The sequence below is a fragment of the Chelonia mydas genome, chromosome 23 (assembly GCF_015237465.2).
Source record: "Chelonia mydas isolate rCheMyd1 chromosome 23, rCheMyd1.pri.v2, whole genome shotgun sequence".
Lineage (NCBI taxonomy): Eukaryota > Metazoa > Chordata > Testudines > Cheloniidae > Chelonia > Chelonia mydas.
The window spans coordinates 14,887,096-15,019,129 of NC_051263.2; the positions used below are offsets into that span (position 1 = coordinate 14,887,096).

The window sequence follows — 132,034 nt, forward strand, 5'->3', positions numbered from 1 at the left end:
CTCTATGTAATGATCAGTGGGTCAGGGAAGTGACCTGCCTTAAGTGACCACGACAAGACTGGGGGTCGAACCATCATACCCAGACTCACGCTATACAGGGCGTAGCAACTTACCCTACAAGTCCCCTGCTTTTCCATATCTGTCCTGCAAGAGCGTGATGCTCCACTCAGCTTACACCTGTGAAAATCAGGGTGATAAACATAGCACAGTCAGAGATTGGTTTCAGCCTGGAAACATGACACTTTTAGGTCATTTTCAACATTCTGTGGGGGTTTTTTAGCATTAATTATTGTAAATCTGGATATTCTTGTTCTCCCTATGGCAGGGTTGCCAACTTCCATATTCTACCACAAGTCTCATGCTCATGGGCATATTTCTTAAAGCCCCACCTTCTGGAGTCCTGTGAAAATGTGAGGTTTTATTTACAGTAAATTTGTAGCCATCATAGTTGCAGAGAACAGCTTAGCAATGTGATGGAGTGTGAACCTAAAGGCTCAGAAATCAGGAGGCAAATTAAGAGAACCCCAAATTTAATGATGATTTTAAGTCGCTCTCATGGGTTTTTTTTTTAATGTTTGAAGTTGGCAACAGAGATTCAACTTCCAGGCCCTCTTTGCTTCTTGCTAAGTTCTAGCTCTCAACACCAGCCGGCGGCAATGAGTTCTACAGGCTCACTATATAACACCATTCAAGCCACTGGTGTAAGTAAGAGGAACGTCTCTGCATCCGCAGTAGTAGATGAGGGGGTTGACCATGGGGCAGGCAAATTCAGACTGGAAATAAGGCATAAATTTGTAACCATGAGAGAAATTAGACATTGGAACAAGAGTCGTGGTGAATTCTCCATCTGTGACCATTTTTAAATCAAGATTGGATGTTGTCCTAACAGATCTGCTCTAGGAATTATTTTGGGGACATTTTCTGGCCTGTGCTACACAGGAGCTCAGACTAGATCATAATGGTCCCATCTGGCTTCGAAATCTATGAATCTTATTTCCTTAGACTTCCCATCTGTGTGTTGTCCTATGCTTAGATTGTCGGCTCTTTGGGACAGGGACTGGCTATTCTATATATTGGCACGTTTAGAGTAGGTTTCTTACAATCGTAACAGGAACTCTAGTTCCTACCATCTTATTAATTATTGTTACCCTTTCCTGGCCTGAGCAGGTAGCCGACATTTGGAGCCTTGTCCCCTTTCGAAGGAGATATTGATAACACGGGGAGAGCTGGCAAGGGAATTGTTTTCTCAGTCCCGCAACATTTTCCAAGATTTTGAAAAATTTCCCGCACTGCATGAGGACGAAACTGAGAGCTCCCATGCTGTTCACAGAAAAATAACAGAGTGGCACCCCCTCCAGAATGGCCAACAGCCCTGTGGCCAAGGCACTCGGCTGGCACTTGGGTTCGAATCCCACCTCTACCCTAGGCAGACCAGTGGAGAGGGTGCTCAGCTGAAACGTGAGAGACCCAGGTTCAAGTCCGTCCTCGGCTTGGTTTGAATCAATCTCTCCCCCCACACCATGCCAGTTGGGTGCCTTAGCCAGGTGGCTCATTCTCGGTGTCTCTTGTTGGAGCTGTGCCACCCAGTGTAAACACTTCACATTGTCCTTGGGCCAGAGAGAAGCAGGTTCCCAGCCTGGGGGGTCAGGGCACTCGCCTCGGAGGTGGGAAACCTGGCTTCAAGTTCTTGCTGGGCCCAGTTTGGAGCAGGAAGTGGTGTCTCCCACTTCCTAGGTGAAGGCCTTTGCCACGGCACCACTGGATACCTCGGGGTGGCATAGGGCCTATGTGGGTTCCCTCACTGTGGATGGATGAGGGGGTGTTGGCAGGGGGGCAATGTGGAGGCACATAGGGGCTGGGGGACTCAGATGCCACAGCCATGAATGGATGGGGGAGGATTAGGCCTCCATAATCTGAAGTCCTTTAGCCTGAGCGACAGATGCACTGCGGCTGAACCCCGTTTTGCCAACCCAAATTGTTCAAATGTGAATCAGTCCTCAAAAACCAAGAGATTGGCTTCAAAATCATGAGACTTCTTGCCTGTACTTTTTTTCTTTTTTCTGCTGGTTTCTGAGCTTTTAGGGTCTCACTCTGGCTGCATTTTGAAGCTTTTCTCTGGAACCACAAGAGCGAGGAACTTACTTTCTATGTCAACGGGGGGGGCTGAGATTCTTGGGTAATCCCATGACTCCAGGCACTGGGGCTTTGAGACAAACCGGCTCGCGATAAAATCAGCAGAGTTGGCATCACTGATTATGGAGAGAGCTTAGATGCTCCAACCAAGATTCAGGGTCCATATTTCTGGGCCTGGTACAGACACTTAGGATGTGTCAACATGGCATCCTAAACCTGGCTCCGTGGGACCCAGGCTTGAGGTCTCAGTAGTTCCAAGTCTGCGCTTGAGCGTTCACACTGCATTGTAAACATGGGATGACAATTGCTAAGATCTGGGTCTCACAGCCGTGTTAATGTGACCGTACTGAGCTACAGAGATCTTCTGACTTGGGTCTGTGGCTAGAGCTGCGTCCACACTGCGAAATGACAGGGCTTGGACCCAAGCCGCAACGGGACCCAAGCTCTGATCTGTCCTGCTAGCGGAGTCCTAGGCCCCAGGTCCTGGCTCTGCGCCACTTGGGGAGGTGATGTTATTGTGTCGGCGTAACAGGATGCTTGCAGTTGTGGGAGACACTACTAGACACACCACTAGATTGGTGCAAGCTGCCTTGTGTTGACCCAATCACGTAGCCTCGCCCAGGCCTCAGTGTGCCATGTAGACACACCTATAGTACACATGTCCCTTCACAAACACTGAATACACCCAAAAGCACCTGACCTCCCAACCCTGCTTCCTTTCCATGAAAACCCAAGGAAAGTTTGTTTGCTTGTGTAATAATTTGCATTCTAGGTGTGATGAGGGGCATATGGGGACCTGAGGTAAAGAAGCATTTGGGAATGTATCTATCTAAGGTTTCGTACCAAGTTCATTACTATGATCCCTGGACACCTACTTCAGAGATAAAGCAGTTGGCCAAGAAGATGGCATTCAAGGCCTTGTCTACACACAAAAGCGGGACGGCTTTCACTGTCCCAGTGTACTCAGTGCAGTGCAGGGCCGCCATGTGGATTTCTGAGGCTATGTCTACACTACAGCCGCTGCGCTGGCTCTGCAGCTGGGCCGCTGTAGTCCCATAGTGCAGGGTTTTCCCGTCAAATGTCGTTAATCAGGGGCACCGGTACGGGGGGGCCAGAGGGGCCCTCCCATTTTTTACTGGTCATAAGGGCAAGCAAGGGGAGGGGAGGGGGTGGAGAGGAACGAGGGGGGTCGGGGTTTGGGGGGGAAGAGGCAGTGCCGGAGCAGGGCCTCAGGGGAACGTCTAGGTCGAGGTAACTACAGTGCTCAGGGCACAACTCTTCACGGCCCTGAGTGGCGTAGGTAGGTCAGTCTAATGTTCAGATATAGACCAGGCCTTAGTTCTATTGCTAAAAAGGGACTTCACAGCAGGGTAGCTATTCTTGTATGGGAAGGGAAATAAATTATACCAGGAGAAGGCACCTTTATACTGGTTCTAACTGTGTCCACTCTAGCTGTTGCACTGGTTTGAAAAGCACACCCCTAACCAAGAGGTTTCTACCAGCACCAAATCCGTGTGTAGACCAGGCCTGACTTGGCAACAGCTCAGCTGCTGGTGTGCTGAGCCCACTGGCTATCAAATTGACCAGCGGTCCATCTGCCGTGAATATCACTCTGTAGTTGTCACATCCGCAACTTGGAGAGAGTTTCAGAAGCAATCCCGTCTGGCCATAATCATTGCCGAAGGAGAGCTGCCGTGTGAGCGTGTGTCTCTGGAGGGGGCCAAGTTTGCATCCCCGATGCAACTTTTAATTGTTCAGCTAAATCGCACTGGGCATCATTAAAAGAGCACATTGCCCTGTGCATTGCGGTGTGCAGAGAGCTTACTCGGGGCATTGTGTCTGATCGCTACAGCAACGAGGGATCACGCAACTTCTAAACGGACCTTTAATGAAACCCTTGGGGATGCGCCAACTTTCCCAACGTTTCTCTAAGTGGCAGTCATTTTAATTGGCGTAGAGCAGAGAGACACGGTGCCACATTCATTTCCAATCTATCAGCCCTTCATGCAAATAGCAACTTCAGTGCCATAGGCAGAAGCCGAATTTGTCCCATACGTTTGGGCCATTAAATGATAGGTTTAGAGACAGCTATTAGTGGTGATAGTTATGGTCATTGAGGCTACAAAATATAAGAAACACACAAGCCAGAATCTCCTTGGAATTTCTTACAGAGGATGTTTGGTTATTCACTTCTTTTGCCATTTAGGGGCAAATCCCCCACTGGTATAAATTGTCTATAAATACCCCGGCTGCAGGGTATGAGCTGACCTCTCACTAATTGGGGCTTGGAAGAAATTTTCCATAGCAGCAGGTTTCACTACAGAATCACAGAATTATAGAAATATAGGACTGGAAGGGACCTCAATTGTCCATCTAGTCCAGCCCCCTGCACTGAGGCAGGACTAAGTATTAGCTAGACCATCCCTGACAGGTGTTTGTCCAACCTGTTCTTAAAAATCTCCAATAATGGAGATTCCACAACTTCCCTAGTCAATTTATTCCAGCGCCTAACCATCCTGACAGGAAGTTTTTCCTAATGACCAATCTAAACCGCCCTTGCTGCTATTTAAGCCCATTGCTTCTTGTCCTGTCCTCATTGGATAAGGAGAACAATTTATCACCCTCCTCTTCATTACAACCTTTCATAGAATCATAGAACCATAGAGTTAGAAGGGGCTACAGGGGTCATCTAGTGTTACCCCTTTATGTACCTGTAGACTGTTATCTTGTCCTCCCTCAGCCTTCTCTTCTCCAGCCTAATCTTGTTCAATCTTTCCTTATAGGTCATCTTTTCTAGACCTTGAATCATTTTTGTTGTTCTTTTTCTGGACTTTCTCCAACTTCTCCTCATCTTTCCCAATGGGTGGTACCCAGAACTGGACACAATACCCCAGCTGAGGCCTTAACAGTGCTGACGAAATGAAGCAGTTTGCAGACGAAATGAAAATTGGAGAACAGTAAGTAATGAAGAGGACAGGTCACTGAATACCCCAATCCAGGTCCCACTTTTGCAAAATGCTGTTCCTGATGTACTAGCGGAAACTAATTCTGTTTCTTTAAGACAGGATGGGAATCCTACTAAAGAACTGAGTGTCAGTGAAAATGCTAATGACCCACCTGAGAAAGGGGAGCAGGAAGCAATTCCCCAGGCAGGTAAGACACAGCAAGCAGCTAAAGAAGGACTGTTGAAAGATCACAACCCCGGCACAGGTGGGGGGACACATTTTTTGCATGAGCATAACCCTGGAGATCACATGCAGCTCCACAGAGGGCCATCCAACATGCAAGGTCCCCTCCCATCCTTACCTCACCCCCAAAGACAGAATCAAACTGAAAACCGGAACTGAAGGGGTCACTGAGAAAAATACTGAAGGAAAAGAAAAACCAGTAACTGAACACATGTCAAGGTCCAGGGAGGAGTTGAAAGATACAATGACTATTAAACAAATGAGACTGTGTGAACAGAAGGCATGGTCTGATAAAGACACTTGGAAACACCTCCCTATCATAGACTTGCTCTCACTGTTAAGTCTCATAATACAGAGTTTGTTGCTCATAAACCTTATGAATTTGGTTCTGATGGTAAATCCTATGAAAAGGTGTAAAATGCATGATTTTTGAAAAAAGCTTTTAAACATGCTAGGGGTAGTATCAAGGAAGCCCTATAAAGATACTGCTTCTTAGCTAATACCTATAAGCAGGCTTAGAGCTTGGCACAGCAGAGAAACCATAGCAAACCTACTCTGCTGTGTGGAAGGAGAAACTGAGGCACACCACCTCATGGCATTGGCGGCTAAATGCCAAGACACCTACACTCTGAAATATACTGATATCTGCATTATGTCAACAAGGCTACACAAAAGAATGTTTTCTGGCAACCTGGAAAAAGAAACACAGAATTTTGCAAGAAGACACCCAGAACGCAGATGACACTAAGCTGGGGGGAGAGGTATATACGCTGGAGGGTAGGGATAGGGTCCAGAATGACCTAGACAGATTGGAGGATTGGGCCAAAAGAAATCTGATGAGGTTCAACAAGGACAAGTGCAGAGTCCTGCACTTAGGATGGAAGAATCCCATGCACTGCTACAGGCTGGGGACCGACTGGCTAAGCGGCAGTTCTGCAGAAAAGGACCTGGGGATTACAGGGGATGAGAAGCTGGATATGAGTCAACTGTGTGCCATCGCTGCCAAGAAGGCTACAGCAGATTGGGCTTCATTAGTAGGAGCATTGCCAGCAGATCGAGGGAAGTGATTATTCCCCTCTATTCAGCAGTGGTGAGGCCACATCTGGAATTTTATGTCCAGTTTTGGGCCCCCCACTACAGAAAGTATGTGGACAAATTAGATAAACTCCAGTGGAGGGCAATGAAAATGATTAGGGGTCTGGGGCACATGACTTCTGAGGAGAGGCTGCGGGAACTGGGCTTATTTAGTCTGCAGCAGAGAAGAGTGAGGGGGGATTTGACAGCCTTCAACTATCTGTAGGAGTTTTCCAAAGAGGATGGAGCTCAGCTGTTCTCAGAGGTGGTAGATGACAGAACAAGATCTCAAGTTGCAGTGGGGGAGGTCTAGGTTGGGTATTAGTATTGGTTGACCACAGGATGACTATGAGCCGCCAATGTGATTTGGCCGTGAAAAAGGCTAATGCGGTCTTGAGATGCATCAGGTGAGGTATTTCCAGTAGAGATAAGGAGGTGTTAGTACTGGTGAGACCTCACCTGGAATACTGTGTGCAGTTCTGGTCTCCCATGTTTAAGAAGGATGAATTCAAACTGGAACAGGTACAGAGAAGAGCTACTAGGATGATCCGAGGAACGGAAAACCTGTCTTATGAAAGGAGTCTCAAAGAGCTTGGCTTGTTTAGCCTAACCAAAAGAAGGCTGAGGGGAGATATGATTGCTCTCTATAAATATATCAGAGGGATAAATACCAAGGAGGGAGAGGAATTATTTAAACTCAGTACCAATGTGGACACAAGAACAAATGGATATAAACTGGCCATCAGGAAGTTTTGACTTGAAATTAGACAAAGGTTTCTAACCATCAGAGGAGTGAAGTTCTGGAACAGCCTTCCAAGGGGAGCAGTGAGGGCAAAAGACCTATCTGGCTTCAAGACTAAGCTCGATAAGTTTATGGAAGAGATGGTATGCTGGGATAGCCTAATTTTGGCAATTAATTGATCTTTGACTGTTAGCAGTAAATATGCCCAATGGCCTGTGATGGGGTGTTAGATGGGGTGGGATCTGAGTTACTACAGAGAATTCTTTCCTGGGTGTCTGGCTGGTGAATCTTGCCCACATGCTCAGGGTTCAGCTGATCACCTTATTTGGGGTCAGGAAGGAATTTTCCTCCAGGGCAGATTGGAAGAGTCCCTGGGGGTTTTTCACCTTCCTCTGTAGCATGGGACACAGGTCACTTGCTGGAGGATTCTCTACACCTTGAAGTCTTTAAACCATGATTTGAGGACTTCAATAGCTCAGACATAGGTTAGAGGCTTATTGTGTGTGTGTTTGAGAGAGTGAGAGAGACTCTGTGTGTGTGTGTGTGTGCGCGCGCGTGTGTGTGAGAGAGAGAGAGACAGAGGCAGTGTGTGAGAGACACAAAGACAGGGTGTGTGTGTGCTGGCTGCTGGGGAACTGCATGAGAGACCATGAGCTGTCTCTAAGCACAGTGGCACTTGCCAGTCTGAAGGCTCCTTCAGACCACAGCAGCTGCCAGCAGCTCCATCTAACTCCAGAAGCCTGTCCCCACCCCCCACCCCGGCTCTGCGGACTTGGCGGGAGGGAGGCGGGGGGCACCCTGATCAGTGTCCCCTCCCCCCCCTCCGCACAGGAGCAAGAGGGTCCCAGGAGCAGCTGGCCAGGGGCTCCAAGGCAGAGGGCAAGAGCAGCAGGGCGAGGGGCACCTCAACACGAATTGCCAGATGTGCGCGGCTCTGCTCATCGAGTGCGCGGGACTTGGTTGACTCTTGTGCGGCCGCGCAGGGGTGCAGCTTAGAGGGAACACGGATTATAACTCTCTGAAAGTGAATAATAAAAGCATCCATTTTAGCACAAACAGAGGCTGAGAGGAGTTGATGCAACGCTGACCTTGATTTGTTTGTAGAAATCATCAGATATCTTTAGGACAACATCCTCCCACCGTTTGAACAAAGGTTAGACACGATGAAGCAGAGGCAGAGCGGTGCCGGGATGGAGCTTTCCACCCAGCAGAGACGGGCGCTGCAATTCTGTGACATCTTTTGTGCAAGTGATTTAGAATTCAGCGATGAGGAAGATCATAATTAGCTCCAAGGTTACAGCCACTAACTCTGCCTTTTGGAGGAAAAAATACACCCTGTGAATCTGGGAGCCAGCCCCCTGTAGATGGGATTAAGGCTAGAAAAAAGAGGATAATCTGGGAGCAAATAGGAGCAAATGCATAGAAAACGCCAGGAGTCTGTGATCAAATAATGGGGGAAAGTGAAGACATCCCTAGTCCTGTTTTAAATTGGGCTGCTGCACCAGTGTCCCAAAGCAGCCGTAATTAACTAGCCAGTTAAACTGGGTGCACAGCTGTTCGTCACCACAGAATGGTGCAAAGCAACCAAGCAGTACTGGTGAATCTGGCCCATGGCACTGCAGAAAAACACGGCATGATGGTGGCTTTTCCCTAGTTTTGGGAGGTGTTTTATGGAAGCCCTTTACATTGTTGAGCTGTGGTTGGGCTCTTTTAAGAAGTTAGTTTCTTTGTACCTTGCTTGTGAAAAGAAACCCACTACCTTAGGCCAGCTTCTTTCAAGTGTGCAACCCCATTAAACCCAATGGGTTTGTACAAGAGGCGCTAAGGGCTGGTCTACACTGGGAATTTACACTGGCATAGCTGTGCCTCTCAGAATCCACCCCCCTGGGAGACGTGGCTAGACTGACCTAACCACCCTCCGTGTAGCCAGCGCTACGTCAGTGGGAGAATTCTTCCGTCAACCTCGCTACCGCCTCCTGGGGAGGTGCCTTATCTACTATGCCAATGGCAGCACCCCTCCTGTCAGCAAGGTAGAGTCTACGCAGTAGCTCCAGCCCCGCAGCTGCACTGTTTCAAAATGTAGACCTGCCCTACAGATGTGAATTAAAAGTGGATTAGCTAAACTGCATTAAAGCCCTGTGTGGACGCTCTCATTAAGGGCTTGGCTACACTGGAAACTTTAAAGCGCTCCCGCGGGAACGCTCCCGCGTCAGTGCTTCAAAGTGCGAGTGTGGTCACGCGCGGGCGCTGGGAGAGAGCTCTCCCAGCGCTCCTGGTAATCCACCTCCACAAGGGGATTAGCTCCAAGTGCTGGGAGTGCGGATCCCAGCGCTCGGAGTCTGTCTACACTAGCGCTTTAAAGCGCTCAGACTTGCTTCGCTTAGGGGGGTGATTTTTCACCCCCCTGAGCCAGCAAGTTAAAGCGCTATAAAATGTAAGTGTAGCCAAGCCCTAAGGGTAGGTCTACATTTAAAACACTGACAGGTGGTAGCTATGTCAGCGGGAGAAGCTCTCCGATTGACGTAGCACTGTCTACAAAGGGTTGTTAAGGTCATTATAACTACATGGCTCCAGGGTATGGAATTTTCACACCCATGCAACATAGTTAGACAGACATAGGTCTGTTGTGTAGACCAGACCTCAGAATTAAATCAGTTTAGCTTAACTCACTTTGAGTGAATTCCCAGAAGACTTCTATCTTGGTGGGAAGTGTCAGGAAGATTGGATAACTTTACGGGGGAGGTGGGTGTATAAAATTGTGTCTATAGTGGAAATCTATCTTCAGTCTAAATTTTGTTCCAGCCATTGCAACTTCATAATACAGCATAATACCATCCCAAAATATGGTTATTAGTTAGATATCCATGTTATCTATCTTTTATTATAGAGAAAAATGCTGCAATTAGCAATGAGATTTGTCATAAATATAAAGGGAAGGGTAAACCCCTTTAAAATCCCTCCTGGCCAGAGGAAAAAATCCTCTCACCTGTAAAGGGTTAAGAAGCTAAAGGTAACCTCACTGGCACCTGACCGAAATGACCAATGAGGAGACAAGATACTTTCAAAAGCTGGGAGGAGGGAGTAAAACAAAGGGTCTATGTCTGTCTGGGTGATGCCTTTGCCGGGGACAGAACAGGAATGGAGTCTTAGAACTTAGTAAGTAACCTAGCTAGATATGCGTTAGATTCTGATTTCTTTAAATGGCTCAGAAATTAAGTTGTGCTGAATAGAATGACTATTCCTGTCTGTGTGTCTTTTTTGTAACTTAAGGTTTTGCCTAGAGGGATTCTCTATGTTTTGAATCTAATTACCCTGTAAGGTATTCACCATCCTGATTTTACAGAGATGATTCTTTTTTACTTCTATTAAGTCTTCTTGTAAGGAAACTGAATGCTTTTTCATTGTTCTAAGATCCAAGGGTTTGGGTCTGTGGTCACCTATGCAAATTGGTGAGGATTTTTACCAAACCTTTCCCAGGAAGTGGGGTGCAAAGGTTGGGAGGATTTTGGAGGGAAAGACGTGTCCATACTACGTTTTCTCAGGAACCCAGATAAAGTTTGGTGGTGGCAGTGGAAGTCCAAGGGCAGAGGGTAAAAATAGTTTGTATCTTGGGGAAGTTTTAACCTAAGATTCTTGTTACTTTGCCTCCGAGGTGAAGCTACCAATAAGTAAAGTGTTAGAGAGGATGGATAGTCTGTGATTTTAATGGGCTAGTCAAATATTCTATTGGACAAAAGCCACAAGCAAAAAACCAGAAGGAAATGAAAACATTTTATTGCAAAACATGTAATGAAGACAGCATGGCAATGTACATTTAAAAAAACCCAGATTTTTTTACATCAAAATACATTCATGAAAACCTTGATTTCAGTTACATCAGTATAAAACCAGCATCAGTGTCATGTTATATTTATTCCTCATTAATTGAACAAATTCTCATTGTTGTTTTTTTGTCTGAATTTTTAAAGAATGGATAAACCTCTCCTGAGAATGAACAATCATTAAATGTGAACAACACAGACATGTCAGTTACATTGAAAAAAGTCACCTGCCTGTCTTGGTAACTAAGGGAAACTCCAATTTTCTTGGGCTTTTTCTGCACCATGACCAGGGTCCATGGGTCTGTTTTTGCCCAATAATCTCTTCCACTCAGACCCAGAGCCCAGAATCCCTCTTTAGGGGACAGGGAAAGTTTTCCTTTTCTCTGTATTGATGTTCTGGCCACCCCCAGGTCCCAGTCAGTGCTGCTCACAACCTCCACCTCCCAGTAGTGCTTTCCAGAGGAGAATCCTTCACAGCCCAACACACAGATGGTCGAATCGAACCTCTCTGGGTTTGGTGGAACTTGCTGAGGTTGGGCTTCCTGTGTAAAACTCTTCTTGTCCTCAGAAATTGAAAGGTTGGGGTGGGCCGTGATTCCGTGCAGAGTGATGTCATCTACAGGAACATAAGAACATAAAAACATAAGAACGGCCGTACTGGGTCAGACCAAAGGTCCACCCAGCCCAGTATCCTGTCTACCAACAGTGGCCAATGCCTGGTGCCCCAGAGGGAGTGAACCTCACAGGTAATGATCAAGTGATCTCTCTCCTGCCATCCATCTCCACCCTCTGACAACAGAGGCGAGGGACACCATTCCTTACCCATCCTGGCTAGTAGCCATTAATGGACTTAACCTCCATGAATTTACTGAGTTCTCTTTTAAACTCTGTTATAGTCCTAGCCTTCACAACCTCCTCAGGCAAGGAGTTCCACAGGTTGACTGAGCGCTGTGTGAAGAAGAACTTCCTTTTATTTATTTTAAACCAGCTGCTTATTAATTTTATTTGGTAGCCCCTACTTCTTATATTATGAGAACAAGTAAATAACTTTTCCTTATTCACTTTCTCCCCATTCCCGCCACCACATCATCTGTGCCTTCACTGTGGCCGAAATCCCAGAGTTCCTCCTTAGGCACTTTTAAAACCCCACTCCAAGTAAACACTGAGGCCCAGCTCCTCAAAGCTATTTAGGTGCCTAACTCCCATTGGGATTATTACCTTGGAGGAGCTGGGCTGAAATGACTTGGGAGCGCAGGTCTGTCAGAGGGTAGCTGGCCCTCTGAAGGGGTCAGGGGCCCAGCCTTCCCCTGACAGGCTCCGCAAGGGGGCATAAGGAAGCTCAAGTTCACCTGGAAGTAGTTACCTCACTGAGTAACTGGGGGAAGGGAATTAGGCGGGGAAGCGCTGGGTATTAATAAAAGGTTAAGGGCCTTAGTGAGAGGGAGGAGCTCCTGGGAAGAAAGGCAGCAGCCAGAGAGGCAGAGGGATTGCAGAGAGAGGATCCCTCCAGCACACTGGGAGAAGCTGCTTGAGAAGCCAACATGCCAAAGAGAGAGAAGCAGAGCAAGAGGCTGGGGAAGCCTCCAGAGCAGGAGAGGTAGGAGGCAGCTCAGGGAGCCACAAGCAACAGAGAAGGACTCATTCTGGCTGTTCCAAAGAAGGACCCTGAGATGGAACCCAGTGGAGTGGATGGGCCCAGGTTCCCCTACCTACTCCGGCCAAGGAATTTGGAGAAGAAGGCTCCAAAACATGGAGATCTAGGGCTCTCTACCCCACTAGAGTCAAGGAACTTCCAATTCCCCATGATCCTGAAGGGGACTGAGACTATTAAGGACCCAGTGAAAGGGCTAGACAATGAACTTGACAAATACAGAATTGAGGGTGGAGGCATAAGGAGGATGAAGTCAGGTGGTGTATCTCTCCACCCTGCCACAGTGGGTTGCTAACAGATATAGGCCCCGTTTACAAGGCCCCATTGAGTTGCAATGAGATTTGTGCTCTGAAACCACTTAGATGTTTTTGAAAATCACACCATCAGTCTTCACTCAGGGAAATCTCTCATTGGGGGCTGATTCTGAACTGACTGTTGTAATTCAGGACTAACTCCACGCAAGTCAATGGAGTTACAATGGTGTGAAATGGATGTAAATAAAGTCAGAATCAGGCCTTGAAATTAGTTTAGGAGCTGGGAAGGGCCTTAGGAGCCAAGTCTCTGATAAGAACGGGTTGTGTTTCTAGTTTGATTATAGTATAAAACCTGCTGATTTCTTTAATAATGGAATAGATTCTAATGTATTCAGGTTCTCACGTTGCATCTATCACCATAGTATTAGCACCTCTATCCATGTGCTGTGTGTTCTGTTACCTGAATTGTTCCGAGCCCTTCTCCATTCTGAAACGAAAGTAAGAAAACAACAGACACTGAATTAAGAGAGGCATTGACTGCAAATTTCCTCCCTCCAGCAGCAAGGAAGTTCCAGACTGAGGGCAAGTGAGGATGCCAGACGCATTAGGGAGTGATTCCTTTTGCAGGAGTTAATATAGACAAAAATGGCACTTGAATGGTCATTCTCTCTCTCTCTCTCTCTCTCTCGGTCACACACATGTGGGCTGTTCTGAGCTAAGATTAGAAACCAGGGCAGGAGTCCTGCTCTGTCTAAGATCTGCTCTGAGTGTCTCGAACCTCCAGCCAATGAGTCACCTCCCCATGTTACCTGCTCTCATTGGCTTTGATCTAACTCCCTCTTACACATTCCCCTCTCACTCCAACAAAAACTGAATGTTCCCATTAACACTCACAATGTTGTCAACCACCAGAGGCTGTATTCACAGCAACCCAGTTCCTATTAGGCAGGACATAGGACAATTCCCTCCAATGTGTGTCTACATTGCAGCTGGGAGGTGGAATACCCAGCGTGGGTAGACATATATGTGCCAGCTCTGTTTGAGCTAGTGCACTAAAAATAGCAGAGTGACCACGCTGGCTCGGGTTAGCCACATGAGTCCAATCCACCTGAGCCCGGGGTACACACCCCAGCTGCTGTGCAGACATACTTTAAATCAGTGAAACTCCAGCTGTGGCTACTGATGTGTTTTGGACCCCATGGCTGTCAAGAAGACAGTGGGTCTGTCCCCTGAGACAGACAGCACAGAGCAGGCCACATCTCCCATGCTGCCTGGTACGTGTGGGGAGCTGCAATGTGTCTGCCTGGAGCTGCTGTGTTCCCTTATATGGATGGGGAAGAAAATGGACTGTCAGGATCCCCTTCTCCATCAGAAGCAGCCAGGGAGATGGAAGAGAGACAGGAGAAATTGCACCTCTCCAAATATCCAAGCAATGGGAGTGGGGACACCAGCAAGGGTGTACCTAGGTCTTCACTCACCTAATTCCTTCTTCATTTCACCTGAAAAAAAACATATTACAGCCTTTTAAACTCTTGTTCAGTGTTTTCCTTGGTACCATGCGTCAAAGATTACCCAGTAAATGAATTAAATTGTTCTCTCTGTTGGTGAAGGAGAAAAGGTGCATTATCCGCACCCATACCCAGCCCAATCCCCGGCTCACTCTTTCGCTACATGAAATTCCATGGCTCTGCAGAAGGAGCTTTGAATACCAAGAAAAGGGACAACAGAAGAGCAGAGTGTGTTGAACCCTCCTTCCTCATGGGGGGAGAGGTCATGACCCCTTCCCTCCCCTTGACTATCTACCAATGTGATATATGCCATCATGTGCCCGCAATGCCCCTCTGCCATGTACATTGGGCAAACTGGACAGTCTCTACGTAAAAGAATAAATGGACACAAATCAGACGTCAAGAATCGTAACATTCAAAAACCAGTTGGAGAACACTTCAATCTCTCTGGTCACTCGATTACAGACCTAAAAGTGGCAATTCTTCAACAAAAAAAACTTCAAAAACAGACTCCAACGAGAGACTGCTGAATTGGAATTAATTTGCAAACTGGATACAATTAACTTAGGCTTGAATAGAGACTGGGAGTGGATGGGTCATTACACAAAGTAAAACTATTTCCCCTTGTTTATTCCCCCCACCCACCCCCCACTGTTCCTCAGACGTTCTTGTCAACTGCTGGAAATGGCCCACCTTGATTATCACTGCAAAAGGTCCCCCCCCCACCCGGCCCCGCGCTCTCCTGCTGGTAATAGCTCACCTTAAGTGATCACTCTCGTTACAGTGTGTATGGTAACACCCATTGTTTCATGTTCTCTATGTATATAAATCTCCCCACTGTATTTTCCACTGAATGCATCCGATGAAGTGACCTGTAGCTCACGAAAGCTTATGCTCAAATAAATTGGTTAGTCTCTAGGGTGCCACAAGTCCTCCTTTTCTTTTTGTAAATAGATTGAGCACTTTGATTCTATCACTATAACACATGTTATCTACTCCTACAATCATTCTGGGCTAAACTAGGAACCCTCTCCAGTTTGAGAATTTCTTTCTTCGGTGGGGGACACCAGAACTGCACAAACTATTCCAGCAACAGAGCCAAATACAGAGTTAATATAACCTCTATAGTCCTCATTACGATCACCATCATGGTCTCTGGCCTGGGGCCCAGTGAAGGGCTTGTGTGAGCTCCAGTGAAAGGGGAACAGCTTTGCTGAGACAGAAATTGCACCACTGGCTGGCCCGGCCAACCAGCTCCTCACCCTCCACCGCAGCGCCTCCTGCCCACACTGATCAGCTGTTCTGCAGAGGGCAGGAGGTGCTGGGAGGAGGAGTGGGGGAAGGAAGAGGTGGAATGAAGGTTTGCCACTCTTGGAAGAGGGGTTGCAATAGGGCAGGGAGAAGAGGAGTGGGAGAGGGAAGAGATGGGGCAGGGGTGGGGCCTTGAGGGAAGGGGTATAGTAGGGGAGGGGCAAGGGACAGAGCGGTGGTCACGCACCATCAAGGAAATCAAAAAGTTGGCACCTCTGCCTACACTGCCCCCACATGATTGGGTAACTGAATTGATCCTTAACAACGTCTCCTTCATTTTGAAATGAAAAATTAGAATGTTCCTTGTTATTTACGGAGGAAATAGAAACTTTTGACTCTACGGAGATGCTTTTGCTTCTTTCTTGTTCTTTTTTTCATCCAATAAGGTTTTTTCCGCCTGAAATAGAGACATTCCCATGGAAAGTTTCTGCCAACACCTTGCTCTCATCGTGAATACACCGGACCAGAAGACAGGATATCTAGGGTCTATTTCCTGCTCTAGCAAACATCCCTGTGTGACTATCAGCACTTCCTTTCCAGGGGGATTTTCAACGAGCCAATTGCCAATTATCAATTCTCCCTCCATCCCTGATGTACAAGCTGGAGTGTCCACATGGCCTCAGCTACTACAGGGTCAGGCACTTGTCTCAGGGAAGCTCGTGAAATGTAGTCAGCTGCTGTGGGCTAAGCGTATGGGGGTAACATGCGTCCATGGGACAGTTGGTTATTACCCCACCATCCCAGTAAAAATCGAGATTCAGGGGAACACTACTGAGGTAGCAGCAGGTGTAGTCCCTAAACTCCCATTCCCGGTGCTCATAGGGAGGGACTTCCCAGGGTTTGAAGACTTACTCCCGGTAGTGGAATTGGAGAAAGGGGGAAGCCCTGGAAGTAGTGAGGCATCCACAGTAGACTGTCAACCTCCAACCTTCTCTGAAATATCCCCAGATTTGTTCTCCACTCCCAGACAGCGTAGAAAGATGAAACGGGAAAGAAGGGCAGCTAAGGCCTTGGGAACCCGAATACTGGCCCAAAGCCAGAGGGTTGCTCTCGTAGGTAGGCGGACCCGAGCAGTTGAAAAGGATGCCACCCAGGAGGGAGAAGCACCCGAGTCTGACCCACACTCTAACGCCTCTGAACCAGCAGAGGCAACAGAGACTGGCCTCCTACATCTCAGGCAGATTAGCCCCGGGAGAGGAAATTTTGGACAGGACCAGGTTGAAGACCCAAGGTACGACAACATTAGGAAGGAGGTGACCGAAATAGATGGGTCCCCATGGAAGGGAAAACCCAGGGACCAGGACCCTACTTCATAATGAAGAAGAATCTCTTATACCGGGTTGCACCAGTACAGGGGCAGAAGGTACAGCAGATCCTAGTACCTCAAAAACACCAGAATGCTGTATTAAGTCTGGCCCATAGTCATCTTTTGGGGGGGCATTTGGTGGTAGAGAAAACCCTGGCACAGGTCCTGCGACGATTCTTCTGGCCCGGAGTACATGAAGAAGTGCGGAGGTACTGTGCGTCCTGCCCGGAGTGTCAGCTGCACGGTCCCTGTCCCCACTTGAGGGCACCTTTGGTACCCCTTCCCATCATAGAGGTCCCCTTCATGCAAATAGCCATGGACCTAGTGGGACCCCTGGAGAAGGCAGCCCGGGCCACCAATATATACTTGTCATTTTGGATTATGCTACTCGCTACCCAGAAGCCGTACCCCTGGGGAACACGGCCTCTAAAACGATAGCTAAAGAGTTGGTGGGGATCTTTGCCCGAGTGGGGCTACCAAAGGAGATATTAACAGACCAAGGTACCTCATTTATGTCAAAGGTAATGAAGGACCTCTCCACACTACTCCATATACATACCCTGAGAACTTCAGCCTATCATCCGCAGACCCCTGGGCTGGTAGAAAGGGTTAACCGAACCCTCAAAGCAATGATAAGGTAACTCGGGATGGGAAGGATTGGGACACCCTACTACCCTACCTTATGTTTGCAATCCGGGAGGTACCTCAGGCCTCAACTGGGTGGAGTGTCCGCATGGCTTCAGCTACTACAAGGTCAGGCACAGCACTAGCACCTCGGTCCTGCCACACTCCCCATCCAGAACTTTTCCATTCAGTGCATATGTTCAGTTCCTGTACCGCGTGGATGTTTTTTCTCACATGCCCAACTGCCCTTGAACCCCAACCCCTCTGACTTTTTTTGCAAAGTGCTGGTGAGGTCTCAGCTTGATGACATATCACAATTCCAGAGTAATCTACACAGACCCTCCACTTCCCTGATGCACAGGGCATGCAACGATAGCATCCCTTCTGCAGTTGAAATTTTTGGAACCAATACAGGGCACACGAAGTTTGGACAATGGACTGTAAGTATTGAGTAAAGTAGGCAAACTCACCCATTTGCTCCTGGAGTTCCTCTGCAAAAGAAAAATGGGGAGAAGAAGAAAACAGTTCAGTGAATGTCCATTGACTTATGAATTGAAGAGGGTGATTGAGATCCTTTCTTTGTTGATTAGCATGAATATTGGCCATGCATAGTGAGCAAGCTCTTCAATCCGTAGGCTAGTCCCATTCCTATCCCGCTACGTAGTAGATAGAGAAGATTATATTCTTGCTTTGATCAATTGAAGAAAAAACTTCATGGCGACAACTAATTAGCAAAAGGTGAATATGACACACTACGCTCCTCTGCTAATATGGGTTCTGCTATGAAAGGAGCAGTTACATCATGAGCTGATTCCATTTGCTGTCTCAGTGCAGAGTCCTTTCAACGTGTAAATTGCCTTTCGTACTCTGTCTCAGCAAGAGTGTTATGGTTCTTGGAGAATACAAACAAGTAGTGGGTGGGTCTATTTCAATTTCAGCAATGTATGAGCAGCACTGCTCAGAACAAGCCAGTGCTCATATATGTTATTGACAAAATTAGCCTAGTAATCTACTTTATCAAAAACAGGAAAGTGGGGTGAGGTCTAAAAAATCAATGATTTTTCTTTTCATTCCACAAGACTCCTACACAGCAGTAGAGCACACGGAAGAAACAGGTCACAGACTTACTTTTTCCCTTTTCCAAGTCTCCTAAAAAAGAAAAAATATATTTAAAGTTAACAATAGCAGCCTTTGTAATAATAAGGCCAAGAACAAACGCAACTACAATCTTGATCTGAAAAATTTCCAGTGATGGAGGATCCACCGCAACCCCTTGGAAATTATTCCAACGCCTAATCACCCTCACTCTTAAAAATTTACCCCTTATTTCTAGTCTGACTTTCCTAATTTCAATTTCCAGCCACTGGATTTTGCTCGACTATTCTCTGCTAGACTAACGAGCCCATTATCACATATTTGTTCTCTATCTACTGTGACAGGGTCAGGCCAGATGGCTACAGGAGAGTAATAGAAGGCAGATATAATAGCCCCAGGTTAAGTAGGTCCCTTTTCCCTGGCTCAGGGAACAGGGAAGTTTCCAGAATTATCAGGAACCTTCTGGAGACAATTAAGACAGACAGGCTGATTAGAACACCTGCAGCCAATCAAGAAGCTGCTAGAATCAATTAAGGCAGGCTAATCAGGGCACCTGGGTTTAAAAAGTAGCTCACTTCAGTTGGTGGTGCATGCAAGGAGCTGGGAGCAAGAGGCGCTAGGAGCTGAGAGTGAGAACACATACTGTTGGAGGACTGAGGAGTAAAGCATTATCAGACACCAGGAGGAAGGTCCTATGCTGAGGATAAAGAAGGTGTTGGGAGGAGCCCATGGGAAAGTACCCAGGGAGTTGTAGCTGTCGCACAGCTGTTCCAGGAGGCACTCTAGTCAGCTGCATTCCACGGGGCCTTGGGCTGGAACCCAGAGTAGAGGGTGGGCCCGGGTTCCCCCCAAATCCTCCCAACTCCTGGTCAGACACAGGAGGAGTTGACCTGGACTGTGGGGTCACAAAAACGGCCAAACTGAGGACTGCCGTGAAGCTCCAAAGCGAACAAATCCGCCAATAAGCGCAAGACCCACCAAGGTAGAGGAGGAACTTTGTCACAACTGGTGTCTGCAGTGGGATCTGGTGTGCGCAGCGCGGCAGAAGAAGGAGGGTGTTTGGGAAAAAAAACAGGGAGAGAGGTTTTTTTTCCTCACCACAATGGAGGACATAGTGCGGCCACTGATACAAGCCACGGCTGCCCAGCAGGAGGCTCCCCGTGTCCAGGCAGCCGCCCAACAGGAGGCAGTGAGGCTGCAGCAAGAGACTAATCGCCTGCTGATGGACCAGGCTGCTCAAGACCAGGCTATGTTTCAGGAACTGGTAAACCAGGTAAAAGCCCTTACAGAGCTGAACTGCGGCCACGATGGGATGCAGATCATGCGGGCCAGCAATTGGCTGCAGAAAATGACGCGGGAGGATGATGTAGAGGCATACCTCCTGGCCTTTGAGAGGACAGCCCTGCGGGAGGCTTGGCCCGGAGAACAGTGGTCTGGCATCCTCACTCCATTCCTGTGTGGGGAGGCCCAGAAGGCCTCCTATGATTTGCCTGAAGAGGCTGCAGCAGACTATCCCCAGCTGAAAGCAGAGATCCTGGCGGATCTGGGGTAACGACCGCAGTGCGGGCCCAGCGATATCATGAGTGGAGGTACCAGGAAAACAAAACCCCGCGGTCCCAATTATATGACCGCATCCATCTGGCACGAAAGTGGTTACGAACTGAGTCCCGGAGTCCGGAGGAGATACTAGAGGTTCTGGTCATTGACCGGTACATGAGAGGACTACTGCCAGCCCTTCGCGCCTGGGTAAGCCAGAATGAATCCTCCACCTACGACGAGGTTGTCGCGCTGGTAGGAAGGCGAAGGACGGCGAGGGAGCTGACCCGACCAGTTAAGGAAGAAGCGCACCAGGTTAAACTAGCAGCACCAAGCCCTAGAGCTCGGGTGACTGGGCCACCAGGAGAGCCCAGGGGGAAAAAGAGAGGGGCTGAAGGCCCACCAGAAGCCACAGAGAGTCGGAGCACTGAGGGGAAAGAGGATCGTGATGTTAGACTGCCCAAACCAAGAGACCGGGGAACGCCTAGGGCTCCATACAGATGTTATGCCTGCAGGGAGTGGGGACACATGGCTGCACAGTGTCCCAATGCCGAGGAGCCTATGCAGTGTAACCTGGGGAACTGGGCCGACCCATGCTTCCTAATCCACCTTGTGGGGGTCTCACTAACCCCACATAGGTACACCAGACCAGTGAAGCTAAATGGGGTAGAGACCACAGCACTGGTTGATTCGGGGAGTGCTATCACGCTTGACTCGGGGAAGCTCGTGAAGTGTAGTCAGCTGCTGTGGGCTAAGCGTATGGGCATAACATGCGTCCATGGGACAGTTGGTTATTACCCCACCATCCCAGTAAAAATCAAGATTCAGGGGAACATTACTGAGGTAGCAGCAGGTGTAGTCCCTAAACTCCCATTCCCGGTGCTCATAGGGAGGGACTTCCCAGGGTTTGAAGACTTACTCCCGGTAGGGGAACTGGAAAAAGGGGGAAGCCCTGGAAGTAGTGAGGCATCCACAGTAGACTGTCAACCTCCAACCTTCTCTGAAATATCCCCAGATTTGTTCTCCACTCCCAGACAGCGTAGAAAGATGAAACGGGAAAGAAAGGCAGCTAAGGCCTTGGGAACCCGAATACTGGCCCAAAGCCAGAGGGTTGCTCTCGTAGGTAGGCGGACCCGAGCAGTTGAAAAGGATGCCACCCAGGAGGGGTAAGCACCCGAGTCTGACCCACACCCTAACGCCTCTGAACCAGCAGAGGCAACAGAGACTGGCCTCCTACATCTCAGGCAGATTAGCCCCGGGAGAGGAAATTTTGGACAGGACCAGGTTGAAGACCCAAGGTACGACAACATTAGGAAGGAGGTGACCGAAATAGATGGGTCCCCATGGAAGGGAAAACCCAGGGACCAGGACCCTACTTCATAATGAAGAAGAATCTCTTATACCGGGTTGCACCAGTACAGGGGCAGAAGGTACAGCAGATCCTAGTACCTCAAAAACACCAGAATGCTGTATTAAGTCTGGCCCATAGTCATCTTTTGGGGGGGCATTTGGTGGTAGAGAAAACCCTGGCACAGGTCCTGCGACGATTCTTCTGGCCCGGAGTACATGAAGAAGTGCAGAGGTACTGTGCGTCCTGCCCGGAGTGTCAGCTGCACGGTCCCTATCCCCACTTGAGGGCACCTTTGGTACCCCTTCCCATCATAGAGGTCCCCTTCATGCAAATAGCCATGGACCTAGTGGGACCCCTGGAGAAGGCAGCCCGGGCCACCAATATATACTTGTCATTTTGGATTATGCTACTCACTACCCAGAAGCCGTACCCCTGGGGAACACGGCCTCTAAAACGACAGCTAAAGAGTTGGTGTGGATCTTTGCCCGAGTGGGGCTACCAAAGGAGATATTAACAGACCAAGGTACCTCACTTATGTCAAAGGTAATGAAGGACCTCTCCACACTACTCCATATACATACCCTGAGAACTTCAGCCTATCATCCGCAGACCCCTGGGCTGGTAGAAAGGGTTAACCGAACCCTCAAAGCAATGATAAGGTAACTCGGGATGGGAAGGATTGGGACACCCTACTACCCTACCTTATGTTTGCAATCCGGGAGGTACCTCAGGCCTCAACTGGGTGGAGTGTCCGCATGGCTTCAGCTACTACAAGGTCAGGCACAGCACTAGCAACTCGGTCCTGCCACACTCCCCATCCAGAACTTTTCCATTCAGTGCATATGTTCAGTTCCTGTAGCGCGTGGATGTTTTTTCTCACATGCCCAACTGCCCTTGAACCCCAACCCCTCTGGCTTTCTTTGCAAAGTGCTGGTGAGATCTCAGCTTGATGACATACCACAATTCCAGAGTAATCTACACAGACCCTCCACTTCCCTGATGCACAGGGCATGCAACGATAGCATCCCTTCTGCAGTTGAAATTTTTGGAACCAATACAGGGCACACGAAGTTTGGTCAATGGACTGTAAGTATTGAGTAAAGTAGGCAAACTCACCCATTTGCTCCTGGAGTTCCTCTGCAAAAGAAAAATGGGGAGAAGAAGAAAACAGTTCAGTGAATGTCCATTGACTTATGAATTGAAGAGGGTGAATGAGATCCTTTCTTTGTTGATTAGCATGAATATTGGCCATGCATAGTGAGCAAGCTCTTCAATCCATAGGCTAGTCCCATTCCTATCCCGCTACGTAGTAGATAGAGAAGATTATATTCTTGCTTTGATCAATTGAAGAAAAAACTTCATGGCGACAACTAATTAGCAAAAGGTGAATATGACACACTACGCTCCTCTGCTAATATGGGTTCTGCTATGAAAGGAGCAGTTACATCATGAGCTGATTCCATTTGCTGTCTCAATGCAGAGTCCTTTCAACGTGTAAATTGCCTTTCGTACTCTGTCTCAGCAAGAGTGTTATGGTTTTTGGAGAATACAAACAAGTAGTGGGTGGGTCTATTTCAATTTCAGCAATGTATGAGCAGCACTGCTCAGAACAAGCCAGTGCTCATATATGTTATTGACAAAATTAGCCTAGTAATCTACTTTATCAAAAACAGGAAAGTGGGGTGAGGTCTAAAAAATCAATGATTTTTCTTTTCATTCCACAAGACTCCTACACAGCAGTAGAGCACACGGAAGAAACAGGTCACAGACTTACTTTTTCCCTTTTCCAAGTCTCCTAAAAAAGAAAAAATATATTTAAAGTTAACAATAGCAGCCTTTGTAATAATAAAGCCAAGAACAAAGGTAACACGTTACCTAAACTTTTAATCATTCTGGTGCTCTTCTCTTAACCCTCTCCAGTTTGAGAACGCCTTTCTTCAGTTGGGGGCTCCGGAACTGCACAAACTATTCCAGCAACAGAGCCAAATACAGAGCTAACATTATCTCTATAGTCCTCATTAAGATCACCATCGTGGTCTCTGGCCTAGGGCCCAGTGAACACTTTCCTACTGAAGGGCTTCTATGAGCTCCAGAGAAAGGGTACTTCCTCTTCCATCGCAGCGATTCCTGCCTGCCACTGATCACCTCTTCTGCAGAGGACAGGAGGTGCTGGGAGGGAGGAGTGGGGGAAGGAAGAGGCGGAATGAAGGTCTGCCGCTCTTGGAAGAGGGGTTGCAATAGGGCAGGGAGAAGAGGAGTGGAAGAGGGAAGAGATGGGGCAGGGGTGGGGCCTTGAGGGAAGGGGTATAGTAGGGGAGGGGCAAGGGACAGAGAGGTGGTCACGCACCATCAAGGAAATCAAAAAGTTGGCACCTCTGCCTACACTGCCCCCACATGACTGGGTGACTGAATCGAACCTTAACAACGTCTCCTTCATTTTGAAGTGAAAAATCAGAACAGTCCATTTTAATATGGAGGAAATAGAAACTTTTGACTCTACGGAGATGCTTTTGCTTCTTTCTTGTTCTTTTTTTCATCCAATAAGTTTTTTTCCGTCTGAAATAGATACATTCCCATGGAAAGTTTCTGCCAACACCTTGCTCTCATAGTGAATACACCGGACCAGAAGACAGGATATCTAGGGTCTATTTCCTGCTCTAGCAAACATCCCTGTGTGACTATCAGCACTTCCTTTCCAGGGGGATTGTCAACGAGCCGACACTGGGTGCTCTGCACAGGATGTGGGTTCCCAGTTTGGGGGAAGCTCTAAGGGGAAGACATTTCTCCCTCCATCCCTGATGTACAAGCTGGAGTGTCCGCATGGCCTCAGCTACTACAAGGTCAGGCACAGCACTAGCAACTTGGTCCTGCCACACTCCCCATCCAGAGCTTTTGCATTCAATGGATATGTTCAGTTCCTGTAGCACATGGATGTTTTTTCTCACATGCCTGACTTCCCTTGAACTCCGACCCCTCTGACTTTCTTTGCAAAGTGCTGGTGAGGTCTCAGGTCGATGACATACCACGATTCCAGAATAATCTACACAGACCCTCCACTTCCCAGATCCATGGGGCATGCAATGAGAGCATCCATTCTGCAGCTGAAATTGTTGGAACCAATACAGGGCACACGAAGTTTGGTCAGTGGACTGTAAGTATTGAGTAAAGTAGGCAAACTCACCCATTTGCTTCTGGAGTTCCTCTGCAAAAAAAAATGGGGAGAAGAAAAAAACAGTTCAGGGTTTGTCCTTATGAATTGAAGAAGGTAAATGAGATCCTTTCTTTGTTGATTAGAATGAATATTAGCCATGAATAGACAGCTAGCTACTCAATCCATAGGCTAGCCGCATTCCTATCCCACTACATTTGGGGGTTGGATAGCTCAGTGGTTTGCGCATTGGCCTGCTAAACCCAGGGTTGTGAGTTCAATCCTTGAGGGGGCCATCTTGGGCAAAAATTGGAGATTGTCCTGCTTTGAGAAGGGGGTTGGACTAGATGACCTCCTGAGGTCCCTTCCAACCCTGAGATTCTACGTAGTATATAAAGAAGATTATATTCTTGATTTGATCAATTTAAGAAAAAACTTCACGGCCACAACTAATTCGCAAAAGGTGAATCTGACACATTATGCTCCTCTGCTAATATGGGTTCTGCTATGAAAGGAGCAGTAACATCATTTACATCATGAGCTGATTCCATTTGCAGTTTCAGTGCAGAGTCCTTTCAACGTGTAAATTGCCTTTTGTACTCTGTCTCAGCAAGAGTGTTATGGTTCTTGGAGAATACAAACAAGTAGTGGGGGAGTCTATTTAAATTTCAGCAATGTATAAGAAGCACTGCTCAGAACCAGCAAGTGCTCATATATGTTATTGTCAAAATTAGTCAAGTAATCTGCTCTATCAAAAACAGGAAAGTGGGGTGAGGTCTAAAAAAATCAATGATTTTTCTTTTCATTCTAGAAGACTCCTACACAGCAGTAGAACACACTGAAGAAATAGGTCACAGACTTACTTTTTCTCTTTTCCAAGTCTCCTAAAAAAGAAAAAATATATTTAAAGATAACAATAGTAATAATAATGCCAAGAACAAATGTAACTACAATCTTGATTTGAAAAATTTCCAGAGATGGAGGATCCACCGCAACCCCTCGTAAATTATTAGAACACCTAATCACCCTTACTCTTAAAAATTTAAGCCTTATTTCTAGTCTGACTTTCCTAATTTCAATTTCCAGCCATTGGATTTTGCTAGACCATTCTCTGCTAGACTAAAGAATCATAGAATCATAGAATATCAGGGTTGGAAGGGACCTCAGGAGGTCATCTAGTCCAACCCCCTGCTCAAAGCAGGACCGATCCCCGACTAAATCATCCCAGCCAGGGCTTTGTCAAGCCTGACCTTAAAAACTTCTAGGGAAGGAGATTCCACCACCTCCCTAGGTAACGCATTCCAGTGTTTCACCACCCTCATAGTGAAAAAGTTTTTCCTAATATCCAACCTAAACCTCCCCCACTGCAACTTGAGACCATTACTCCTTGTTCTGTCATCTGCTACCACTGAGAACAGTCTAGAGCCATCCTCTTTGGAACCCCCTTTCAGGTAGTTGAAAGCAGCTATCAAATCCCCCCTCATTCTTCTCTTCTGAAGACTAAACATCCCGAGTTCCCTCAGCCTCTCCTCATAAGTCATGTGTTCCAGTCCCCTAATCATTTTTGTTGCCCTCCGCCCATTATCACACATTTGTTCTCTATCTAAACATCCCCAGTTCCCTCAGCCTCTCCTCATAGGTCATGTGTTCCAGTCCCCTAATCATTTTTGTTGCCCTCCGCCCATTATCACACATTTGTTCTCTATCTAAACATCCCCAGTTCCCTCAGCCTCTCCTCATAGGTCATGTGTTCCAGTCCCCTAATCATTTTTGTTGCCCTCCGCCCATTATCACACATTTGTTCTCTATCTAAACATCCCCAGTTCCCTCAGCCTCTCCTCATAGGTCATGTGTTCCAGTCCCCTAATCATTTTTGTTGCCCTCCGCCCATTATCACACATTTGTTCTCTATCTAAATACATATAGAGTGTAATCAAGTCACCTCTTCTCTGTCGTCAGCTAAATAGGTTGAGCTCTTTGAGTCTATCACTATAACACATGTTATCTAAACCTTTAATCATTCTGGTGCTCTTCTCTGAACCCTCTACAGTCCGACAACTTCTTTCTTCTGTTGGGGCCACCAGAACTGCAAACAGTATTCCAACAACAGAGCCAAATACAGAGTTAATATAACCCTAATTAAGATCATCCCCATGTCCTCTGCTTTGGGGCTGAGTGAACACTGTCCTACTGAAGGGCATGCGTAAGCTCCAGTGAACAGGGTAGTTTTTCTGAGACAGAAGTTGCACTCACCAGCAGGCCCCACCAATCAGCTCCACCCCTCTAACCCAGCACCTCCCGCCCGACACTGATTAGCTGTTCTGCAGAGGGCAGGAGGCGCTGCGGGGGAGGAGTGAGGGAAAGAAGAGGCAGAATGAGGGTGGGGCGCTCTTAGGAGGGGGGTGTAATGGGGCAGGAAGAGTCAGAGTGGGAATGGAAAGGTGTTGGGCAGCAGTGGGGCCGAGGCGGAAGGGGTATATTAGGGGCAATTTGTTGCCAAATGTTGTTGTGAAGGCCAAAAATATAATGGGGTTCCAAAAAAAAAGAATAAGATAAGCTCATGGAGAATAGCTCCTTCAGTGGTTATTAACCAAGATGGTCAGGGATGCAAGCCAGTGCTCTGGGTGTCCCTAAGCTTCTGACTATCAGAAGCTGGGACTGGATTTCAGGGAATGGATCATTAGATAAATTGCCGTTCTGTTCATTCCCTCTGATGCATCAGGCACTGGCCACTGTCAGAAGACAGGATACTGGGCTGGATGGATTATTGGTCTGACACAGTATGGCTGTTCTTATGTTGCTTCCCTAGAGGCTTTGTTCCCTGTCCCCAGTTAAGTTCCCTGTGTTATACTGTTATTTTTGAGTGTGGCCTTTCATTTGTTGGGACTTGTATTAGTGTATTGTGTTGTTCATGTGCTGGGTTATATTTCTTGTAAATAGATAAGTAGCATTAGTCATTTTCCCAAGAGACAGCACCCTGGTGTCCGAAGCACAGACAGGAATCACCTTGGGTAGAGGCACCAGGCGCTGAAATAAAGAACCCAGGAACCAATGCATGTGAGGAGGGAAGACAAGCCACTCCGATTAGCAAGCAGCAGGGAGGAGGCTTAAGCCAAACAGGGGGTCGGGGGGAAGGAGACTACATGAAGTACAATGTTGGCATTTCCCTCAGAGAGCTGTCTCTTCAGCAGGGAGGGCTGAAGGAGTCTCTGACTCCTGTGTGCCACAACAAAATTGCCAGGGAGCCAGGGACTGCAGGGGATGGGGAATTCCCCTGGTGCCAGTGACAGACAGGTTTGATTCTGAACCCAGGCTGCAATCATGCAGAGGTACCCCTCCCTTTTAAAGGACCTGGGAGCCCGAGCAAAATGAAGAAACTCCCATTATTCATACTTTTATCAAAAATGGAAGAAAAGTTTTTGTTTAAACTTTCCAGAAGAAAAACAAAATCATTGCATTTGAGGAAAGGCAGTAACTGAGCACTTGCAACTCCAACTGTGGTTGTTTCACTACATTATGAGGAACTGATAATAGTAGTTTTATAATGGAAAGTCCATATCCTCTTTCTCTAGAAAGATGACTGCCATATGAGCTGTGATGTACAATAGGTTTATGATGAGTGAATGATTGTACTCACTAGAAATAGATGGAAACTGTTAAGGAAAAGTTAGCACATGTGACTCCATTTTGGTTTGGGGCCCACCATTGTCTAAATGCCAGCACATCATACACCAGGAGGAGTAATCCTTAGATACCGAATCCGTGTGAAAATCCTCCTCCTTGTCTCCAGCCTGCCTTGATTTGCAGTATCTGGTTTTTGTCAGTCTCTAACTCCCTGTCTCTTGGCCTTGATGTGAGGCCTCCCATCCTGATAATAAAAGTTACTGATGCATGGCTTTAGGACCATGCTGTGTAATTAACATACTGGTATAGCACGAGGAATGCACCAAGCAGGGATAGGTGGTAGATAAGACAAGGGTTTGTTTATTGGCTAAGGTTTCCGATGCACGAGGGCAACATGCTTTGCTAAAAAGTATATAACCTCTGTATAATCTATATTCAGGGTCCCCTCCTGGCTAGCAGGGGGGCACCACGCTCGAGCGTAATAAACTTAGTGTCTTTTGGGAACTCTGCAGTTGTGGACTTTATTTCTGTGCCTCAGCCTAGATTCGAACTGTGCGTGTCCTACCAGGTGTAATTCGTAGCACATGTGTGCGTGTCCTATCAGGTGTAATTCGTAGCACTTGTGTGCGTGTCCTACCAGGTGTAATTCGTAGCACGTGTGCGTGTCCTATCAGGTGTAATTCGTAGCACATGTGTGCGTGTCCTATCAGGTGTAATTCGTAGCACTTGTGTGCGTGTCCTACCAGGTGTAATTCGTAGCACATGTGTGCGTGTCCTACCAGGTGTAATTCGTAGCACATGTGTGCGTGTCCTATCAGGTGTAATTCGTAACAGTTTTGGCGACCACGAAGGGACTCTAGGCTCGCCCCAACAAGCGAGACTACACTCCTCCTCTCGGACAGCTCCAGCCGGCACAGGGTGAGTTCACCTTTGAGAACTCCGAGGAGGGGGGGTGCGAGCCGTCGCTTAGGCGATAAGGTGGCACATTTTGTGTTCTTTTGGTAGCCCATTATGGGTTCTGGGCAGAGTGTAAGTAAGGGGACCCCTTTGGCAAAAATTCTCGAGAATTGGGGAAATATTTCTGGCACCCATGGGTTAGGTAGGAAAAAAGCTGTTATTTTATGTAAGGTTGAGTGGCCAGCACTAACAACTCAAACACCTTTTGACTGGCCACCGGATGGTTCCTTTGCTGGGGAAAATTAACAGCGCTTAGGAAGAGGCTGGAAAACAAAGCTCCAGCCCAGATGGATTATTGGTATGTATGGAACAACTGGGCTTATGCGCATCCGAAAGGACGTCCTCTTTCCTCCTCCTTTTCTTATTCATCTCAGGGGTCTTCAGACCCGCTCTGTGCTGTGCCTGCTTCTGCCCCTCCTCCGGCTTACCCTCGGCTTTCTGACTTATGCCCGTCACCTCCTTGCTTGCCAATTAGCGGTGCTTTCTGTCCAGGTGACAAGCCTCATGGGGGGAGGACTCGGGTAGCCCTTGTAAGTAAAAATATTTAAGAAAAGAGACCAGGAGGGCTGGGGGCTGGTTAAGAAGCCCACCCTCCTTGTTAATTTGGTAGTGAAACAAAGCTGCTGCTCACGGAAAAAACAGTTCAGAGAAAAAAAAAAAAAACAGGATCGGGCCCAAGCGGGCAGGCAACAGATAGAGAGATTGGAAAACAGGTTGAAAACTTGAAGGTCATAGTGAAAAAAGAGGAGTAAAGAATTACAGGAATGGAAAACGTAAATCCCGGAATAATACTTGAAATGGTAAAATCTAAGTTAATTAGGTGTCGTTTTGGGAAATAAGCAAGTGATTTAAGAAAGGAAAGTAAAAAAGTTAACTCTTTAGTTGCTGGAAAGAATTAAGCAGTTGAACTTTGTGAAATACTGGAAAGAACAAAATTCTTGGTTTCTTTGCAGCCATTTTGAAAAAAAATGGGCCCTTTTCCAAAGAAATGCAATTATACAGTGCTACTTAATTAATATCTTATTAGGCTCCAAGGGGCTACAATAGGCGATGTCTTCCTTTTCAGGTCGCTGTGTGTTTGACAGCAGGAGTTAAAAGTAAAAGGCAATCAAAAGTCTGGTAAAGTTTATTGTGCCCTTTTTAAAGTAAAAATCTTTAACCTGTGGATCCAAAAGCAAGCCGGAAAGCATTTGTTTTAATGTAAATTACCTAACTGATAAGGTAGAGGCCACTGAAACCTGGGCTGCCTATAAAACAAATACAAGAAAATATGGGTAATTCCTCTGTTTTGCCTGCAATTAACAAGGGTATTTGTATAAAAAGAAAATATTTTAAGCAATGACTGACTGCCCAAAAGGGGTAGATCTGTGTTTTATTTTTGTCTTTCAGAAAATCAGAAAAAAACTAATGCCAGCTGAAAAGCAATTCAACATCTCATGAATTTACTGGCACAATAGGAATTCTGTTCTGTGTTCTATGTCCTGTCTTGTGGTGTTTGTCTTGTGGCCAGAATTGCTGTGTTTAATTTTTCATAGGACAGTTTAGTTTAAAACTAAATAAAAGGGTTAAATCAAAATGCAGATACTTGTTTTATTCAACTTGGAATACAAAGTGTTTGGATAATATCAAAAAAATGTGATATACTAAAGTTTAATACATTTGCTTAAGTTAAAAAAAAAAATTCATTGGCCAGATCTTTTAATTTAAAAAAATTGTTGTTAAAATTTGCACACCAACAGTCTTTGGAAGCAAGGACATGAAAGGTTAACCCACTCCCCATATTATACATGAGATCCTTCTGGCTACCTCACATTTCTAGCCAGAGGGCTGGAGAGGGAGAAAAGCTATTGGACACCAGAGGTTGTACCAAGTGGACTCCTCAAAAGTGGGTGTGCTTGTCCTGGCTTGTTGCTCCAAAGCTCTGTAAAAAAGTCATTTTCCTAGAAGGGTGTATGTGGCATACATTAAACAATAAGAACTAAAGTGCTGTATAATGGGCAATGTACATGTGTTCCTTTTTAAACAAAGGTGTATAAGTAAAAAGTGAAAGTTTCCTTTGCAGGTTAATAAAAGCCAAGAAGGGGAAAAGAAATAAAACGGAGGACGAGCTAATTCAACGCTGCAGCTGGCAGGCTCGGTCCAAAGATAAGACACTAGCCTGCCCAAGGACACTACTCACAGCTAGGATTTGGCTAATAGCCAAGAAAGAGGGGGGCTTGAATGTGCCCAAGCAGCTGTGAGATCTGCAACACACTGCCAGACATTAATGAAATGTGTTAGGTCTCTGTATTTACAGGTAAAAGAAGTCCTGCTTCAAGAATCCTGAGCAAACTTGCCATTTGTTAAAACCAGGTGACTGGGTCTAAATAAAGGTCCATCAACAAAAGACTACTCTGGCCCCATGCTGGAAAGGCCCTTATTAAGTCCTGCTAACTAACAACACCGCTGTGAAGTGCCAAAGACTGACTTCCTGGACCCATGCTTCTTACTGCAAAAAGACCCCTCCATCTCGAGATGACTTCACTTCGACTACTGATCAGCCTGTCCCTCCTTCTGGGTTTTTTTTTCTTTCCTCCTTTTAAACAGCAAAAAAAAAAAAAAAAAAAAACACAAGGTGAAGTGCTAGTAACCTCTCCCTTGTCCACTGACAAAGCTAACCTGCATTCAGTATTTGCTAAAGAAACCAAAGCACTACAGGGTGACGTGCTAGTAACCTCTCCCCTGTATAATGCAAAACCATGACTGTTCCAAGAAAAAAGAAAAAACACCTGCTCTGCTAAAACCACCAAAATCCAAGGATTCCTGACTGCAAGAGACACTGAGAATTGGCCTTAATGGCAAAAACGGAGCATTGTACATTGGCAGGGAGGAAGTTGTGGGATGTATTTTGGGGAATGTGAAGTGAAGTGGTGGGGTGGGTTTATTCCAGAGGCTGGAACCTGTGCTTGTAGGCAAGTATAAATACCAAAAAAGCCTTACAGCCACAAACATTACTCCCACCATCTGCCACCACTCCTTTGCAGGTAAAGGTTCCTGAATCCATCATAGCTACGTTAAGTTGGCACTGGGACCCCCACCTGACCCTGACAAGCCATTGGACGAGCCACTTCACAAATGAACACTACAACCAACCCATGGACTGAGCTTTCCAGCTACTGGGACCTTCACAGCCCACCAGGACTTTTTGTGTTCCTGTTTATTGGACTTACATTGGGGGTAGTGTTTTTTGTATGGTACAGGGGAGGATGTCGACATTGGTATGGTTTGCCTGGGGGTCCTCTCCCTATTCCCAAGTCCAGTACAAGGATGGGAGGGCAATAGCTTCTTGAATTTAACCCGTGCTATCAAACAGGGTGTAAATCGAATGCAGTGTTGGATTGGTATTCATACCCCCACATATTTAGGTCAGGGGGTCCTGTTGGTAGGGGTACCTATCCCCCTTAATCGAACACTCCAAGCTAAGCTATGGGCAAACACTACATTTAACTGGAATGTTACAATCCAAATATGGTCTATTAATATGGTGGCTCAGGGTAATTATGCTTTATGTGTGTCACGACGTAAGGGCATAGAAAATACAGTTTTTGTAGGGAATTTTGTGGGGTGCAAGGACACCACCCAAATCAGCTCTGGTGCAGGAGGCCCCTCTACCTACTCCAGAGCCCCGTGGCCAGTCCCCGAGGGGACTGGCTGGTATTGGTTATGCAATCACACAGCCTATAAGGTTCTCCCAGCAGGATGGTGTGGTACATGTACCTTAGGGGCTATAGTACCCGCCGTGACAGTACACCAGAACCTGACCCGGGGAGAGATCCGCAATCTAGTATGGAGGGACCGACGAAGTATTCCTTTAAACCCCCTTCCTCAACAGTCCAAAGGCTTTCACTCCTTTGTGCGTTGGTTTCTGCCATGGTTGAAAGTAAGCGAGCTGGAAAAAGCTATAGTTAATATTTCAGCTGCTTTGGAACTAATGGCAAATGCTACTGCAGATGCTCTATCTGCCCTTCAAATTGAAGTCACCCAGCTATCCCAAACTACATTGCAAAACCGCCTAGCCCTGGATTATCTCCTTGCAAATCAGGGGGGGGTTTGTGCTCTGGTCAACTCAAGCTGTTGTGTATTTGTAAATCAGCACCATAGGGTGGAAACTGACATCCACATCCTCAAGCAACAGGCAGCCCTATTCCACCGCATCAACCTCGACACTACGAGCGCCGGATTCCAGGAGGTCTGGGACTGGCTCACCGCATGGCTCCCGGATGTGGGGACTTGGGGACGGCGTATTTTGTATTTACTTTTTTTTGACTGTTATTGTTTTTGTGTTATTTTTTGTATGCCTGCAATATGTGCTGTCGGCAGTTGCTAACCCTGCAGCGCGGTTACTCAGCCCCGATATAGCTTACTGACGTACAAAAAGAAAGGGAGGACTGTTAAGGAAAAGTTAGCACATGTGACTCCATTTTGGTTTGGGGCCCACCATTGTCTAAATGCCAGCACATCATACACCAGGAGGAGTAATCCTTAGATACCGAATCCGTGTGAAAATCCTCCTCCTTGTCTCCAGCCTGCCTTGATTTGCAGTATCTGGTTTTTGTCAGTCTCTAACTCCCTGTCTCTTGGCCTTGATGTGAGGCCTCCCATCCTGATAATAAAAGTTACTGATGCATGGCTTTAGGACCATGCTGTGTAATTAACATACTGGTATAGCACGAGGAATGCACCAAGCAGGGATAGGTGGTAGATAAGACAAGGGTTTGTTTATTGGCTAAGGTTTCCGATGCACGAGGGCAACATGCTTTGCTAAAAAGTATATAACCTTTGTATAATCTGTATTCAGGGTCCCCTCCTGGCTAGCAGGGGGGCACCATGCTCGAGCGTAATAAACTTAGTGTCTTTTGGGAACTCTGCAGTTGTGGACTTTATTTCTGTGCCTCAGCCTAGATTCGAACTGTGCGTGTCCTACCAGGTGTAATTCGTAGCACATGTGTGCGTGTCCTATCAGGTGTAATTCGTAGCACTTGTGTGCGTGTCCTACCAGGTGTAATTCGTAGCACGTGTGCGTGTCCTATCAGGTGTAATTCGTAGCACATGTGTGCGTGTCCTATCAGGTGTAATTCGTAGCACTTGTGTGCGTGTCCTACCAGGTGTAATTCGTAGCACATGTGTGCGTGTCCTACCAGGTGTAATTCGTAGCACATGTGTGCATGTCCTATCAGGTGTAATTCGTAACAAAACACACTCCTCTTACCTAACCTAGCGCTCAGTGTTCATAGCACTGAAAGAAAGGCAGGCAGAAGGTCAAGGTAGTCTAAAGCCCAATCTAATTCCCACAGAAATCAATGGAAGCAATCACACCCTTTATCCAGTTAACTGATGTTGGAGAAGCAAAAGACATTTAAAACTTCATACTCCCCGACAGTGGATCTTGGCACATGAAATAACCAATCATATTTTCATGTGTTCTCTATCTTTGTGACTGGGTGAAATGTGCCCCTTGCTGATGGATTAACGGGTATATAGTAAATCTTATGTTCTTCAGAATGCTCTTCTTTCTTTCCTTGAGAAGGAGAAGCAAACAATCTCAAAGAAACTCGACTTTAAGGAGGTTTTTGATATATAAAGAAGATGTAAAAGAATACACTTGTCTACCTTACAGCAAGATCTCTCTTGAGGGCTCCCAGATGAACCATGAAATGGTCAACCACACTTGTTGAACTTGTGAGAGCGGCAGATGAGGCTCCTAGCGGCTGTGAAAAGACCAAGTAGCTGCCTCTGAAGCAGACAAGAAGGCCTCAGATCTCACTCGTTCCAGAGCAATGCTAGCTTTCCCAGCCACACCACAGAGAAAGAAGAGACGAGGAGAAAAAATGTGCAAAAAATATTTTTGCAAAAAAGAAAGAGTTAGATTACGTAGGTAGCTTAAGTCGATGGCTCTGTGTGTCACTGCCTGCTTCTGTGAGGTACCGAGCACCCTCAGTTCATATTTGGCCAAATCCAGAAATCTTATTCAGGGGTAACTCAGGTAAAATTCTCAAAAGCTCAGATAGTTGTCGGAAAACATCCACTCAATGTGCATCAGCAGTCAAAAACGCGAACAGAATGTTACGAACCATTAGGAAAGAGATCTATAATAAAACAGAAACTAACATAATGCCACTATATAAATCCATAGTATGCCCACATCTTGAATACTGTGTGCGGTTCTGGACACCCCATCTAAAAAAATGTATGTTAGAGTTGGGAAAAGTACAGAGAAGGGCAACAAAAATAATTAAGGGTATGGAACAGCTCCCATATGAGAAGAGATTTAAAAGACTAGGACTTTTCAGCTTGGAAAAGAGATGACAAAGGGGGAATATGACAGAGATCATATTCTCTATGTAGGTAGGTGATATGGAAGGGGGGGGTTCAGCTGTTGTGACCTGCACTGGATGTGCCATGTTTGTCTTTCTTCCACAGGACAGAAGCGACTTTGTCTGTACAAAGTGCAAGCTGGTCTCCATATTGGAAGAGAAGATTGAAGGTCTGGAGCAACAGGTAACGACCCTGCGTTGTATACGAGAGACTGAGGATTTTCTGGACAAAACTCAGGATAGGCTTCTAGGGGCACAAAGCTCTAAAGATATAGAGCAGGTTGCACAGAGGAGCCAAGAGGCCAGTGAAGAAGCTTGGCAACATGTGACCTCCAGAAGAGGTAAGCGGAATGTCCGGGTTCCAGTAACACAGACACAGGTAACTAACCGCTTTCATGTTCTCTCCACAGGTACCATTGCGGAGAGTGGACCAGATGATATGTCTGGGGGGAGAAAGCAGAAGGAGACTCCGCTGGTTGGAAGGCATGAGATGCGATGTCCTGAGGTTGGGGGTTCCACGACCACCACTCCCAAGAGGGGAAGGCGGGTGGTGGTGGTCGGGGACTCTCTCCTCCGGGGGACTGAGTCATCTATCTGCCGCCCTGACCGGGAAAACCGAGAAGTCTGCTGCTTGCCAGGGGCTAAGATTCACGATGTGACGGAGAGACTGCCGAGACTCATCAAGCCCTCGGATCGCTACCCCTTCCTGCTTCTCCACGTGGGCACCAATGATACTGCCAAGAATGACCTTGAGCGGATCACTGCGGACTACGTGGCTCTGGGAAGAAGGATAAAGGAGTTGGAGGCGCAAGTGGTGTTCTCGTCCATCCTCCCCGTGGAAGGAAAAGGCCTGGGTAGGGACCGTCGAATCGTGGAAGTCAACGAATGGCTACGCAGGTGGTGTCGGAGAGAAGGATTTGGATTCTTTGACCATGGGATGGTGTTCCATGAAGGAGGAGTGCTGGGCAGAGACGGGCTCCATCTTACGAAGAGAGGGAAGAGCATCTTTGCCAGCAGGCTGGCTAACCTAGTGAGGAGGGCTTTAAACTAGGTTCACCGGGGGAAGGAGACCAAAGCCCTGAGGTAAGTGGGAAAGCGGGATACCGGGAGGAAGCACAGGCAGGAATGTCTGTGAGGGGAGGGCTCCTGCCTCATACTGGGAATGAGGGGCGATCAACAGGTTATCTCAAGTGCTTATATACAAATGCACAAAGCCTTGGAAACAAGCAGGGAGAACTGGAGGTCCTGGTGATGTCAAGGAACTATGACGTGATTGGAATAACAGAGACTTGGTGGGATAACTCACATGACTGGAGTACAGTCATGGATGGTTATAAACTGTTCAGGAAGGACAGGCAGGGCAGAAAAGGTGGGGGAGTAGCACTGTATGTAAGGGAGCAGTATGACTGCTCAGAGCTCCGGTACGAAACTGTGGAAAAACCTGAGTGTCTCTGGATTAAGTTTAGAAGTGTGTGCAACAAGAGTGATGTAGTGGTGGGAGTCTGCTATAGACCACCGGACCAGGGGGATGAGGTGGATGAGGCTTTCTTCCGGCAACTCACGGAAGCTACTAGATCGCATGCCCTGATTCTCATGGGTGACTTTAATTTTCCTGATATCTGCTGGGAGAGCAATACAGCGGTGCATAGACAATCCAGGAAGTTTTTGGAAAGCGTAGGGGACAATTTCCTGGTGCAAGTGCTAGGGGAGCCAAATAGGGGGGGCGCTTTTCTTGACCTGCTGCTCACAAACCGGGTAGAATTAGTGGGGGAAGCAAAAGTGGATGGGAATCTGGGAGGCAGTGACCATGAGTTGGTTGAGTTCAGGATCCTGACGCAGGGAAGAAAGGTAAGCAGCAGGATACGGACCCTGGACTTCAGGAAAGCAGACTTTGACTCCCTCAGGGAACAGATGGCCAGGATCCCCTGGGGGACTAACATGAAGGGGAAGGGAGTCCAGGAGAGCTGGCTGTATTTCAAGGAATCCCTGTTGAGGTTACAGGGACAAACCATCCCGATGAGTCGAAAGAATAGTAAATATGGCAGGCGACCGGCTTGGCTTAATGGTGAAATCCTAGCGGATCTTAAACATAAAAAAGAAGCTTACAAGAAGTGGAAGGTTGGACATATGACCAGGGAAGAGTATAAAAATATTGCTCGGGCATGTAGGAAAGATATCAGGAGGGCCAAATCGCACCTGGAGCTGCAGCTAGCAAGAGATGTCAAGAGTAACAAGAAGGGTTTCTTCAGGTATGTTGGCAACAAGAAGAAAGCCAAGGAAAGTGTGGGCCCCTTACTGAATGAGGGAGGCAACCTAGTGACAGAGGATGTGGAAAAAGCTAATGTACTCAATGCTTTTTTTGCCTCTGTTTTCACTAACAAGGTCAGCTCCCAGACTGCTGTGCTGGGCATCACAAAATGGGGAAGAGATGGCCAGCCCTCTGTAGAGATAGAGGTGGTTAGGGACTATTTAGAAAAGCTGGACGTGCACAAGTCCATGGGGCCGGACGAATTGCATCCGAGAGTGCTGAAGGAATTGGCGGCTGTGATTGCAGAGCCCTTGGCCATTATCTTTGAAAACTCGTGGCGAACGGGGGAAGTCCCGGATGACTGGAAAAAGGCTAATGTAGTGCCCATCTTTAAAAAAGGGAAGAAGGAGGATCCTGGGAACTACAGGCCAGTCAGCCTCACCTCAGTCCCTGGAAAAATCATGGAGCAGGTCCTCAAAGAATCAATCCTGAAGCACTTAGAGGAGAGGAAAGTGATCAGGAACAGTCAGCATGGATTCACCAAGGGAAGGTCATGCCTGACTAATCTAATCGCCTTTTATGATGAGATTACTGGTTCTGTGGATGAAGGGAAAGCAGTGGATGTATTGTTTCTTGACTTTAGCAAAGCTTTTGACACGGTCTCCCACAGCATTCTTGTCAGCAAGTTAAGGAAGTATGGGCTGGATGAATGCACTATAAGGTGGGTAGAAAGCTGGCTAGATTGTCGGGCTCAACGGGTAGTGATCAATGGCTCCATGTCTAGTTGGCAGCCGGTGTCAAGTGGAGTGCCCCAGGGGTCGGTCCTGGGGCCCGTTTTGTTCAATATCTTCATAAATGATCTGGAGGATGGTGTGGATTGCACTCTCAGCAAATTTGCGGATGATACTAAACTGGGAGGAGTGGTAGATACGCTGGAGGGGAGGGATAGGATACAGAAGGACCTAGACAAATTGGAGGATTGGGCCAAAAGAAATCTGATGAGGTTCAATAAGGATAAGTGCAGGGTCCTGCACTTAGGACGGAAGAACCCAATGCACAGCTACAGACTAGGGACCGAATGGCTAGGCAGCAGTTCTGCGGAAAAGGACCTAGGGGTGACAGTGGACGAGAAGCTGGATATGAGTCAGCAGTGTGCCCTTGTTGCCAAGAAGGCCAATGGCATTTTGGGATGTATAAGTAGGGGCATAGCCAGCAGATCGAGGGACGTGATCGTTCCCCTCTATTCGACATTGGTGAGGCCTCATCTGGAGTACTGTGTCCAGTTTTGGGCCCCACACTACAAGAAGGATGTGGATAAATTGGAGAGAGTCCAGCGAAGGGCAACAAAAATGATTAGGGGTCTAGAGCACATGACTTATGAGGAGAGGCTGAGGGAGCTGGGATTGTTTAGTCTGCAGAAGAGAAGAATGAGGGGGGATTTGATAGCTGCTTTCAACTACCTGAAAGGGGGTTCCAAAGAGGATGGCTCTAGACTGTTCTCAATGGTAGCAGATGACAGAACGAGGAGTAATGGTCTCAAGTTGCAATGGGGGAGGTTTAGATTGGATATTAGGAAAAACTTTTTCACTAAGAGGGTGGTGAAACACTGGAATGCGTTACCTAGGGAGGTGGTAGAATCTCCTTCCTTAGAGGTTTTTAAGGTCAGGCTTGACAAAGCCCTGGCTGGCATGATTTAACTGGGACTTGGTCCTGCTTTGAGCAGGGGGTTGGACTAGATGACCTTCTGGGGTCCCTTCCAACCCTGATATTCTATGATTCTATGATTCTATGATCTATGAAATCATGAATGCTGTGGAGGAAGAGAAAAGGGAAATATTATTTACTCATTTGCATAACACAAGAACTAGGGGTTATTTGATTAAATTAATAGCTTTAAAACAAACAAATGAACAAAAGGAAGTACTTTTCACACAACACACCGTCAACCCATGGAACTCATTGCTAGGGGATATTAAAATTCGCTAATTGTATTTTAAACATCTTGAACATCATAAATTAGCCACCTTCAGTGAGGTTCATGTGGACAAATGTTTGGATCCAGTACTTTTGCTATCAGTAAATGTGACCGTCATTGGGTTCTCTCTGCTGCTGTCAGTCAGCTTTTCCATGGTTTCTTTCAAGCAAAACTAACCTCATTCACATGCAATATGACCATTTTTTCTTTCATTCCAAGGCCAAAATGGACCTTTGTGATCACCTAGTCTGATCACCCCTAGAACACAGGCCAGAGAACTGCCTCAAAATAATTCCTAGAGCAGAGGTTCTTTTTGAAAAAACCATCCAATCTTGATTTAGAAATTGCCAGGTTTGGCAACACCACCACAACCCTTGGTAAATTGTTCCAATGGTTAATCACCATCACTATTAAAAATTTACACCTTACGCAAATTAAACAAAAGAAAATTAAGTTCACTTACTGTTCCATTTTCCAAGAAAAAGGATGGTGATCCCAGCAATAGACAGCAATAAACAGATTAAGACACCTACGGAAAGATAGAACATGTTACTATCACCACCGTGGAGCCTCAGACATGGGAGGTATTTCTAAGTGTTACAGTTTTGGACCTAAACAATGATGGACTTTTGATGGGGTATGAACAATGATGGGGTATGAACAGATGTCCCTGCCAGGAGGTGTGGACTCTGCCTAAGGGTCCCCAGCCTGGTTTTATCTGTTCCTCCCCCCTATTCAAAGACAGAGCGAAATCAGCTCCATTAAGAGTCTTTTGTTATTTTAAGCGCTCGACCCAGCCTGCTAAGAGCTGACAATCACGAAGAGTTGGGTGGACTCTGAAGAGACTGACCTGCAGAGGTCACAGCAGAGAGGCAGGTGGCAGAAGGTGACCGGCAAGTGGAACAAGTGGGGGAGGAATAGAGGCTGGTAGGGCAGCCAGCAGGGGAGAAACAGCAGCTGGCAGGGAGGGCAGTAGGGAGGAACAGCGACTGGTGGGGCAGCCAGCCAGAGCAAGTGCTCAGATGGCGGAGCAAGCAAGGTGCCTTCTTCCCCGGATGGGAGGTGAACTCACAGAGATGCACCTCTGAACCCTGGGTCCTCACCAAGGGCAATCACTGTGAGTGGGGTGGGGTGTGGTGAAGGAGCAGAGAGGGGCACAGAAAGGGAAGTTTTGGTTGTAGAACTCAAGAGCAGAAGGCAGATGACTCTGCCCCACGCACTCTGGGGGGGGTGTCCCGCTCACAGCTTTATCCTTATCAATTCTGCTTCTGGCCTTTTCCCCAATTACTGTTGGGTGAGTTCCCCCCTTTCATTAAAAGTTTCTTTCCTATACTCAGACTCTGTGCTTGCGAATGGGGAAGTATTGCCTCTCAGAGGCACCTCGTGCTGTCATTTTCCCAGGTTACTGTGTGGGGGCTGAAGCCAGTTTTGTGTTGTATTGTTGAAAAGGAACCCCTAGCTATTGAACCCAGCCCTGGCTGCTGCCGGCTCCACCTGGCAGAAGGGTTACAATAGAATAAATTTGAGCCATGTTGGTGATCTCCTCTTCCTGCTGAAAGAAAAGGAGTACTTGTGGCACCTTAGAGACTAACAAATTTATTTGAGCATAAGCTTTCCTGAGCTACAGCTCACTTCATCGGATGCATTCAGTGGAAAATACAGTGGGGAGATTTATATACATAGAGAACATGAAACAATGGGTGTTACCATACACACTGTAACGAGAGTGATCACTTAAGGTGAGCTATTACCAGCAGGAGAGCGGGGGTGGGGGGAAAAACCTTTTGTAGTGATAATCAAGGTGGGCCATTTCCAGCAGTTGACAAGAACGTCTGAGGAACAGTGGTGGGTGAGGGGGGGAATAAACATGGGGAAATAGTTTTACTTTGTAATGACCCATCCACTCCCAGTCTTTATTCAAGCCTAAGTTAATTGTATCCATTTGCAAATTAATTCCAATTCAGCAGTCTCTCGTTGGAGTCTTTTTTGAAGTTTTTTTGTTGAAGAATTGCAACTTTTAGGTCTGTAATCGAGTGACCAAGGAGATTGAAATGTTCTCGGAATGGTTTTTGAATGTTATAATTCTTGACACCTGATTTGTGTCCATTTATTCTTTTACGTAGAGACTGTCCAGTTTGCCCAATGTACATGGCAGAGGGGCATTGCTGGCACATGATGGCATATATCACTTTGGTAGATGTGCAGGTGAACGAGCCTCTGATAGTGTGGCTGATGTGATTAGGCCCTATAATGGTGTCCCCTGAATAGATATGTGGACACAGTTGGCAACGGGCTTTGTTGCAAGGATAGGTTCCTGGGTTAGTGGTTCTGTTGTGTGGTGTGTGGTTGCTGGTGAGTATTTGCTTCAGCTGGGGGGCTGTCTGTAAGCAAGGACTGGCCTGTCTCCCAAGATCTGTGAGAGTGATGCATCGTCCTTCAGGATAGGTTGTAGATCCTTGATGATGCGTTGGAGAGGTTTTAGTTGAGGGCTGAAGGTGATGGCTAGTGGCGTTCTGTTATTTTCTTTGTTGGGCCTGTCCTGTAGTAGGTGACTTCTGGGTACTCTTCTGGCTCTGTCAATCTGTTTCTTCACTTCAGCAGGTGGGTATTGTAGTTGTAAGAATGCTTGATAGAGATCTTGTAGGTGTTTGTCTCTGTCTGAGGGGTTGGAGCAAATGCGGTTGTATCATAGAGCTTGGCTGTAGACAATGAATCATGTGGTGTGGTCTGGATGAAAGCTGGAGGCATGTAGGTAGGAATAGCAGTCAGTAGATTTCTGGTATAGGGGGGTGTTTATGTGACCATTGTTTATTAGCACTGTAGTGTCCAGGAAGTGGATCTCTTGTGTGGACTGGTCCAGGCTGAGGTTGATGGTGGGATGGAAATTGTTGAAATCATGGTGGAATTCCTCAAGAGCTTCTTTTCCATGGGTCCAGATGATGAAGATGTCATCAATGTAGCGCAAATAGAGTAGGGGCATTAGGGGACGAGAGCTGAGGAAGCGTTGTTCTAAGTCAGCCATAAAAATGTTGGCATACTGTGGGGCCATGCGGGCACCCATAGCAGTGCCGCTGATTTGAAGGTATATATTGTCCCCACATGTGAAATAGTTATGGGTGAGGACAAAGTCACAAAGTTCAGCCACCAGGTTAGCCGTGACATTATCGGGGATAGTGTTCTTGACGGCTTGTAGTCCATCTTTGTGTGGAATGTTGGTGTAGAGGGCTTCTACATCCATAGTGGCCAGGATGGTGTTTTCAGGAAGATCACCAATGGATTGTAGTTTCCTCAGGAAGTCAGTGGTGTCTCGAAGATAGCTGGGAGTGCTGGTAGCGTAGGGCCTGAGGAGGGAGTCTACATAGCCAGACAATCCTGCTGTCAGGGTGCCAATGCCTGAGATGATGGGGCATCCAGGATTTCCATGTTTATGGATCTTGGGTAGCAGATAGAATACCCCAGGTCGGGGTTCCAGGGGTGTGTCTGTGCGGATTTGTTCTTGTGCTTTTTCAGGGAGTTTCTTGAGCAAATGGTGTAGTTTCTTTTGGTAACCCTCAGTGGGATCAGAGGGTAATGGCTTGTAGAAAGTGGTGTCGGAGAGCTGCCTAGCAGCCTTTTGTTCATATTCCGACCTATTCATGATGCCGACAGCACCTCCTTTGTCAGCCTTTTTGATTATGATGTCAGAGTTGTTTCTGAGGCTGTGGATGGCGTCGTGTTCTGCACGGCTGAGGTTTATGGGGCAAGTGATGCTGCTTTTCCACAATTTCAGCCCGTGCACGTTGGCGGAAGCACTCTATGTAGAAGTCTAGTCTGTTGTTTCGACCTTCAGGAGGAGTGTCTCTTACATGCTCCAGTGAGCCTCAGTCAAACAAAACCCCTCCACACTAAGTTTTTCTCCCCCACAAAAGAGGAGGTTTCAGCTGATTATCGTGCTGTCACCCTTCACCCAGATGTCACAAAGTCCTTTAGCTGGTCCTGGGAATCATACGACTGCAAATGCTGGAGGGACTGGTGTGGGGGAAGTGGGGATAATGCACATTGCTCCCCTTCCTACCCCCTCTGATTGCACACACAGGAAAATACCACACATCTTTAACCTTTCACAGGTAACTACCTCCCACTACATAATGAAAGTTTCAGTCATTATCCCTGAACATTTGTTTAATTTTCAGAAAACTTAGAGAAGACAATAGGTAAGTCTGTGTCTAATTTCTCTTAGATATAGTCTGGTCAATATACACAAATCCCGTAGAGTGGAAAGTGGAAGAATTTATTTTTAAATTCTCTGCTCTCTCCTGCCTTTCATGATCCCTTTTTCCTGGCTTGAAAGAGCATCTCTGAATATTTGCTAGATCTGAGGAGAGTTGCTTTTCTATTCTGGCATTTTCAAATGAACACCCCCAGTGCTGTTGAGTGTCCTCTAGAAATGTAACTCTCCAGAAAACAAATATTGAATGAAAGAAAATGTACATATGAAAAGGACTGCACATGGAAACAGGAAATGGAACATGATTCATTACAGAAATAACATCATGACACTTTTAATAGCTGATGCCCATATTAGGAGACTTGGGTTGTGTCCTACTGAGCTTTTTGCTATTTAGCAGGGGGAGTCTGAAGGTTCTGCCAAAATCGTTCAAAAAGGTTGGGCTCTAATCACAGAATCACAGAATCACAGAATATCAGGGTTGGAAGGGACCTCAGGAGGTCATCTAGTCCAACCCCCTGCTCAAAGCAGGACCAAGTCCCAGTTAAATCATGCCAGCCAGGGCTTTGTCAAGCCTGACCTTAAAAACCTCTAAGGAAGGAGATTCTACCACCTCCCTAGGTAACGCATTCCAGTGTTTCACCACCCTCTTAGTGAAAAAGTTTTTCCTAATATCCAATCTAAACCTCCCCCATTGCAACTTGAGACCATTACTCCTCGTTCTGTCATCTGCTACCATTGAGAACAGTCTAGAGCCATCCTCTTTGGAACCCCCTTTCAGGTAGTTGAAAGCAGCTATCAAATCCCCCCTCATTCTTCTCTTCTGCAGACTAAACAATCCCAGCTCCCTCAGCCTCTCCTCATAAGTCATGTGCTCTAGACCCCTAATCATTTTTGTTGCCCTTCGCTGGACTCTCTCCAATTTATCCACATCCTTCTTGTAGTGTGGGGCCCAAAACTGGACACAGTACTCCAGATGAGGCCTCACCAATGTCGAATAGAGGGGAACGATCACGTCCCTCGATCTGCTCGCTATGCCCCTACTTATACATCCCAAAATGCCATTGGCCTTCTTGGCAACAAGAGCACACTGCTGACTCATATCCAGCTTCTCGTCCACTGTCACCCCTAGGTCCTTTTCCGCAGAACTGCTGCCTAGCCATTCGGTCCCTAGTCTGTAGCTGTGCATTGGGTTCTTCCGTCCTAAGTGCAGGACGCTGCACTTATCCTTATTGAACCTCATCAGGTTTCTTTTGGCCCAATCCTCCAATTTGTCTAGGTCCCTCTGTATCCTATCCCTGCCCTCCAGCGTATCTACCACTCCTCCCAGTTTAGTATCATCCGCAAATTTGCTGAGAGTGCAATCCACACCATCCTCCAGATCATTTATGAAGATATTAAACAAAACCGGCCCCAGAACCGACCCCTGGGGCACTCCACTTGACACCGGCTGCCAACTAGACATGGAGCCATTGATCACTACCCGTTGAGCCCGACAATCTAGCCAACTTTCTACCCACCTTATAGTGCATTCATCCAGCCCATACTTCTTTAACTTGCTGACAAGAATACTGTGGGAGACCGTGTCAAAAGCTTTGCTAAAGTCAAGAAACAATACATCCACTGCTTTCCCTTCATCCACAGAATCAGTAATCTCATCATAGAAGGCTATTAGATTAGTCAGGCATGACCTACCCTTGGTGAATCCATGCTGATTTATGATTAAAAGAGAGATTAGCATGAATCCATGCTAATCTCTCTTTTAATCGTGTATATGGGGTGGGTGGGCATGTGACTAGCCTCATGGACCGAATCGCTGGCGAAGGCTCTTTGCTGAAAAGTTTTCATTCAAGACATGGCACCTATTTCCACTATCGAACATTTCCGCGTGATAGGCCCAGTCCTGTACTGGGGAAGGGGAGTGAGTTGCAGAACCACACTGCCCAGGGGAGACCACCAGTGGGGATTGTGATTTAAGGGGTGAACAGTTCCTCCTTGAGATCCCAGGCATGGAGAGGGACAAAGCACTCTTAGAACCCAGCTGCCAGAGACGAGGGAGGCCAGGAGACTGCTCTGGAAAAGAGCATCCTTGTATACAAAGCCCAAGACTCATGAGCATGAGGTCTCATTTCCCATCAATCTTGGGCTCTGTGGCTGCTTTACTCCCCGCTTTGTGAGGTGAGAACTCTCCGGATACCAAGGAAACATCCCTGGGAGATGCCATGGAGCTCCCAGCAGAGGTTTCCCATAAGAGGGGATGCTCTGGCCCTTCAGTAGAAATTATTCTCCTTGGCAGAAAGAAGGTATTTATCCTACTGTTGTTATAGAAATTTGTGTCGTGGAAGCTACAGTTCACTCTGTGCGACTGGCTCTCAGTCAAAGCAACTCCACCTTTGCCTTCCTGCCATTGTTTTGCAAAGGCAGACACTTCTCAATGTGTCATCCCTTTTGTCTTTGTTTTCACTTCAAATTAGATTAACAAACACATCTTTTCTCTGAGAAGTCCTCTTCTGAAACCCTCACCCCGACCAAGCAGAGACACAACCTGCCAGTGAAAAATGTCTAAACTGTCTCGAGTCCCAAAGGCAAATATGTACCTTCCTCCCCCTTGCTGCAGAAGCGCAAAGGTCCTGATCCCCCACTCGGTTGAAGGGACCCTGCCAACCACACGTCCCTCACTGGCAAAATGCCAAGCCCTTCCCCCTTCAAACTGCAGCCATCTGAGAAAACTTACCTTTGTCCTCCCTTGGTTGATTTGGAAAAAAAAAAACACAAACACTTTTCATTATATTCACGGTATGATCTGATCAGGACCCTAATCCTGCTCCTTCTCATGTAAATCTTCTCATTGATTTCACTGGGAGAAGAACTGGGCCCTTGATTACATAATTACAATTCTCTGGCAAGAGCACAACCTGATACACCCTCAAATGTGTGATAGTAAAGTTCACATTTTCCCCTTGGTTTTGTCCTATGAAACAGGCACAAGGGTTTGTACATGTGATTCTGTAGCAGAAGAGAGAGGCCTCAAGGAAGAGAGAGGAAACCTCTCCCTCATACATGTGACAGTGATACAAAATCAGTGCAGGCCTAGGGCCAGATCCAAATTCACTGAAGTCAATGGGAGAATCTGAATCAGTCACTTAACACTAGATTCACAGAAGAATGTAGCCATCTCAGTGCCTCTTTAGGTGCCTAAGTCCAGCATTGAAGCATCACTGACATTCTCAAACCCAAATCTCAACTACCAACTAACCCTGTAAGTGACTGAAGTCCCCATGGTTTCACTTTTGGTCTGTTTGAGCTTGGAGCTGGGAGAGGAGCACCACAGCCTGAAGAGTCTGTATTCAGCTCCCACTCCCCACCCAAATCGGGACTTTGAACTATTGTGGGGTTTAGTGTGTGACCGGGGAGTGTCAGCCCGGCAGAGACCAGCAATCAAGGGGAAGAAAACCAACCCGGGGCAGCTACCTAGAGCCAGCTGGGACCTCCCCAAGACTCCAGACCGGGGAGCCAGGAGAGGACCTAAAAGGTGTAGTGTAGAAAGATTAGCTGGGGCTTGTCTCTCTCCGTGGCGAACCACACCACCTCACTAAAGGTGGGGCTTGTCTCCTCCGTGGGGAACCACACCACCTCACTAAACACAGCAAGAGGTCTTGTGGGGAATTAGTTCGGCCGCGGGAGTCTTCCTCAGCCGCCCTTGTGAGAGTAGAAATAAACACAGTGAGCCCAGGCCTGAGGCAGGGCCTGATCAACAACAGTATATAAGCAGCAGACCCAAGCCCTAGGTTCCAAAGGGCCGGGGAGAGGGGGAGGCTGCCACCCGCGAGTTTGGGTGGCAGGGGGGACGCAGGCCCTCCCACTCACTGCGTCCCAGCCTGGGGCCCTAGCAGCGGCAGAAGACCCGCTGCTGCGTCAGTGAGGATCCTGGACGCAACACACTGACATGGGTTCTGGCCGTGCTGCATCCAGACTAGGGTCGGCTGCCCCAGGCTACTTCCAGATTCCCCTCTGGAGGTACCTGGGTCAGGGTGGTGTCCTCACGGGGGCAGCTGGCGCAGAGCAGACTCCGGGGCAACACCTGACCCAATGGGGGGCGGGCTCAGAGCTCCCTGGCTCTGCCCACTATGGTGTTCAGAGGGACTCATCTCTCTCTGGGGCAGCAGGGAACCACACCGCCTCACTACACACACCACCCCTCAAGTCTGGCTCCCGCTTTTCAGGGCCAGACTCTTCCATCCCTCCTAGGCGGGATAGGAAGTCGGCATTTGCATGGTCTTTGCCGGCCCTATGCCGGATGGTGAAAGCATAGGGTTGTAACGCCAGGTACCAGCGCAGTAGTCTAGTGTTGTTGTTTTTCATTCGGGAGTGGGGCATTGTCCGTGAGTAGTGTAAATGGGCCCCCGAGGAGGTAGTACTGCAGGGCATCCCAGGCCCATTTCACCGCGAGTGCTTCTTTCTCTATTACCGCTTAGTTCTTCTCCCGGGGGAGTAATTTCTGGCTAAGATATAAGACCTGGTGGTCTTCTCCGTCGATTTCTTGGGACAGGACGGTCCCGAGCCCCACCTCCGAGGTGCCCGTGTGGAGGATAAAGTCACGGTTGAAGTCCGGACTATATAGGACTGGCTCCCGGCAGAGGTACTCCTTGAGTGTCCGGAAGGCGTCTTCTCATTCTTGGGTCCACGGCAACCACCGGGGGCTGTCCTTCGTCAAAAGTCCCAACAAGGGGGCTGCGATGGAAGCGAACTGGGGGATGAATCATCGAGAGTAGCCAGCAAGCCCCAAGAATTGTCGCACTTGGCGTTTCGTGGTGGGTGGCGGGCATGCTTCCAGTGCTTGAACCTTCCCCATGTGGGGTTTCACTCATCCTCCACCTATGGTGTATCCGAGGTATGTTGCCTCTTGCCATCCAATGACACTTTTTTGGATTGGCTGTTAGTCCTGCCTTTTGCAGGGACCTCAGGACTGCAGCTGTGTGTTCCAGGTGGTCTACCCACTGGCAGCTGTAGACTACGATGTCATCCAAATACACCACTGCATAGTCTTGATGGGGCCATAAAAGGCACTCCATTATGTCTATCCATTGTTGGATCGTCGCCGGGGCCCCATGGAGGCTGAAGGGCATCCGGGTAAATTGGTAAAGTCCCGTTGGGGTGGCGAATGCCATTTTCTCCTTAGAGATGGGGTTGAGCAGGATCTGCCAGTACCCCTTACTGAGGTCGAGGGTGGTGATGAAACGGGCCTCCCCTAGGTGGTCAAGCAGTCCATACACATGGGGCATAGGATATGCATCGAACCTTGAGATGGCATTGATCCGCTGGAAGTCTATACAGAAGCACCATGTGCCATCAGGCTTGGGCACCAAGACCACTGGACTGCACCACTCACTCTACGACAGCTTGATGACTCCTAGGGCTAGCATGGCCTGTACTTCCTCCTCGACCTCCTGCCACATTCGGTGCGGCAGGGGCCTGGTCGTCTCCCAGATTACCTTCCCTGCTCGGTCTGGATGGCATGATGGACCAAGGTCAAGTAACCGGGTAGGACCATAAAGGTTCTCCTGAAAACCTGCAGGAGACATTGGGCCTGCTTACACTGCTCCTCTGTGAGCGTGTCGCTGAGCTGGGGGCCTGCAGAGTCCTCTGTCAGGGGCGCACGGGGACCCAACTCTGGTTCTGGCGGGTAAGGGTTAATTAATAGGCCCTCCCGCTTCCGCCATGGTTTCAATATATTCACGTGATACCACTGGGTCTTCTTGGCCGGTCGGGCTGGTGGACTTCATAGGTGATGGGCCCAACCTTCTGGGCCACCTCATAGGGTCCCTGCCAACGGGCCAGCAGCTTCAACTTGCTTGACAGTAAGAGGAGCAGGACCCAATCACCTGGCTCAAAGGCACGGACCCGCGTTTCCTGGTTATAGGTTTGTGCCTGGGCTTCCTGCGCGGCTTTTAAGTTTTCGTATGCTAGGGCTCCAGCCTGAGCGAGGTGCTGCTAGAGCTGGAGAACATACTGGAGATGGCGACTGCTCCCATGTCTCCAGCATTAAGTTTAACAGGCCCTGCGGGCAGCGGCCATATAGTAGCTCAAACGGGGAGAACTTTGTCGTTGACTGGGATACCTCGCAGATGGCCAGCACTAGAGGTGGGAGTAGCTGGTCCCACCGGCGTAGCTCCTCTGGGGGGAACTTGCACAACATCTCCTTCAGGGTCCGACTGAACCGTTCCACCCCCCTGTCAGTCTGTGGGTGGTAGAAGGAGGTGTGTAACTGTTTGACTCTCAGGAGCTCGCATATCTGCTGCAACAGCCGGGAGGTGAAGTTGGTGCCCTGGTCCATTAGGATTTCCGGGGCAGGCCCACTCGAGCGAAGATCTTCACTAGTTCACAGGCGATGGTTTGGGCGGTGGTGCTCCGCAATGGCATGGCCTTGGGAAAACAGGTGGCATAATCCACGATGACCAACTCATACTGGAATCCCATGGCACTTCTTGGGAGCGGGCCCACCAGTTCCATAGCCATCCGCTCAAATGGCATCTCCACTATGGGCATGGGAACCAAAGGGGCCTTGGTCACCCGTCGGGGAGCCACTAACTGTTACTCCGGGCAGGAGCTGCAATAGTTCCTCACCTCGTGGTGAACACCGGGCCAGAAGAACCACGTCAAAATCCGGGCAAGGGTCTTTTCATCGCCCAAGTACCCAGCAGCAGGGATGTCATGTGCAAGCTTCATTACGGCTCGTCGGTGGCACAGAGGCACCAGCAGCTGCGTCTGTGGTTCTTCCATGTGTGGATCTCATTCCACCCGGTAAAGACTCCAATTGGTCCCCAGGACACTTGGTACGGGGGGCATGGATCCTTGTTGAGGTGGGAGTTTGGGGCATCTGACCCAAAGACCCGAACGAGCCTCTTGTCCGCAGGGGAGACTCTGCACTTTGGTCTGAACGCCCCCTTTCTTTTCGGAGTTAGGGTGCTCTGGCCCGGGGGGGTGGACTCTGATAGCTGGCCCCACCGGCACTTCAGCGGCGAGGAAGTCTTCCATCAGTGCAGTGGTGGTGGCTAGCATCGCTGGCTGATGGCGAAGCACCCAGGCACTTCCTTGCGCTGGGAGGATGTGTACGAACTGTTCTAAAATAACTTGTTCCATGACCTCATCAGCAGTCCTCCTCTCCGGCTGTAACCACCGCTTGCACTCAGGGGTGGCAGGCTTGTCTAATTTTTGTTGGTGCTCAGAACAGGTCCAAGTCCCGCTCTCCCTCCCCCCGCCCGCACACACACACACCTACCTCGTTTTGTTGTTACGTTGCTGATCAATTAGAGCAGTGGCTCTAGAACCTTTTTTTCCGTGGACAACTTGACAATTTCTGAGGGTCTTGGCGCTCCGCTTAATGATCTCTCCAAACTTTGTTTGGACCGTTAGCTGACTATTGTAAAGTGCTTTGGATAAAAGCGCTACTTAAAAAAAACCCTAAATAATAATAAACTTTTTTTGTTCTACACATAAAAGCACACAACTCATATTTTAATATCAGTAGTCTTAACCTTTCTAATGCGATGGATGTGCCCTCTCTCCCCCACGGCAGCAGCCCCCAAGCTGGGGCTGGGAAGAAGGGGGGGGTCTTTCCCTCTCTCCCCGACCGCAGGAGCCCCTGAGCTCTGGCTGGAAAGGAGGGGGGGTCTCTCCCTCTCTCCACCACGGCAGCAGCCCCCAAGCTGGGGCTGGGAAGGAGGGAGGGTCTCTCCCTCTCTCCCCTGCCTCAGCAGCCCCCAAGCTGGGACTAGGAAGAAGGGGGGGTCTCTCCCTCTCTCCCCCACTGCAGCAGCCCCTGAACTCTGGCTGGAAAGGAGGGGGGGTCTCTCCCCTGCCACAGCAGCCACAGAGCTGAAGCTGGGAAGGACGGGGGTCTCTCCCCAGCAGCCAGAGCCCTGGAGCCTCTTTCTCTGGCAGCCGTAGCCCTGCATGTCCCAAATTCCCCCCACCCCCTCTTCTCACCCCACTGCCCCCTCCCACCTACCCCTTATTCCCCCCAAGGCCACCACCTCCCCTTACACGTGCATCTTCTCCAGGGTCCCGGCACCTAATTAGAGGAGCCACACCTGTGCAGCTCCACTAATTAGGTGGGTGGCCCTTCATTCTCTCGTGTGCAGCCGCCCAGAAGTTCACCTTAGAGGGAACTATCCGCAGACCACCTGAATGGAGCTCGCGGACCACTGGTGGTCCACAGACCAGAGTTTGAGAACCTCTGAATTAGAGAACAGGCTCGTTTAAAGTTGCCCAATGCGCCCTTATAACGTTGTTTGGCACCTGCCTGCTTTGTCCACTGCTTGCAGAAAGAGCAGCCCGTTGGAGCTAGCTGGTGGGGGTAGTGTGACCAGATGTCCTGATTTTATAGGGACAGTCCTGATTTTTGGGTCTTTTTCATACATAGGCTCCTATTACCCCCAACCCTCTGTCCTGATTTTTCACACTTGCTGTCTGGTCACCCTAAGAGCAGGGGTGGGAAGGAGGAAGAGGGGTGCTGTTGTCAGGGTGTCCCCTTCCCCCATTCCTACCCCCCTCCCCATCTCCACAGAGCAGGGTGGGACTCGACAGGGCTCAGAATGGAGGGAGTTTGCTGGCAGCAGCTGCTGTCTCAAAGTCTCTCACACACAGGGATGTGTTTCTGTCTCAGTCTCTGCCATGCTGTCTTCCCCCCACCCCCCTCCATTCCTGCTGCCTTATAGATTGTGAGGCTGCATTAACAACAATGTGTTACCCTTGAGGGCTCAGCCAAGTGTGAGTTCATCATTTACCAGTAAGGCATTCCCTGGGAAATATCCCACCCTCTGACTTCACCACCTCCATCAAGCTTCACAATCATCATTGCTGTGTATAGTATTAAATTGTTTAAAACTTATACTGTGTATATATATAAAATATAGTCTTTTGTCTGGAAAAAAAATTTCCCTGGAACCTCACCCCCCATTTACATTAATTCTTATGAGGGAATTGGATTCGCTTAACATCGTTTCACTTAAAGTAGCATTCTTCAGGAACATAACTACAACGTTAAGTGAGGAGTTACTGTATATTTTTTAAAATAATGTAAAAATGTGAGGGCTCTGGGGTGGGTCTGGTGATGAGGGGTTTCGGGTGTGGGGGGGGCTCAAGCAGAGGGCTGTGGTGCAGGAGTGAGGGCTGTGGATGAGGGGTTTGGGATGTGGGAGGGGGCTAAGGGCTAGGGCAGAGGGTTGGGGTTCAGGGGGTGAGGGCTCTGGGGTGGGACAGGGCTGGGGATGAGGAGTTGGGGTGCAGACAGGCTGTTCTGGGGCAAGGGCCAGAGAGGAGGATTCCCCCCAGCCCTCTCCCCACAGGCAGCAACAAGCTCTGGGGGAGGGCCCCCCTGCACCACACTCACCTCGCACCACTGTCACTGCACGTGCTCCTAGGGCCCCTCTCAGGTACAGAAAGCCCCCTCGCCTCTCCTGTGGCGGGTGTTGCGGGGGGCTGCCATCACATGTGCACCTCCTCCCCTGCTGCTGCCCCTCACTGTAGCCACACTGGGGGGTTGGGAGGTGGGGCTGCCCCTTGTCCAGCGTGGGGCAGGAGTGGTGACTGCAGGAGGGGGGGCCCACTGGAAAATGAAAGGGTCTAAGGAGGAAGGGCAGGCTCAGGGTCAGCCTGCCCTGGCAGTAGTTGATGGGGCGCTAGGACCCTGCGGTGGCAGTTGATGCAGGGAGGCAGCCTGGAGCTTCAGGGGCGAGACAGGGACACTCCACTCTGGGGCCCTGGGGAGGTGCACCAGGGCAGCAAGTGGGGGCCAGGGGACACTTGGGGGAGGTGCGTGGGGGTGACAGGTGGGGCCGGGAGAGAGACCCGGCCCCAAACATTGGTGAAGCCAGGCCCCCGGACCCTGAATATTGCTGGAGCCCGGGCACCATGAGCCCATATAACTCGCCACCTATGCTTGCACGCTTCCTTCAGCTCTTGGGCCACCAGCCGGGGTCTGGTGCCTGTGGGGTAGGTTTGGCTCCGGAACCGCTGCTGAAAGGTTTCCAGGCTAAGGTCCAAGGCGTCCAGGATCACTGTCTTTACCTGGCTATAATCCCTTGCGTCCTCCGTAGACAGCCCTCTGTACGCCGTTTGGGCTGTCCTGGTCAAGCACAGGGCCAAGAGAGTGGCCCACTGGTCAGGGGCCCACCCTGCAATCAGTGCCACCCTTTCAAAAGTTACTAAAAAGGCCTCGGGGCCATCATCAGGTCCCATCTTGGTTAGCCGCAGCGGCGCAGTGGTGCGGGGTGACCCGGCTGCATCTCCTGGCTGGGGCTCCGCGGGGCGAGGCAGTGCCATCGCGAGCTGCTGTATGCGTTGTCGTTGGTGTTCCTGGTGCTGAACCCGCAGGTCCCAAATCAGCTGCTGCTGCTGCTGCTGGGCGGCCTGCTGCCGCTCCTGGCTCTCTGTCAGGAGCTTGATAAGTTTGTCCACATCCATGGCTCTTTCTGGGGTGCGTGCCCCCCCAGGCCCCTTCTCACAGGGGTCGAGGGATTGTGCCCACATTCTCCACCACATGTAGAGAGGTGAGCCGGGGCTTGTCTCTCTCCGGGGCAGCGGGGAACCACACCGCCTCACTAAACACAGCAAGAGGTCTTGTGGGGAATTAGTTCGGCCGCGGGAGTCTTCCTCGGGGGCCCTTGTGACAGCAGAAACAAACACAGTGAGCCCAGGCCCGAGGTCAGGGCAGGGCAAGGGTGAGTCAGGCGCTCAGGCCCTCAGGCAGGGGCTGAGCAACAACAGTACATAAGCAGCGAGCGAGGCCCTTGGTTCCAAAGGCCCGGGGAGAGGGGGAGGCTGCCACCCGCGAGTTTGGGTGGCAGGGGGGACGCAGGCCCTCCCACTCCACTGCGTCCCAGCCCGGGGCCCTAGCAGTGGCAAACGACCCGCTGCTGCATCGGGGGATCCCGGCCGCTACACACTGACATGGGTTCTGGCCGTGCTGCAGCCAGACTAGGGTCGGCTGCCCCCGGGCTACTTCCAGACTCCCCCTCTGGAGGTACCTGGGTCGGGGTGGTGTCCTCGCGGGGGTCCAGCACCATGGGTTCCTCGGGACAGCTGGCGAGGGGTAGACTCGGTAACTCCTCCTGGTAGCTGGCGCGGGGCAGGTCGGGCCAGTCCTTAGGTTTACCACGGGCCACTGCGGTTTCCCAATCGCAAGCTAGGCTGGAGGAGTCTGGCCTCCCCGGCAGCTGCTCTCTCAGTGAGCTCCGAGGTCGAGCTTTTATACTTCCAGGGCAACGCCTGACCCAATGAGGGATGGGCTCAGAGCTCCCTGCCTCTGCCCACTCTGGTGTCCGGAGGTACTCGTCTCTCTCAGGGGTGGCGGGGAACCACACCACCTCACTACAGTGAGAAATGTCCCTGAAGAGGGACGGGTGGCGGGATAGGCAAGAGGGATAGATATGGAATCGGGTTTCCATTGCTGATGAATTCCAATGCTCACTTGTCTGAGGTGACATTCCTCCATGTTGGGTAGAATGGGGTCAGATGGTCAGCAAATTGATGAAGAGTTTCTGAGGGTGGCAGCACATGGTCTAGGTGGAAGTGTCTCGGGGACTCAACCAAGTTCTCAAAACTGCGGTTTTGAGGTAGGTCGTGAGATGTAGATGATTGTGATGGGGCCTGTCTACGTTTAGAAGGAGGTCTCTGTTATCTCCACTGCAGGTCAGAGTGTCGTTGAGTTAGAAGGACAGCCAGAGGTCAAGATCTTGGGGTAGGGTGATATCTACCTGGTCTTTTCTTCTGTGCTGTGTATAAATGCTGAGTGATCTCAATGTTGCTTTTGAATCTTTTAGGGAATAGAGGGATTCATCAATCCAGTTGGCAAATGGTTTGGAGCTTTTGAATGGCACATCCTCTACTGCGGCCTGCACTTCCTTCAGGAATCCCAACAGGTGTGGCCATGAACTCCATCTCATAACCATTGATGTTGCTATTGACAAAGCCTCATAATGGGAAATTCTGAATTATAGAGTTGCCATTGAGACATCTATCCTCTTCCACTCTTCAACACTGGGGGTCATTTTGGAGTCAAGTTGTCTCCCCATTTCATTCACCGCATTGACCACCAGAGAGTTTGGTGTGGGATATGAAAATAAGAAGCCCATGTCCATTAAATTAGCAGATGTTGCGGGGTTGGGGTTGGCATCACTGCGTCGTCTAGTGAAGATGATGAGAAATTGGGGACCCCAGAAATGGACACAGTATTCCAGTGGCAGAGCCAAAGACAGAATTAATATAACCTTCAGAGTCCTATTAAAGATCATCCCCATGCCCTCTGGCCCTCTGCCTACCCAACCCATTCCTACTGAAGGGGTTTTGTGAGCTTCAAGGAAAAGGGTACAGCCATGCTGAGAAAGAAATTGCACCTGTTCAGATCACAGACAATCTGTGTCTGACTGGCCCAGTCATGGGACAGGAATGGTGAGTGGGTTCTTGAATGATATCACCCTGGGGAACAGTAGGTGGGATTGTATATAAAGGGGTTAACAGCTCTTACTGGAGAGCTCAGGCATGCACGGGGACAGCACCCTCAGCACACTGCTGCCAGGGACAGGGGCATCCAGGAAACTCTTCTGGCAGAAAGTCACAAGACCTCTGAGCATGAGAGCTGGTATCTGTCAGACTCCTGGGCTTTGTGGCTATTCCAGCATGTCCTGAACTCTGCTGTGTGAGGGGAGAACCCCCCTCACTGATGCGGGATGCAATTAAGGACCCCTGAAGTTCCCAGAAAAACTTTCCCATCCAAGGGGATACTCTGTCTTTCAATATCAAGAGTTCCCCCTCGGGGCACCGTATGAAACCCCACAGAGATGTTTAAGATTTACAGTGATTTCCTGGGTGCAGTGTAGAACAAGCTGCTAAATATTTCCCTGATCAAATCCCACTCTGTGTGATCATCTCAGAAATCAAAGCAAACTCATTCTTGCCATCATGCCATTCTTTGCAAAATGAGATACAGGCTCACATATGTCCTATTTGTCTTTCTTTTCTGAAAATTGGGTTAATGAACGTTTCTTTCCTCTCAACAGCCTCCATGGTGACGACTTCATCGGTGCTCCAGGACTGGAGCACCCATGGAATAAAAGCGTGGGTGCTCAGCACTCACCGGCTGGCCCGGCCAATCAGCTCCTCCCCCTCCACCACAGCACCTCCTGCCCACACTGATCAGCTGTTCTGCAGAGGGCAGGAGGTGCTCAGGGGAAGGAGCACGGACAGGAAGAGGTGGAACAAGTGCGGGGTGCTCTTGGAAGAGGCGGTGGAACGGGGCAGGAAGAGGTGGAGTGGGAGCGGGAAGAGGCAGGGAAGGGGTGGGGCCTGAAGGGAAAGGGTATAGTAGGGGCAGGGCCTGGGGCAGACAGGTGGTCACGCACCATCAAGGAAATCAAAACGCTGGCACCTCTGCCTACACTGCCCCCACAGAACTGGGTGAATGAATCAAACCTTAACAACGTCTCCTTCATTTTGAAGTGAAAAATCAGAATAGTCCATTTTAATATGGAGGAAACAGAAACTTTTGACTCTACAGAGATGCTTTTGTGTCTCTTTTTTTCATCGAAAAAGCCTTTTTCCCCCCTGAAATAGACACATTCCCATGGAAAGTTTCTGCCATCACCTTGTTCTCATCGTGAATACACTGGACCGGAAGACAGAATATCTAGGGTCTATTTCCTGCTCTAGCAAACATCCCTGTGTGACTATCAGCACTTCCTTTGCAGGGGGAATGTCAAAGAGCCGACCCTGGGGGCTCTGCACAGGATGTGGGTTCCGAGTTTGGGGGAAGCTCTTTCGGGAAGACAATTCTCCCTCCATCCCTGAGGCACAGGGTGGAGTGTCCGCATGGCCTCAGCTACTACAAGGTCAGGCACAGCCCGAGCAACTCGGTCCTGCCACAGTCCCCATCCAGAGCTTTTCCATTCAGTGGATATGTTCAGTTCCTGTAGCGTGTAGATGTTTTTTCTCTCCTGCCCGACTCCCTTGAACCCCGACCCCCTCTCACTTTCTTTGCAAAGTGCTGATGAGGTCTCAGCTCGCTGACATACCAGGATTCCAGAGTAATGTGCACAGACCCTCTACTGCCCAGATGCACGGGGCATGCAATGAGAGCATTTCTTCTGCAGCTGAAATTGTTCGAACCAATACAGGGCACACAAAGTTTGGTCAGTGGACTGTAAGTATTGAGTAAAGTAGGCAAACTCACCCACTGGCACCTGGAGTTCCTCTGCAAAAGAAAAATGTGGACGAGAAGAAAAGAGTTCAGTGAATGTCCATTGACTTATGGATTGAGGAGGGTGAATGAGATCCTTTCTTTGTTGATTAGCATAAATATTGGCCATGGGTAGTGAGCTAGCTCTTCAATCCGTGGGCTAGCCCCATTCCTATCCCGCTATGGAGTAGGATCTGGTGTGCACAGCACGGCGGAAGAAGGAGGGTGTTTGGGAAAAAAAAAAGGGAGAGGGTTTTCTTTTTCCTCACCACAATGGAGGACGTAGTGCGGGCACTGATACAAGCCACAGCTGCCCAGCAGGAGGCTCCCCGTGTCCAGGCAGCTGCCCAACAGGAGGCAGTGAGGATGCAGCAAGAGACTAATCGCCTGCTGATGGACCAGGCTGCTCAAGACCAGGCTATGTTGCGGGAACTGATAAACCAGGTAAACGCCCTTACAGAGCTGAACTGCGGCCATGATGGGACGCAGATCATGCGGGCCAGCAATTGGCTGCAGAAAATGACACGGGAGGATGATGTAGAGGCATACCTCCTGGCCTTTGAGAGGACAGCCCTGCGGGAGGCTTGGCCCTGAGAACAGTGGTCTGCCATCCTCCTCCATTCCTGTGTGGGGAGGCCCAGAAGGCCTCCTATGATTTGCCTGAAGAGGCTGCGGCAGACTACCCCAGCTGAAAGCAAAGATCCTGACGGATCTGGGGTAACGATCGCAGTGCGGGCCCAGAGTAATCTGCACAGACCCTCCACTTCCCAGATGCAAGGGGCATGCAATGAGAGCATCCCTTCTGCAGCTGAAGTTGTTGAAACCCATACAGGGCACACTAAGTTTAGTCAGTGGACTGTAAGTATTGAGTACAGTTGGCAAACTCACCCATTTGCTCCTGGAGTTCCTCTGCAAAAGAAAAATTGGGAGAAGAAGAAAACAGTTCAGTGAATGTCCATTGACTTATGGATTGAGGAGGGTGAATGAGATCCTTTCTTTGTTGATTAGCATAAATATTGGCCATGGGTAGTGAGTTAGCTCTTCATTCCATGGGCTAGCCCCATTCCTATCCCGCTATGGAGTAGATAGAGAAGATGATATTCTTGCTTTGATCAATTGAAGAAAAAACTTCATGGCGACAACTAATTAGCAAAAGGTGAATATGACACACTACGCTCCTCTGCCAGTATGGGTTCTGCTGTGAAAGGAGCAATAACACCATTTACATCATGAGCTGCGTTCCATTTGCTGGTTCAATGCAGAGTCCTTTCGGTGTGTACATGGCCTTTCCTACCGTGTCTCTGCAAGAGTGTTATGGTTCTTGGAGAATACAAACAACTAGTGGGTGAGTCTATTTCAATTTCAGCAATGTATGAGCAGCACTGCTCAGAACCAGCAAGTGCTCATATCTGTTATTGACAAAATTAGCCTCGTAATCTACTCTCTCAAAAACAGGAAAGTGGGCTGAGGTCTAATAAATCAATGATTTTTCTTTTCATTCTAGAAAACTCCTACACAGCAGTAGAGCACACAGAAGAAAAAGGACACAGACTTACTTAGTCTCTTTTCCAAGTCTCCTAAAAAAGAAAAAATATGTTTAAAGATAACAATAGCAGCCTTTGTAATAAGAAAGCCAAGAACAAAGGTAACACATGTTATCTAATCTTTTATTCATTCTGGTGCTCTTCTCTTAACCCTCTCCAGTTTGAGAACTTCTTTCTTCAGTGGGGGACACCAGAACTGCACAAACTATTCCAGCAACAGAGCCAAATACAGAGCTAATATTATCTCTATAGTCCTCATTAAGATCACCATCGTGGTCTCTGGCCTGGGGCCCAGTGAACACTTTCCTACTGAAGGGTTTCTAGGAGCTCCAGTGAAAGGGGTACTTCCTCTTCCACCTCAGTGATTCCTGCCCGCCACTGATCACCTCTTCTGCAGAGGACAGGAGGTGCTGGCGGGGAGGAGTTGGGGAAGGAAGAGGTGGAAACTTCAGTTTCTGGTGCGTGCAAGGCGCTGGGAGCAAGAGGCGCCAGGAGCTGAGAGTGAGAACACATACTGTTGGAGGACTGAGGAGTACAAGCATTATCAGACCCCAGGAGGAAGGTCCTATGGTGAGGATAAAGAAGGTGTTGGGAGGAGCCCATGGGGAAGTAGCCCAGGGAGTTGTAGCTGTCGCACAGCTCTTCCAGGAGGCACTCTAGACAGCTGCATTCCACAGGGCCCTGCGCTGGAACCCGGAGTAGGGGGGGGGGGCAGGTTCCCCCCAAACCTCCCAACTCCTGGTCAGACACAGGAGGAGTTGACCTGGACTGTGGGTTCACAAAAACGGCCAAACTCAGGGCTGCTGTGAAGCTCCAAGGAGAGCAAATCCGCCAATAAGCGCAAGACCCACCAAGGTAGAGGAGGAACTTTCTCACAACTGGTGTCAGAAGTAGGATCTGGTGTGCACAGCACGGCGGAAGAATGAAAGTGTTTGGGGAAAAAAAAAAGGGAGAGGGTTTTCTTTTTCCTCACCACAATGGAGGACGTAGTGTGGGCACTGATACAAGCCACAGCTGCCCAGCAGGAGGCTCCCCGTGTCCAGGCAGCCGCCCAACAGGAGGCAGTGAGGCTGCAGCAAGAGACTAATCGCCTGCTGATGGACCAGGCTGCTCAAGACCGGGCTATGTTGCAGGAACTGATAAACCAGGTAAACGCCCTTACAGAGCTGAACTGCGGCCATGATGGGACGCAGATCATGCGGGCCAGCAATTGGCTGCAGAAAATGACGCGGGAGGATGATGTAGAGGCATACCTCCTGGCCTTTGAGAGGACAGCCCTGCGGGAGGCTTGGCCCTGAGAACAGTGGTCTGCCATCCTCGCTCCATTCCTGTGTGGGGAGGCCCAGAAGGCCTCCTATGATTTGCCTGAAGAGGCTGCGGCAGACTATCCCCAGCTGAAAGCAGAGATCCTGACGGATCTGGGATAACGATCACAGTGCGGGCCCAGAGTAATCTGCACAGACCCTCCACTTCCCTGATGCAAGGGGCATGCAATGAGAGCATTCCTTCTGCAGCTGAAATTGTTGGAACCAATACAGGGCACCCAAAGTTTGGTCAGTGGACTGTAAGTATTGAGTAAAGTAGGCAAACTCACCCATTTGCTCCTGGAGTTCCTCTGCAAAAGAAAAATGTGGACAAGAAGAAAACAGTTCAGTGAATGTCCATTGACTTATAGATTGAGGAGGGTGAATGAGATCCTTTCTTTGTTGATTAGCATAAATATTGGCCATGGGTAGTGAGCTAGCTCTTCAATCCGTGGGCTAGCCCCATTCCTATCCCGCTATGGAGTAGATAGAGAAGATGATATTCTTGCTTTGATCAATTGAAGAAAAAACTTCATGGCGACAACTAATTAGAAAAGGTGAATATGACACACTACGCTCCTCTGCCAGTATGGGTTCTGCTGTGAAAGGAGCAGTAACACCATTTACATCATGAGCCGCCTTCCATTTGCTGGTTCAATGCAGAGTCCTTTCGGTGTGTACATGGCCTTTCCTACCGTGTCTCTGCAGGAGTGTTATGGTTCTTGGAGAATACAAACAACTAGTGGGTGAGTCTATTTCAATTTCGGCAATGTATGAGCAGCACTCCTCAGAACCAGCAAGTGCTCAAATATGTTATTGACAAAATTAGCCAAGTAATCTACTCTATCAAAAACAGGAAAGTGGGGTGAATGAATGAAACTCAATGAATTTTCTTTTCATTCCACAAGATTCCTACAGAGCAGTAGAGTACACAAAAGAAAAAGGCAAAGACTTACTTCTTCTCTTTTCCAAGTCTCCTAAACAAGAAAAAAAAATCTTTAAAGATAACAATCTCACCTTTTATAATAATATGGCGAAGAACAAAGGTAACTAATAGTGCACAGAAGCATAGAATCATAGAAGATTACGGTTCAAAGAGGCTTCAGGAGGTCATCTAGCCCAAACCCTTGCTCAAAACAGGACCAGCACCAATTAAATTATCACAGCCAGGGCTTTCTCAAGCTGGGCCTTATATACCTCTAAGGATGCAGATTCCACCACCTCCCTAGGTAACCCATTCCAGTGCTTCACCGCCCTCCGAGTAAAAAATATCAAAAGCTGTGTTTATTGGCGAAAAGCTCTGAGTGAGCAAGTGACTACACAATGAACATCAGACTGTCTAAGGCCTCTACAACATGGGCCAGAGAACTTCCCCCAAACAATTCATCTTTGCATTAGAGCAGATCCTTTACAAAGAACATACAACCTTGATTTCAAAAATGTCCAGTGATGGAGGATCCACCAGAACCCATGTTACATTGTTACAATGTTTAATCATCCTCACGCTTAAAAATGTATGCCTTATTTCTAGTCTGACTTTCCTAATTTCAATTTCCAGCCATTGGATTTTCCTAGACCATTCTCTGCTAGACTAAAGAGCCCATTATCACATATTTGTTCTCTATGTACTTATTTGTTCTCAGCTACTACAAGGTCAGGCACAGCATGAGCAACTCGGTCCTGCCACACTCCCCATCCAGAGCTTTTCCATTCAGTGGAATGATCAGTTCCTGTAGCGCGTGGATGTTTTTTCTCTCCTGCCCGACTGCCCTTGAACCCCGACCCCTCTGACTTTCTTTGCAAAGTGCTGATGAGGTCTCAGCTCGCTGACATACCAGGATTCCAGAGTAATCTGCACAGACCCTCCACTGCCCAGATGCACGGGGCATGCAATGAGAGCATCCCTTCTGCAGCTGAAGTTGTTGAAACCCATACAGGGCACACAAAGTTTGGTCAGTGGACTGTAAGTATTGAGTACAGTTGGCAAACTCACCCATTGGCTCCTGGAGTTCCTCTGCAAAAGAAAAATGGGGAGAAGAAGAAAACAGTTAAGTGAATGTCCATTGACTTATGGACTGAGGAGGGTGAATGAGATCCTTTCTTTGTTGATTAGCATAAATATTGGCCATGGGTAGTGAGCTAGCTCTTCAATCCGTGGGCTAGCCCCATTCCTATCCCGCTATGGAGTAGATAGAGAAGATGATATTCTTGCTTTGATCAATTGAAGAAAAAACTTCATGGCGACAACTAATTAGAAAAGGTGAATATGACACACTACGCTCCTCTGCCAGTATGGGTTCTGCTGTGAAAGGAGCAGTAACACCATTTACATCATGAGCCGCCTTCCATTTGCTGGTTCAATGCAGAGTCCTTTCAGTGTGTACATGGCCTTTCCTACCGTGTCTCTGCAAGAGTGTTATGGTTCTTGGAGAATACAAACAACTAGCGGGTGAGTCTATTTCAATTTCGGCAATGTATGAGCAGCACTCCTCAGAACCAGCAAGTGCTCAGATATGTTATTGACAAAATTAGCCAAGTAATCTTTGCTCTATCAAAAACAGGAAAGTGGGGTGAATGAATGAAACTCAATGAATTTTCTTTTCATTCCACAAGATTCCTACAGAGCAGTAGAGTACACAAAAGAAAAAGGCAAAGACTTACTTCTTCTCTTTTCCAAGTCTCCTAAACAAGAAAAAAAAATCTTTAAAGATAACAATCTCACCTTTTATAATAATATGGCGAAGAACAAAGGTAACTAATAGTGCACAGAAGCATAGAATCATAGAAGATTACGGTTCAAAGAGGCTTCAGGAGGTCATCTAGCCCAAACCCTTGCTCAAAACAGGACCAGCACCAATTAAATTATCACAGCCAGGGCTTTCTCAAGCTGGGCCTTATATACCTCTAAGGATGCAGATTCCACCACCTCCCTCGGTAACCCATTCCAGTGCTTCACCGCCCTCCGAGTAAAAAATATCAAAAGCTGTGTTTATTGGCGAAAAGCTCTGAGTGAGCAAGTGACTACACAATGAACATCAGACTGTCTAAGGCCTCTACAACATGGGCCAGAGAACTTCCCCCAAACAATTCATCTTTGCATTAGAGCAGATCCTTTACAAAGAACATACAACCTTGATTTCAAAAATGTCCAGTGATGGAGGATCCACCAGAACCCATGTTACATTGTTACAATGTTTAATCATCCTCACGCTTAAAAATGTATGCCTTATTTCTAGTCTGACTTTCCTAATTTCAATTTCCAGCCATTGGATTTTCCTAGACCATTCTCTGCTAGACTAAAGAGCCCATTATCACATATTTGTTCTCTATGTACTTATTTGTTCTCAGCTACTACAAGGTCAGGCACAGCATGAGCAACTCGGTCCTGCCACACTCCCCATCCAGAGCTTTTCCATTCAGTGGAATGTTCAGTTCCTGTAGCGCGTGGATGTTTTCTCTCTGATGCCCAACTGCCCTTGAACCCCGACCCCTCTGACTTTCTTTGCAAAGTGCTGATGAGGTCTCAGCTCACTGACATACCAGGATTCCAGAGTAATCTACACAGACCCTCCACTTCCCAGATGCACGGGGCATGCAATGAGAGCATCCCTTCTGCAGCTGAAGTTGTTGAAACCCATACAGGGCACACAAAGTTTAGTCAGTGGACTGTAAGTATTGAGTACAGTTGGCAAACTCACCCATTTGCTCCTGGAGTTCCTCTGCCAAAGAAAAATTGGGAGAAGAAGAAAACAGTTCAGTGAATGTCCATTGACTTATGAATTGAAGAGGATGAATGAGATCCTTTCTCTGTTGATTAGCATAAATATTGGCCAATTCCAGCCATTGGATTTTGCTAGACCATTCTCTGCTAGACTAAAGAGCCCATTATCACATATTTGTCCTCTATCTACATACATATAGAGTGCAATCAAGTCACCCCTTCTCTTTGTTAAACTAAATAGACTGAGCTCTTTGAATCTATCACTATAACACATTATCTAATCCTTTAATCATTCTGACAGGTTTCAGAGTAACAGCCGTGTTAGTCTGTATTCGCAAAAAGAAAAGGAGTACTTGTGGCTCCTTAGAGACTAACCAATTTATTTGAGCATGAGCTTTCGTGAGCTACAGCTCACTTCATCGGATGCATACTGTGGAAATTGCAGAATATCATTATTATATACACAGACACCATGAAACAATACCTCCTCCCACCCCACTCTCCTGCTGGTAATAGCTTATCTAAAGTGATCATCGAGATGGGCCATTTCCAGCACAAATCCAGGTTTTCTCTCTCCCTCCGCCCCACCACAGACAAACTCACTCTCTTGCTGGTAATAGCCCATCCAAAGTGACCACTCTCTTCACAATGTGTATGATAATCAAGGTGGGCCATTTCCTGCAGAAATCCAGGTTCTCTCACCCCCTCACCCCCCTCCAAAAACCACATACACAAACTCACTCTCCTGCTGGTAATAGCCTATCCAAAGTGACCACTCTCCTTACAACGTGCATGAAAATCAAGGTGGGCCATTTCCAGCAGAAATACGGGTTTTCTCACCCCCCCACCCCCATACACACACAAACTCACTCTCCTGCTGGTAATAGCCTATCCAAAGTGACCACGTTCCTTACAACGTGCATGAAAATCAAGGTGGGCCATTTCCAGCACAAATCCAGGTTTTCTCACTCCCCCCCCCCCCAAAACACACACACACAAACTCACTCTCCTGCTGGTAATAGCCTATCCAAAGTGACCACTCTCCTTACAACGTGCATGAAAATCAAGGTGGGCCATTTCCAGCACAAATCCAGGTTTTCTCACCCGCCCCCCCACACACACACACAAACTCACTCTCCTGCTGGCAATAGCTCATCCAAACTGACCACTCTCCCCACAATGTGCATGACAATCAAGGTGGGCCACTTCCAGCATAAATCCAAGTTTAACCAGAAGGCCGGGGGGGAGGGGGGGGAGGTAAGGAAAAAACAAGGGGAAATAGGCTACCTTGCATAATGACTTAGCCACTCCCAGTCTCTATTTAAGCCTAAATTAATAGTATCCAATTTGCAAATGAATTCCAATTCAGCAGTTTCTCGCTGGACTCTGGATTTGAAGTTTTTTTGTTGTAAGATAGCGACCTTCATGTCTCTGATTGCGTAACCAGAGAGATTGAAGTGTTCTCCGACTGGTTTATGAATGTTATAATTCTTAACATCTGATTTGTGTCCATTTATTCTTTTACGTAGAGACTGTCCAGTTTGACCAATGTACATGGCAGAGGGGCATTGCTGGCACATGATGGCATATATCACATTGGTGGATGTGCAGGTGAACGAGCCTCTGATAGTGTGGCTGATGTTATTAGGCCCTGTGATGGTGTCCCCTGAATAGATATGTGGGCACAGTTGGCAACGGGCTTTGTTGCAAGGATAGGTTCCTGGGTTAGTGGTTCTGTTGTGTGGTATGTGGTTGTTGGTGAGTATTCGCTTCAGGTTGGGGGGCTGTCTGTAGGCAAGGACTGGCCTGTCTCCCAACATTTGTGAGAGAGTTGGGTCATCCTTCAGGATAGGTTGTAGATCCTTAATAATGCGTTGGAGGGGTTTTAGTTGGGGGCTGAAGGTGACGGCTAGTGGCGTTCTGTTATTTTCTTTGTTAGGCCTGTCCTGTAGTAGGTGACTTCTGGGAACTCTTCTGGCTCTATCAATCTGTTTCTTCACTTCCGCAGGTGGGTATTGTAGTTGTAAGAATGCTTGATAGAGATCTTGTAGGTGTTTGTCTCTGTCTGAGGGGTTGGAGCAAATGCGGTTGTATCGTAGAGCTTGGCTGTAGACGATGGATCGTGTGGTGTGGTCAGGGTGAAAGCTGGAGGCATGTAGGTAGGAATAGCAGTCAGTAGGTTTCCGGTATAGGGTGGTGTCTATGTGACCATTGTTTATTAGCACTGTAGTGTCCAGGAAGTGGATCTCTTGTGTGGACTGGACCAGGCTGAGGTTGATGGTGGGATGGAAATTGTTGAAATCATGGTGGAATTCCTCAAGGGCTTCTTTTCCATGGGTCCAGATGATGAAGATGTCATCAATATAGCGCATGTAGAGTAGGGGCGTTAGGGGACGAGAGCTGAGGAAGCATTGTTCTAAATCAGCCATAAAAATGTTGGCATACTGTGGGGCCATGCGGGTACCCATAGCAGTGCCGCTGATCTGAAGGTATACATTGTCCCCAAATGTAAAATAGTTATGGGTAAGGACAAAGTCACAAAGTTCAGCCACCAGGTTAGCCGTGACATTAGTGATAACCAGGGATAGTGTTCTTGATGGCTTGTAGTCCATCTTTGTGTGGAATGTTGGTGTAGAGGGCTTCTACATCCATAGTGGCCAGGATGGTGTTTTCAGGAAGATCACCGATGGATTGTAGTTTCCTCAGGAAGTCAGTGGTGTCTCGAAGGTAGCTAGGAGTGCTGGTAGCGTAGGGCCTGAGGAGGGAGTCTACATAGCCAGACAATCCTGCTGTCAGGGTGCCAATGCCTGAGATGATGGGGCGCCCAGGATTTCCAGGTTTATGGATTACCAGCAGGAGAGTGAGTTTGTGTGTGTGGTTTTTGGAGGGGGGTGAGGGGGTGAGAGAACCTGGATTTCTGCAGGAAATGGCCCACCTTGATTATCATACACATTGTGAAGAGAGTGGTCACTTTGGATGGGCTATTACCAGCAAGAGAGTGAGTTTGTCTGTGGGGGGGCGGAGGGTGAAAAAACCTGGATTTGTGCTGGAAATGGCCCATCTCGATGATCACTTTAGATAAGCTATTACCAGCAGGAGAGTGGGGTGGGAGGAGGTATTGTTTCATGGTGTCTGTGTATATAATAATGATATGGTTTTTTAAGGTCAGGCTTGACAAAGCCCTGGCTGGGATGATTTAACTGGGAATTGGTCCTGCTTCGAGCAGGGGGTTGGACTAGATGACCTTCTGGGGTCCCTTCCAACCCTGATATTCTATGATTCTATAATTCTATGATATTCTGCAATTTCCACAGTATGCATCCGATGAAGTGAGCTGTAGCTCACGAAAGCTCATGCTCAAATAAATTGGTTAGTCTCTAAGGTGCCACAAGTACTCCTTTTCTTTAATCATTCTGGTGCTGTTCTCTGAACTGTCTCCAGTTTGACAACTTCTTTCTGCAGTGGGGGACACCAGAACTGCACACACTATTCCAACAACACAGCGAAATACAGAGCTAATATAACCTCTATCGTCCTAACTAATATCATCCCCATGCCCTCTGGCCTGGGGCCTGGCGAACACTTTCCTACTGAAGGGCTTGTGTGAGCTCCAAGCAAAGGGGTACAGCTTTGCTGAGACAGAAATTGCACCTATTCCCATCACAGACGATGTGTGTGGGATAGGCCTATGTGTGTGTCAGGAAAGGTGAGTGGGTTGCTAAACTGCACCGCCCTGTGGAGCTCTGGGTGGGATTATGCCTCAAGAGATTAACAGCTCCTCCTGGAGATTCCAGGCATGGAGGGGGACAGCACCCTCAGCACCCTAGTGCCAAGGGCAGGGAAGGCCAGGACCCTCATCTTCTATTATTCCAGAAGGACATACACCTCCACTTGTCACATATTTGTCTTCAGAACATAAGAACGGCCAGACTGGGTCACACAAAAGGCCCATCTAGCCCAGTATCCTGTTGTCCGACAGCGGCCAATTCCAGGTGCCACAGAGGGAATGAACAGAACAGGTAATCATCATCAAGTGATCCATCCTCTAACACCCATTCCCAGCTTCTGGCAAACAGAGGCTAGGGACACCATTCCTGTCCATTCTGGCTAACAGCCATTGATGGAGCTATCCTCCATTAATTTATCCAGTTGTTTTTTGAACCCTCTTATAGTCTTGGCCTTCACAACGTCCTCTGGCAAGGAGTTCCACAGGTTGACTGTGCGTTGTATGAAGAAATACTTCCTATTGTTTGTTTTAAACCTGCTGCCTATTAATTTCATTGGGTGACCCCTAGCTCTTGTGTTATGAGAAGGAGTAAATAACACTTCCTTATCTACTTTCTCCACACCATTCATGATTTTTTAGACCTCAATCATATCCCCCCTTAGTTGTCTCTTTTCCAAGCTGAAAAGTCCCAGTCTTATTAATCTCTTCTCATATGGAAGCTGTTCCATACCCTAATAATTTTTGTTGCCCTTTTCTGAAACTTTTCCAGTTCCAATATATCTTTTTTGAGATGGGGCGACCATATACATGCAGTATTCAATAGATAGGCATACCATGGATTTGTATAGAGGCAATATGATATTTTCTGTCTTATTATCTATCCCTTTCTTAATGATTCCCAACATTCTGTTCGCATTTTTGACCGTCACTGCACATTGAGTGGATGTTTTCAGAGAACTATCCACAATGACTCCAAGATCTCGTTCTTGAGTGGTAACAGCTAATTTAGACCCCATCGTTGTATATATATAGTTTAGATTATGTTTTCCAATGTGCATTACTTTGCATTTATCAACACTGAATTTCATCTGCCATTTTGTTGCCCAGTCACCCAGTTCTGAGAGATCCTTTTGTAGCTCTTTGCAGTCTGCCTGGGACTTAATGATCTTGAGTAGTTTTGTATCATCTGCAAATTTTGCTACCTCACCATTTACCCCTTTTTCCAGATCATTTATGAATATGCAGAATAGGACTGGTCCTAGTACAAACCCCTGGGGGACACCACTATTTACCTCTCTCCATTCTGAAAACTGACCATTTATTCCTACCCTTTGTTTCCTATCTTTTAACCAGTTACCAATCCATGAGAGAACCTTCCCTCTTATCCCATGACCGTTTACTTTGCTTAAAAGTCTTTGGTGATGGACCTTATCAAAGGCTTTCTGAAAATCTAAATATACTATATCCACTGGATCCCCCTTGTCCACATGCTTGTTGACCCCCTCAAAAAATTGTAGGAGATTGGTGAGGTATGATTTCCCTTTACAAAAAACATGTTGACTATTCCCCAACAAATTATGCTCATCTAAGTGTCTGACAATTCTGTTCTTTACTATAGTTTCAACCAGTTTGCCCGGTACTGAAGTCAGGCCTGTAATTGCCAGGGTCACCTCTGGAGACCTTTTTAAAAATTGGCATCACATTAGCTATCCTCCAGTCATTTGGTACAGAAGCTGATTTAAATGATAGGTTACAGACTACAGTAAGTAGTTCTGCAATTTCACATCTGAGTTCCTTCAGAACTCTTGGGTGAATATCATCTTGTCCTGGTGACTTATTACTGTTTAGTTTATCAATTTGTTCCAAAACCTCCTCTAATGACACCTCAATCTGGGACAGTTCCTCAGATTTGTCACCTAAAAAGAATGGCTCAGGTTTGGGAATCTCCCTCACATCCTCAACCGTGAAAACCGATGCAAACAATTCATTTAGTTTCTCTGCACTGGCCTTATCTTCCTTGAGTGCTCCTTTAGCATCTTGATCATTCATTGGCCCCACTGGCTTCCTGTTTCTGATGTACTAAAAAAAATTTGCTATTACTTTTTGAGTCTTTGACTAGCTGTTCTTCAAATTCTTTTTTGGCCTTCCTAATTGTATTTTTACACTTCATTTGCCAGAGTTTATGCTCCTTTCTGTTTTCCTCACTAGGATTTAATTTCCACTTTTTAAAGGATGCCTTTTTGCCTCTCACTGCTTCTTTTACTTTGTTGTTTAGCCATGGTGGCTCTTTTTTGGTTCTCTATGTTTTTTAATTTGAGGTATACATTTAATTTAAGCCTCTATTATGGTGTCTTTAAAAAGTTTCCATGCAGCGTGCAGGGATTTTACTTTTGGCACTATAACCTTTAATTTTTGTTTTACTAAATTCCTCATTTTTGTGTAGTTCCCCTTTCTGAAATTAAATGCTACAGTTTTGGGCTCCTGTGGTGTTTTCCCCGTCACAGGGATGTTAAATTTAATCATATTATGGTCACTATTACCAATCGGTCCAGCTATATTCACCTCTTGGACCTGATCCTGTGTTCCACTTTGGACTAAATCAAGAATTGCCTCTCCTCTTGTGGGTTCCAGGACTAGCTGCTCCAAGAAGCAGTCATTTAAGGTGTCAAGAAACTTTATCTCTGCATCCTGTCCTGAGGTGATCTGTATCCAGTCAGTATGGGGATAGTTGAAATCCCCCATTATTATTGAGTTTTTTATTTTAATAGCCATTCTAATCTCCCTGAGTGTTTCACAGTCACTATCATCATAGAATCATAGAATCTCAAGATTGGAAAGGACCTCAGGAGGTATCTAGTCCAACCCCCTGCTCAAAGCAGGACCAATCCCACTTTTTGCCCCAAATCCCTAAATGGCCCCCTCAGGAACTGAACTCACAAGCCTGGGTTTAGCAGGCCAATGCTCAAGCCACTGAGCTATTTCCCCCCCCGGTCAGGTGGTCAGTAATATATCCCTACTGCTATATTCTTATTATTAAAGCATGGAATTACTATCCATAGAGATTCTATGGTACAGTTTGGGTCATTTAAGATTTTTACTTCATTTGATTCTACACTTTCATTCACATATAGTGCCACTCCCCCACCAGCACGACCCGTTCTGTCCTTCTGATGTATTTTGTACCCTGGTATTACTGTGTCCCATTGATTATCCTCATTCCACCAAGTTTCTATGATGCCTATTATATCAATATCTTCATTTAATATGAGGCACTCATCTTTGTTGTTGCTTAACATTGGGTGAATGAACATTTCTTTCCTCTGATCAGCCCCAGTCTGACACCCCAGCCCTGACCAACCAGATATACAACCTGACAGTAAAAAATATCCAGATTCTCCTCACTCACAATTGCAAAACTCACTCACCTCCCACTCACAGCAAAAGGAGAAAGGTCCTGACCTCCCTTCTCTGAATGGGGAAATCACTGACCCTTCCCCTTCCAAACTGCAGAAGCCAACTTACCCTTTTCCTCCTTGAGTTGGGCTGCAAAAGAAAAACAAAAGGAACACTTTTCAATATATGTACTTCATTGCTTTCAAATTAGGGGCCCAGTACTGTTCCCAGTGTAGCCAATGGAAGATGACACTGAATTCAATGAAGGAAGGCTCGTGTCTTGGAATAAGTGGTGCTCAATTTTTCTGACACCCCCACTCTGCCCCTATGTGATTCTGTACTTAAATGGAACCTTAATTTCTTCATGAATTTGTTCTGTGAAAGAGGCACAGGGTCAGCACATGTTACATGAAGGGGTACATTTTTCCCACGTATCTGAGTGTAAAGGACATAAAGCAGGTGCAGACTTACTCATTTGCTTCTGAACATGAACTGTTACAATGACCTCAAAATGCTTATTTTTCAAACCAAGAAAAAATTGTACTTTATTTTTTCTGCCAAAACTTTCATGACATTATCTGGTACGTGACACTAAATATGCAGGGGTTGGGAGCAACTGGGAAAAGTAGAATCAAAGAGGTGGGTTTTGAATGTAGTTGGGAAACCTGAGAAGTTTGGTTTCAGAGTAACAGCCGTGTTAGTCTGTATTCGTAAAAAGAAAAGGAGTACTTGTGGCACCTTAGAGACTAACCAGTTTATTTGAGCATGAGCTTTCGTGAGCTACAGCTCACTTCATCGGATGCATAGCATATCGTGGAAACTGCAGAAGACATTATATACACACAGAGACCATGAAACAAAACTTCCTCCCACCCCACTCTCCTGCTGGTAACAGCTTATCTAAAGTGATCATCAAGTAGGGCCATTTCCAGCACAAATCCAGGTTTTCTCACCCTTCCCCCCCCCCACCCCCCCACCCCCACACACACACACATACAAACTCACTCTCCTGCTGGTAATAGCCCATCCCTCTTTGAAACCTCTCTTTATAATGCGCATGATAATCAAGGTGGGTCATTTCCAGCACTAATCCAGGTTTTCTCACCCCCCCACAACCACCCCCCCCTCCAAAAACCACACACACAAACTCACTCTCCTGCTGGCAATAGCTCATCCACACTGACCACTCTCCTTACAATGTGCACAGCAATCAAGGTGGGCCATTTCCAGCATAAATCCAAGTTTAACCAGAACTTCTTGGGGGGGGGTTGTAGGAAAAAAACAAGGGGAGATAGGCTACCTTGCATAATGACTTAGCCACTCCCAGTCTCTATTCAAGCCCAAATTAATAGTATCCAATTTGCAAATGAATTCCAATTCAGCAGTTTTGGACCATTCTGGTTTTGTGCAGGATTGAGTTCTGTAGTCTGAATCCAGCTTCCACGCAGTTTAATGTTCTGTCTCACAAGCCTCCCCCTATTGGCTCACGTTGCTCAGGGGTGTGGATTTTTCATACCCCTGTGTGACATAGGTATACTGACATAGATCTGTAGTGTAGACCTAACCTAAGTTTCCTGGAAAGTTAACTGGACTTTCTCCAAAGTATCTAAGGACTTGTCTGCATGGGGAAACTCAAGAAAGTTAATCTGAATCAACTATTCAAATTTATTAGTTAAACCACAGTAAACACATGTTTTTCAGAAATTATTCAGAATTAAAGTGGCCTTAATTTGATTTAGCTTAGTTCACAAATTGAATTCAGGCAATTTAAAATCTGAATAAGGATGTCCACACAGGGGCTTAATGAAATTTAACTAATCCACTTTACATTCAAACTTCAGTTAAGTCGAATTAATTTTCCAGAATGCTTCTGTGTAGACAACAACTCAGTAACTTTTGAAAATGGGACTCAAGATCCTAAATCATTTTACCTCATGGAATAAAATGTATTTTTTTCAACCTCACCGTGGAAAGAAAAAACATCTTTTCTCTGTTGTAAACAAATTATTATTATTGTAATAATAAACTCTCACAAAGTTCTTGAGGTCCCTTCCAGCCCTACATTTCTTTTATTCTATGTTGTTATGGCTGAAGGTTCTCCTGTTCTTAGGATACTAACAAACTCTGTTGTAAAATTAACATTGCTTCAAATAGGCGTATTAAAAAGTAGTTTAAATTACACTCTAACATCACTTTAATTTTTAGAAGATAGATTTAACAATACAGCTCCAAGAACTGGCATTTTAAAGGCAAATAAAGGGAAGAGTGATTATTATTGGTATGTCTGCTAACAACAGACAGTTTGAAATCAGGAAACTGATCTCACAGTGACATGCATTAGACCATCTAATACAGGCGTGGACAAACTTTTTGGCCTGAGGGCCACATCGGGGTTGCAAAATTGTATGGAGGGCAGGGTAGGGAAGGCTGTGCCTCCCCAAACAGCTGGCCCCGCCCCCTATCTGACCCCCACCCACTTCCTGCCCCCCTCAGAAACCCCAACCCATCCAACACCCCCCCGCTCCTTGTCCCCTGACCACCCCCTCCAGAGACCCACCCATCCCTAACCACCCCCCTGCTCCTTGTCCCCATGACAGCCCCCTCCTGAGACCCCCCACCCTAACTGCCTCCCAGACTCCTCCCCCTACCCCCGACCCCTATCATTGCACAGCCCCACTCCCTGACAGACCCCCGGGTCTCCCTGCCCCTTATCATAGAATCATAGAACATCAGGGTCGGAAGGGACCTCAGGAGGTATCTAGTCCAACCCCCTGCTCAAAGCAGGACCAACCCCAACTCCCCAGATCCCTGAATGGCCCCCTCAAGGATTGAACTCACAACCCTGGGTTTAGGGGGCCAATGCTCAAACCACTGAGCTATCCCTCCCCGCTATAGATAACCCCCACCCCGCTCCCCAACCCCTTACAGGGCCACTCAGAGCAGCGTGTCTGGCGGCCGCGTGGCCCACCGGAGCCAGACGTGCTGCCCGCTGGAGCTCGCAGCCCCGTCCCCTTACCAGGCCGCTCAGAGCGGCAGGAACTCAGGCCCCCCGGAGCCCGCCAGGCAGGAGCGGCGGGCCAGAGTGCTGCCCGCGTGGCGGCGTGGCTCCAGGGGAGGGGGGACAGTAGGGAAGGGGCCGGGTGGAGCCTCCCCGGCCGGGAGCTCAGGGGCCAGACAGGAAGGGCCCCCGGGCAGAGTGTGGCCCGCGGGCCATAGTTTGCCCATCCCTGATCTAATAGCTACCCAATGGAAAAAGTGGAAATGCCACCATTTAGGAGTTTTAAAACAATAAAATAATAATAAAATAAAAGGTTTCAGAGTAACAGCCGTGTTAGTCTGCATTTGCAAAAAGAAAAGGAGTACTTGTGGCCCCTTAGAGACTAACCAATTTATTTGAGCATAAGCTTTCGTGAGCTACAGCTCACTTCATCGGATGCATACTGTGGAAAGTACAGAAGACGTTTTTATACATACAAACCATGAAAAAATGGGTGATTATCACTACAAAAGGTTTTCTCTCCCCCCATCCCACTCTCCTGCTGGTAATAGCTTATGTAAAGTGATCACTCTCCTTACAATGTGTATGATAATCAAGGTGGGCCATTTCCAGCACAAATCCAGGTTATCTCCCCCTCCCCCCCCAACAAACACTCTCCTGTTAGTAATAGCTTATCGAAAGTGATCACTCTCCTTACAATGTGTATGATAATCAAGGTGGGCCATTTCCAGCACAAATCCAGGGTTTAACAAGAACGTCTGAGGAGGGGGGGGGGCGGGTGGTTAACCTATCCAACTATACTCTTAGCCCAGCAGAAGCAGCTGTCCTATCTCGGGGCCTCTCCTTCTGCCCCTCCACCCCCACGAACATGATACAGTTCTGTGGTGACCTAGAATCCTATTTTTGAAGTCTCCAACTCAAAGTTGGATACAATTAACTTAGGCTTGAATAGAGACTGGGAGTGGCTAAGTCATTATGCAAGGTAACCTATTTCCCCTTGTTTTTTCCTACCCCCTCACCCCCTTCCTCAGACGTTCTTGTTAAACCCTGGATTTGTGCTGGAAATGGCCCACCTTGATTATCATACACATTGTAAGGAGAGTCATCACTTTAGATAAGCTATTACCAACAGGAGAGTGGGTTTGTGTGTGTGTTTGGGGGGAGGGGTTGTGGGGAGAAAACCTGGATTTGTGCTGGAAATGGCCCACCTTGATTATCATACACATTGTAAGGAGAGTGATCACTTTAGATAAGCTATTACCAGCAGGAGAGTGGGGTGGGGGAAGAGAAAACCTTTTGTAGTGATAATCACCCATTTTTTCATGGTTTATGTGTATAAAAACGTCTTCTGTACTTTCCACAGTATGCATCCGATGAAGTGAGCTGTAGCTCACGAAAGCTTATGCTCAAATAAATTTGTTAGTCTCTAAGGTGCCACAAGTACTCCTTTTCTTTTTTTAATAAAATAAAATGTGCCGCGGAGAAGGGACAAGCCTGCGCTGGCTCCTGGGGAGACAGAATAATAGAATTTTGTTAAATCTGCTTTCTCCAATTCTAGGCTTTTCTTACCGATAACCAAGATGTCAATGATGATCTCTCTGTGAAATGAGTTGGCTGTGGCAGAACATACGTATTTCCCTTCATCTTCCACCTGAATATTGTTCAGTTTCAGAGAAATATTTCCTTTCCCAAACTCCTTTCCTTTAAAAACTTCTGCCTTTTTTCCATATTCTTTCCTGCGCCATTCTCTGCTGTTGACTCCATTTGGAGACAAATAACCCATTGCGCATTTGTCATCATGTGGATAAGAATTAACCAGGGGGCTGCTTTCATCATAGAGGTAGAAATAGATTGTCTTATCCTTTCCAGGTCCAACTTTCCTCCATTGCAGCTCCATGCTAGGGGGCAGATGTTTCGTAATCAGCCGGCAGGGCAGAATGGCGTTTTCTCCAATTCCAGCGGTAACGACGTCATGTTCTGCCTCCACATCAAAGAAACCTGAAAAATGTTCAGGGGGCTATATTTGCACCAGCAGCACATAATGCCTCATATTAATATGCAAGAGAGAGCGTGAAAAAGAGGCAGCCCTAATTCTCCTCTTATTTATGCTGTTTTTACAATAGTGTAAATTCATTAGCTTTAGGGGGTCACTCCTAATATACACACAGATAAGTGAAAAGAGAATCGGAGCTCTACTGTCTTTTACATCTGCGGTGATCTCAAGAGTAGTATTTGAAAAGAAATGCTGAGTGGTACAGGTCTTCACGATGCTGCACCAAAGGCTTGTCTACACAGTGGGGTAATGGGCACGACGGAAGTGTGACGAATAAAGTGCACCGATGCGTTGTGCATTAATTGGTCTGTGTAGACCTTGATGATGCACACTAAAAGTTCCCTAGTGTGATTTACCATATTACTGTTTCAAACAATAATACGGTAAAGCACACCAGGGAAACTTTAGTGAGTACCAGCTGGATGTCTACATGGATGAATTAACGTGCAACCCATTAATGCACTTTAGAAATCACACCCCAATAATGCGTGTTGGTGCTCCATGTAGGCAAGCCTTGAATGACATGGTTGGCCACAAGGCAGGTGCGTTTAGCCCGATTTCGTAAGTAACAGCAGGAATATTTGCTTTGACAGTACTGCATCTCTTACCTGAAATTGCAATAACTTTTTTGCGGTGCCTCTTCAGCAAGGGGTTTCTTATAGTGCATAAGATAGTGTCAGAAGCAATATCTGCTACCCTGAGCGTACTGTGGATTTGATACAGATCTGTCACATCTTTTTGGATTCTTGTTTCAGCCATAGCAGTTATGTTTTGTCCTGTGCTGTCAGTCCAGCGTACTTCAGGTTGTGGGTACCACCCTTGGGACGTACACCTCAGAGTGACTGAATTATTCTGCTGATGGTCTATCGTTAGACGAGGTGCAGAGCCAAAACCTAGAGTGAAAACCAATTTCAGAAAATGTTAAACAGGCTGAAGAACTAGCTAACAAACCAAACAAAGAGTGCTAATGATGAATGATCACCACTATCATTACAGCCGCCATGTCCTATTGAATCTACGCTGAACTATAATTTTGCATTTCCAGGTATCTTAAATTCATACAGAGAGATTTCCACCTCAAGAGATCACCAAACACTTCACAAGCTGAATGTAGACATGACGACATTGTATGTATGCGACAGCTTCACTTTTGGGATGGTAGCAGATCAGTAAGGAAACAGTGTTTTCAGAAAAGGGGAGAGCTACTTTGTGCTCCCCATATTTTAGGCTCATTCAGGGACTCGCTCGGGCCCATTGTAAGTCAGAGCAGCCTTAGGGCTATTCTAACTTACACTTTGCTTCCCATGGTCCCCTATGAGCCCTGGGAAGCAGAGCATAGCCAAAGCAGTGAGCTCCAGCCATACCCCTACGAGCCCTTAGCCTGCTCCCTTTCTCCCACAACCCTGACATGCCTCTTACCCCACGTCCGGAAGCAAGGCCACCACAGAGCCCTTACATCAGCTCTACACTGGCCAAGGAGAACCTTCTCTGTACAAGGGGTAATGTCAGTGGTTCATTTCCATGTAAAAGGGCCTTCGGGTAACTGAGAATCAGATGCAGTGTGTACAAACCACAGGTGGACAGTGACCTCACCGCTCTGCAGGACTCTGTAATGTACTGCCTGGGTGCATGTGCGTGTGACGGGAGGTAATGGCCCAGCTTTGCCCCTGCGCTTTATTCATTTTATCGCTGTTGTACAACAGCAGCACACACAAGGCAGGGGAATGAGGATTGCACACGCCACTAGCAAAAAGCCAGAGAAAACTGTACATGAGGTATCCATGTTGTGTGCATACACTGGGTATAATTTGAATACACTGTGCGAGATGGACACCAAAATGTTGAATCTTCTCTGACTCCCAGTCCATCACTTCCCCTGCCCACCTCCCATAATGTGGCACACAAGTGGGTGTTTCTCCTTCCCCTGCCAGCTGATGAACCTCCCTGTTGGGAGGAAAGGATGAAATGGAAATGCAGCTGCTACACACAGTGCAAGGCAATGGAGAATCAGCACCACTGTGATCAGTGCAGCATTGTTCCCTGCCAGCAACACTCTTCTATCAACATCTCCATGCTTACCTGCAACAGTCACCTGGGCGATAGCTTCTTGATAGACACCATCGCTTGTCACCGCACACACGTGCTGACCACTATCTTCTACTTGCCCTGGAAAGAGCTTCATGCTAACCACTCCATTCTCATATCGTCCTTTGATCCTGTGCCGGTCCCCAGCCCGGCCCAGCTCAGTCCCTTTTTCTGTGCTATTGTAAAAATATAATGTCGTATTTTTGCTCCTTTCCCATTTATACCAATGCACTTGAACGTTAGCGGGGTTGTGGCCTCTGAGATTGCAGGACAACATCACAGCTTGTCCAGCGAAGGCAATTGGAGGATCAACATGCACAGTGACAGTAAAATCACCTGCAAGAAAGGAAATAAATCATGATCACTGATTTTCTTCAAAAGCTTGACATTGGTGTAGAGAGAACAAAATAAAAACTAGATGCAATTTCTGAGACACAACAGCAGTGCTATGTTTCCTGGGAGAAACTCACCCCATCTAACCTAATTACCCCCCTTCAGAATGGCGGGCGTGTTTGACGTCCTCACTGGTAGCTCAGCTATACACATATTTGAGCACGAGGTGGTACAGACTGAACTTCTCTTGGGTAGGTGCAGGATGCATAGTCCCTCCTGAAACTCCAGTCAGAGCAGGGGCCAGTGGAGGGGCACACAATGGGGGCGGGTCAGATAATTAAAGTTTATAAGCATTAAAACACAAACTGTCAACCGCATATATAAAAATTTTAGGGTTAAGTCAAACTAATTTCTTACTTTGCATCTCTGAATATTTTAATTAGCAGCAATGGAAATATTTTTTTATCCGTTTGTGTGCGTACCATGAAATCGACATTTTATCAACATTTACTGATAAAAATCTAAGCCTACTTATGCTCCTGCTTTCTGCCCAACCCTTTTGGGTGGTTTATGCCTCTGTAAGAAGTAGGAGGGAGAAGTCCCTGAGCATAGGAAAAGCAACTGTAGTCTTCAAGGTGACCCCCCAGCCTGTAGAGTCTTGTTGGGAAAAGAGAGGGTTACTCCCCTTGTGCAGTAACTGAGGTTCTTCGAGATGTGTGTCCCTGTGGGTGCTCCACTTTAGGTGTTCGTGCGCCCCTGCGCTTGTAGTTAGAGACTTTTGGTAGCAGTGCCCAGTTCGGTCGCACATGTGTGGTCCCTGCAGGCAGTTAACCGACGCTGTGCGACCAACCCCAACTCCATTCCTTCTCTACTGCAGAAACTAATAAGGAAACTCCAAAGTAGAGGGGAGGAGGGAGGGTAGTGGAGCACCCACAGGGACACACATCTCGAAGAACCTCAGTTACTGCACAAGGTGAGTAACCCTCTCTTCTTCTTCGAGTGCTGTCCCTGTGGGTGCTCCACTTTAGTTGACTTCAGAGCAGTGCCCTCCGATGGAAGGAGGGGCTTCGGAGTTGAAGTCGTGAACTCCGATACTACAGAGCATCCGAAGGAGGTATCAGATGTTGTCTGTTGCTCCAAGCCATAGTGCTGTCTAAAGGTATGTTCTGAGGCCCAGGTAGCAACTCTACAAATGTCCATGATAGGTACATTGTGCAGGGAAGCCATGGAGGCTGATAAGGCTCTAGTGGGATGTGAGCAAATCCCCATGAGGGATTGGCAGTCGCACTGATGATAGCTGAGTTTTGCGCGATTATGGATCTACGTGAAAAGTCTTTGTTTAGAGATGGTGCTCCTTTTGGAGCATTCAGCGATAGATAGAAACAGTCTGGGGGATTTATGGGATGCTTTAGTCCTGTCTATGTAAGAAGCCAATGCCCTCTGAACATCAAGATTATGAAGTGTGTAATGTGTTCTATCTGTGTGGGTTTAGGGGTGTGGTCTGAGGGAGGCTTTATCCTCAAAGAAGAGTATGTATGGGGGTTCCACCATGAAAGCCCACAGTGCTCCCACATGTCTGACAGATGTCATTGCCATAAGAAATGCTACTTTCATAGAACGGTGTAGCAGTGATTATGTTGTCACGGGTTCAAACGGGGAAGAGGTGATGATCCAAAGGACCAGGCTCAGGTCCCATGGTGTAGTAGGCTTATGTAGTTCAGGGTAGGCATTATTGAATCCTCTGAGGAAACATTGGGCCAGTAGATAGGTAAAGACGAGATGGCAAACCACTTTGTGATGGAATGTTCTGATGGTAGGTAGATGGACTTTTATTGAGCTCATGGATAGGTCTGACCCTTTGAGTTCTAATAGGTAATGCAGTATAGAGGGTAATATCCCTGGGATGGAAGTCATCCATTTTAGTTGGCACCAGGCCTTAACTCATCTCCCCTTCAGGGTGTATGGGTGACAGTTCATTTCTGTTCAACTGTGTAACAGTATATTTTGTATCTCCTCTGAACAGGTCAGCTCAGGGTTTGTGAGCCATGGAGGAGCCATGCTCTGAGATGGAGTTTCTGCAGATGCAGGACACTGCCTGAGTCCTGGGACAGTGGGTGAGAAAGAACTGGGAGTGCAATTCATGGATGCACGGTCATGCTGAGGGGGTAAGGATACCATGGTTTAGTGAGACCATGATAGTAGAATTACTGTGGCCCATACCGCCCATCCAGCCTGATCTTTGGATCACTCGGTTCAAGAGAGGAATAGGAGTGATCTTGTGGATCGCTCGGTTCAAGAGAGGAATAGGAGGGAAGGCACAGAGAAGGGGACCGTTCCACTCTAGGAGAAATGCATCGCCTAATGACTGCACACGGAGACCTGCACTGGAACAAAAACAAGGGTGTTTGGTATTTTGTCCAGTTGTAAAAAGGTCTACTGTGGGGAACCCCCAGTGTTGAAACACATGCAGGAGTACTGTGTTGTCGAGCTCCCTTCGCGGTCCTGAGAAATTTGTCTGGTGAGGGTATCTGCTGTGGTAGTGTGGATATTGTGTCTGATGCACCATCGTCAGGGTTTTATGACTTGCACAAAGAGGTACTGTGAGTGTGCTCCCCCTTGTCCATATATATAATACATACAAGCTAAGGCTTCAAATAGCCTTGTCCTTGATGAGTGGCAGGAATTGGGAGCAAGCCTTGCGGACAGCTTTAAGTTCCAATAGGTTTCTATGTTGAAGGGATTCCTCAGGGGACCAGCAGCCCTATATGGAATGTGGGTGCAGGTGTGCTCCATATCCCAGGAGTGAGGCATTTTGTGGTCTGCATGAAGGGTGCCCCTGTGCATACGTTGGTCAGTTTTGCCCACCAGAGGAGGGGGTCCTTTATTTTGCCCGATATCGTGGGGTGCTTGTTTATACTGTGCCTGTGTGGAACAAAGCCGATACGTAGCCTTCCTTGTAGGCAACGGATGTTCAATCTGGTGTGTCTGACAGCAAATGTTGTGGATTCCATGTGGTCAAGGAGTTGGGGGCAAGTCCTGGCAGATACCTGTGGGCTATTTCATGCAGTGGGTATGAGGCTGGTGAGAGTGAGAGAACATTGTCTCGGCAGTGAGGCTATAGCCTCGATAGAGTTGAGGTGGGCCCCAATGAAGTCCAGCTCTTGCACTGTTGTTAGAGTGGGCTTGTCGTTATTTATTAGGAAGCCCAGATTCGTGAAGAGGGTTACCACCTGTCCGGTGGCTTGCAATGCTCTCTGCTGGGTTGACGCTTTTAGCAGGCAGTCACTTATAGTGTATAGTGTGACCGTCTTGAATCATTGTGTTTCTGACAAACTTGTTGAATTATCGGAGGTCAAGTATTTGTGTCCATCCACTGGAGTTCTTGTTCAGGGAGGCTGATGGTTGGGATGCAGCGACTTGAGAAGTAGATTGTTGTCCCCTCAGGGCCTGTGTCTGCGACCCTGTGAGTCAAATCACCACTGCTGTTGTGAATACATTGGCCAGTGGTATCATTGGGATGTAAAGTAATTCCTCTGTTTCCTCTTGGGTTTAGGGTTATAGGTTCGCAAGCATCGGAGAGTCGCTTGTGAGTCCGTGAGTGAGTGGAGTGAGTCATCTATCTTTTTGGCGAATAATTTGGGCTGGCATGTCTTCCACTGTGGATTGCACCTCTTTGGGGAAGTCAGAAAGACAGAGCCACAAGGCCCTTCTCATTACAATCACCCTCGACACAGAAGTTGCAGCCCTGTCCTCAGAATCAAGTGCTGCAAATTGTTCTCCCTTGTCCTTGGCAATAAAATTAATCAATTCTGAGATTTTTGAGTAGTTTGTATAGTTGTATTTCATTAGTAATGTCCCATAGTTGACTATGCGGAAGTGAGGTGTAGCCAAGGAGTAAGCCTTATTGCCAAAACTGATCAAGTCTTTTCCAGTCCTTATCATGAGTTGTGTTTCTGGGCTGTTGTCGCATGCCACGTCGCTGGACTGCATCTATCACGAAGAAATTAGATGTTGGATGCAAAGTCCACGCCCTTTGTTGGTACACACCTCCTGCCGGACCTCCCGCTGGAGGGGCAGCCACAGGGGTCCACAGAATGACCCTTACAGGGTCCATCAGTGTCTCATTCATGTGAAGGGCAATTTTTTTTAAACGAAGCGGATGTATACAAAAAGCCCACTAGCCCATGCTGTATCATGGGGACCTCCTCAAGGGAGATGTCCAGAGAGGGCCACCCTCTCAAATAAGCCATGGAACTGTTTGATATCATCCCCTATATTGGGGGAGGAGGCATAAAGGTGTCCTCTGTGGACAATGATGGCAAGTGGATAGGTGATGTCCCCTGCAGGAGCAGGGTTTCTTCCTCCTCTTCCTCTGGTACCACTGAGGGTACTGGTACAGAAGCTGTGGGGAATTACTGTGTGCTGGGTCTGACCATGGCAGGCAGTCCCCCCTTGTGGGGGGCATATGACCCATGGATTCCAGTATGTCCATTGGAATGGGAGTGGCACACGGGTCCCCATACCACTGTAAGGAGAGACTCCTGGGCTGACTGGCTCCTGATGGATAGAAGCCGGTGGGGAAATAGCTCCCTTTCTTCCTCATCTTCCTCCTTCAGATAAGGAGTGAGACAACGAGTGGTGTTGGGGACGCAGGGAGACTCGGTGCCCAGGGTATCATTCTCGTATCCGTACTGCGGATAGGGGGATCGGGGCAGAGCCGAAGACCAGAGCCCTCTGTCTGAGGAACTGCTGCTGTGCTGGTTTGACCGGCCCCTGGGGCTGCCTCCTGGTCCGTGCCAGGGCTGCAGAGGGGAAGGCGGGGCTGCTGGCTGCGCCTCTGTGCGTGTTGGGTGCGCCCTTGAAGAAGCCGCCTTTTGTAGTGGCCCCGCGCCACTGTTTGCAGATTGCGGTGTGGAGGCACGGGGTTTGGTTTCCCCTTAGTGCCTGTGTCGGAGCCAACTCTTGTAGTCTCTGGCTTTCGCGGTGGGTGCCAGGGTTTTCCACCACCTCGGCTCCGGCGCTGACCAGGTGGTGCAGGCCCTGCATGCCTGCCCGCGGAGCGGCTGTAGATTGTGGTGTGGTGGCACAGGGCTCCGACCTCCCCTCCGCTGGCGCCGTCCCCCGCAGTCTCCGTCTGCAGGGGTGCCGGAGCTCTCAGCCACCCCAGCCGGTACTATTATTATCCACGGGACGGCTGTGTTTTATGTTGTTTTGTAATTCCTGTGGCAGAGACCCAGGTGCTTCCTCAAGTGACACCCGGCGGGGCACTCCAATGTGGGGTTGGAGAAAGGACCCCTGTCCAAAGCCGCGGTTGGCGAAGTGCGGGGGGGTCCCAAGCCTCATGCCCCGACGCAGGTCCAAGAGACCTCTCCACTTCGTGCTGTTCTGGCCGTGAGCCTGAAGCAATGCAACGCTTTGTGGCATGCCTGCTTCGCCCAGGCAGCAAACACACTGATCGTGACTGTCAGGGACAGGCACTGCGAGCCTGGAGGCAAGGCGCTGAAAGCCCGGGAAACCGGGCATTCCTGTTGGGGGAGGGACTCTTCTGCTCTCAAAACGGCTGTTTTTCTGAAGTTCCTGGCCGGGAGCTTTTTTGGTTTTTTTTTTAAACCAAGGAGAAAAGAAAAGGGAAAGAAGCTAAGTAGCTGCTAACAAGGAAACTAATCTAGTGTAGACATGATAAATCGATCCCCAAGCGCTCTCCCCGTTGACTCCGGAACTCCACCTCCGCGAGAGGCGGAAGCGGAGTCGACGGGGGAGCAGCAGCGGTCGACTCGCGGCTGTGAGGACGGCCAGGAAGGTCGACCTAAGATACGTCGACTTCAGCGACGCTATTCACACAGCTGAAGTTGCGTAGCTTAGGTTGACCCCCACACCCAGCGTAGACCAGACCTAAGTAACTTACTGTAGCTAATTAACTACAAAGTAGCGAGGCGCTGCTGATTGCTCCGACTCCTAGCCAAGGGCGGTGGAGAAGGAACGGAGCGGGGGTTGGTCGCACAGCGTCGGTTAACGGCCTGCAGCAGCGCGAGGCAGGGACCACGCATGTGCGACCCCAGCAGGCACTGCTACCAAAAGTCTCCAACTACGAGAGCAGGGGAGCACGAACACTTAAAGTGGAGCACCCACAGGGACAGCCCTCGAGGAAGAACTCCCCCCCCAGCCAGGCTGAGTTAGCCTTTCAGCTCCCTAGGGAAACTCAGCCCTTTTCTAATGCTCTGAGCCAACCTAAGTTACGCTAGTTACCTTACAAAGTTTATGTAACTTATGTAACTTACATCCACGTAACTTACATCGACCTAACATGGTGCTCTCCCACTGATATAGTTTCTGCCTCTCATTCAGGTGGATTAATTAAGTCTACCGGAGAGCGCTCGCCTAACGACTTATGACGTCTTCGCCAAACCCATTAAATCAACGCCACTGCATAGATCGCAGGGGTGCCGATTCAGCCCCTAATGTAGACAAGGCCTCAGTCACCACATGGCACCGCTGCTCTGGGTGCTGGTTCAGGGCTGCCTCCTGCTGTCAGTGTGTCTGAGCCCTAGGGTGGGTCCCCTCTACTGGAACCATCTGCAAAAACTCTCTGGAACTCGTACATGAGAAACACACCTAATGTAATGGGCAAAGGCAATTACTCAAAGTGGAACAAAGATGCCTTATCACAATGGAATCAAGTCTGACAGTCCAAAGAGAAAGAGTAAGCAAAAATGCCTCCATTTTCAGCTGAAGTTTTTTGTTTATTTCTGTTTATTTCTGTTTCAGCCACAAAATGTTGGTATTTAAACTTACAACAAAAATTGAAATTTTCTGTGGAAACAATTGACTCCATTAATGAATGAGTTATTCTAACCAGAATCATAGAATCATAGAATATGGTTGGAAGGGACCTCAGGAGGTCATCTAGTCCAACCCCCTGCTCAAAGCAGGACCCATCCCCAATTAAATCATCCCAGCCAGGGCTTTGTCAAGCCTGACCCTAAAAACTTCTAGGGAAGGAGATTCCACCACCTCCCTAGGTAAAGCATTCCAGTGTTTCACCACCCTCCTAGTGAAAAAGTTTTTCCTAATATCCAACCTAAATCTCCCCCACTGCAACTTGAGAACATTACTCCTTGTTCTGTCATCTGCTACCACTGAGAACAGTCTAGGTCCATCCTCTTTTGAACCCCCTTTCAGGTAGTTGAAAGCAGCTATCAAATCCCCCCTCATTCTTCTCTTCCATAGACTAAACAATCCCAGTTCCCTCAGCCTCTTCTCATAAGTCATGTATTCCAGTCCCCTAAACATTTTTGTTGCCCTCCGCTGGACTCTTTCCAACTTTTCCACATCCTTCTTGTAGTGTGGGGCCCAAAACTGGACACAGTACTCCAGATGAGGCCTCACCAATGTCGAATAGAGGGGAACGATCACGTCCCTCGATCTGCTGGCAATGCCCCTACTTATACATCCCAAAATGTCATTGGCCTTCTTGGCAACAAGGGCACACTGTTGACTCATATCCAGCTTCTCGTCCACTGTAACCCCTAGGTCCTTTTCTGCAGAACTGCTGCCGAGCCATTTGGTCCCTAGTCTGTAGCGGTGCATTGGATTCTTCTGTCCTAAGTGCAGGACTCTGCACTTGTCCTTGTTGAACCTCATCAGATTTCTTTTGGTCCAATCCTCCAATTTGTCTAGGTCCCTCTGTATCCTATCCCTTCCCTCCAGCGTATCTACCTCTCCTCCCAGTTTAGTGTCATCTGCAAACTTGCTGAGGGTGCAATCCACACCATCCTCCAGATCATTTATGAAGATATTGAACAAAACCGGCCCCAGGACTGACCCTTGGAGCACTCCACTTGATACCTGCTGCCAACTAGACATGGAGCCACTGATCACCACCCGTTGAGCCCGACAATCTAGTCAACTTTCTACCCACCTTATAGTCCATTCATCCAACCCATACTTCTTTAACTTGCTGGCAAGAATACTGTGGGAGACCGTGTCAAAAGCTTTTCTAAAGTCAAGGAACAACACGTCCACTGCTTTCCCTTCATCCACAGAACCAGTAATCTCGTCATAGAAGGCGATTAGATTAGTCAGGCCTGACCTTCCCTTGGTGAATCCATGCTGACTGTTCCTGATCACTTTCCTCTCGTGTAAGTGCTTCAGGATTGATTCCTTGAGGACCTGCTCCATGATTTTTCCAGGGACTGGGGTGAGGCTGACTGGTCTGTAGTTCCCAGCATCCTCCTTCTTCCCTTTTTTAAAGATGGACACTACATTAGCCTTTTTCCAGTCGTCCGGGACTTCCCCCGATCGCCATGAGTTTTCAAAGATAATGGCCAATGGCTCTGAATCACATCCGCCAACTCCTTTAGCACTCTCAGATGCAACGCATCCGGCCCCATGGACTTGTGCACGTCCAGCTTTTCTAAATAGTCCCGAACCACTTCTTTCTCCACAGGGGGCTGGTCACCTCCTCCCCATGCTGTGCTGCCCAGTGCAGTAGTCTGGGAGCTGACCAGGTTTAACTCTGTTTAGCTTAGTAGCTCTGAAAGTTCACAGGGCACTGTGGAGTGGGTCTCTGCCAACAATTAAAACTACCCTCTAGACTGTGATGTGGGAAAGCACAGGTGCCTAACCTCCAGATTTTTATGCCCTGAACAACGGAAACTCCTCTGTGCCATATTCCCTGTTTATAGCAAAATTGCCCTTCTGCTTTTGCCCTGACCCGTGGGCTGCTCCAAGCCAGAGCAGAAAAGTCTCCCCATGGAAGGCAGCCCCAGAACATTTCATGGTGACAACTGAAACCTCAGCAGGTAAGGAGCAAACAGTTCTCACTAGAGAATGATCGTGCATGGTGGGATGGACAGCAGAGCTAGGGTTACACACACACACACACATATAATCAATGTTTATTTTTAAGCATTTTTTCTATGTTTATCTATTGAAAGTTTCAGAGTTTTGCAGAATTATGGGGTTTGGACTTTTTAAAAAAAATGTGTCAACTTAAAATTTCAGAGTCTCAGGAAATTTGAGGGGACACACACAGAGACGATTATTTAATGACTGTAGATTCTGGGATTCAAAGAGTGAAAGCATATAACCATTAAAACAGAAACTGTCCACAGCATATGTTGAAATGTTAGCCTTCAATCAAACTCTAATACATTCTCAAGCCCCATTTTTGTTGCTTTACCTCTCTGAGTATTTTGATTAGCCGCAATGGAAATACTTTCTCCTCAGTTTGTGTGCATACAGTGAAATTGACATTTATCAACATTTACTGATACCAATAAAATTCTAATCCTTCCAAGCTTAGTTATGGTCCTGCCTTCTGCCTAACCCTTTTGGGTGGCTTGGGCATCTGGAAGAAGCAGGAGAGAGTAGTCCCTGAATGCAGGAAAAGCAATTGTACCTGGCCATTGCCAATCTTTTTGTTACTTTGGAATAGTAACAATCATTCTGTTATTTTAGGCTTCTCCTAACAATATCCACTGGTAGGGTAAATGTCCCATCTAAGCAGCAGTGTCACTGTGCTTTCATCCTGAAATACGGCTCTCTGTACTTTCCAGCAGCTTGAGGAGGGTGACTAATGACTTGTGTTCAGACAAGGAGCTTGTATGCTCACTCCCCACCCCCCTGGTTAATGAAGCAGGGTCACTGAGATTTTACACACATCTGAGATCATGTAAAAACAGCTGAAGAGATAGACAGGCTCCAGAACACAGTGATGTTATTCCCACCACAGTGCCATTAGATCTCCCAAATTTTGTTTGGAAATCCCTCTTTATATTAAGAAAAGGAGTACTTGTGGCACCTTAGAGACTAACAAATTTATTGGAGCATAAGCATGCATCATGGTTTCCTTACACAGTATTTAGATAGGCAGCAATGGATATGTATATATTTATTATCTAATTAGTAGTTAATAAAAAATGGTGTTCTTACCCCAAAGCCATTTCATGACGAAAATAAATGAAGTGCTGGAGAAAACGGTGGAGAATACTTTGATTCCTATGTGCATTGTGAAGTGATTGCAATATAATTCATCTAATTCTCTGCCAATGGAAATTGAAAACATCACAATCTGTAGCATGAGGTGTACACACAACTAGAGCTGGTCAGGAATTCTTCTACAATGTGACTGCATCCGAAAATGCTTATTCATCAAAGCCAAACAGCACACCTGGCCAGGGGAGTCTGGACTTCTGTATCAGAGGACTCCCCAAACTTTGGGGGACTCCCCATACAGCCAAGGGAGTCTCTAGGACGTGGAGCAGCCAGCTGCTCTATTTCATTTTGGGAAAAGTGAATCGAAACCATTTGATTTAAAAAAAAATTTTTTTTTCAGAATTTCCTTTATGTGAGAAATTTCAAACTTTCCAGTTTTTGTTCCAAATCAAAATTAAAACTTTCAGAATTTCAGAATTTACAACAGAATGGAAATTTTGAATTTTGACCAGCTCTATACAAAACTGCATTCATTTTACAAGGCAACTTCTACTTTCCTGAAAAACAAAACACTAAGAAAAAATTATCCTTTGTGGAAATAGACTGAGGGAAGACGAGGTAATTCCTGTGATATTTAGTTAACCCTAGGCACTTTCACCTGTCCGTGGCTGCATGGATAAAATGCAGACCAAGCAGTGGGTGACGTAAACTCAGCACATTCAGTGATTCTATTCTGGGCTATGTGAAATGTGCTGATTTTTCCAGCCAATTTTCTAATAGCAAAATATTCTCACTAAAAAGTGAAACAAAACGCACACAGAACAAACAAATTAGTACTAATCTCCTTCTTTGCTGGATGGGGCTTGTGTAGAGTAGACATGACATGGCATTCACCATTGTGGTCTGTAGAACAAGACTGGGGAATTCGTGCTTCTTTTTTTTATTATTATTTCTGCGGCAGATGTTATGAAGGAATCTATTCTCTGCTGATCTCAAATGAGAACTTTTCACTAACACAAAAATTATTTAAAAGAAAAAATTCAAATTCAAACTCACGATACATTGTCTTGTAGATTCACTGTATTTCTTTTTCCAGCAATGCTGATTCAACTGCTACTCAGATGACAGTCACACACCTTGTAAAGGAGAGACCAGCATAGCAGAAGTAAGGACTGGACGTCTCCGTGAGTGAGCCTGGAAGAATCAGGCCATGTAGTAACAATTTATGTACAGCTACTGCAGTATTTTTCTTCCCAAAGGGCTTCACAAACATACCCAACTCAAATATCAATTGCTTCCTTGTACAAAGGACAGAGTACAACGCTGCTAGAACAGGAATTTAACACTTCATTCACCTGAGACTGCAAGGAGAATTTATGTAGACAAGCCCTGGTTAACAAAATTGTAAGTTATCCAAAACACCAGGGTTAATTCACTCACCATCACAAGAACATCCCACAATATATATCATGTCATGTCCAGAGCCTCAAGCACCAACCCCCGTTGTTGGAGTAGCCTGAACTGGCCTGAGCCTCATGCCTACCCGAGTCACCCAGGCTCAGCCTTAGCTGTCCTGGACCGCTGGCCAGCCCGAGTACTGGCCCAAGCCACCTCTGGCTCCCCTAGCCCCTGGCCCGAGCCCTGAGCTCCAGGCCACTGGCTGGAGCTGAGTCCCCACCGACTTCAGGAGAGAGGGGAAGCAAGGGCAGGGTAGCAGGGCAGAGTGTGGGTGGGGTCATGGCCTGGGTTAGGGGAGGTTTAGCCTCCCCGGGCCTTCAATACCTACCACCCATGCTGCCTGGAGATCCAAATCCAGTAACCCTGAGTAGCTGGTGGGGCTGGTTATGGCTGCTTGCTACCTTTAAACTCTGCCACTGCGTAATTGCTGACAGTGAAGCTGGAGCAGTCATTTCCCAAAGTTATTTGTTAAGTGAGGAGTGAAAAACAAAAGCAGTTTTCTCAGTGAGGGGATGGGTGGGAAGGGAGTAGGTAGGGCTGTGGATTTATTGCTCTGCAAAACTCAAGTAAACAGCCCTGAGGTTCCTTATAAATACCAGCCCAAATCCCATGCACTGCTTTAAAGATGTCTCTGAACAGGATTAGCAGAGCTAGGTGAAAATGTTCAAATGTTTTTTCAATGGAAAACAGGGACAAGTTTGCCATAAGGAAGCATGGGGCGTGGATCACCTGCTAGGGCACCTAATGGATGTCACCTAATCCATTCCCTCCCACTGCAGGGGCAGCAGGTGTGGAGATGTGTTTGTGCAAGATTATTATTTAGAGAGGCTCCCTCATAAAGGACGATAGGAATTCTGAGCTGTGCCCTGAAAACAGAGGGTGAGAACACAATATAGCTGTCTACAGCTGATACTCACTGTTTTGTTGTTTAATGAACTCCAAGATCATTCCACAGTGTCAGAAGTGCTGAATGAGAGACTGCAGTCATTTTGAGGTTAACTCCTGTGTTTGAAACTGAAAGCAGAGTCGCCAGGACCAGATGGTTTTCACCCAAGAGTAATGCACCTTGGAAAACATAATCCCAACTATATGTATAAAATGATGGGGTCTAAATTAGCTGTTACCACTCAAGAAAGAGCCCTTGGAGTCACTGAGGATAGGTCTTTGAAAACATCCACTGCCGCACATGACCTTCTCATAAACAAACTAGGGAAATGCAACCTAGACGGAGCTACTATAAGATGGGTGCAAAAGAGGTTGGAAAACCGTTCCCAGAGAGTAGTTATCAGTGGTTCACAGTCATGACAGAAGGGCATAGCGAGTGGGGTCCCGCAGGGATCAGTTCTGGATCTGGTTCTCTTCAATATATTCATCAATAATTTAGATAATGGCTTAGAGAGGACACTTATAAATTTTGCAGACAATAACAAGCTGGGTGGGATTGCAAGTCCTTTGGAGGATAGGCTTAAAATTCAAAATGATCTGGACAAACTGGAGAGATGGTCTGAAGTAAATGGAACATAAGAACATAAGAATGACCATACTGGGTCCATCTAGCTTCATATACTGTCTTCCGACAGTGGCCAATGCCAGGTGCCCCAGAGGGAATGAACGGAACAGGTAATTATCAAGTGATCCATCCATCGCTCATTCCCAGCTTCTGGCAAACAGAGGCTAGGGACATCATCCCTGCCCATCCTGGCTAATAGATATTGATGGACCTATCCATGAATTTAGATAGTTCTTTTTTTGAACGCTGTTATAGTCTTGGCCTTCACAACATCCTCTGGCAAGGAGTTCCACAGGTTGACTGTGTGTTGTGTGAAGAAATACTTCCTTTTATTTGTTTTAAACCTGCTGCCTATTAATTAAAGTCATTAAGCCCCTCTGCCATTTCCAAGTTTCCCATTGTTTCTCCCTCTTCACTGAGCAATATATCAGAAAGTATATCTTGATGTAAAATATACTAGTATTTTATTATTATATTATCTTTAGCATTACAACACTGAACCCTCTATTGTGCGACAAGGAGATTAGTGTCTATTGCTCTCCTCTACACACTCAGCAAGATCCAGTTAATACAGATCAATGTTAGTCCAATCTCTGTATTTGCACAAATCTCCTCCTGATCATATGTCACTGTTTTAGGAAGATTTGGTTAATGGGTGGAATAACCAGAAAGGTGACGAAATACACAAAGCCATCATAGTAATATTGGATATGCTCAACATAAAGGAAAAAGAAAATGCAACTTTAAAAACTGAAAATGAGGCTCTGAGAGATAAAAGCTGGTGTTTTAAAACATGTGACTGTCAGGAAGATGGAAAAGGTCCCAGAGCAAAGGAATTACAACCACCATGCCTGGGACACCCCCCCAGATCCGAAGCAGGGGAGCTCACACCAGGCACTTGCCAGCCAATTGCACCACCGATTAACTATCTGTGGGAAAATCGAGCAGCAAGAAGCAAAGGAATGAGCCAGAACCCCCTCCATACATTTCTTCATGTGAAAGGCCAAATTTGGGCACCTCCAGGGATGATGAAGGGGCGCCACAAGGATTGACTGCCCCAGGGGAGCAAGAACAACATTTGGCTCCAATCAAAACGCAGCTAAGGAGGTTCAGAAATGTTAATGTGGAAAGCGAGCGAGCGAGGGGACTCAGGACAGAAACCACTGAGATCTACCGTCCCTTTACCCCACAGGAAAAACAGGCACTGCTGTCCGATTTACCTGAACTCAAGCGTGGTAACAAAAACACTGGGACAAGCTGGATGGCCTAACTGATATACACGGCCTCCATAGGAGGGATGTTCACATCCTGGTCAAGTGCAAGTACCCCAGGGATGTGTGGGACAACTTAGACAATAAATGGAAGATGGGGCACTGGGCGGAAGATTATAACCCTAACCCCGCAGGAGGGCATCAGGCTGAAGAGCCAGCAGGAATCCCAAACCCAGACGCAGGCACTGTAACCGAATTCAGGAAGGCACTCTCTGCTGTTCTAGGAGCCCAGACCACCAACTGGGGGGCTCTGCAATCAGTGGTTCAGCAGAAGGGGGAGTCTGCCATGTCCTGTGCTGAAAAGAAGTGGAATGCATTCCGCGCTTATTCAGACGTGGAGACTATAAGAACCCGAGACCATGATGTGTTCCTCCAAATCCTAAAGGAAGGGCTGTCTGTGGACCACCAACCAGTCCTGGCATTAGGCATCTCAGTGGGAGAGACATACTCGGCAGTAATGAAGTGGGCCACAGAAGGCCAGTGGCCAAACAAGCAGAATAAAACTGATACAACTAGTACCCCAAAACCGGAAAAGGTTAAACAAACCCAGGAGTTGCTCAAACTCCTGGCTAGCAAATAGGTATCAGGTAGCAAATAGGTAGCAAATAGGTCGCGGCTGGAACCGAAGGCGACCCCAGGGGTTTCTTAACGCAGGAGTGGGGGGCCGGCCGAGCAGTATGTTAATAGACGCAGGAGCCTCGGTATCGATAACCAGCCAAGATCTCCCCCTCACCCGTCGAACCATATGGATTAAAGGGGTGGGAGGGGGAAGATTAAAAGCAACCCTAAGACAGCCAATAGAAATAGAATTTGAAGATATGGTTACAGTCAGTCAAATCTGGGTTTGCCTCGAGCAGGGAGATACAATTTGCGGCAAAGATCTCCTTAAAAAGCTTGGGGGGGTAATCAACCCCAGAGTGAGCTGCATTGAATGGACAGGAGGGTCCAAGCAGGAAAGACCATCTCAAAATATAGCCATGATTGCCAGTAGCAAGGCAATAATACCAGGGTGTGTGGGGGTGGGGGGGAGACCAGTGGAAACACTGTGCTCCCTTCACTCACGGGGGAAGAATACGTGTGTGTGTGTGTTTCGCACCTGAAATATCACTGTAATCCAAAAGTCAGAGTTTGGCGCCCATGATCCCCAAACAAGGAATGGAGGGAGGGAGGCGCCTTAGATTGAGATTCCCAAAAGCCCCCAAACTAGGTGGCTCCTTGTTTAAATGAGCCAATGGGAGAAGCCAAGGAGAGCAATGTGCGCTAAGCCCTGCCATCTCCAAGAGACAGGTGACTAAGTACAGAGCCGGTTTGCGGTCAGGATTTATTGGTGACTCATGGGGATAAATTTTAGACAGTAGATTTCCCCTTTTTATGCTTAGAAATTTTGTATGTTGTGAAGGCTAATAGTTTAAAAAAATCCCCCTGATGTAATCATGAGGGATAATAAATATATATTTTGTTTTGTTTCATTTCAAATTGAAACATTTCTTAATAACCAGAACATCTTTAAAAAATCAAACATTTGGATTTCTCTCTCTCCCACTTTCTCTCTCTTTTCTCCTTTTTTGCCACTGAATGCAATAGATTGACTGAGTGAGGTCTGGGGTTTGTTTGCTTGTTTATTTTTTTTCCCATAGGTTTGGTTTTTTTCCAGCACTCTGTAACTTTGCAAAACTTCTCCAATTTTGGAAAAGTTAGAAAGAACAAAAAGCAAAGAAATGTAACAATGTAAAAAGGAGAAAACTGACAGAAAGTGGGAGAAAAGCAAAACTCAAAATAAAGGAAAAAGCAAAAACTGAATGATTGAAACACAATGTTCTATACAAATTGAACAAATTAATTTTCTTTCATTCTGATTTTTTGCCATGAAAAAATCAAAACAGTTCAAATGACATGTATTTGGGGAGTCTGACCAGCTCTGATCTTCAGTCTCTTTTAAAGCTTTCTTATATACACTTTATAATCCAACTGACCCCAAATAACTAGTAAGGGTTTGGTTTTTTTATTTGTTTGTTTTCCCAATTTCTTCCCCCTTTTAACTGCAAAGACAACTGCCAAAATTACCAGCAGAGCAATGCTGTTAATCCTGTGAAATATGCATCTCCTCCTCTGAAGCACCTCCAATGAAACACAAGGCAGTGATCGTCCTCCTCTATTCGACACTGGTGAGGCCTCATCTGGAGTACTGTGTCCAGTTTTGGGCGCCACACTACAGGAAGGATGTGGAAAAATTGGAAAGAGTCCAGCGGAGGGCAACAAAAATGATTAGGGGACTGGAACACATGACTTATGAGGAGAAGATGAGGGAACTGGGATTGTTTAGTCTACGGAAGAGAAGAATGAGGGGGGGATTTGATAGCTGCTTTCAACTACCTGAAAGGGGGTTCCAAAGAGGATGGCTCTAGACTGTTCTCTGTGGTAGCAGATGACAGAACAAGGAGTAATGGTCTCAAGTTGCAGTGGGGGAGATTTAGGTTGGATATTAGGAAAAACTTTTTTACTAGGAGGGTGGTGAAACACTGGAATGCATTACCTAGGGAGGTGGTGGAATCTCCTTCCTTAGAAGTTTTTAAGGTCAGGCTTGACAAAGCCCTGGCTGGGATGATTTAATTGGGGATCGGTCCTGCTTTGAGCAGGGGTTGGCCTAGATGACCTCCTGAGGTCCCTTCCAACCCTGATATTCTATGATTCTATGATTCAAGAAGAAAAATTCACAAGCACCATTTTATTCCCTTTCTCTTCTTTTCACCAACTGCCTGCCCATCCCATGCACATGCAGTAGCCTAGTATATTTTACACCAAGATATACTTTCCAATGTGATAATCTATTGTTAAGAGTGTAAGTCCTTTTGTATTTGAGATCTCTAAAGTCATGTCTAGTTCTGCCATCCCCACAGATCCCTCAGAGCAGATTCCTGCCTTAAAGGTCCAATAGCAAAAGGAGAGTGGTTTTCGTTACAACTTTCCTCTTTTGAAAAAAATAAAATAAAATAGTGAAGTGCCTACCTCTCCTTAGCATTACAACTCTGAATCGAACATTATGTGACAAGGAGATTAGCACCTATTACTCTCATCTACGCACTCAGCATGATCCAATTAATACCGATAAATGTTAGTCCAAACTCTGTATTTGCACAAAACTTCTTCTGATTATATGCCACTGTTTTTTGAATGAATTGCAATTTTTTTCATCGCTTCAGTTATGAAAACATCCCTGCAGTGCATCTAAACTTTATTTTCAGTCATTCCAATTCTTCCAGAAACAAGAAGTAACTTTTATAAATCTCAAATCTAGAGTAAATGTAAAATACGTATTTTAAAAATGACTTATCTGGATTATAAATTACATTCACACACAGCAGATTTGTGTACTCACCTCAGAACTCTCTCAGCAGACACAAAAAAGCCCGCCAAAATCCGTTGGACTATAAAAAGCAGGTGTGGGCAAAGGGCAAATATCTGAACAAGCACTCAGAAAATGTGTGAAGGAGGGGACTGAAGGTGAATGAAAGAAAATGCCATCAGTGTGTGTGTGTGTGTGTGTGTGTGTGTGTGTGTGTGTGTAGATTGCACCCTACCCCATCCTGGTTCCCAGAATCCACAGATCCCCAGGATTTGTACACAGGTGTACATGACTACCCAATGTGCAGGGCAATGATGAATTGTCTTAATGCACAATCTCCCCCATAAAGATAAGGATGAGTGAGCCCTCAGAAGTGGTTAAGCCTTGGCTCTGCAACCATGGAAATGTCCCAGCATCTAGGGGGTCCTCCCACAGATCTCAGGGCAGCTGTTGGAGTGGCAGTAGTCCCTCACACTCTTGCCTCAGGGCTTCCAGTGTCCTTATTCCCCTTATCTCAGGGGGCAGCCAGAGTTATGCCTCCCTCCCAGTTGCCTGGTATGATAGCCTGGGCCCTCCCTCTCCAGCAGGCTCCAACCCAGGGCTCTAGGAGTGGAAATGACATCAAGGAGTGCCCTGAGGCTGCTTCCCTGAACCACTTCCCACCTCTTTCTTTCCAAGTCCAGGGTGCAGTCAAAGTGTCACTAACAATCAAGCAAAAGATGGAGCGAAGGGTTCCCTAATCCTTAACAACAAACTAGTCCCTCAGCAGGGACTCCCGCTATACCCTTACTCAGGTAAGGGTACATGCACATCTGCAAATTCCTACATTTCAAGGCCAGAAGAGACCACTGAGGTCATCTACTCTGATCTGCATGAAAGCCCAAATGATCTCTCGCAGCAATTTTTGCATCAAGCTGATAAGTTCTGGTTGAGCTGTAGCATCTCTTTGAGAAAGACGTCCAGTCTCATTTTAGTGATGGAAAGCAGCAGGGACACATGCGCACACACGCGCACACACACACACACACAGAGCAGGGTGCAGCCCCTCCAGCAGGGGGCAGCAGGGACACACACACACACACACACACACACACACACACACACAGATCAGGGCCCAGCCCCTCCAGCAGGGGACAGCAGGGACACATGCAACACACACACACACACACACACACAGCAAAAAACACACACACACACACACACACACTGAGATCAGGGCCCAGCCCCTCCAGCAGGGGGCAGCAGGGACACACACACACACACACACACACACACACTGAGATCAGGGCCCAGCCCCTCCAGCAGGGGGCAGCAGGGACACACACACACACACACACACACACTGAGATCAGGGCCCAGCCCCTCCAGCAGGGGGCAGCAGGGGGACACACACACACACACACACACACTGAGATCAGGGCCCAGCCCCTCCAGCAGGGAGCAGCAGGGACACGCGCACACACACACACACACACACACACACACAGATCAAGGCCCAGCCCCTCCAGCAGGGACACGCACGCACACGCACACACACACACACACACAGATCAGGGCCCAGCCCCTCCAGCAGGGGACAGCAGGGACACATGCAACACACACACACACACACACACACACACACACACACTGAGATCAGGGCCCAGCCCCTCCAGCAGGGGGCAGCAGGGACACACACACACACACACACACACTGAGATCAGGGCCCAGCCCCTCCAGCAGGGGGCAGCAGGGACACACACACACACACTGAGATCAGGGCCCAGCCCCTCCAGCAGGGGGCAGCAGGGACACACACACACACACACACACACTGAGATCAGGGCCCAGCCCCTCCAGCAGGGAGCAGCAGGGACACGCGCACACACACACACACACACACAGATCAAGGCCCAGCCCCTCCAGCAGGGACACGCACGCACACGCGCACACACACACACAGAGCAGGGTGCAGCCCTTCCAGCAGGGGGCAGCAGGGACACACACACACACACACACACACACGCAGATCAGGGCCCAGTCCCTCCAGCAGGGGGCAGCAGGGACACACACACACGGCAGAGCGCAATCCCTCCACCAGGGGGTAGCAGGGACGGCGATTGAAGCCCCCTGGCCAGAGCTGCGGGAACACACAGAGCCCAGTAAGGAGCCTGCGAGCCCCACCAATCCCCCACCACCCCAGCAGCAGCGGGGGTCGCCCCCCTCCCCAGCACCAGCAGGGGTCCCGGTCATGCGCCGTGACCCAGCCCCACTCCCCCCTCCGCCCCCGCACCAGTGGGGGTCCTGGCCGCAAACCGTTGCTGCCCCCCACCCCAGCACCAGTGGGGGTCCTGGGCCACCACCAGCAGCACCCCCAGACCTCCGCCCCTCATTACCCCTGCACCGAAGTTTTAGTTAGGGATATAAAGTAAAACTCAAGGGCCGTGAATTTTTGTTTACTGCCGGTAACCTGTCCATGACTTTTACTAAAAATACCTGTGACTAAAACGTAGCCTTACTTATATGTCAAAATCAGGTCACCTCTCAAACTTCTCCAAGCAGACTGAGCTCTTTAAGTCTCCCCTGCTCAAATAGCAGAATGGGAGCCCCCAAAATTCATGAGATTGGCTTGAAAAAAAAAATCACAAGATTTGACAAATAATAAACCTTTGGGGGGGGGGGGTTTGTTTGTTTGTTTTATACATTTGCCTTCTGGGGTTGGACCTTTCTAGGGTCAGGTTTCACAGGGTTTCTCCGCAACCCAAAGTGCTAGAAAACGAGTTACCTTTTTTTTTTTTAATGAAAGCGCAGATTCTTACCAAAAAACCATGGCTCCAAGAGCTGGAGACGTCAAGAAACAACACAAAATATCATCCGACCAAGTCACGCGAGACAGTCGAGGAGGGTTCGCACCCGATCCGGACAGGAAGTGACAGTGAAAGTGGAAGTGCGGAGGCAGGTGGCAGTGGGTGATTCCCGGGGCTGGGATTTTGGCCTGCACGCTGGAGTGTAACATCCCTGCTCTTGCAAAGCGTGCGGTGGGGAGGCGCTCTCAGTCACATGGGCAGAGCTGGAGCGGGACGTCCGTGTCCCAGGTCAAGAAGAAGGGGAACATCTTCTCGGAGAAGGGGTAGTTGAAGGTGAAGATGTGCTCCCTGGCGTCGTTGCTGTAGAAGGAGAGTCTTCCAAGGATGAAGTCTAGATGCACCTTGATCCTACGCAGAGGCTCCCGTAGGAAAAGCGTCGTCTTAGGGGTGCTGAGCGCCTCGTACTCCCCATGGTTCAACTCCAGCCCCCAGAACCCCTGCTCAGCCGTTATGTAGAGACGCTCGTTCCTCTTCACTGATTCCCGGACGGCGCCGACGATCCAGCCTTTCCCGGCACCCACCTCCACTGCCCAGTCCAGCCGCCCCCCAGAGATGCCCGGGGTGCCCAGCACACAGGGCTGGAAAGAAAAACGCTCCGAGCTGCAGGGAAGGTTCTGGGCGCAGTCCCCGAGCCGCACGCTTTTCTGGTCTTGGGAGATCAGCAGCGTGGGGAATGCCGTGTTGGGATCCAGCTTCACCTCCACTGGGGAGAGAGAAGCAGAGAGTTAGGGTGAGATCTCGGCACGCAGCACCACGGCCGCTGCAGAATCTCACCGTGACCTGTGCTGGTGGCATTGGACTGTCACTGACCTTTCTTCTTGCTTCCGAAAAATTGATCGTACAGCTCCGAGTCCAGCTTCTCCTGCTGGTCATTCTCGTCGTCCTCGCTCGCGCCAGCCGGCTCTGGCGTCTGACAGAAAACTACGAGACACATGAGAGAAATAATTACCCATGGGCGAAACTGCCTCCTAAAGGGACAAACGGAGGCAGGCTGGCAGGAGGTCAGGCTACAAACTCCCAGGGTCAGCCCCATTGTAGATACATCGCTTCCCACTAGGGGGTGCTCTAGTGAGGACAGGCAATCTCTACAGAGGGAGGAATCAAACCCTGAATGTTGTATTGTCTTCTCCCTCCCTCGTTTTATAGGTGAACAGTGAACTACACCTACAGCTAGCATTGGCAGCATTCGATTTTTATGGGTTTATAATTTCGAGGGATAAATACCGATGTTTATTTTGAAGCTTTTTTTTCTATTTTATCGACTGAAATATTCACAGGTGCTGGACATTTCGGGTTTTAAGCATTTTGTTCTATTTTGATCAACCGACATTTTCACAGTTCTGCCACATTACGGGTTTTAAGCCTCTCTTTTTTCTGTTTTTATGGATTTAAATTTTTCAGAGTTGCAGGAAATCCTTTTTTGGGGGGAAAAGGGGAGTCAGACAATACAGTAACTCCTCACTTAAAGTTGTCCCCGTTAATGTTGTTACGTTGCTGATCAATTAGAGAACAGGCTCGTTTAAAGTTGTGCCATGCTCCCTTATAACGTTGTTTGGCAGCCGCCTGCTTTGTCCACTGCTTGCAGGAAGAGCAGCCCGCGGCAGCGAGCTGGTGGGGGCTTGGAACCAGCATGGGCTGGCAGCCCCCCATCAGCTCCCCTCTCCCCTAAGTTCCCTGTGCAGCAGCCGCCAGTTCTGGGCGCTAGCCACTAGGCCACCCTTGTTAGACGGGGGGAAACTGAGGCATGCCAGGGGATGACCCTCCCCCCCATTTACCAGAAAGCTCCAGCAAGAAATGAGTCAGACCACTGGGGGAAACGAGGCGGGATCTCTTCTATCAATTGCCGGCAGTTCAGCTGTCCCTCCCCCACTGCCATGTGCTGCTCCTGCCCTCCACCTTGGAGCTGCTCCCAGTAGTCTCCTGCTTGCTGTGCAGTGGGCGGAGGATGGGAAGAGGGGTGCTGATGTCAGGGTATCCCCCTCCCCCTGCTCCTGTACCCCATCTCCACAGAGCAGGAGGGACAGGACAGGGCTCAGGATGGAGGGAGCTTGCTGGCAGCAGCTGCTGTCTCAGCTTGCTGGTCTACTTACAAAGGCAGCGTATTTAGAGTGAGGTCAGTGTACTTAAAGGGGCAGCGTGCGTCTCTCTCTCACACACACACAGGGTGTGTCCCTGTCTCTCTCTGCCATGCTGTGTCTCCTCCCTCCATTCGTGCTGCCTTGTAGGGTGTGAGGCTGCATTAACAACAATGTGTTACCCTTGAGGGCTCAGCCGCGTGCGAGTTCATCATTTAGCAGCAAGGCATTCCCTGGGAAATATCCCACCCTCTGACTTCACCACCTCAACCAAGCTTCACAACCATCATCGCTGTGCACAGTGTTAAATTATTTGTTTAAAACTTATATGTGTGTGTGTGTGTGTGTGTGCGTGTCTTTTGTCTGGCGAAAAAAATTTCCCTGGAACCTAACCCTCGCTATTTACATTCATTCTTATGGGGAAATTGGATTCGCTTAACATCGTTTCGCTTAAAGTAGCATTTTTCAGGAACATAACTGCAACGTTAAGCGAGGCGTTACTGTAATTACCTAATGGCAGGAGATGCTGAGATTCCAAAAGTTAAAGTTTTATAGCCAAATTGTCCACATCCCACGTCAAAATGCACAAAGTAAATACCCTTAAATCAAACTCTAATAAGGTCTCAAGCCGCATTTTTCTTACTTTCTTTTTAAAGTTCGATTAATGTCGATGGGAACATTTTTTCGTCGGTCCCTGTGTGCGCAGTGAAATCAACATTTACCGGCATTTCGCAATAAAAATCTCACCCTTCCAAGCCAATCTCTAGGCTGGGTCCCAGATGCCGCATCCACATGCACTGCTTTAACTTAGGGTGCGCCTTGAAACCGATGTGAACGGCAGAGAGGACATCCTGAGGCTGCGCCTACGCTGGAAAGGTGTCACGGGGTGACACTGGTCCTTTAAGACAGAGGAGGTCAGTGCACCTGTGACTGGTCAATTGGCCCCCAAATGGGCGTAAAACCGGTTACCTGCGCCCTAGAGGGAAGAGCCTGGATGGGAGCTGGAATTGTTGGTGAGAACGGACCAAAGCTGGCGAGCCCTTGAGGGTGGACTCTGGAGAGACGTGAGGTGCTGTGATTGACTCTCGAGTGGGTGACCTGGAGGTGAGATCCCCAAAGAGAGCAAACACGGTGACGTTCACCGTCGGCACCGGAGATTGGTTTTGCTCCAAGGCTTTGGGGGAATTACCGCACCGGTGCCTGGCAATAAACGAAGCCCAGAGGTCAGCTTTGTATCGGAAGCTGTTCCTTTGTAGGGGTGGAAGAAAGGGGAAACTGAGGCAAGGCACCTCGGCCGTGCCATGGCCCAATGCAGGAGGGTGCCCCTGGCTGGGCTGCACTGCCACGGGCATTGGCATAGCAGCAAAGCACCTCTAGCGTGTAGATTCCAGGGCCTGAAGGAATCTTTGTGATCATCTAACCCAGTGGCTCTCAGCCTTTCCAGACGACGGGACCCCTCTCAGGAGTCTGATTTGTCCGGCACGCCCCCAAGTTTCACCTGACTTAAAAACAACTTGCTTACAAAAATCAGGCCTAAAAATACCAAAATGTCACAGCCACACTAGTACTGACAAATTGCTGCCTTTCTTGTTTTTACCATATAATATAATATAAATGGATTGGAATAAACATATTGTACTTACATTTCAGTGTAGAGTCTATAGAGAAGTATAAACAAGTCATTGTCTGTATGAAATTTCGGTTTGTCCTGACTTTGCTAGTGCTTTTTATGTAGCCTGTTGTAAAACTAGGCAAATATCTAGATGAGTTGATGTGCCCCCTGGAAGACCTCTGCATAACCCCGGGGGTACATGTACCCCTGGTCAAGGACCACTGGTCTAGCCTGACCTCTGTATGACACGGGGCCAGAGAACTGCCCCGAAATAATCCCTAGAGCAGAGAAAAAACAGCCAATCTCGATATAAAAATGATCAGGGATGGAGAATCCACCACGAGCCGTGCTGAATTGTCCAAGTGATTAATTACTCTCACCATTAAACTTTTACGCTTTCTTTACTGTCTGAATGTGTCTAGCTTCAACGCCCAGCCATTGGACAGGGTCATTAGACCTTCCTCTGATAGACCGAAGAGCCCGTTATGAAATATTTGTCCCCCAGGTAGATACTTATAGACTGGGATCAAGCCCCGCCAAACCTTCTCTTGGTTAAACTAACTAGATCGAGTTCCTGGAGTCTGTCACTGTAAGGCAGGTTTTCTAATCCTTTAATCTTCTCTGACCCCTCTGCAATGTACCCACATTCTTCCTGCGAGAAAGGGGCAGGTGCTTAGGCATTTGGCCTGGCATTTGGAAGCTCTGGGTTTGATCTGCTGCTTCACCACAGATGCCCCAGGCGACCTGGGACAAGCTGCTTGCGCCTGGCCTACCCGTCAAACACATCCTGGCGTAGCTGCCGGGGGAAAACAACTGCTGCCGTGATCAACAGAGTCAGGCCAGCAAAGCCCCCAGTGCTTACAGCCAAAAGCATCTGGCCTAGCTGCAAAATGAGATGAACCCCGCCGCATTTTTTGAACAGTGAAAATGTCACGCCCCGAGAGCCAGAGATGGGTCGACCTCATCCCCCGCGTCGCCGCAGCTGGGTCGACAGATTCCTCCATCACCCTTGCTACTGCCTCTCAGAGAGAGGACGGGAAAACCCCTTCCACCAATGTAGGAGGTATTTATACCCCAGCCCTAGCAGTGAGACAGACCGGCCGCGGCATCTACATGAGGCTCAGTAGCAGAGATGTAGCTGCAGCCTCTCCGTGCCTTAGTGCTTTCCATCCACAGAGACAAAGCACTTTAGAGGGAACGCCAGCATCCCTACCAGCCATTTTTCAGATGGGGAAACTGAGGCACGGAGAGGGGGCCGGGCTGTGATTTGTCTGGGATCACCCAGCAGCAGAGCTGGGAATGGAACCCCGGTCTGCTGAGTGCCAGTTCTGGGCGCTAGCCGCTAGGCCACCCTTGTTGGACTGGGGGAAACTGAGGCACAACAGGGGGATCAAAAAGTTCCAGCAAGGAATGAGTCAGACCATAGGGGAAAACGAGGGGGGATCTCCTCCATCTACTCACTCTTTGGCATGTCCTTTTGGATCCTTAGCGACAGATCCTTCCGGTTAATACCATCCAATATCTTCACCGCCATCTGCAGAGCCTTGGACTCCTGGTAAACCTGGACCATGGTCCAAGCTATGTCCATGGCTTCAGCCACCTCCATCTTGGAGCGGGGGATTCGCTTGTAGCCGTCTTCCAGGGGATAGTTCTCCAGGTGAAACTTGAACATCTGGAACTCTCTTGATTCTAGATCGTTCAAATACTTGACGAGCTTGCAGGACGCGCACTGTGCCATGTCTACCCTGGGCCGGCGTCCCAGATCCCGGCAGGAAAGCAGTCCTGTGCAGAGGTTAATACAAATAACTACTGCTGTCCATCTGCCTGTCTCAAAGCCCTTTACGAAGGAGGGCAGTATTAATAGTGCCATTTTATCGATTGGGAAACTGAGGCACATAAAGGGGGAAGTGACTTGCACAAGGTCAGGATAGAACTCAGGAGTCCAGACTCCTAGCCCAATCTAGCCACTAGCCCCCACTCCCCTCCCAGAACCAGGGATAGAACCCAGGAGTCCTGATGGCCCTTAGACACGGCCTAGCTCCACCCACTAGGCCATGCAGCCTGGGGGTCAGTTACCAAGTGGCTGCTGGTTGTACACCAAGCTAGGGCTGGCTGGAAATTTGGCTGGGAAATGCTGATTTTGTCACCATCAAAATATTTTGAACAACGGGTTGTGTTTTGGCCAAACGGCCCGCGGTGCCTAACCCCCCTGGAAACCAATGGGAGTTGGGCATCCTGGCGTCTACAGCCAACCCACTAGATTTTAGGCACCTCCATCCCTTTACAAATCAGTCCCTTGGCGGTAATAAAACCCCCGCAGCTGAGCGGTGCCAGTGGCCTCGCCTCACGAGGCTCGGGCTGCGGGGCTAGAACATGGCCGCGTAGCCATTCCAGCTCGGGCGGGAGCCGGGGCTCTGGGACCGTCCCTCCTTCACAGGTGTTGTGAGGATCAATAAATCCCCAGAGGTGCTCAGACAGTGGCTACAGACCCGAACTGGGATGCAGGACACCTGGGTCCTCTGCCCGGCTCTGCTGATAGGGGACTTTGGATGAGTCACTTCCTCCCACCATGCCTCAGTTTCCCCATCTGTGCCATGGGGTTAACGATCCCGATTTCCTTTTCAGAGCACTTCAAGAGCTGCTGACAAGAAGACCCAGGGGCTATAGGGTGTTATTAAGCACCTGACACAGACACAATCCCACATCCTGCCCCCACCCCCACCCCGCACCACACACACCCCATGGCAGAACTGGGACTGGACCCCAAATCTGGGCTCCACGTTGTGCGTCCCTGCAGCTGCCCCATGCCGGTCCTTTGCCTCCGTTTCATCACCACCCCCTGCTTTGGGCACAGGGAGCTTGAACTGCTTGAACCTGGCTTGAACCGCCAGGCCCCCAATGCCCCCTTGGGTCAGCACCCGGGCTCCAGCCACTTGGCTGCTGAGAATTGGTGTCACCCCCATGGGGAAGTCACAAGGTAGCTGAGAGCTCCCAGGCCCAGCTGCTGCGGCTCTCTGTCCCCTGCCTGCCTGCTCCCCCGAAGGGCCCGGGGGTGGCTGTGGGGGGGGAGCAGTAGAGGGAGGGATGGGGGAGCAGGAGTCAGAGAAGATGGGGGGTTATCAGGAGGGGAGGGGTGGAGAGGAAGAAGGTCTCGGGGGGAAGGGGAAGAAGAGGGGGTCAGGTGGGGGTCAGGAGGGGAGGGGTGGAGAGGAAGAAGGTCTCAGGGGGGAAGGGGAAGAAGAGGGGGTCAGGTGGGGGTCAGGAGGGGAGGGGTGGAGAGGAAGAAGGTCTCAGGGGGAGGGGAGGAAGAGGGGGTCAGATAGGGATCAGGAGGGGAGGGCTGGAGAGGAAGAGGGTCTGGGGGGGAAGGGGAGGAAGAGGGGGTCAGGTGGGGGTCAGGAGGGGAGGGCTGGAGAGGAAGAGGGTCTCGGGGGAGGGGAGGAAGAGGAGGTCAGGTGGGGGTCAGGAAGGGAGGGTGGAGAGAAGGAGGGTCTCAGGGGGAGGGGAGGAAGAGGGGGTCAGGTGGGGGTCAGGAGGAGAGGGTGGAGAGGAAGAGGGTCTCGGGGGAGGGGAGGAAGAGGAGGTCAGGTGGGGGTCAGGAGGGGAGGGTGGAGAGGAAGAGGGTCTCGGGGGAGGGGAGGAAGAGGAGGTCAGGTGGGGGTCAGGAGGGGAGGGTGGAGAGGAAGAGGGTCTCGGGGGAGGGGAGGAAGAGGGGGTCAGGTGGGGGTCAGGAGGGGAGGGTGGAGAGGAAGAGGGTCTCGGGAGAGGGGAGGAAGAGGAGGTCAGGTGGGGGTCAGGAGGGGAGGGTGGAGAGGAAGAGGGTCTCGGGGGAAGGGACGAAAGAGGGGGAAGGGGACAGGAGAAGAAGAGGAGGTCGGGGGGGGGAGGAAGAGGTGGCAGGAGAGGAAGATGGAGGTGGGGGGAGGTCAGAGGGGGAAGCAGACGGGAGAGGACCAGGAGGGCAGATGAGAAGAGAAGGGGCTCAGGGGAGAGGAGGGGAGGGGACGGGGGCAGCACTTCATTCGTGGTGAAGAGCTGCCGCAATATTTTTACTTTCATAACTGACGGGCCAAGCCCAGAGGGGCCGGGGCTAGGAAGTGACAAGCCCAGAGGGGCCGGGGCTCAGCCCTGGCCCAAATTAAGCCCTGGAGGGGGGACAGGAGAGAGCGGGGGGGGCAGGAGGGAGGAGAAGGCGCCTGAGCATGCAGGTTGAGGGGAGCCACGCCCGATCCCGGAGCATTGCCCCGGCCCCACTCACCAGCCGGCAGTGAAAGCGAAAGTGCTTGCAGGGGAGGGAGGAGGGACAAAGGCCACCCCCCCGCCCCCACCCTCCGCACGAGTCCAGCCCTCCCTTAGCCCAGGGCTGCTGTGCGGAGCATCCACACAGCAGGCAGGGGTAGGCCAGAGCCAGCCCGTCTGCGTGTGGAGGCTCATGGGGGAGCTGGGCAGGGAGGGGGAGCTGGGCAGAGGGTGGCACAGGGAACATGGGGGGAAAGGGGGGATACAGGGCAATAGCAATCTGGCTTTTCCCTGTGGGTCAGGCCTCTGCTTTGATTCTGTCGCCTGGGAGGGGTCCCAGCCCCCCCAGCCCAGCCCTCTTCCTCCACCCCCCATTTCCCCGTTGCCCCCCATGTCCCCTATTCCCCTGGCATCCTTGCTGTCCGCACATGCCCCCACCTCATCCCCCAGCCCCCATCTCCTGCCCTCAGCCCTTGCCATACTGACCCCCTGTCCTTCCCCCATTACCCCTGGCATGCTGATCCAAGGCAGTAGGGGAGCAGACAGGGCCTGTCCTCACCTGACACCCCCAGTGAGCAGGGCCTTCCCCAGCTCCTGCTCAACCCCCCCTACCCTGAACCAGCCCCGCTGTGGGGGCTGGAACAGCACCCTCCCCACCAGGCTCTCCCCATCTGTAATGACCACAGAGCAGTGGGAACTCAGGGCCATTCACCCCATAGTGCAAAGAGGGACACTGAGGCAGAGATAGCAGAAGGGCCTGGCACAGCAGGGAATAGAACCCAGGAGTCCTGAGCACCAGACTTTAGCTGCTAGGCCATGCTGCCCCCTGGATGGCAGCTAAAAATGGCTCAAAGATGAGAAGCCCTGGTGCCCGCCAGAGCGCTCAGTCCCTCTCCATGTCTCAGCCAGTGAGGGGCCCATTGTCCGCCCTCCGTGGGGCTCAAGGAGACGCCAGAGCCACCTCAACACCCACCCTAGCCCCAGCTCTGCTGGATGCCCACAGCGTGCCCTGAGGCATAATCCCACTCCCTGCCTCAGTTTCCCCATCTGTCAAATGGGCATCGCCAGCGCAGCCTCCTTTGCAAAGCACTCGGGGAATCTCAGAACGAACAGGGCAGCACCATGGGAGCACTCGCTACAGGGACAGAACCCAGGAGTCCTGGGCTGGGCTCTAGCCGCTGGGGGACACCACCCTGTGTCTTGGGGTGGGGTCGGGAGGAAAAGAAATTGGATGTTCAAGGGCTAAGGTTGGGTTCCCCCCAGAGCCTGGAGTGGGCTGGTGACATCACAGTCCCAGGCAGGGGATTGACGGGGGGAACAGATTGATTGATTGATTGATTGATTGGCAGCTCACCCAGAACTCCGAGATTTCAGGCCCGAGACGGGGGTGGATGGATGGATGGACGGGCAGACAGATGCACAGGTGGATGGATTCACTGCTCACATCTGGAGAACAGCAGCTCTCCAACACGAGCTGTCGAAATCAAATTGAGGAAAACCTTTCCGTGGGCAAAACCCTGACAGGCGCCCTTGTGTGGGGGCCCATGGATTTGTGCCCCCCCGACCCCCTGGCTATGAGCGGTCCCGGGTTCACAATGGCGCCAGTGGTGCCCTGGAGCCGGGCCCAGGCTCAGAAGGGGCCCCGACCTGCTCCGCTTGCTCTGCGCCCCGGGACCCCGCCAGTCCCCTGGCTCCCCCCTCACCCACCACTTGCTCCTCTCTGCCCCCTGGCCCCAGCCGCCAGATCCCCTCTGCCCCCCGGCCGGACCCCAGTGCACCCCCGGCTCCGGGCAGTCTCTGCTTCCCACCACGCGGGGAGCCCCCCGGCACTGAGCCACCCGGGACTGGGGCAGGAGCCCCGCCAGTCTCAGCCAGTTGATGGGGGCGCAGTGTGGGGGGCTTGGCTGGGCCCCTCCAGGCAAGTTGGTCCTGAGGGAGCCTGGCCAGAGCAGGCCCTGGCCTGGCTGATCACGCCACTCCCGAGGGGCCAGAGCGATTCCCGGCCCCGGGACCAGCCCTGGCTGCGCTGCCGGCTCAGCCCAGCAGACAGTCGCCTCCCAGCAGGGCCGGTGACTACGGCTGGGAGGCAGGGCGTGGGGGAGGGGGTCTGGGGGGTGCTGGGCTGTGAGGGGGCGGGGTAGATGGTGTGTTGGGGCAGATGGGAGTGGGGGTTCTGTGGGGGGTGCTGGGCAGTTGTAGTGGGGCGGTGGGCAGGGGTCATGTTGGGCAGGGTGCTGTGCATTTGTGGCAGGGTCTGGTGGGGGGCGCTGGGTGTAGCGGGTCCAGGGGCCTCCGGCCATAGGGAGTCGAGGGTGGGGGTTGTGTTGGGCGGGGGGGCTGTGTGGCAGGGCATGGGCCCGCCCCCGAGGGGAAGCACAGGGGATTGGTTGAGTGTGCATCTGGCAACTGCCGGTTTGTAAATAGTGCCATCGCACTGAGCTGGGCGGAGCGGGGCCGGCCCTGCCATGCCGTTCCCCATTGCCCCTGGCTGGCCCCTCGCTCTGGGGACCGTCCCTCCCCCATTCCATGCTCCATTGCCTCCATGGGGGCCCACAAATATGTTTGGAGCCGGGCCCACAAAAGGTTAATCCGGCCGTAGATATGAGCAAATAACCCCGCGGAGAAGGAGATGCAGTTGAAGCAAACCCAACAAGGCCCTTTGCAGGGTAAGAGAGGGCATTTTGGCAGTGAGATTTGGCCACCCGTGGTGGGAAAGTTCCTACACGTTAACGCCCAAGAAAAAACCTACCAGGAAAAGGGCAAAACGCCCTGGCTCGAATGCCAACAGTCCCAGGTCATGGAGCCACAGATCCAGAGCTCAGGGAGGCCCCTTGCTCACTGCATCCCTAGGGGAAGCCGTGTGGCTTCTCCGCCTCCTTGGACTGAACTTTGGAGCCACCAGCCTCCCTGCTTCACCCGCTGAGTCCCATCAGCGGGTCCCCCTGAGATGGGCACCGGAGGGACAGGTGTACCCCCACAGGGAGCCGTGTGCACCCCCAAATCCAGCCGCTGCAGTGACCCTCCGCCAGAACGGCAAAGACAGTCGGGTTTCTCAGCTGGCTGGAGCACAGCGTAGAACATCCTTGGTTAACGCAGAGGCCAGAAAGTTACAGCCCGGTCCGTCTTCACCCCCTTTTGTCCCAGTTCATCTTCCAGCCACCCCACATGCAACAGCCCCCACCTGGCCCCTCCTCAGTCCTTTGGTCTTCCTGGGCAAACCCGGCCAGCTTCCTGCACCAGGATGGGCCAGCCTTGGTCCTTAGTTGCTAGGTACCAAATGTCGGGCAGTCGGCCTGACCTTTGTCTTCACGGACCCTCCATGGCCATGGGTCCCAGGCCCCAGCCGTCCAGGAGTCCAGCACACCTGGGTCTCAGGGTCTCTGCAGAGAGTAACCAACCTTTTCCCACCACCTAGTTAATGCCGCATACAGGGGAAACTGAGGCAGACAGGCTATTCATACAAAATATTACAGGAAGTCCCCACTTCATCACCTCTCTTCCCTCCTGCATGGATCCAGCTGGATTCTCTGTCATGTTCTTCAGGTGCGGGCGGGGAGGGGGGGGTGTACATATATCCCATCAGTCCCGGCAGTGCTCCCCCTATGTGGGTGGGCTTTAAGAGAGCTGATTCGACTTTTCTAGCAAGTCACTGTGTGACCGTGAGCAACTTACCTGGCTGCAGATCCCCAAAGGGAATTAGGCACCTGGATTGCATGGAAACCAATGGGATTTAGATACCTACGTGCCTTTGAGGATTGAGGCGGCAGTGTGCCTCAGTTTCCCCCACAGGAACAATTGGCTCCTTGGTTTGTGATGTAGAAGATCAGGGCTCAGCTCCCAGGACCGCCAGACCTGGACAAGTTCCTCCACGTCCCCATAGCCCCTGTTCTTCAACTGTAGCAGTGGGAGGAGAGTTTTCCTTTCACCCTAGGTGCTGCCCATTAAAACTGTGAACTTTGGGGAGCAGGGACTGTCTCTCATTCAGTGACTCTGTATCTGGCCTGCTGCCGCCTCAGTGACTCTGTGTCTGGTCAGCGCCTGGCACAACAGGGCCCCAATCTCGGTGACTCTGTGTCTGGGCAGCACCTGGCACGACAGGGCCCCGATCTCGGTGACTCTGTGTCTGAGCAGCGAACTGTGGTGAGTTCATTGTCATGGACACTTTCCTCCTAAGCACCAGCTGCCGGAACCTGTTTTCTTGGTGAAAAGTAAATATACTCAGGAGTTAGCCGGTCACAGTCACCTGGGCATGTGAACTTTCTGAGGCAGTGCTCATGTTCCTCAGAAACGCCCTGTTTGCCGTGGAACGGTGCCACCCACACCAGGGACCCGAATTCTGGCTGGGATCCTGTGAAAGGGACGTGATCCAGGAAGGTGTGACTCCTGGGGATAAACTGACTGCCAGAGACGCTGAGAGCAGCATGGGTTAATTTTGAGGAGCTGCCCCTTTCATGCAGGGGCATGGACAGCAGGTGGCATTTCCCCCTCTAGGGCTGGAGAGAGGATAACAACCTACTACAGCTGAAAGCTAACCATGCTTGCTTCTATAGTTCACTGGGGAGGGGGGCATGGCTCGATATTAAACTGTTGAGGACCAGGGCAGGGGGGAATCCGTGGTTGTTATATACACGCAGTGCAGGAGTAGTGGTGGGAAGGTAGTGGATTTCCTGTGCTGGGAAAATTGTCAATATTTTGACAAAATTTCCCATCCTGAAAAGTTGAAATCCCCAAAATACTCCATCCTGCAAAGTCGCCATGTCAAAAACATTTCCATCCTGAGAAACTGAAATCTTGAAAAGTTTCCAGTCCCAAAAAGTAGAAATCTCAAAAATGTTCTCACCTTGAAAGGTGAAAGCTCAAACATTTTCTGTCACAAAAAGTCAGTATCTCGAAGATTTTCCCAGCCCGACAAGTCAATTTCTCGATTTTCCCATCATAAAAAGTCATTTTTCTGACACGGAAAGGCGAAATCTCAATTATTTCCCAACATGGCCCAACACTGTTGCATTTAATTTCAGAAAGGGTAAATACACAAAAATGAGGAGGTTAGTTAAACAGAAATTAAAGGGTGCAGCGCCAAAAGTGAAATCCCTGCAAGCTGCATGGAAACTTTTTAAAGACACCATAATCGAGGCTCAATTTAAATGTACACCCCAAATTAAAAAACACAGTACGAGAACCAAAAAAGAGCCACTGGGGCTAACCAACAAAGTAAAAGAAGCAGTGAGAGGCAAAAAGGCATCCTTTAAAAAGTGGAAGTTAAATTCCTCGTGAGGAGAATAGAAAGGAGCATAAACTCTGGCAAATTAAGTATAAAAATACAATTAGGGAGGCCAAAAAAGAATTTGAGGAACAATTAGCCAAAGACTCATAAAGTAATAGCAAAATTTTTTAAAAGTACATCAGAAGCAGGAAGCCTGCTAAACAACCAGTGGGGCCACTGGACGATTAAGGTGCTAAAGGAGCACTCAAGGAGGATAAGGCCATTGCGGAGAAACTAAATGAATTCTTCGCATCGGTCTTCATGGCTGAGGATGTGAGGGAGATTCCCAAACCTGAGCCGTTCTTTTTAGGTGACAGATCTGAGGAATTGTCCCAGATTGAGGTGTCATTAGAGGAGGTTTTGGAACAAATTGATAAATTAAACAGCAATAAGTCACCAGGACCAGATGGTATTCACCCAAGAGTTCTGAAGGAACTCAGATGTGAAATTGCAGGACTACTAACTGTCATCTGTAACCTATCATTTAAATCAGCTTCTGAAACAAATGACTGGAGGATAGCTAATGTGACGCCAATTTTTTAAAAGGGCTCCAGAGGTGACCCTGGCAACTACAGGCCAGTAAGCCTCACTTCACTACAAAGCAAATTGATTGAAACTATCGTAAAGAACAAAATTGTCAGACACACAGATGAATATAATTTGTTGGGAAATAGTCAACATGTTTTTTTGTAAAGGGAAATCATGCCTCACCAATCTACTAGAATTCTTTGAGGGGGTCAACAAGCATGCAGACAAAGGATATCCAGTGGATATAGTGTATTTAGATTTTCAGAAAGCCTTTGACAAGGTCCCTCACCAAAAGCTCTTATGCAAAGTAAGCTGCCACGGGGTGCTCTCATGTATTGGTAACAGGTTAAAAGATAGGAAACAAAGGGTAGGTATAAATGGTCAGTTTTCAGAATGGAGAGAGTTAAATAGTGGGGTCCCCCAGGGGTCTGTTCTGGGACCAGTCCTAGTCAACATATTCATAGATGATCTGGAAAAAGGGGTAAACAGTGAGACGGCAAAATTTGCAGATAATACAAAACTATTCAAGATAGTTAAGTCCCAGGCAGAGTGCGAAGAGCTACAAAAGGATCTCTCAAAACTGGGTGACTGGGCAACAAAATGGCAGATGAAGTTTAATGTTGATAAATGCAAAGTAATGCACATTGGAAAACATAATCCCAACTACACATTTAAAATGATGGGGTCTAAATTAGCTGTTACCATTTAAGAGAGATCTTGGAGTCATTGTGGAGAGTTCTCCGAAAACATCCACTCAATGTGCAGCAGCAGTCAAAAAAGCAAACAGAATGCTGGGGGAGGGATAGGTCAGTGGTTTGAGCATTGGCCTGCTAAACCCAGGGTTGTGAGTTCAATCCTTGAGGGGGCCATTTGAGATCTGGGGCAAAAATTGGGGATTGGTCCTGCTTTGAGCAGGGGGTGGGACTAGATGACCTCCCTGAGGTCCCTTCCAACCCTGATATTCTATGATTCTGTGTTGCCTCTATATAAATCCATGGTACGCCCACATCTTGAATACTGCATGCAGATGTGGTTGCCCCATCTCTCAAAAAAGATACATTGGAATTGGAAAAGGTTCAGAAAAGGGCAACAAAAATGATTAGGGGTATGGAATGGCTTCTATATGAGGAGAGATTAATAACACTGGGACTTTTCAGCTTGGAAAAGAGACGGTGAAGGGGAGATATGATTGAGATCTATAAAATTCTGACTGGTGTAGAGAAAGTAGATAAGGAAGTATTGTTTACTGCTTCTCATAATACAAGAACTAGGGGTCACCAAATGAAATTAGTAGGCAGCAGGTTTAAAACAAATAAAAGGAAGTATTTCTTCACAAAACACACAGTCAACCTGTGGAACTCCTTGCCAGAGGATGTTATTAAGGCCAAGACTATAACAGGGTTCAAAGAAGAACTAGATAAATTCATGGAGGATAGGTCCATCAATGGCTATTAGCCAGGATGAGCAGGGATGGTGTCCCTAGCCTCTGGTTGTCAGAAGCTGGGAATGAGAGACAGGGGATGGATCACTTGATGATTCCCTGTTCTGTTCATTCCCTCTGGGGCACCTGGCACTGGCCACTGTTGGAGGACAGGATACTGGGCTAGATGGACCTTTGGTCTGACCCAGAAGGGACATTCTTATGTTCTTATCACGAAAAGTGAAAATCTCAAAAATATTCCTGTCCTGAAATACTGAAATCTTAAATTTGCTCATCACAAGAAGGGGAAATCTTGGTATTTTTCTGACACGGAAAAGTTAAGTCTCAAAAATTTGGCATACGAAAAGTCAAAACCTCAAAAATTTTCATACACCAAAAATAAAAAACAAACTCCATATGAATCAATCCTTGCAATAAGTTTGAATTGTTTTGTTTCAGTTTTGACCTATTTTTTTATTTTCTACTTTTTTCTTCCCTTACCAATTAACTGAAATTTCTAAACAAAAATCCATTCCAAACCAGAACTTTTCTGTTTCCAAAATCTCCAAACCGGGACAGTTGGGGCTACCCATAAATTACAGAATGCACAAGGGGGCTGGGTGGACCTTTAATTTTGCGTGATTGTTTCCGTGTTACAAAGGTGGGTGGGTCTTGAAAATGCCCCTAAACTGTCCTGGAATTTCTGAACAGCTCCTTTCAGCAATTTCAAACGTTCCTTTTTCAAGACAAGCAATGTGTCAAAAGCCACTTTTTCCCATGGGCCATGTCACTTGCACCAGAGCTGCATTTCCAGCTGGAAATTCGTGGCAAAAATTCCCGGCCCGCCATATCCAGGAGGGATTGAATCTCCCACTTCTCCAAAGCCACGCGGATATTTAAGCACCTAATTTCCACTGATTTTGAATCGCTTTGTCAGGATCTGGCCCCTGGGCTTTGGGGGTGGCTTTGTGGGGGACAATGAGACGGTCATGGGCAAGGAGTGAGGTGTGGGCAGGGGGGCTCAGGTTTCAGGAAGCAGAGGGCTGATGATTTGCCATGGGCGTGGCAGAGTGGTGAGGTGGCAAACCATCTGGTAATCCCCTGGGGGGCGGCCAAGGGGAGGAGCCCCCAAGGGAGGCTGTATATATGGGGCTGGGGCTCCGGGGCCGGGACAGTGGGGACAGGACAATGGCTTCACCTGCAGCCACGTGCATCCTGGCCTGGGCCCTGGCACTGCTCTGCTAGGGGACCCAGAGTAAGGGAGGCAGGGGTTGTCTCGGGTCGGTGTGTGTTGTTGTGTAGTGTGGTAGAGTGTGTGGCTGTGCAGCAGGCTGTTGGTGTGTAGTAGAGTGCATGTTGTGGAGCAGTGTGCTGTAGTGCAGCGGAGTGCATGTTGGGTAGCGGTGTGTAGTGTTGTGAAGCAGGCGTGTTGTGTAGTAGAATGCATGTTGTGGAGCAGTGTGTTGTGTAGTCAAGTATATGTTGTGGAGCAGTGTGTTGTAGTGGAGTGTATGTTGGGGAGTCGTGTGCTGTGTAGTGGAGTGTGGGATGTTGTGGAGCGGGCTGTTGTGTTGTGTATTAGAATGCATGTTGTGTAGCAGTGTGTTGTGTTGTGTAGTAGTAGAATGCATGTTGTGGAGCAGGCTGTTGTGTTGTGGAGCGCATGTTGTGTTGTGTATTAGAATGCATGTTGTGTAGCAGTGTGTTGTGTTGTGTAGTAGTAGAATGCATGTTGTGGAGCAGGCTGTTGTGTTGTGGAGCGCATGTTGTGGTGTGTAGTAGAGTGCGTGTTGTGGAACAGTGTGCTGTTGTGTTGTGGAGCAGTGTAGGAGAGTGTGTGCCAAGGAGCAGTCTGTCGTTGTGTAGCTGTGTGGTGTGAGGTGTAACAGACTGTGTTGTGGAGCAGCGTGTTGTGCGATGGAGTCGTACGGTGCTGTTCAGGGGACTGTTTTGTTGTGTTGAGAAGTGTAATACACTGTGTATTGTGGAGCAGCGTGTTGTTGATTAGTGTCGTGGTGTGGGGACTGTGGTGTGGTGTGCGTGTGTAGTGCAGTGGGTCATGCTGTCGTTGTGTAGAGTAGCACACTGTGTTTTGTGAAGCGGTGTGTGACATACCAGCCTGGCAGGGGGTCGGAGATGGACAGCAGGAGTTTCTCAGTCTGCTCTGCTTTGACCACTAGACCCCCCGCCCCTCTCCTCCCCAAGGTAGGGAGAGAACCCAGGAGTCCTGGCTCCCAGCCCCTCCCCCCCACCACCACCACTAGACACCCCGCCCTTCCCCTCCCAGAGCCAGGGAGAGAACCCAGGAGTCCTGGCTCTCAGCCCCTCCCCCAGACCATGAGACACTCCTCCGTTCCTCTCCCAGAGCCAGGGAGAGAACCCAGGAATCCTGGCTCCCAGCCACACCCCCCCCAACCATTAGACACCCCTCCCTTCATCTCCCAGAGCCAGGGAGAGAACCCAGAAGTCCTGGCTCCCAGCACCCCTGCTCAAACCGCAACACCCCCTTTCCTCCCTGAGCCGTGGCTAGAACCCAGGCATCCTGACCCCTGGCGCAGGCCTGGCCATCGCCCCCTTTTCTGATCTCTGCCCCTTGTTCATGGCCAGGTGCGGATCCTGTCCCCTGCGTCTTCCCCTTCACCTACAATGGCAAGGTCTACACGGCCTGCACGACCGTGGGCAGCAGTTGGCCCTGGTGCGACCACCACGGCCAACTACGACCGGGACAAGGCCTACAGGTTCTGCTCTAAGGAGGGTGAGTGCGCAGGGGCGGGACACGGAAGGGGGGCAGCCGGGGGGCGGAACATGGGGGAAGCCGGGGGATGGGGCAGGGGCAGCCAGGGGATGGGAGGAGGATGGGGGGCAGCTGGGGGACAGGATGGGGTCAGGATGGGGATGGGGAAGAAGCCGGGGGACAGGATGGGGACGGGGGGCAGCGCCGGGCAGCACAGACGACCGTCGTGTTCCCCACTTGTGATCCCACACACCCGGAGCTGGCAGGTCTGGCCATGGCCAGGCGTTCGACCACCGTCTTCCTGGCACCCGCCCCAGCGACGCCTCCAGGGCAGAGCCACCCAGTCCGTCTGTCTGTCTAACCTATGCACCCTGTCTGTCTGTCTAGCCCCATATACCCACCTCTGTCTGTCTGTCTAACCCCATGCACTCCCCATCCGTCTGTCTAGCCCCATATACCTCTCTCTGTCTGTCTAGCCCCGTACACCCCCCTCTGTCTCTCTCTCTAACCCCATACACCCCTTTTTTGTCTGTCTAGCCCAGTATACCCCTGCCATCTGTCTGTCTCTCTGTCTATGGGTCAAACCCTTTGTCATGGACTCACAGGTCATGCCCACTCTTGGCCCCCTGTGGTCCGTGGGGGGAACCCCCTTCAGTGCGACAGCCCTTCTCAGGGGTCCACTCTCTCTCGGGGGTTAAGCCCCTCCACCTCCTAGAGCTGCACCTCTCCGAGCCTTAGCACGCCTGTCTCTCACCGTGGGCCCCTGCAGGGAGTCCACTCGCTCTGGACCCCGGGGGCCTCCACTCCCAGAGGGAATAATGCCCCCCTGATCCCTAAACCGAAGCAACACTCAGCCAGCGTAAAACAGGAGGGTTTATTAAGTATCTGAACCTAGCACAGCATGGGGTGAGGGGTCCACACCCATCTGCGCTGCCCCCAGGGCGTCCCACCCCCTGACAATCCCTGTCTGTGTCTCCCCCAGTCTACGGCGGGAATGCAGGTGGCCAGCCCTGCTTCTTCCCCTTCGTGTACCAGGGTCGCACCTTCCACACGTGCATCACGGAGTGGAGCCACCGGGCCAAGCCCTGGTGCACCGCCACAGCAAACTACGACACGGACACGGACGCCCTAGAAGCCAGAGGGACATGTCACTGCTTCCCGGGACCTGCCTGAAGTCAGCGCTGCTCAGAGCCCACATCCCCAAACCCCTCACTCCAGCCACACCCCAGAGCCCGCACCCCAAACCCCTCATCTCCAGCCCCATCCCAGAGCCTGCACCCCTCCCACACCCCTCCCTTCTGCCCCAGCCCAGAGCCCCCTCCCACACCCCAAACCCCTCAGCCCCGGACCCACCCCAGAGCCCGCACCCCAACCTTCTGCCCCAGCCTGAGTCCCCTCCCACATCCCAAACCCCTCTTCCCTGGCCCCACCCCAGAGCCCGCATTCCCGGCCCCACCCCAGAGCCTGCACCCCCTCCCATACCCCAACCTCCTGCCCCAGCCCGGTGAAAATGAGAGAGTGAGTGAAGGTTGGGGAGAGCGAGCGACGGAGGGAAGGGGATGGAGTGAGCAGGGGTGAGGCCCCAGAGAAGTGGCGGGGCAAGGGTATTCGGTTTTCTGCAATTAGAAAGTTGGCAACCCTAGCTCCCCCCACAACCTGCCAGTGCCTCATAACCCTGACCCCCATTCCCTGCACTACTCCGGGGTGGTTGGGGGGCAGTCGCCAGGCTGCTGGGGGGCTCGGGTTTTATTTAACTGGACACAGGTTCAACTTGGGGTGATTCTGATTTGAGTGTGAGCCACATTACCCAGCATGCTCTCTGTTTCCCGTGTCTCCCACGTCCCATCTCCCTCCCCTGCCTCATCTCTCCCAGTGCTTGGTGGGAACTCGGAGGAGCCTTGTACATTCCCATTCAGGTACAAAGGCAGGAAGTACACGGCCTGTACCATGGATGACAGGAAGCGGCCCTGGTGTGCCACCACGAGAAACTACGAAGCGGACCATAAATGGAGGTACTGCAGCACGGCAGGTATGTGGGGCCAGGAGAGACACAAAGAGTGGGTGCAGTTTGCAGCTGGTATGGGCAGCACCCAGTGCAACAGGGCCCCGATCTCGGTGGCTGTCTGGGCAATGCCCAACCCGACGGGGCCCCGATCTCAGTGATTCTGTGTCTAGGCAGCGCCCGGCGTGACGGGCCCCAATCTCAGAGTCTCTGTATCTGGGCAGCGCCCAGCCCGATGGGGCCCCGATCTCAGTGAGTGTGTGTCTGGGAAGCACCTGGCCTGAGAGGGCCTTGATCTCAGTGATTCTGTGTCTGGGCAGCACCTAATGCGACGGGGCCCAAATCTCAGCGACTGTCTGAGCAACAGATTGAGACATTGGATCTGGGAGGGATTTTTTTTCCTACCCTAGAAATATTTTGGGAGTTCAACATTTTTCCCATCTTTGATAGGAGGGGCAAAAATGAAACCTCGAAAATATTCATGAACTGAAAACCCAAACTCTTTCAATTCGGCTCAGTTGAAACGTTTCATTTCAATCATTTTGAAACTTTGTTTCCATTTCCACCTTTTTTCCTGTTTCTTAACTTTTTTTCACTCTAATTAGCTTAAATTTCAAAACAAAAAGGCGTTCACAACAAGGAACCCAGGGTTTTGTTTTTGTTTTTTCATTTCAAACATGTCTAAACATTTCCACATTTTTTTCCCTCGACTTCTTTTCAAGTCAGGAAATGCATCAAAACTGGCAAAATGCATCAAAATGTTGAAACACTTTCGGTTCCCGTGAATTGGCAGTTTTTCCACTTAAAAATATTGTTTTGTTGGGAAAATTTGCCCCCAGTTTCCCCAGCAAATCGGCCACCCTGCGTCCTGCCTTCTGCCCTGTTTTAACCCTTTCCTCCCTTGCCTCTTTCTCCATCAGCGGTGTGGGGGAGTTCGGAGAGCTCCCCTGGTGTCTTCCCTTTCATCTATAAGGGCAAGACCTACCACAGCTGTACGGCCGTCAATGACCAGATGGGAAGGCCCTGGTGTGCTACCACTCCCAACTACGACAAAGACCATTACTGGCGCTTCTGCTTGAGCGAGGGTGAGTCCCGGCCATGACCAGAGCGCTCCGTGTCGGCACAGGGAGTGCTGTCACACCCGATCTTGCGGACCAAATGAGGTCGCTGGAGGGGCTGGGTGCTACAAATGGCTTCCCCTGTGCAACCAAATTCCCTGGCATCTCCTGGTGACGCAGCCATCAGAGGGGCCTCCAGGATGATCCCGTGCTCCTAGACACTACGCCATTCACCCACTGTTAAAAATTATCTTTGGCTTTCGCCGCAGCAGTGAGACGAGACACCCCCACCCCAGCTTTTCTTTTTTGCTAAGAAAACTCTTTGGCTTTCATAGAATCATAGAACTGGAAGGGACCTCGAGAGGTCATCTAGCCCAGTCCCCTGCACTCATGGCAGGACCAAGTATTATCTAGACCATCCCTGACAGGTGTTTGTCCAACCTGCTCTTAAAAATCCCCAGTGATGGAGATTCCACAACCTCCCTGGGCAATTTATTCTAGAGCTTAACCACGCTGACGGTTAGGAATTTTTTCCTAATGTCCAACCTAAACCTCCCTTGATTCAATTTAAGCCCATTGCTTCTTGTCCTATCCTCAGAGGTTAACGAGAACAATTTTTCTCCCTCCTTCTCTCAGTCTTCTCTTCTCCAGACTAAACAAACCCAATTTTTTTCAATCTTCCCTCATAGGTCATGCTTTCTAGACCTTTAATCATTTTTGTTGCTCTACACTGGACTTTGTCCAATCTTTCCTGAAATGTGGCACCCAGAACTGGACACAATACTCCAGTTGAGGCTTAATCAGTGCAGAGTAGAGCGGAAGAATTACTTCTCGTGTCTTGCTTACAACACTCCTGCTAATACAGCCCAGAATGAAGTTTGCTTTTTTTGCAACAGCGTTACACTATTGATTCATATTTAGTTTGTGATCCATTCTAACCCCCAGATCCCTTTCTGCAGTACTCCTTCAAAGGCAGTCCTTTCCCATTTTGTATGTGTGCATCTGATTGTTCCTTCCTAAGTGGAGTACTTTGCGTTTGTCCTTATTGAATTTCATCCTATTTACTTCAGACCATTTCTCCAGTTTGTCCAGATCATTTTCAATGTTAATCCTACCCTCCAAAGCACTTGCAACCCCTCCCCGCTTGGTATTGTCCGCAAACTTTATAAGTGTACTCTCTATGCTATTATGTCAAGTATCAGAGGGGTAGCCGTGTTAGTCTGTACCCACAAAAACAACGAGGAGTCCGGTGGCATCTTAAAGACTAACAAATTTACTTCAGAAGTGGGTTTTTTACCCCCGAAAGCTTATGCCCAAATAAATGTGTGAGTCTTTAACGTGCCACAGGACTCCTAATTGTTTCTATGCCGTTATCTAAATCATGGAACATTAAATCATTAATAATTAATCATTAAACATTTCCTGCTGTTCACTTGGCTTTGCTCGTTGCCTTTGCAGCCTACGGGGGGAACTCCAATGGCCAGGGCTGCACGTTTCCTTTTGTCTACAAAACCCAGCTATTTTCCAGCTGCACCAACGCTGGAGACAAGATGGGACATTTCTGGTGCGCCACAACCCACAACTGAGACCGGAATAAGCTGTGGAGCTACTGCCCCGATACCAGTCCCCGATACCAGTATCCAGTCCGCTTCGTATGTTCTCTCTGGGGCAGATCTGACTCGGGTTTTACTTATACAGCTGGGCAAATAACTAATTTTTGGTTTGCTGATGATTCTGAAAAATCAGAGGGGAAACTTGTCATGGGTTGCCGTGAAAATGAATTTTTTTGAAATTGTCAGTGAATCAAAAACCAGGGGGTGGGGGAATCGTTTCAGGTGGATCGTGAAAGTTCATTTTTTTTAAAATTGTCATTGCATTGCAAAGTCAGGAAAATGGTTTCGAGTGGATTCCTAAAATGAAATGTCTGAAATTTTCAGTGAGTCAAAAAATTACAAAAACTTTTGTCTCAGGTTATCCAGAAAATGAAATATTTCAGAGTTTTCAATTAATCAACAAAAAATGGGGGACAATGTGTTTTGGGAGGATCCCGGAAACAAACGTGTTGGAAATTTTCCGTGATTTGAAAGATCGGGGGGGAAACCATTTTGGGTGGATCCTGGAATTGAAATTTTCTTTAAAACTTTTGAGGAATTAAAAAATCAGGAAACAAAATTATTTTGAGTGGATCCCAAAAATGATTTTTTTTAATGTTCATTTAATTAAAAATTTAGGGGGAAAAATCCCTTTGGGTTGAACAGAACATTTTATTTCAATTTTGAACATTTTTTAAACTATCTAAACTTTGGTTTTAATAAAATAGAAGGAAATTTTGAAAGCAGAAGTTGTTTTGAATTGAAGAATTGACTTTTTCAGAAGGTTTTGGTCGTTTTTTCGACATGAACAATCCAACACAACTGACACGCATTCACAATATACTTTGGTTTCACTGAATCTGTACTTTTCGCCAGAAACATTTCATCTGAAAAGTTTCACCCACCTCTATTTACCAAGTTGTCCAGGAGCCTCCGGATCTCCTGTGTGTTCGCATCACCTCTCCGCTGTGTCCCTGAGCCAATGAGAAGTTGTGACACTTGGATGCCAATGGGAGTTGGGCAGTGGGTCTCTATCTGATTGGTGGCTGGAAACCTGGCTTTCAACACACCCCTCCCAGCAGCTGAATGAGCCTCTAAGGATTCCTTCAGGAAAGGTTCAAGGCCAGGGTTTAGGAGCAGCCATAGAATCAGATCCAGAACCGAAGGAGGGACTGACCTCAGTGGGATTTGGGAAGCCAGGTTCCTGTTGGCCCTCTTGGAAGATGCTTTAGCCATGATAATGTCTTCAAATCCAGATTGAACGCCGTTCTAGAAGATACTTTAGTGAAACCCAAGTTATTGGGTTCAATACAGAGAGAACTGGGGGACACTCACTGGCCTGTGTTCCACAGGAGTTCAGACTGTATGATTACAGTGGACACATCTGGCCATGGGATCTATGAATCCATGAAAGCCTACCTGAGATTTCTTGGCTATTCGCAATAGGTGGCCAGATCATAGTGGGATGAGGGAGCTGTTAGTCCGTAGGCAGGTGGATGTGTTGGTGTTATCTATAACCACTTCCCTTTGCCTCCCTAGTCCTGGGTGGGAACGCGGCAGGAAAGAGCTGTGCGTTCCCCTTCCTCTACAACAAACAAATGCACCACACCTGCACCAGCGACGGGGCAAGCTCAGGGAAACTGTGGTGCAGCACCACCAGGAATTACGACGTGGACAAGAAGTGGACTTACTGCTCCACGCCAGGTAAGGCAGGGGGCGGAGGAAGCTGAGCCTTGCGGTTAAGGTGTTCGGCTCACTGAGACCTGGTTTAATTCTGTCATAGACTCCTTGGGTGAGTCAGTTAGGAACTGGTTGGTTGGTTTTTTGGTCCCCATCCCCAGCCCCTTAGGAAAAGCTGAGCAAGCTGAAGTTCATGGGGAGCAGTTCTTAAAACCATCCCCCAAATCGCCCTCGAGCGGAGGGCTCCTTCCATTGGCTGTTCAGATTGGCAGCGCTCTGAGGCAGGGACTGTCGGTCTCTGTCTGTCTGGGCAGAGCCTGGCACAACCCCGATCTCAGTGACTCTGTGTCTGGGCAGCACCCGGAGCGACGGGGCCCCGATCTTTGTGACTCTGTGTCTGGGCAGCACCTGGCGTGATAGGGCCCCGATCTCGGTGACTCTGTGTCTGGGCAGCACCCGGCGTGACAGGGCCCCGATCTCGGTGACTGTGTCTGGGTGGCATTCAGTGCCCTGATCTCAGCAAAAGGGACCCCAGCAAAAGGGATCCCAGATCTCACACTAGTATCTAGGGGCCTTGACTAATGCACGTAATAACCACCGAGGATGTACCCCCAAAACACATCTGGGGTGTGGTTGTGTCTAACCACTTGTGCGTGTATAAACTGGCTAAATGCACTTCCCCACAGACCCACAAACCACCTAACACATTTTGCATATGCAACCCCCAACAGCACAGACATTTTTTGCCTGTCCCCTTGGTATCTTTGGCTCGTTAGCCCCATGTTGCAGAAGTGGGGAAACAGAGGCATGGAGCTGGGCTGCGCCTTACGAAAGGTCACCCAGCAGAGCCAGGCATAGCACCCAAGTCTCTCGTTGCTCTGCCTGGCGCCCCTGTCTATGGGGCCGCGCTCTCTCCCCTAGCCCTAAGCTGCACAGGGAACCACCTAACAAAGTGTTTGCTCATGGTCTGATGCCGCCTGCATTTGCTATGCGTTGCCCATGATTCTGGCCAAGGTGCTCACCTGCTGTCAGTGTGTTTGGTCTGCAGACTACGACCGCCCCTTCCACAGAAAGCCCTGTGTCTTCCCCTTCATCGACAAGAAGTTTAAATTCCACACCTGCACCAACCTGGCGGAGGCCAGGGGGAAGTTCTGGTGTTCCAGCACAGACAACTATGATCGGGACCATCAGTGGAGCTACTGCCCTGCCTGAGACAGGTAGGACAGGGCAATGGGATGGCCTCTGTTTATAGGTTTCAAAGTAGCAGCCGTGTTAGTCTATACTCACAAAAAGAAAAGGAGGACTTAGAGACTAACAAATGTATTTGAGCATAAGCTTTCGTGAGCTACAGCTCACTTCATCGGATGCACATCAGTATAGCATCCCCATCTGGACCAGGGGTGTGTGATCCTGCTTCTTTTGTCTGCTTACACTGGGAACTCTTCCAGGCAGCAACTGTCTGCAGCAGCCGGTGCAAGGGGATCCCGATCTCTGTGACTCTATGTCTGGGCGGCACCTGGCATAATGGGTCCTGATCTAAGCGACTCTGTGTCCATCCATCCATCCCCATACACACCCATCCATACATTCCCATACGCATCCATCCACCCCTCATCCATCCCTATCCACAGTCACCCATCCAACCATCCCCATACACATCCACCAACCACCCAACTATGGAATTATATTGCTATAGTGATGGAAGGGACCTCAAAAGCCCAGCCCCCTCCCCCCAACCCCATGCTGAGGCAGGACCAAATATTCCTAAACCATCCCTGACAGGTGTTTGTCCAACCTCCAATGATGGGGATGCCACAACCTTCCCTAGGTAACCTGCTCCAGAGCCGAACTATCTGTAGAGCTAACAAGTTTTTCCTAGTATCTAACCTAAATCTCCCTAGCTGCAAACTCAGCCAGTTCCTCCTTGTCTATCCCTCGGTGGCCGTGGAGAACAGTTGTTCTCCATCCTCTTTCTAGCAACCTTTGGCATATTTGAAGATTGTTATCAGGTCCCCCCTCAGCCTTCTCTTCTCAAAACACAACCTGCCCAATTTTCTCAACCTCCCCTCCTAGGTCTCTGAGCATTTTGGTTGCTCTTCTCTGGGCTCTCTCCAATTTGCCCACATCTTTTTTCAAGTGCAGTACCCGAAACTGGACACTGTCCTCCAGCTAAGACCTCACCAATGCCAAATACAGCAGGACAATGTCCTCCCATGTCTGACATACGATGCTCCCGTTCATACACCTCAGAATTATATTTGCCTTTTTCACAACCTCACCATGCAGTCGACTTATATTCAATTTGTGATCCACCCTAACCCCTAGATCCTTTTCTGCCGTCCCGCTGCCTAGCCAGTGAAGTGGTGCTGAAGGTCTGTCCTTCTGTCCTTTTCAGGTGACAGCCCCAGAGCTGGGAGGAGACAGAATGATGACATTTGAAATTAAATGAAAGGAATGAGCCCCGCTCTGGACAAAGATCGCTTCTGATCAACAGATGCCAGGGGCATAATCACCCTTGAATCCAATTCCAAATGGGCTCATTTCTCTCATTGATTTTAGTAAATTCAAATAAAGCATCTTTTGAAACACGGCATCTGCGACTTCTGTGTCCGGGCAGAAGGCAAATAAATGACCTGTCCATATCCCTGGGGTGAGGATGACAATGTGATGGCTTTTGCTTCTGATGCATATTGGGCATTTCCCAATGAACATGGCTTATTGGAAGGGTTATAAATCCTCATGCTTCAGGGCTGAAGATGATCGCTCTTAGTGGTCAGAAAGGGAACATCACAGGAGACAGATTACTCCACATTTCTCCAGTGCTTTCTCTGAAGTTTGTCATGCTTCCATTGCCAGAGATACTGAACTAGTCAGATCTTGGGTCTGGCCTGGCCTGACCAGTTTTATGTCCATGGTTGATGCATTGGAGGGAAATTACCCAAAATGCACAGTGGAAATGGCTCTGTGTTCTTCGTGAGGTTGGGTGAAGTCCTGGCTCCATTGACATCAATGGCAAAGCTCTGGTCAAGTTTTCACCTCTTATTTCGAAGGTGACAATAACACAAATCTGAGTTTTCAGCAGCGCTCAGGTCCTGCCATGAATCTTTAGGTGCCTTAACTGATCATTCCGTGCTTGCGAATGGCAAGGGGGCCAGATCCTCAGCTGGCCTCAGTGGGTGTGGGTCAGTATTTAAATGATGGAATGATGCCGACTTGATGGCAGTAATGGAACAGCACCCGTTAACACCAGCTGGGGCCTGCCCCATTGACTCCAATGGAGCGATGGCTGATTCACACCAGCTGGGGGCTCTCCCCATTGACTCTAATGGAGCTGTGGCCGATTGACACCAGCCGGGGATCTGGCACTATTGACTCCAATGCAGCTGCAGCTGGTTTAAGTCCAAATGTTCATAGATCCCATAGATTCGAAGGCCAGAAGGGGCCATTGTGATCATCTAGTCTGACCTCCTGTATAACACAGGCCAGAGAACTTCCCCAAAACAATTCCTGCCTGAGCTAGCACAGATCTTTTAGAAAAACATTCAGGTTTAATATAAAAATCCCCAGTGATGGGGAACCCACCGTGACCCCTGGTAAATCATTCCAAGGGTTAATTACCTTCCCTGTGAAAAACGTGCACCTTATTTCCAGTCTGAATTCGTTTAATTCAACTTCCGGCCATTGGATCTTGTTGGAGCTTTGTCGGCTAGACTGGCAAGTCCATTATTTAATATTTGTTCCTCGTGTAGGTCCTGATCCTCCCCGCTCCACCTCCTCTGTGTTAAAGTAAACCAACTCAGCTCCTGGAGTCCAAGTTTTCCCATCCTTTCATCATGCTTGCAGCTCTTCTCTGAACCCTTTCCAACTTCTCAGCATCCTTCTTTGAATGGTGGCCCCCAGGACTGGACACAGGATCCCAGCAGCGGTTGCCCCAGGGCCAAATGCAGAGGGCACGTAACCGCTCCGCTCCTCCTCGAGATTCCCATGTTTACATCTTCCAGGATCACATTATGTTACATAGATAAAACTACACAGGATCGTTTCAGGGGACAAGACAAGATGTCACGTTTATTATAACACAATTTGATTTAAGACCAATAACTAATATCTAATACCTATGTATACACACGCATCCACACACACCCCCCAAATATTCTGCAGCTGCTAGATAGTTACCAGTCCTGAATGTAGCTTGAGTTCGTGGCTTGGGTTCCTTGCTTGTGGCGGCTAACTGGCCAGGAAAGCCGGGCACAAGGAAGAGCTGGGTCTCTGTCGGGCATGCACCGATGCCCTTCCATGTTGGCAGCAGAATGTTCCCCTCCAAAGTCTTCCATCTCACCCATCCTTTTTATAGGCTTTAGTTTGAATCCAGAGTCTTTAAGTCTTCCTGTGTCACGCTGCCTCTGGGTCCGGTGTGATTGATCACCCGTCAATTGCAGACATGACTTTCAGCCTAGGACCTGGCTTTGATGTTTCTACAATTGTACTTTTGTTCTTTTCTTTTAAGGGTGGACCCTTCTTGCTTTCTCAGGGCTGTTGTCTGCATCTTCACCCATTGGTGTTTACACTTTATTTCATCAGGACCGGCTGGGGCTGGAGGTTGATTCCATCGTCCATACATACCTCATTCACACAGCTAAACTACACTAGTAAGATTACAGCAGGGTTTTGCAAAAATGAAGGTTGCCGCAAGCTTTTACAAAACGGAGTGAGCATTTTAAAATGGAGTTTGGGATAAGTTAAAATGGAGTTTGAGTTACAATATGGACAAGTGTAAGGAATGGCAAACAGGGAACAGAAATTCCAATGTAGACAAGTATAATAAATGACAAACAGTGAGCAGAAGTTACAATGTTGAAGCAGTGCAAGTTTCAGCGATTTAAGCAGCAATTGGATTGAAAGTGAAACTCAATTAGCCAGTTATTGGGCACCTTAGAGACTAACCAGTTTATTTGAGCATGAGCTTTCGTGAGCTACAGCTCACTTCATCGGATGCATAGACGATATGCTATGCATCCGATGAAGTGAGCTGTAGCTCACGAAAGCTCATGCTCAAATAAACTGGTTAGTCTCTAAGGTGCCACAAGTACTCCTTTTCTTTTTACGAATACAGACTAACACGGCTGTTACTCTGAAACCAGTTATTGGGGTAACCGGTTTTATGAATGAATGTTGTTTCATTCATAAAACTTTGCTTATGAAGTTATATTAATAAAGTGAACAATTAAAAACAATTTCATTGATCAGTTCTACAATTAGCCTGTTAGTTATTCTCAGTGGTCAGCGTGGTGGTCGTGGCCCAGGGTGGGGCAGGGAATACACCAGGAAGGGCCTTTAAAGTGAAGACCACATAAGTCTGATGTGCTAGAGAAGGGGCAGCCAGGGGAGGGATCCAAAATTGAGGGAGAAGGGTGATCTCTTTGCTTGAATTCGCATCCTGGGTGCTGAAAACCAGGACTGAGATGTCTGGAGGTGGGCACCAAAACACCAGCCAAATCCAGAGGCCACATCTGGCCGCGCAGATGCCAGGCCCAATGTAGAGTCTAGAAGCAGACCCACAACTCCCTCCTCATGGGGGAAGACGTGAGCCTCGGCTGCCTCATTAAAGGCAGGTAACCAAAGCAAATTCCACCGGGGCTTGTTAAAAAGGAAGCGCAAAGTGGCTCCGCTGGGCATCGATAATGGTCGTGCCTGGGGGATTGCGAGGAGACGCAGGCAGCAGATAGACAACAACAAAATTAATTGGAAAAAAGTGGGGGGTGGTGAGAGTGAGGCAAAGGTGATTTGATTTGTTTTCGGGGGATGCTGCAATATCCCGGTCAGTGTGGGAGTTGGGTGGCACTGTGTCACAGACGGGTCAGGGCTGGGGTGAGACCACGTTCCACCAGGGGGTTTTTTTGCAGCAAAAATTTCCTTCGGTGCCTATGTTTCTGCCTCCGGGCCTGCGCTCTGTACCCCCCGAGCCAGGATGCCTGCCCCCAAGAGCTATTCACAGCCTTGCAGAGCTCGATGCGGTGGGCATGTGCAAAGGCCGCCCACTGGCTCGGGAATCTCAGGCAAGTTCGTGCAAGGAGGAGCTCCTGTAAAGCTCTCCCACAGGGCAACTAGCCGCAGGGCTTTTTGGGAAGGGCTTGCAATGCCTCATGGGACCAAAACATTGCTTCATGGGGGGAATGAGAACATGGCTTCCAGGGGAGTTCTCCAACCTCTGGGCTCATAGTTGAGAGGGCCGCTGCTCGCCGAAACACCAGAGGTACCGAGCTCCAGAGAAAAGCTCCTGGTTGTGGATTTCAAGCAGAAAAGGGCACCTCCCTGCTCTCTGGCCCTAGGCCCCTCCCTCTGAGAGAAGGGTGGGGGCTTAGCACACCCCCCCTCTGATCAGCAGCTCCCATCAATTAGCTTAGGCAGCTCCCCGCCTAGTGTGCTGGCTCTGGCCGCTCTTATTCTCCAGCTCCTTTCTCCCTGCATTCATTGTGCAGCCACCTAGGCACAGTGCTCGGGCTTTGTGAATCGCAGCGCGTTCCTGTGATCTCCCGCGGCCCACTGCGTAGGTCCTGCAACGCTCAGCATTGCAACAGTTAAATCCCTCTGTGCATCCAGGCCCATAGTGCCTAGCCCTTAATCCAGCCCTTGGCGTGGGCCTCAAGTGCCTGCAGAATCGGAGACTATAAAGTAAGAGGGGACCACTGTGATCATCTACTCTGACCTCCTGTGTGACACAGGCTTTAGCTCTTCCCTGAATTAATTCTGGTTTGAGCGAGAGCAGATCTTTTGGAAAAACGGCCTGTCAAGCTTTCCAAATGACCGGTGATAGAGAATTCCCCTGCCCAGCACTTGGTAAATTGTTCTGATGGTTAATTATGCTCGCTGTTAATAAATTACACCTTATTGCCGATCTGAATTTGTCTAGCTTCAACTTCCAGCCCCTGGATCATGTTAGACCAGAGGTGGGCAAACTATGGCCCGCAGGCCAGATCCTTGAGCTCCTGGCCGGGGAGGCTTGCCCCCGGCCCCTCCCCCGGTGTCCCCCCTCCGCCGCGGCCATGCCGCCGCACGGGCAGCAGCGCTGCGAGCTCCTGCAGCTCTGTGCTGCATGGTAAGGGGGCGGCAGACGCACGGACGTGCACGCACGCAGCAGTGGGAGGGTTGGATAGGGGATCCCGGGGGGCAGTCAGGGGACAGGGAGCAGTTGGATGGGGTGGAGGTTCTGGGGCAGTCAGGGGTCGGGGAACAGGGGAGGTTGGATAGGGCGTGGGAGTCCTGAGGGGCCTGTCGGGGACGGGGGGTGGATAGGGGCTGGGGGGAAGTCAGGGGACTGGGAGCAGGGGGGGTTGGATAGGGGGTGGGATCCCGGGGGGGCAGTTTGGGATGGGGGTCCTGGGAGCGGGTAGTCAGGGGACAAGAAGCAGGGGTGGTTGGATGGGTCAGGGGTTCTGAGGCGGGCAGTCAGGGGGCGGGAAGTGGGAGGGGGAGGATAAGGGGCGGGGGCCAGGCTGTTTGGGGAGGCACAGCCTTCCCTGCCTGGCCCTCCATACACTTTCGCATCCCAATGTGGCCCTCAGGCCAAAAAGTTTGCCCACCCCTGTGTTAGACCTTTCTCTGCTGGAATAAAGAGCAAATTTCTGTTTCCCTGTAGGCTCCGAAAGCCTGGGATCAAGGCACCATTTAACCTTCCTTGTTAAACTAAATAGATTGAGTTCCTTGGTTACATCACTCTGAGGCAGATTTTAAAACCCTTCATTCATTCTCGTGGCTTTTCTCTGACCCCTCTCCAATGTATCAACATCCGTCTTCAATGTGGGCACCAGAATTGGACACAGGATCCCAGCAGCAATTGCCCCAGGGCCAAATGCAGAGGTAAAACAACTTCTCTGCTCCTACTCGAGAGTCCCGGATTTGCTCCTCCCAGGATCACATTAGCCCTTTTCGCCCACAGCGTCGCACTGGGATTATCCACCACAACCCCCAAA

General features: G+C 48.9%; 2 protein-coding genes across 3 annotated transcripts; both read right to left on the bottom strand.

Annotated features, from left to right (window-relative positions):
- Positions 1 to 10,893: 10,893 nt before the first annotated feature.
- Positions 10,894 to 91,854, bottom strand: LOC119563584 (butyrophilin subfamily 1 member A1). 2 transcript variants are annotated; one of them, XM_043534642.1, is made up of 25 exons: positions 91,809 to 91,854; positions 90,570 to 90,627; positions 89,431 to 89,540; positions 79,159 to 79,500; positions 77,688 to 77,972; positions 76,596 to 77,024; positions 72,158 to 72,178; positions 64,886 to 64,906; positions 63,849 to 63,869; positions 63,181 to 63,201; positions 62,144 to 62,164; positions 61,478 to 61,498; positions 59,896 to 59,916; positions 59,228 to 59,248; positions 58,334 to 58,354; positions 40,363 to 40,428; positions 25,606 to 25,626; positions 24,776 to 24,796; positions 23,369 to 23,389; positions 22,711 to 22,731; positions 18,741 to 18,761; positions 18,083 to 18,103; positions 14,342 to 14,362; positions 13,324 to 13,350; positions 10,894 to 11,574 (listed from the first exon to the last, which is right to left on the bottom strand). In XM_043534642.1, the coding sequence occupies exons 1-25, from the start codon at positions 91,837 to 91,839 to the stop codon at positions 11,048 to 11,050; spliced, it is 2,211 nt and encodes a 736-aa protein (XP_043390577.1). In that variant the 5' UTR covers positions 91,840 to 91,854; the 3' UTR covers positions 10,894 to 11,047. The 2 variants fall into 2 exon arrangements, with proteins under 2 accessions (XP_043390577.1, XP_043390578.1); XM_043534643.1 differs by lacking the exons at positions 58,334 to 58,354; positions 59,228 to 59,248; positions 59,896 to 59,916; ... (1 more) ...; positions 62,144 to 62,164; positions 63,849 to 63,869.
- A 7,921-nt stretch (positions 91,855 to 99,775) lies between these two features.
- LOC114021174 (E3 ubiquitin-protein ligase TRIM7) lies at positions 99,776 to 107,972 on the bottom strand. The gene is made up of 4 exons (XM_043534673.1): positions 107,807 to 107,972; positions 105,010 to 105,330; positions 100,672 to 100,782; positions 99,776 to 100,564 (listed from the first exon to the last, which is right to left on the bottom strand). The coding sequence occupies exons 2-4, from the start codon at positions 105,284 to 105,286 to the stop codon at positions 100,047 to 100,049; spliced, it is 906 nt and encodes a 301-aa protein (XP_043390608.1). The 5' UTR covers positions 105,287 to 105,330; positions 107,807 to 107,972; the 3' UTR covers positions 99,776 to 100,046.
- Positions 107,973 to 132,034: the final 24,062 nt, after the last annotated feature.

What these genes read in the sequence shown, in the direction of transcription:
- LOC119563584 (XM_043534642.1), bottom strand. Translation starts at nt 91,839, where the DNA reads ATGATCTTGGAGTTCATTAAACAACAAAACA. An exon ending in CCAACTCAAGGAGGAAAAGG is followed by an intron (nt 64,907 to 72,157) that starts GTAAGTTGGCTT and finishes TTTCTTTGGCAG; the next exon opens with AGGAACTCCAGGAGCAAATG. An exon ending in GGAACTCCAGGAGCAAATGG is followed by an intron (nt 63,870 to 64,885) that starts GTGAGTTTGCCA and finishes TTTCTTGTTTAG; the next exon opens with GAGACTTGGAAAAGAGAAGA.
- LOC114021174 (XM_043534673.1), bottom strand. Translation starts at nt 105,286, where the DNA reads ATGGCACAGTGCGCGTCCTGCAAGCTCGTCAAGTATTTGAACGATCTA. An exon ending in CCAAAAGGACATGCCAAAGA is followed by an intron (nt 100,783 to 105,009) that starts GTGAGTAGATGG and finishes TGTGTCTCGTAG; the next exon opens with TTTTCTGTCAGACGCCAGAG. An exon ending in TTTCGGAAGCAAGAAGAAAG is followed by an intron (nt 100,565 to 100,671) that starts GTCAGTGACAGT and finishes CTCTCTCCCCAG; the next exon opens with TGGAGGTGAAGCTGGATCCC.